At 42.3% G+C, this 111,898-nt stretch overlaps 5 protein-coding genes across 10 annotated transcripts; 3 read left to right on the top strand and 2 right to left on the bottom strand.

The window, feature by feature from the left end:
- Nucleotides 1-12,489: 12,489 nt before the first annotated feature.
- LOC130202624 (sterile alpha motif domain-containing protein 12-like) lies at nucleotides 12,490-17,067 on the bottom strand. 2 transcript variants are annotated; one of them, XM_056428312.1, is made up of 4 exons: nucleotides 17,019-17,067; nucleotides 14,081-14,214; nucleotides 13,797-13,937; nucleotides 12,490-13,516 (listed from the first exon to the last, which is right to left on the bottom strand). In XM_056428312.1, exons 2-4 carry the CDS (start codon nucleotides 14,199-14,201, stop codon nucleotides 13,500-13,502), a joined length of 279 nt encoding a protein of 92 aa, XP_056284287.1. In that variant the 5' UTR covers nucleotides 14,202-14,214; nucleotides 17,019-17,067; the 3' UTR covers nucleotides 12,490-13,499. The 2 variants fall into 2 exon arrangements, with proteins under 2 accessions (XP_056284287.1, XP_056284288.1); XM_056428313.1 differs by lacking the exon at nucleotides 17,019-17,067 and adding an exon at nucleotides 15,066-15,159.
- Nucleotides 17,068-17,709: 642 nt separating this feature from the next.
- scara5 (scavenger receptor class A, member 5 (putative)) lies at nucleotides 17,710-85,632 on the top strand. 4 transcript variants are annotated; one of them, XM_056428081.1, is made up of 12 exons: nucleotides 17,718-17,887; nucleotides 22,398-22,519; nucleotides 27,600-27,728; nucleotides 47,493-47,692; nucleotides 47,917-48,095; nucleotides 48,212-48,338; nucleotides 48,501-48,669; nucleotides 55,156-55,236; nucleotides 58,864-58,971; nucleotides 65,200-65,256; nucleotides 73,033-73,221; nucleotides 80,263-85,632. In XM_056428081.1, the coding sequence occupies exons 2-12, from the start codon at nucleotides 22,408-22,410 to the stop codon at nucleotides 80,394-80,396; spliced, it is 1,485 nt and encodes a 494-aa protein (XP_056284056.1). In that variant the 5' UTR covers nucleotides 17,718-17,887; nucleotides 22,398-22,407; the 3' UTR covers nucleotides 80,397-85,632. The 4 variants fall into 4 exon arrangements, with proteins under 4 accessions (XP_056284060.1, XP_056284056.1, XP_056284059.1 ...); XM_056428082.1 differs by lacking the exon at nucleotides 17,718-17,887 and adding an exon at nucleotides 18,943-19,023; XM_056428085.1 differs by lacking the exons at nucleotides 73,033-73,221; nucleotides 80,263-85,632 and adding an exon at nucleotides 69,562-70,515 and having other exon boundaries at nucleotides 17,710-17,887.
- Nucleotides 85,633-88,018: 2,386 nt separating this feature from the next.
- Nucleotides 88,019-93,988, top strand: pbk (PDZ binding kinase). Its single transcript, XM_056428688.1, has 7 exons — nucleotides 88,019-88,123; nucleotides 88,664-88,831; nucleotides 89,661-89,800; nucleotides 90,474-90,643; nucleotides 92,057-92,186; nucleotides 92,740-92,916; nucleotides 93,451-93,988. The coding sequence occupies exons 2-7, from the start codon at nucleotides 88,665-88,667 to the stop codon at nucleotides 93,681-93,683; spliced, it is 1,017 nt and encodes a 338-aa protein (XP_056284663.1). The 5' UTR covers nucleotides 88,019-88,123; nucleotide 88,664; the 3' UTR covers nucleotides 93,684-93,988.
- Nucleotides 93,989-94,099: 111 nt separating this feature from the next.
- esco2 (establishment of sister chromatid cohesion N-acetyltransferase 2) lies at nucleotides 94,100-103,946 on the bottom strand. 2 transcript variants are annotated; one of them, XM_056428686.1, is made up of 15 exons: nucleotides 103,867-103,946; nucleotides 103,130-103,190; nucleotides 102,403-102,551; nucleotides 101,904-102,204; nucleotides 101,512-101,815; nucleotides 101,096-101,217; nucleotides 100,849-100,960; nucleotides 99,142-99,214; nucleotides 98,888-98,930; nucleotides 98,428-98,569; nucleotides 97,747-97,878; nucleotides 96,642-96,731; nucleotides 96,319-96,462; nucleotides 95,652-95,836; nucleotides 94,100-94,647 (listed from the first exon to the last, which is right to left on the bottom strand). In XM_056428686.1, the coding sequence occupies exons 2-15, from the start codon at nucleotides 103,180-103,182 to the stop codon at nucleotides 94,515-94,517; spliced, it is 1,983 nt and encodes a 660-aa protein (XP_056284661.1). In that variant the 5' UTR covers nucleotides 103,183-103,190; nucleotides 103,867-103,946; the 3' UTR covers nucleotides 94,100-94,514. The 2 variants fall into 2 exon arrangements, with proteins under 2 accessions (XP_056284661.1, XP_056284662.1); XM_056428687.1 differs by having other exon boundaries at nucleotides 94,525-94,647; nucleotides 95,652-95,828.
- Nucleotides 103,947-104,299: 353 nt separating this feature from the next.
- ccdc25 (coiled-coil domain containing 25) lies at nucleotides 104,300-107,830 on the top strand. Its single transcript, XM_056428712.1, has 9 exons — nucleotides 104,300-104,468; nucleotides 104,636-104,683; nucleotides 104,780-104,819; nucleotides 104,946-104,997; nucleotides 105,404-105,479; nucleotides 105,714-105,817; nucleotides 105,979-106,181; nucleotides 106,582-106,627; nucleotides 107,004-107,830. The coding sequence occupies exons 1-9, from the start codon at nucleotides 104,444-104,446 to the stop codon at nucleotides 107,031-107,033; spliced, it is 624 nt and encodes a 207-aa protein (XP_056284687.1). The 5' UTR covers nucleotides 104,300-104,443; the 3' UTR covers nucleotides 107,034-107,830.
- Nucleotides 107,831-111,898: the final 4,068 nt, after the last annotated feature.

Genomic DNA, 111,898 nt, shown 5'->3' with positions numbered 1-111,898 from the left:
GCGATTGAGATAGCGTGTGTGTTAACTTTGGTAGCATTGCCGCCGTGCATAGCTAGCAGAGTGTGTCCACTCAGGCTAAGGGAGCCTACGCTAAATCCGACAGCTACTTCCTGTTCCACAGGACCTCGGCCCAAGTAGTGGAGCGCTCTCGCTCAGGCTACTGGTGGGCGATTACAGCGCTAACGAGAGCGCGTCCGCTAGTGCGGCTGGATGCCACACTGCTACACTGCTACCGGCTTCCAGTGAGCAGAGCGTCCCGCTCAGGCTCACCGGGGGGACGCTAAGGAGGCTATAAGTCGATACTGATGCATACTGCACATGTACCTCCATGACATCGCCGCTGTTACAGCTAGCGGAGCGTCTCCACTCAGGCTAACTAATGCCACGCTAATGCTGACAGACCAGAGGAGTGAAGTGTGTCCTCACTGTCTCACTAGACATGCTGTTTTCTGACCCGTGTTCACGGGATCAGCGTCTACAGTAGCGCAGAGCTCTCGCTCAGGCTTACTGGGAGGCACCAGTAAGTACAGTTGCCATACTAGTGGAGAGGGTCCTCGAAGAGACCTGCCCTTTCACTACGACTGTTTCCACAGGACCTTCTCCCCCGTAGCACAGTGCTTTCGCAGGCTACTCGTGGGATGCTTGTAATTACAGCTACTGTACCAGTCAAGCGTGTCCTCACTTCCTCTCTAAGAGAGAGGCTGTTCTCTAGACCGCTTTCTAAACTGTCTCCACGGAACCCGTTTCCACAGTAACAGAGTGCTCTCGCTTAAGTTTACTGATAGGACACCAGTAATCACAGCTACTGTATTGAAGAGGTGTCCTCGCTCTAGACGGACTGTCTCTGTCCTGCTCCTCAGGACCTGGGCCACAGTAGCAGGTGCTACTGCTGCGACCCTAGCTGCTACAGCTACCGTACTAGCGAGACCAGCGTCCGCGCTCTACCCTTGCTAGACGGGCTGTCTCCGTCCTGCTCCTCAGGACCTGGGCCACAGTAGCTGAGTGCTACTGCTGCGACCCTAGCTGCTACAGCTACCGTACTAGCGAGACCAGCGTCCGCGCTCTAGTCTCGCTAGACGGGCTGTCTCCGTCCTGCTCCTCAGGACCTGGGCCACAGTAGCTGAGTGCTACTGCTGCGACCCCCAGCAGCCACAGCTACCGTGCTAGTGAGGACAGTGGTGTTTTTGGGACGCCCTCACTTCACTAGACGGACTGTCTCCGTCCTGCTCCTCAGGACCTGGGCCACAGTAGCGGGTGCTACTGCTGCGACCCTAGCTGCTACAGCTACCGTACTAGCGAGACCAGCGTCCGCGCTCTACCCTCCTAGACGGGCTGTCTCCGTCCTGCTCCTCAGGACCTTGGCCACAGTAGCAAAGTGCTACTGCTGCGACCCCCAGCAGCTACAGCTACTGTACGAGTGAGGGCAGCGTTACGCTCTCCCCTCACTAGACAGGCTGTCTCTGTCCTGCTCCACAGGACCTGCGCTGCAGTAGCGGAGTGCGCTCGCTCTAGCTCCTGCTAGGACCCCAACAGACAGGTCAGGTCAGCTCCAGGCCAGCCGACCAGTTGCAAGCGCCGGCTAGGAGCCGCAGGGGCTCCCCTAGCAGTGCAATTGGGCATGCTAGCTTATAGAGTGGGTCTGCTGACCGCAGAACTAGCTCAGATAAGTCGCCACCCTAGTGCAGGGAGGACTGAAGCATCAGATCCACCCACGGCTGATCCATTCCCAAGGAGGACATCCCAGTAGTAGCCTTGTAGGGGGCAGTCGACGCCCCATCGGGTTCGTCATTCGCAGGGCACAGGAACTGCTGGATATACAGCAGCCGGAACCCCACGCACGCTAGTGCATTCCTCAGGGGCATTCCCGGCCCTGCCACCTTTTCAGTCTCCCCTCCAGAGACTATCTGAGGGGTTACCATCTTACGATAGATCACCGAACCCCGGCGTCCATGCAGGATATGGCCAAATGTGGCCTTCGTCCCATGCCATCCATTGAGCTGACTATCGCATCCATCGGTTTTTCCCCAAGGGGACTCAGAGGCCGGATGACCGGTGCCCTCGAGCCCAGTCGGTTCTCAGGTGACCATTTTACCATGCTTACTACACGGCAACTCCCCCTCATATGTCATACTTGACTACAGCCTCAGTGATGCTTCGCTGCAGGCATGTGCACTTACGTCGAGAGAACCTGGGCGCCTAATGCTCTCCAGGGTTCAGACCAGCTGTTTGGCCGGCGCAGGCACCCTTGTCGGAGGCATGTAGGGACAACCTCCCTACTGTCCCAGTGAAATCAGGGGACCTGCTCTACAGGCGCAGCAGCGCACGGTGCAAGCCGGTTTGACCAGGCAGCAGTTATCTGGTCTTCGCAGGAGCCACATCTTGATTTTCTCAGGCTGAGCCCAGCAGACATCCTTCGTGTGGTCTCCAGAGGAGATCGGCTCATGTCTGTCGACTTAAGGGGGCCTTTTGTCAGGCTCCTAGAATGCTTCACAGACGGTTGCTCTGTTATGCTTTCCAAAGCCATTATTCCCAGGCTTCTTCCATGTGGACTTCCCCAGGAGTTTCTACAAAAGGGCATTACTGCCGCCCTGCAATCACCAGGGCGTGAGGAAACTGCCATCCTGGACGATCTGGCTATGTGTGCCATACCCATTTAGGGCCACACAGTGCATTACTTGCACTCTCTCACGCCGCCCGGTTGGGCCTTCGTGAACAAACAACTGTCTGAGCCATTCTCAGAGCATAACCTTTATTGGGGTAGCTCTAGATGCAGCCACTAAGCGGGCCTGGCCGTCACTCAGACAGGTGGACAGCATCCTCTGCAGCCTTCCCCTCTCTGAGGGGGCAGATGGCTGTCTTTTATCCTCTTCTTGCCTATCGGGTAAATTGACAGCTGCATCAGCTGTCTTACACTCTTTCTCACGCTGCCCGGTTGGGCCTTCGTGAACATAAAGAGTTTTCTGAGCCATTCTCGGAGCATAACCTTCGTTGGTATAGCTCTAGATACAGCCACTAAGTGGGCCTGCCCGTCACTCAAGCAGGTAGGTACTCTCTGAGGGGGCAGGCAGTGGTCTTTTATCCCTTTTTTCCTTGCCTATGGGGCAAATGCTTGGGCTGCTGTCGCGGTGCCCTTCGCATGGAGGGCCTAACAGCCTTCGCCAGGGGCCACAGGCACAAGATGGGGGTCACAGTGGTGCACTCGGCTCTATCCCCGTAGAGGGTGAGAGCATACCCGTCAGAGGGTATCCCCAGGGAAGGGGTCCGCCCCACCGGGAGGTCGCCACAGCAGACTCCCGCCTCGAAGTGGGCGCAGTCTGGCGGTACAGGACTTACAGAGGACAGTCTATTCGCGACACTTGGGTCTGGAGCCACAGGCCATGCACCTAGCGCTCAAACAGTTCCTGCCATACTTGGGAGGAATATGTACTTGTTGGGCGAGACATCGCCTCCACCACGGGTTGGCTTGAACCCAGGGGCCCCTAGGGCGGCAGAGCTGCTCGAGCTCCCGTGCCCTTCTGTTTTTTCTCACTCCGGTAATCCTTCACCTGACCAATTGTCGGGTGAGGTAGCGACCAGGAGAACGGAACCAGGCGTTCCCACATTTCCGCTGATCTTGCCAACTACTGGGGTCTTCAACAGGGCCACCGAATTTTGCTGGTGGCCCCCTTGCGTCCAGCCAGGACTTGATTCCCCTGGCTGCACAGACTTCGCTGTGAGACGCCACGGTGCCTCGCTGACATGCGGGACCCCTAGCACAGCTAGATGGTGGGACCTGCCATCCCGATCCCGGCCGGGCCCAACAAAGGGCTTGGCCGCAGGAGAGCAGAAGCAGCTGAACAGAATCAGTCCAGAGGACTATTCTAAATGCCGGAGTGCCATCCGTCTACAAGACGTGCAGACCGAAGCCGCTTCCCGACCAGCGGACGGAGGGACCCAGTACGGTGCCTCGTGCCTACGGTACTCACGCCTCCGTCACCCCTTCTAGTTAAGGGCATGTCTGCCTCTATCCTGAGGGCCTACATAGCTGCCATTTCAGGGCAGCATGCTAAAGCCGACAATGATGCGGAACAGCCACAAGCTGGTGTCCCTCTTCATAAGGAGGGCCTCAGTGACTATCCCCTGAGCCCCCCCCCCGAGGGCTCCTCCAGGGGACTTGCCCGGGGTACTGGACACCCTATGCTCGCCTCCCTTGGCAGAGGCAGAGCTGTGGTTGCTGTCGGCAAAGACCTTTCATCCTTGCCATAACTGCGGCAGAGCAAGTAGGCAAGCTACACGCCCTGTCGGTCAATGAGCCTTGTCTGAGGGGAACTCAGAGGGCTCGGGTGTCACACTGCGGCCTAAAGCAGTGGCTTCCCCCAAAGGTGCTGGCACGCTCGGGTCTCAACCAGCCTGTCCAGCCTGCACAGCTTGACCACCATAACTAGTCAGTTAGGGTGGATCTAAGAAGGGCTAGGCCACTGCAGAACAGTGCCTGTTCCACTAGATAGTGGAGGCCATTGCCTGTGCATAGGTGGTGAACGTCCATGCTCTGCCATCCAGAGCAGGGTGTTGTTCTACCAATGGCGTTCCCACATCACGGGCGACCCGAAGAGGTATGCCCGTAGGGAATATAGGTGCATATGTATGCAACAGCCTCAGGGGCATCGTTGCGCACATTCACCAGAGACTACAGAGTGAACGGGAACACCCTCCATGCATTGCAGGTGGTCCAGATCCTCTGCTTGAGTCATATGAGGTAGTTTCCTTGGGATTCCTCGTGACTCTGTTGGTATAAGTCATCCAGTGCTAAGCACCGCCTCTGGCGGTCAGGAAGGATGAAATAGAACGCAAGTTACGTATGTAACTATGGTTCTATGAATCCTGGATGACCGCCAGAGTTCTTAGTCACTCGGAATCTCGTGAGTTCGCGAGAAGATTCCGTAGAACTGATCTCGGGATGACACCGGAACTTATACCCGGTGGGCGGGTCATCCGAGGTCACGGGTGACTTTGTTGTTATTAATACTCGACCTGCTATGCGCAAGACGGAAGATATCCAGTGCTAAGCACCGCCTCTGGCGGTCATCCAGGATTCATAGAACCATAGTTACATACGTAACTTGCGTTGTGACAAGTAACAACAGGCGACACACAAACCACACCACAGTCTCATAAGTGCTCTACGAATAATGTCGAGGCGGACGACGTGTTTGTCATGATCCAGAGTTTTTCTGTGTCTTATTTTGAAGTCCCTGTCCCCAGACTGTGGTTCTGCTCGGCTCGATTAAAGACCTTGTTTTAACCTAAACCTGAATCTAATCCTGCGTGCTGCTTTGTGGTCCACGTCCCGTACTGCACACAACAGAGTTGTTAGCGTACGCCCAGTCTGTCGGGTAAACATGCTTCATGTACATCATTATTTTTTTTGCCAAGTCTGTTTCCAACCTGTTTTTTTTTTTTTTTGCATGAATCTTTTATCAATTAGCCAAGCTTAAAAACATTGTTGCAATATCTTTAATTGGAGGGATAGAAGGGGTTCAATTTGACAAACATAAAAACAGACGGAGGCTAAATCATAAAGTCCCATGAGATGTGCTCCATGAGGCGAGAGCAGCATACGTCTGCACATCTCAGCTGAACTGTGGCTGTTTCTTCACAGAAAATACCAATTGAAAACTGTGGAGGGAAAAAAAAAACTTGTGAGCAATATAAATAGTTTATTGGACAGAAAGCTTTACCATCTGCCACCGAGAGAACGGAGCTTGTTTACAGCTTGACACGTTTGGAGTGGTGAACGATTTTAAATGTTTCTGATCACAAAATCATAACCGATTCGCCTTTTCCCCTGAGACTTAACAGCAGCAGGAGAACATCCTCTCCACCTCCATCGCTCTCTCTTTTTCACTCCGTTTCCTCCAATACAGAGACGATACATCAAGTGCCATGAGTCCTTTGATTTGAGGGGGAGTAGATGCGGGCCGTTTGTTGACAAAACTCATTTTCCCACTTCCAGGTAATAAAGTACAATGTGTTGTGTTTTCTTCTTCTTTTGTCACTCGTTTGTCTTGACAAATGGTGTGTTTGATAGCAGCCGGTCTCAGTGATTGGACTAGCACACACACATCCACACACTTGCGTTCAGTCTGGCCTCGTCTGCCACGAGGCACCTGCTGTAGCCTGTGAACAGGTGCGCTCTGCTAATAAACTCGGCAGGAGCACTGAATCTGCTTTTATTTAGCCGTCTCTGTTCTAACTCGCCCGATCTAGCTTGCGTTTTCATCCCTTCTGTTTACTCCTAACCAGGTGCATCAAACGTTTCATCAAATCCTGAGCCAAAAAAATGTGCAGCAAATTGGAAAACTGGCTGTAAATCAACGCAATAGAAAATGTCCAGGCAGAGATGAAGCTGTAAGCGAGCTGTAATTAACGCCCACGAGTATGTCATCACATCAGTGTGTGCACAGGACATACATTTAACCAACCCCTTCCTGCCTTAACCTATAAGTTAGACATATATATATCGGTTCTCACCTGCGGGGATGGTTTGACTGAACGTGTGGACGTTTGCCGGTCTCGCCACATTGATCACTGCTGAGTTGAAGAGTCTCAGGAGGGAAAAGCTTCAGGCTGCTGGATGTCTCTCTTTCCGCTGTAACTCAATTTGCTAAGAAGCCCCATGACAGAAATCCAGTTCTGAATGAAGCTGGAAACATTGACTCTCAGCAAGGATTTGGACCAGAGAGTAATAAAAATGAATGACTCGAGCATTAAGTCTCCGAATTGAAAGCTAAAACGTATTGAATAATAAAGGAGAGAGCAGCTTGTAACGTGATCTTTTTAGGAAAGGATACTCGCGTGAAAGATGTTGTCAACCTCTAATTGTAATTATTCTTCTATCTATCCTCATCATCATCCTCGGATAAGTGACGGATTTTCTTTCTTAAATTCACATTCAATCAAGACCAACACAGAGAAGTACTTAAATAACTCCCCCGTAAAATATAAAACGCAATTATTTTAGTCACCTGCTGCCTTCACAATTAGGTTAGCTCACCTCGAGCATCACTCGTGGAGCCGATCGGAACTCTCCAGCAGGTTGGACCGCCTCAGGCTCCAAATCGTCGTTCTCTGAGTTCACGCCACCACCTTCTCAAATGTGTTGGATGCATATTGCATTTCTACAGATGGTTACATGGGTAAAACAAACACAGACTGACAATTGAAATGTGACGTTGTGTGTCTCTCAAGTCACAGTTTCCCTTTGTACACAGACACACACACGCACCCCTCTGCCTCAGTGTGTAACCATAATGCAAGATGTGCCTTTGTATGCACTAATGTGAGCAACCCGACCGTATTCAGACGCACATGTATGCACGCTGTGTGTGTGAATTGTCCGACTGAGTGTTGCATATGCGTCTTTGCCAGGTCTTAAGCAGAGCAGCAGGAAATGAATGTGCTTTTAGGAACGCTTTCTCGCAGGGGCCACGAAAGCATGACTGTTCGTGAGTGACTGAGTGCACCTCGGTATTGTCCACGGCTAAATCTCACATTCTGCTGCAGCAAACTAGTCAATATGTTGACCTCTCGTTGTTTTCGGTCACTCACACTTTCTGCAAACGCTGTTTTATCCAGCCAACCGACTCCTCACTCACTCCTCTTAACCGGCTCCTGAGTGGTAGCGGCTGCTCGAGGGGACACGGCCGAGTGAATCGCCGAACCCAAAAGAAAAACCATGGACTGTGTGTCTTGGAAGGTGTGTTTGGCCAACGGCTAACAGCTCATGTAACTACACCAATTGCACAATGGTGACTTTCTGGGCATCAGCCTCGCATTTACACACGCATTGTTCATTTTTTTGGACTAAATGTACAACATTATTTTTTGTGTGACAAACGGCCGATACCGTGGCGGTCTAGACTAACGGATAGCCAAACACACAATACAGAGCGCACCCTTTTAGTTTGAATATATCTATATAATAGAACAAGGGGTGCTTCAAATGACGACGAAAAGTCACAAACAAATAAATAATTGTAAAAAACAAGGGAATACGATTTCATTCATTAAACCTCAAAGGAATTTTGAATAATCAATTGAAAAAGTCAGTCATGTTCGTTTTGAGACGAATGACTACAAAAGATGCAATAAACCAGTAGGCCTACACAACGTCTGCTATTGATGGTTACATCTAAAGTCAAATTAAATGTTAGAATCTTGTTTGTTTGTAAAATGTTACATGTAAATTTGACTTGTTAATGATAATAAATATCAACGCTTGTTCCATCTGGTGTGACCGGGCTAGCAGGCTAGCAGTAGCGTTAGCAATGCATCTTGAAATAATGCATGAAAACTCCCAAGCAAGATCCGCAGCAGTGATTTTGTTCTGTCCTTTACATTCAGCCTCCAAGACGTGAATAATATGACGTTAGCCATGCTGGTGTTAAGTTAGCTGTGTGCCGTGTTGCGTTTGCTTGATCTGCCAGCGGCTCCACAACTGTTAGCTTCTCGTTAGCTGACGTTCGCAAACTAGTCGAGCATACGCGTGTCAGTCACGAGTCCTCGTCACCTCCAGCAGCTTCCACAGAGGAGGATGTTTCAGGGTTCTGCCAACAGTGTAACAGAAACATAATGTGACTAATCACCGCCTACAGGGAGCCAAAAGTGAAGCTGATAATGTTACTTTTCGAATAACTTGAATTCAGCTTAGAGGCAAACGTGCGAGCAATCCCGTGAAGTCTAGTGAGCAGCAGGTTATTGGCACGGCCTCCGAAACTTTCACATCACACCTGAACTCACACTGAACTTTTCTCTTTTTCCCACCCGACGCTAACTCATTTCTCTTTCAGAAACTATGGATTTTTGTCTTTCCCCGGTCTATGAATGAATCACAAGACGGTGACAGAGAGGCTGTAGGTGCGTTCACACCAAAAGCGAAACTATTTTTTCGCGCGACCAAATCCCGTGAAAAGTCAACGTACAGAGACGCTTGTGGCTGCGATAGATGCGATATTGTTTACAGCGGCGCAATGTTCGCCCCGAGTTGAAATATTTCAACTTTGAGGCGGTCATCTCGCAACTCGGGCCAATCGGCTCTTGAGTTCCGCTCTCGTAGCGCTGGAAGCGGAAGTCTTTCAGACGTAACGGTAACTTCATCGATGAAAGTGACCGAGCTGAGTGAGCCTACGGGTGATGTCATGAACCCAAACACGAGGGCGTTAGTGTGTGGGACGTCCACGACAAGTATAAAGCAGAATTAGTGGTTAGTTATTCTGGTGGATGATGGAAATGATAACTGTCTTTACGGAGACGAGACACAGAGATAAGCCCCGCCCCTCGCGGAGCGTCTCGACGCTTATGGCGTGAACACGGCAAATGGTCGAGCGAGTAAATATATTTGTTGGAATAAGAAATTTATGGCATAATTTGCAAATATTTGCGTCTCTTTCATTAACATTACTTTGTTAAACAGACCAGAGGCGGCATCCCATGACAGCCAGAAGACGCTCACTGGAAAGACAATCTACTCTGTAAAGTATGTTGAGTGCATTCCTGTTTATAGATGGTCACAGCAAATAATTGGAAAATGCAATGTGCGCACTAACACCCTGACACACGTTGACAAGGACTTTATATTGTTTATTTCAGAAACCTAAATATACAGGATGAATGTATAAGAAATTGTTGCACCAAAGGTTATGAGAGCTCCCCCTAAATATCTCAAATGAGGCTTTCAATTCACTTTGGGTATGCCTTGGATGGGCATTTTAGGCTACTTTTACAGGAGTGGGAATAGGTTAGATAAATATAAGAACTTTATTGTTATCAATACCAGAAGACGGGTATAAACTTCGCCGGTTAGCTGTTCATTAGGACTCAAATCTTTGGAGAAAGAGAGAAATGAAGGCCATTGATTGAGGTTCAGTCTCACTGGCAGCAGCTGTGAAGCCCTTTTTGTGCAATGCAATGATGAATACACGTGTTTCCTTGAAGGTAACCATGGTTAACAGAGAAAGAACATTGAGTTTCCTTTTAAAGCTTCCAGTCTGTTATTCAAAGTCAATCAGCATGACGGAGGGATCTCCAGCCTCGTCAACACATCTGTTAATGAGAGAATCACCGACATGATGTAAGCTGGTCCTTTTGTGGCACGGATGAAATGCAGTGCAACTGGTTTGGAGGGGATTTAGTTCATCTTTAAACATCACTTTTAAGTCATCTCATCACTCTTCATAACATTCTGGAATATCTGCAAAGTGCCATTGTTACCCATGAATATGGAGGATAAATAATCACAAGAGTGATTACCTTCGCATTGAAAATGCCGGAAGGTTATGTTTTGATCGCCGTGTATTTATTTATTTATTTGTATGCGTGTTATTCGCAAAACTCAAAAAGTATTGAACCGAATTGTATGAAATTTGGTGGGATGATTGTTTATTATCCGGGGACCAGTTGATTAGATTTTGGAATCGATCGGGTCAAAGGTCAAGGTCAAAGGTCATGAACAGGTCAAAATATTTCGCAGAACTCAAAAAGTATTGAACCGAATCGCATGAAATTTGGTGGGATGATTGTTTATTATCCGGGGACCAGTTGATTAGATTTTGGGATCGATCGGGTCAAAGGTCATAAACAGGTCAAATCTTCTTGAATCACATGGAATTTGGTGGGATGATTGGTTATTATCCGGGGACCATTTGATTAGATTTTGGGATCAATCGGGTCAAAGGTCAAGGTCATGGAAAGGTCAAAATCTTTTTTTTACCATAGCGCAGTCAATTTTTATCCAATTGGCATGCAACTAATGCCAACATGTTCATAATTCAATGCCCAATCTTGTGATATGCGAAGGTATGCGCTCTACCGAGTGCCCATTCTAGTTTGATGTGTTTTCCTCAGCAAGGACTTCATTCATTTACATAGGAAGAGATCCACAGGTTATTGGTAGTGAGGGTGGGGAGGAGTAAAACAAATTGCTACGGGGGACTACGGGTCAGTGGTTAGCAGGTCTGTCTTTCAATAGTAGTGTATGAATGTAACAGGATTGTAAGTCGCTTTGGATAAAAGCGTCAGCTAAATGACATGTAATGTAATGTAAATGTAATGTTAAAAATGCAGGAGAGACACCAAGGAAGAGAAAAAAGATAAGGATGGTACATAATAAGGTTTGGGTCATGTCTCACTCAGGAGAGCTGAGCTCTGCGAAACTACCGCGAATTTGAAACCGTGGTCAAATAAAGCTCAATGGTCCTATTAGTGTTAATGTTTACTGAATTTGGTGATTTGAAATTGACCTCACCCCATCAAACTATTAAAATATATTGGAACGGCAACTGTGTCCGTCATCTGTTGCCAGACGCTCCAGTGCTGTTGGCGGTGAACGGGAGCGAATCTCTGCAGCCAGAAAGCATTTCCAACAGAGAGGGGATTAATGTCAATGGGTTGTTATACTATGGCGTTAAAGTGTCCACATACCTATAGTGCGTTTAAATCTTTCATTTGCTTTTGTTGTTTTTGTGACACAAATACAACTTCAGGTAATTTGACCTAATGTGCAATACAGCCCCCTGTGGTGATGTTGTTTTCTAACAAAGGACATCTCGAGAAATAAGCAGAATTTGCATTTGTTTGTTTAGTGGCTGAGATTTCCTTACACACACACACACACACAGGCCCAGCAACCATCAGAAAACAAGAGAAAAGGTCACTTGATGGGTTGTTTTTTCTGTTAAAAAAAAAATTTGTATATATATATAACTGATCATGCACTTGTGAAATTGGGCTATACAAATAAACTGAATTGAATCTCAGAGCTGGCTGTAAATCTATTCTCATGAATGCCTCAATATCCTTAAACCACTTTTTCTTTCTTAAAACTGGTGTAGCTAAAGCATTATAAGTGTCCCTCATTATTGTTCTGTGACTGATGTCACATACGTGACGTAGTTTGATTTAAAAAATGCTATTGCTCTTTTCATTCCTGAAAATTGTTGTCTTTGAAATCAATAGGAGTAATATGTTTTCATTTATTTTATTGTTATGACCTTATTTTAATAGTCCTAGATCTTTCATCGTGGTTTCTTCAAATACAAATCGTTGCAGTGGAACACTGGATGTGTACGAGAGGCATGAAGCTGGAACTGTAAAAGCAGAAAGATAATGCACACTCGGCACATTGCGTCTTTTACTTCAACCGCCCATGCTGTAGCACGGCCATGAAAACATGTAGAGAAATAAAACACCACATTTTACTGCATGTGATGCAAATGTGGGCTATAGTTGATTCCTATATACACAAATTAAAATGGGGCCAACATCGTTAATAAAAGGAAATAGGGCATTATATCTCATTAAAGTTGCAGGACCACTTGCATTTAGGATCTTCACAACTCAGTTGTGAAAATAAGTAGAAACAGGATTAATCACATTAACCAGGAAATGTATCAGAAACAAAACAGCAGACAAATCCAACACAATTAGAAGATGTACTGTAACTTTGTTCAATAATCACTTTACAGAAATACTTTATTTATTTGCTGTTTTTCAGTTAAAAATACAAATACAGGCATTTCAAAGAGATTAAACCAACAGCTGGATTTTACAATGACTTTCAGGCAGCGTGTACGTGCGCATGTGTGTGTGTATGACAGCTGATAGAAATGCAGAATTGGACATAAAGCTACTCCGACATGTTGGATTATCTTCCTGTAATTTCCCAGTTTATTCACTCAGAGCGCCCAGTACTAGAAACATGATCTACTACATTTCTGACATTGTTTATTAAAGGTTATTGATTATTTTCAGACCTTGTTTGCATTTTACTGGACAAACTATCACATGCCCACAAGTTTTCCATTAAATTTGACTTTAATTTCCAGGTGTCAACTATTTACATAACTCCCTGTAATTACTTGTCAAAATGGCAGCTGTGAAAAGGTCTCTGAGCACTTGACAGCACTAGTGTCCCTAGTTTAGTGAAAAGTATCAGACAAATTACATTTTTGACTTGATGGTCAACAGATTACAATCCATCCTGGCGGGTACGTGAACATCTCACCATTCAATAGTGTTGAGACGTTTCAGACAAACCCACTAACGTCAACCTCATGGTGGCGCGAGAGGAGAAGTAAGTGGACCGCCAAAGGAGGTCCGATTCATCAGGTTCACGGTTTCATTAAAACTCATATCGCTGTTGGGATGCTTCAGTCTTCACCAAAGTGGCTTCACCAACGCAGCGAAAGATATTTCATGATCCACTGACGACGAGATGTAAATGCACAACAGAGAAAGAAGGAGGAGCCTAATGGACTCAGAGAAAGACGCTTAGACCAAAAATGAATCTCATCCATCTGCACAGGTCAGATTTCACACAGGAAATGGGTTTCTCTTTCTCTCCATTGATTCTTCTTTCTCTTTCACCTTCTCGTGTTATTGCCATCACTCCCACTTTATTCCCTCCTTCACGTGGACGAATCAATGGATGGGAAATGAAAAAGGAAGCCGCATTTCATTTCCAGCTATGAGGAAAAACACTCTGCAGAGCAGCAAAGAGTACAAATAAAATATTAGTGAGCAGCTGATTTCTCTCGCTGGAACTAAAAACGCTGGCGACATCGGATATGGTTTTATTTTTTTAATGCGTAATGAAAATAAAATGTATAGTTCTGTCTGAGCGGGCAGAAACCAAACCAAAAAAAGATGAATATCCTCCTTGATTTCCTGTGACTTTCCATTCATATTAACAATAATGGCTCCTGTCTTATCTCTGTGACGCACAGCCTCAGCCTGAAGATTAAGTCATTTGACATTCTCACCAGAGCAGATGTCACCGAATTCATTGATTTCTTCCTGAACTCTGAGGAGCAGGAGGTCCTGCCAGATCTCCTGCTGCTGCTCCTCCTCCTCCACGCCGAGCAGCTCCAGGTGATGACCCTGTAATCTCAGCAGCGCGCGGCCTCCAGAGACGAGTGTGCACGAGCGAGTGAGTTCACAAAGCAGGAGTGCAGCTCAGAAAGATCAGATTTCCCCAATTCTAAATAATAATAAAAAAGGACAAAAAAACCCCGATAGAAGTTGAATGAGATGCGTGTCGCTGTACCTGATATGGCGTGCTTCATTATGGCTTCATGGAACGCGCCCATGTGGGTCGGGTGCTGGTCCTGCACCCACTCCAACACTTCCTCCACCGACCACATCGACACTCGCTTTGACGGTACCATCCCGCGTCAGCAGCTACACACCGAGGAGACACGAGCAACAAAGACACACATTCACATTCATATTCACTACGAGCAGCGTGGGTTGGAGGTTTGGACATTTGACAAGAAACACAAGCGGACGTATCGGTTTTAAACAAAGTCTTAAAACTTATTTGGAATAGAAAACAAAAAGGCAAACCGTCTCTTCTAATCTTTTCTAAGAATCTATCAAACTTTATAGAGCAACTTTGACCTATCGTAGTTTTACTGGCATTTTACACTCGTAGATTTACATCTAAATTAACTGGCTTAAAGTGGTAATTTGTCGGGGAAATAAGATGACGGGATAATCAGAAGAATTTATAGCTAAGGGTACAAATATTCTGTGTTTAAATAAACTGGACTCTTTCTCGACACTCCAGTCACTTTTTGTGTGATCGGCTAAAATGTAGTGTTATTTTCTGAACATCAAAATTTCAAAAAACCCAAAGTGTGCTAGTTTTCACCCGGCATGCTAAAACAGAGCAAAGCAGGAGATCTTAAAACATTCAGTTTGGCTTCAACGATTATTCATCTAAATTGTTTGCGATCTTCAGGGTTTTTTGCCAAAAGAGAACTTGATCAAACTTTGTTTTCAACGGAAAGAAGAAGAAAAAAGTCTTGCTACAAGTTATTCCTCCAAAGGGAAACATTCACTGACAATTCATGGTTGAGAACTTTAATCGAGTAATTCATCACTGGGCTTGGCGCATTAGCTGAGGACCCTACATGTGAGGAGGTGTCATTTAATCTGGACACGTGGCGCCGTGGATTAAGCGTCCTTCTCGTGCCCTGTCCCCTACTCCCTCGGCATCAGCCCGTTTCCCAGTGATTCATTCAACGCACCTCGGAACACGATGACAAATAGCTGCTTAACAGCAAGGTGAAAACTCCCAACACCTCGGAGGTCCAAAAAGTTCTGCTGGAGTCAAAAAGAAAACAGAAAACAGTTTCTCCTTCGCCCCGGGTTCTTTTGGCTTCGCTCCCAGCCGGATCCTCCTGGGCCGCTCTGCCATTAGGCGGAAACTGCTAAACTGTTGTTGTGACCTTTCCAGCGAGGGAAAATTAGTTATTGGGGTATAAATATAGGAATGTAATTGCCCGTGTTAATTAAGGGCGGTGCGCGATTGGCCGGGGCGGTAACGAGGTCCCGGCGGAGTAACTGACATACAGAGAGCGAAGACCTTTTGCACTGGAAGACGAGGAGGAAACTTCCCTCTCAGAGCCGGGGTGAGCTGAGGATGAAGACAACCTCACTGCGGTCTCTCTACCGTTGGATTTATGCCTCGGGGCAGAGTTTGTCAAACTAGGAGAGTCTGAATGGAGCTCTGGTGGGTCCGTATCTGCAGAGAGGAAGTGACTTTATCCTGCTGGTCTTTTTTACTCTGAACCTTTTCATTGACGTCCACACTGCCCACTTACAACTGAACAAAAGCAATTTACAGCAACACGCAGGCTAGGAAATTGGCTTTCTACACCGACTGAAACTGACAAACCATATATATATATATATATACCATATATATATATATATATATTGATCACATTGGACAGCTGGACCGAAGTGCTTTAGGTGGTATTAATACTGCCTCTAGTTTGACAGTTTTATTTGAGCCTCCGGGTGGCCGAAGTTGACGTGAACGCGTGGGCGGTTATGTTGGTTTTACTTGGCAACTTGATTTAATATACCACAACCGGGAACTATGCTGCAATGTGCAATGCAGAGGAGTGGTCACAGAAAGAAAAATAGATTGTAAACAAAGTGCATTAATATCACTGGGAGCTACAAAAAGGCGTTTTTAAAGATAGTGGGGGAGTGTGTGTGCTGGGGGGGGGGAGAGTTATATCCCACTTCAACATGGCATTCCCCTTAATTTGATTGTTTTTGTTCTATGTGGGTGTCAGTACATTTGTAATACCGATAGCAAAACTGTACCTTCTCTTATACCTTGGGTGAGGAATGCTAAACATGTTTCCATACAAAAGAAAGATGCTAAACTTCTCCTCCGGGCCGTAAGTACCACACAAGCTGCCCCACAAATGGGCTGACATGAAGCACAGGGATTAGGGAGATGAAGACGTAAACCATGAAGGTTCCGAACAGAGACTTAGAAAAGCACCACCAGAGCTCATGTGAGAGTATTCTCACGTGGTACAACGAACTAAACTGAACCAACGCTTCAAAAAGGGGACATTTTAAAGTGTCAGATTGAGGTCATCACTTCTTTACACACAGAGGTGTAATCCTACCATCGTGTGGTTCCCTTTAGAATTACGTCATCATTAGAAAATAAGATGAAAAATACGTTGGCCAGCTTTTGCCAGACCTGGTTCGGCTCTCTGATCTTCAGCCTCTCTCCACTTCGCATGGTGCACTCTGGCCTCGGTGCATTTCTTTCTGCGCGGTTGTGAGGAATAAAATGTATTTAATGTTCCTAATTCAAACAAATAAAGCTCGAGTTTGTGTCTTCTCTTGTCTGGTAAGACATGAAACTATCAAATGTGACGTTTACGAAGAAGAGTGTGCACATCCAGCTTCATCACTGCATCGACAACACCGTTGCCTTGCAGGCACACTCTGCAAGGCAACGGTGTTGAACGGATGTAAACATATGAATACCATTGACGTGGAGGAGAAAATCGAGAGATCAGGAGAAGTTTTGTTGTTACTGTAACAAATCAATAACAGCTCACATCATCACAGCCTGCAGCTCAGACGGAGCACTGACATGTTTACAAACTGTCCACCCGTTGTAGGTGTAAAGTTAACCGAACCATAAATTTAGAAGTCATATTTACCTCTGGTCCCGTACCTGTAGGAAATGAAACATTCCATTTCCGGGCTCCGCCCACTAAGCGGGCGCGCGCCCGACGCACCTTATGGGCCCCGGAGGAAGTGATCCCTTCAGGGCCGTCGGAAATATTATGAATCTTTCTGAATTCAATCACACGGGCTGATTCTTACGTAATCATAGGACAATAAAACAACATATAGTTGCTAGAGAGCTATGCCAGTTTTATGTTTACGTACTGTTATTGACTACTGTAATGTGTTTCAATTGTCCTATTGTTTTGTCATTTGGTATGAACCTACAAATAACTACCGGCAAAAAAATACTGATTTTTAATGGATTTTATTTTGTGTGTGTGCGTGTGTGTGAAAGTCAACTACTTATTTGAGCCCGGTATGTTTAATCCAGACTTGTTTTTAACGTCTTGACTGAGTTATTGAGGGTTTTAATGAAGTCATCATCTAATTAAAAGTATATATACTTTTTCGTCTTTATTTAATTTGCATCAAAATCAAGCCTTTTGCCTTTTGCTAAACACTCAATCCAAACTATGCAGTCACGTGATGTACCGTCTGCAGCCAACAGAGGGCGCGCGCGCAGCATGGCGCGCTACCTGTCCTTCACCTCGCTCCTCTCCGCCAGCTGCTCGGCAGGCTGAGCGAACTCCAGCTGGAGTTGTGTGATGGTCACATGACGATGTTGTGGATATATTATTCCAAACGTGTTCGCCTGTGCAGAGCTCTGCAGCCCTGACGGAGACCGCTTCCTTCTGCAGGACTCTGACAGCTGAGAAGCAGCCCGGAGTTACAACTACTGCAAGAGGAATTAAGAGAAACGTGGAGCTGTGCCTTGTATTGACAGTTGACTGGTGACAAGGTGAGCTCCACGCCAGTGTGCTCCTTACTTCACTCTGTTTAATGTTTAATGTCTTGCAGGTTTATCATAGGCCAACACACTATAGTGGAACATGCAGGAATCCTGCAGTGACTGCACCTGTTTTAAACTGCAGCTAAATGTCACCTGTCAAACTTTTTTCATTTTTTAAATAAAGATATTATATCAAATGTACTAATGCACATGTTACATGCAGTTGGTTGATAACGGGCATTGATTATGCATGTCGAGTTGACATGTTACTTGTTCAGCAACAATCTCACATCACTCTTTTAAAGGGGCAAACTGGTTGACATCTGTTCCATATTCGTTGCAGTTGTGTTGAATGGCAACATGTAACAAGCTGATGTAGATGTTATCTGTTAGTGGAGGGCCCGCAAGGACAACGGTCCGGAAATGCACGTTTAATGCAACTCATCTGCGGAAAACTTTTTCTTTTGGTTTCATGGATGAAGTATCTCTGCCTTTAATTAACCAAGAGTAATGTGTTATTGATGCACAGGGATGACTGAGACATGAATGGCGTTGCATATATACAAGAGGGAGACTGTCCTCCATCTCAGCTCCCATACGTCTAATATATTAAATCATAAAATCGACTTGCTAGTCTAAAAGACTTAATTAAACGGATCATTTGTAGCAAAAACAACCGCATCAGAAATGCACTGAAATTGTCCACACGTGTCACCTCTCCTATATATAGAGTTATTTATATATGTGTGTGTGTATCAGAATGTAGTCTTCTCTCCCTCCCTCTATGATTAACACTCAGGACCTCTCAGATGTATCTGGTGTCCCTTCGGCGGGGCCCGAGCCCAAGGTTGGGAACCACTGGCCTGAACCATCTGTATGAAGATGTTGAACCTTGCTACACGTCAGGCACCTCGGCTTGATACAACAATACAATGACAATTACACTTGATACTTCATTATTAGCAACACAATGGTGTAATTGTCAAAACATGCTGAGGCTTTGCTCCTTCTTTTTCTTCTTCTTGGCTAGTTGCCGCGCTGCATCTTTAACTTCTTGTTGTGATTGGATGGAGGTCCAAGAAGGAAAGCCTAATATCCACTTCAGCCGCATGAAATCCACAGATTTCCCTCAGCTCTTCAACACGGTGATGACGAGCTGATATTGAGAACTGAAGGAACTTCTTATCGGGTTGTGCATGTGACGCTTTTGAGCTTTTGATTTACTGTGAGCTGTGGTGTTCTAGCGAGGCCTTTTGTAGCGCGTGATCAGAGTTGCTGCTTTAAGAGGATGCTCTGCAGAGTTCACCTGTTCGGGTTGTTTTGGGTAGTGTGGCCCTTTAAATCTGAGATGTAGTTTACAGACTCAACCGTTTCACAAACTTTATTGAAACGGTTTTCATTGGATTTTTAAAAAATAATTTCATGGGGCGTTTCTGCTATTTTGTCCACAGTTAGAGATGACTCTGCTTTCCCACCATCGTCTGTTGGCACCGACTAACAGAGACCAAGCAAGTGTGTGATAAACTGTCAGACCCCACCCAACTCAGTATAATTAGAAGATCACTCACACATATGCGGAGAGTTTTGTGGGATCTCCTAGCAGTCTAAATGTCAACCTGACCCCTCCATCCTCTCTGTAATGAGAAAGTCCAGAGTCCAGACTGAGCGCTTTTTAACGACTTTGTCAAACACCCACAGATCTCGCCGTCAGTGCTCGTGGGAGTTTAACACCCAGCGACTCCCGACTGCGGCAGATTTAATTTGACTCCTCAGAGATGTCCATGCAACCTTTTTATCTATTTGCTCTGTGTCCCTTTCACTTTGTTCATGTGCGTATAGGTATTTGGATTGCATCACGAGTAGCGTGGGAAACTCTCCCCAAACCAGAAGAGCAAATGCTCAGCTCATAGTAAATAGTGCGGTGTGCGGCTGCAACTGATTGCAATACATTACCGCTTAAAGTCTTTGATAAATAAAATGTGAAATTCAATGTACATGAAATAAAAAAAATTAAAAACTTGTACCACCACACGTGTGCTAGAACCAGTAACTCGTGAATGGCTGCAGCTGCTAACGTAACTGTCAACTGTGTGATGAAGATGGCGTTACGTCTTCTGCTGATAAATGACACATTGGCATTCTGCCATATCCGTACCCGTCAAAGCTGTGGTCATTCTTCACTTCTCCTAAAATCACACAGGGTTAAAAAAAGTACTTAGTTATGGTTCTGGAGCTACTTTTGGGGCTATTTTAAAAAGTAAATTGTAAACAAACAATGGGAAATAATTCTAAGGTTACACTTGTGTAAATGAAGCCCCGTGATGTTGGCTCATTAACATCCCTGAAACTGGACATGAGAGATGAGTGTGTATATTCTTGCCATATTGTTGCTAGAATATTGGATACAAGTGAGGTTATGATGGAGGAGGTGGTCAACTGGAGGGTTTGAGCTGTGATAATCCTGTATATAGAAGATGTATCGGCTCTTTTAACCCTCCTGTTACCTTTCGGGTCAATTTGACCCCATTCAATGTTTAATGTCGGTGTTCTTTCGGGTCAATTTGACCCCAGGCTGTTTTTCACTGTGTCAAACATATAAGAAATATCAACTTTTTTATATATTTAAAGGGATATTTATGTAGTCAACAAACAAACAAAGTACCTCACACTTAATCTTGGGAAACATTATTAATTCTAATAATTTTCTGCAGGTTTTAATTGCTGGGGTCAAATATGTTAGTAAATGTAAAGGTAACAGGAGGGTTAAGCCATATTGGATTTACTGTAATCGCACTTTAAAGCTAATCTAACATGCCTCACCTCCTCAGAAACATCCAGACTTTAAGGTAACTTGAACCAAATCAAATGGATCTACTGCTACAGTATTTTTAACCCACAATTCAATTACACAACGGTGCAGGAGGTCCATGCTCACTTCGATGGACAGGATGAGGAGCTCGGACATCCTAAAGCAGCACCTGTTCGTTTGTGTTGAAAGGTCCCCGTTAGCTGGTCTGGGAAAGCCTCGGGACCCCCCCAGTCAGGGCTTGAGGTCGTGGCTATGGAGAGGGACCCAAGGGCTCCTTTGCTTACTGTGCTGCAACCTGGATGTGTGAATGGACGGGTCCACCATGCTAGCCAGCTTTCTATCAGCTAGCTGTTGAGTAACCAGTTCCATTTGGACTGACATTCAAACACTGGACCATGTTTTATAGAAAGACATGGCAGAGCATTTGCAATATGTCTAGTGTCAGATGTTAGCGCTTTAATGTTGTAGGACTGGGCTAGTAGTGAATGGTTGATAAGAATCATTTCTTTCTTAACCCCGCAATAAACCGTTAGACAATGTTTTTATTCTGCATTCATTCACCGCTTCAGCTCTTTAAATATCCGGCTAAAAGGCAAACGGATATAAAAACACAACCGCTGTCCACGGAAAAACCAAGCGAGGAGGAAACCAAATCATCCAACGCTTGTCTAGAGTCGGCCACAATCCGCCCAATCCTCTCACCACAACCATTTCCTTCTATTTGTTTAGTGCTCCGTTTGTCTACATTGTCGCCAGATAAGTGCAACAGAAACGGCCAAAGCTCTCATAACTGGTTCACCCGAGTTTTGCAGCTCTAGACGACACTAATAGAAAACAAAACACCAGCATTTCAAACTCTGTAGTTGTATGGATCCTGACCGACGACACAAACTTCAATACACGGCCGACCAAAACAAGGTGGCCTGATGAGACGATTCCCATCACGTTTTATGAAAGGATAAAGTTGATAACTAATGAGTATGTATTAATTTGTCAACCTAGTTTTTTTTGCATTGAATGTTACTGCAGACCACGGGTTTAGGGTGAACCGCGAATGTTCTGAACCCAAAATATGTTGAGTGAGTACATTTCATATCAGCATCGCACTTGTAGAAAATAACTTTGTCAACACTGTGAAAGGAGTGGTTAAGTTTAGGCAACACTATTCGCTTAAGCTCAGAACAAAGATCACAGTTTGGGTTAAAATAAGGTAATAATAAACAAGTGTAACAACGTAACAAGCCTAAATGAATTACAACCACCCTTTGTAGACTCTTATATAACGTTAGGTAACATGTTCATCAACCAGATAAAAACATTTAAAGTAAACACAAACTGTGATGTTCAGCAGGTGCTATAGCAAACAAGTCAGGAACATTATCAGACCTCATAGCTGACAGCTAATCAAATATCATGGAGACATGAAAAGCCGATGTTTACCTTTATTTTCACACGTCTCCTGTGGTAAAATATGATAACATTGGTCATGGGTCAACTGGGCTGTGATTTCCGGTGACCTTTCGCCTGTATGGGGGTCAAGTGAATCTAAACGATGTAAATAAGTGTCTTCCACCTGAATGTTAGTTTCTCCGCTCATTTCTTTCGTCTTTTTTGTCATCTGTACCTTTTGTTGAAGCGAGCTATAAAAAGGTTAGGGTTGATTGTAAAACGTTTCCAGTGGCTCATACTGTGTGTATCTTCTCTCCTCAGTCGGCAGGAGATGGAGAACAAGGCCATGTATCTGAGCACATATGAAGAGCGAGAGAGCGGCTCCATGTATGAAGAGGCCTACGAGGGAAACACGTTGTCCAAACTCAACCTGTGCGATGAAGGTAAGGAGGGCAGTTGTGTCGCGGTTACAGGTACTCACTCACAAGCCCGACTCGGAGGCAGAGGGACAAGTGGAACTCTTTTACTAGTTTCAGGCAGAGTTAAAACCGGGAGGTCAAAAATCTGAGAAAGGGCAAAATCCAGGGTCGACAGGAAGATCATGCGTGGGACAAAGATGTGCGGGAGAGTTTGGCACTAACACACAAGACAATCTGGCAGAGGACAAGTACAAGTGAGGGGACCCAAGTAGTGAGGGACTAATGAGGAAACGAGCAACAGGTGAGACGGGCGAGAGGACCAGGTGAAGGGAATGAGGGTTGATTAGGTGTGATGGGCAGGATCTGAAATGACATGAGAGTTAATGAACCAGGCAGACGACGCAAAATAATTATTATGAGTAATTTGTGACGAGTTGAGACCAAAAACACAGAGCTGAACTTCAGACTTGAGAGGCGTGAAAGCTTTAACCAAAACAAAGATGTAATCTTCTTCTTTTTTGTTGACATAGGAGCAGATTAGTTTAAACTGAACTGCATGCATTCTGAACACAGTTGTTTATGGTTTAATGGAAGCAGAGAAAAAAGAAAAGAAACTGTTTGTGTGAGAGAGAGATTGATGCAGATCTTCATAAACCATGATTGATTTTCAAAAAAGGGACTTTCTACACAGAAATACACCCATGCTCACACACACTAATAACAAATACAGACTCAATGCTATCATCGCTTGGCATCCGCTCTACTCTCACTATGGTCATCTGTGAAATATGTGCTTGTGTGAGTGTACAGGTGCAGCTGCAGCAAATCCACAGTCGACGCCGTGTTCTCAGGTTTCGACCCAAAGCGCTGCGAGTTTGGTGGGAAAGTCTCAGTGAACATTAACCGGAGAATCTGTTGACATTTTGATGGAAGGCGGACAATGGGCGCACACATCAGGAAGACTGTCCTCATCCGACATCTCAAATCATAGGACATTTTTCGCACCTCGTTGATGACATCCCCGACCACGGGGCAGTGTTTTTCGATGGGGTGATGTGGAAACGAGCAAAACAAGAGTGCCATTCACACACATTATGAGGTACTGTGGCTTATGGGTAATAAATACGGTTTATCCACAGAGTAATATCCGGGCTTTATTTGGGCAAATGGGGTCTAAATGTTCTGAACTGAGGTGTATGAGTTGTCGAGCGACTCCACCATGGTGCAAATTACAACTAATTTGATAATGATAAGTCAATGTTTAACACGCGCATTATGCTGCTTTTGTTTGGGAAACATCTGTTCACACACAGACGTCACGTTACCATGGGCACCGGCCAATTACTGAGACAGGGCCTGACCATTGAGGAATCTGTGGCACTTGCCAAGCACCAAATGTATTGGATTTGGAAAGTTAAAGTAAAATGAACAAAGCCCTGTCCTTGTAAATCCACTAACTTCACCAAAAACAGTCGAACACACAGACGGTGCCAGTGACTGACTCACGACGGCTCGCCTGGAAATAAAATGTTTATCAACAGACGTGTCAACTTTTAAATGTGTATTTATTGTTGCACCTCCAAGTTTACAAGTAAAATTAGTCTCCAAATGTGCTAATCCATGCCTCATCTGTTTATTAAATTCCCTTTCTCTTTGTCTAAACAGTACGGTATGTTGACAACACAATCACCAGACAGACACAAGTCCATTATGTCATTGCTGAACTTGTTTACAATTGCGGGAGGAATGAATTTATGAGTCTTCTGTCGCTCTGTCGGTTGGAAAAGATGCACTGAACATTTTTTAAGGGTAGACCTACATTCTGTTAACAAATTGCTCAAGGACTCATCTATATTTTGGAAAATACGCATATACAGATGAGAACATTGACCCCACTTTCATGTTTACACGTTTAGTATGAAGCTGGAGCAAGGATGGGATTATCTTAGTTTACCGTTGAGACTGGAAGCAGGGAAAACAGCTGGCATGGCACAAGTGTCCGGTCATCCAATCCACGCTGACTCCTTCTTCCGTAAACGTCTCTGCTGGTCGGCCAGCAGCAGCAGCAGCTCGTGGGAAGCTGAGTGAACATCGGCACGCGAACCTCCATCAAGCTGACCGACAGCGGGCCTTCCCTGACGTGTTGCTTTCATGGGGAGAAATCAACAGTGTTTTTATGCATTGAGTCAATGGTTTTATTTGGTGTGGGGAATCTGGCAGTAGCGAAACCGTACACTGTTAATGAGTTCACAACACATAGAGACGCCTATGCAGATTACACTTCTCTAAACGTGACACAAATACACTTGAAGCAGGAAAGACCCTCCGTCTGATCAAACATGCTTCTATAAATACTTCCAGTGATAAACACGCCATGCTAATCACATATTTAAAAGGACCAGACATTAGATTGGTATCAAAACAATTTTCTCATCTAACTCTTGAGACAAAAGCACGTGTGTCCTATACACTGTGGCTCAGAAGACACTATACCATCGTTTCTCCCTAAAATGCCAGACGGGTTTAATTATGCCCGTTTTCTTTTATGAAGGTGTTTGTATGCTGTGCAGCTTTTGTTTTTTTCTCAGTTCAGCACGAGTTGAACTCCAGAGGAGAAGCAGCTTCGAGTGCAATTTCTGTTCCTATACATTCCAGCCATGTGACACATCTGAGCCAGCTGTATTTGTCTTACGCTGGAAGAGTGTGTGTTCTTCATCATAGGGAAGTGTGTGTGTGTGTCAGTCAGCAACAATCCACCAGTGTCCACTGACAGATTGTCACGGTCCAAATGAAAGCGTGCTCTCAGGAGGCCGTGCTGCAAAATCAGTGTTTATATTCAAAACCCCGACTCACGCCCAAATAATGACTGTTCACAAGAAGATATAATCTCATCGTAACGTCATAATATCCCAGCGGGTGTAATATTTATCAGAATGTTTTTCTTTCACGTTGTCTCCTGGGATATTAAAATATCTACTTCTAGTCCAGTTTTTCTTCCAGGTCATTTAGGCTCGAGTTGTAGCTAAACATCCCTAAATTTATTCATTATTTAGGAAGATTTGTATTGACATTTCTTTCTTTTTCCTTTTCCTTGGTTTTTTGGGGTTTTGTTTAGTTTTCCAATTAGCCATATATCTTTGGGATTAATTCAGGGTTTTTAAAATATATATTTGGTGTATTTCTGCGACATCAAACAGTTGTCCATTGACCTTCTCTAAACCCCTCCCTCCTGTAGTTTAGCAATCTCAACTAGACGTTAGACATCTGTCAAGCTTTGGACTCTTCTTAACATACAGAAGAGCTTAGCATTAGCAAACATTCGCTTACCAAAGACTTTTGAAGGTTATGTCTATGTCTTGCCTATTCCGAACCAAAAACACAAGACAAAAGTGTGTCGCCCGTTCCAACGTAACCTCCTAACGTAGGCTAAGCACGCTAGCTAAGTTGTGTTAGCAACCTAGCTTTTCTTCCATGGCTGAGAGTTCGCATATCGTTAGCCCAGTAAACATCATTCAGTGGGGGTTTAGTGTGAGGTTAAGGTTCAGATAAGACCACGGCAGCTAATCACAATGCTATCCTTACGTTGCGCGGTAGCAGCTTTGTCCTGTTGTTAATTGGATTTGGTGACATTTAGCATACCCGTAACACATTTGTTAAACTCCTTGGTGAATTAATAATAATCCTCAAACCTAGAGGCCATGTAAAAGTGAAAACATATTGGAAAATACTCCGAATATAACATTAACATGACTTGTGTGTGCACATTTCTTCTTGTAATCGTGTGAACTTGACAAAGCTGACTGTACAATAACAACAATGTTGCTTCATATCTCTGTAGTATACATGCTTCATGCTTAACATACTGTATGTGTAGCATTATAAACATACATGCAAGTCCTTTTTGCAGGGATCTTTTCAGGCCAATCGGGCGTGAACATAATAAAGTGTCAAACTAATTTTTGAAGTGAATTGTGATTTGCTCGGCAGCAGCTCAAATCTGCCTCAAACTGAGACTTCTGCCTTTGTCCACTTCTATCAGAACTCAAGGACTTTTTGTTCCAGAAACTGTGGAAGACATTTATTTCTTGAACGTTGTTGAGGGTAGTTACTCACAAACACAAAACGCTCAATAGCTGATGTCTGAAAACATGTTTAAAGTAATATCGCATTCCTCATCCAATGACAATGGATGATGGATGTGACCCCGAAAAAAAACCTTCAGAAATCTCTTCATCCCCTTGACCTCCTCTTGGGAATGGGGTCCCTCAACATCAACAGCCTGATCTCTGCCTCCTGCCAAGCTAACGCACACAAACACACAAACACACACACAGACACAAGGAAAGAACACTTCATCACAGTGCTTTGTCAGGTTCATCAAGAGTGATCGTCTACCATCTGTTTGACCCTGAGAGGCGTGTTAAGTGGTGACATGAAGGATTGCAATAGCTCTGTGTGTAATTGTGTGTATTCTGTGAAACAAAAGTATGTGTGTGTGTGTGTGACTATCTTTTGCTATAATGTACAAATCATTTAGCTCTGCCAAATACAGACATAATTACTTTTCCAATGTATATTTGTTTTAAGGATATTTTATACCAGTAAACTGAGAATGTGTTCGATATTGCTGCGTGCTTATGCGTCATCAAGTTTACGTTCTCGCGGTATGCTATGAAGAACAACAACAACAACAGGATGTTGTGCTATGCAGTCATGATGAGGTGTTAAGTGTCTGATCTCACTTTATGTTCCCAGTAGGTTATCGTACCAGTAAATGTCTGGCTTTAATCTTTTAAAAAGAAGGGGGGGGGAGCGTTGGAATGATCTGCTTAAGCTTCGACCACCTGTCCTTATATAGACTTCTAAGCAATCGGAAAACATGGGCGTTGTTGTTGTGAAAACTGTCTTGTTTTACACTGTGCCAGACACTAATCAACACACTTTGTTTTAAAATATGTTTATTCCAAAATTCTATTTCGTCTTGCTGTTGTATTCATTCGAGAACCTGGCATAATGCGACGACACAACATGTATTGGCACATTACTATTCTCTTTGGACTTCTGTATTGTTTCGGGTCCTTATCTCGGTGTTTGTCTCGGTCAGGTTCTGGTCAGCGTCGCAGGAAGCAGGACCAGTGCTGCGCTCACATGAACTCCCTCTCAGCCATCAAGTACGCCATCGTCTCCCTCTACATCCTGGTGTTCCTCACCATCTTCGGACTCTGCCTGGCAGGTAGGGTGTGACTTTCTCTTCCATTCGCTGGTAATGTCTTTGGCATGCGTGAAACCCAGTGGGAATTGTGGTAGAGGGGAATAATAACAACAAATCAATGTACTACATTTTGATGTTTTTAGTGGCAAATAAACATTTTCACCATATACATCTGTTTATACATTAGCCCAAAAAAAGGGAAACAAGTTAAGATACATTTATGTTGGTTATAGCTGTTTTAAATCAGTTTCTGTAGTTTGATTATTTACAGCAAGTATTGGATGATATGTAAATGTTGCAGTGATTTTGGTCGATGATGATCGTGACCTCATTACACCTATAGTTTATGTCCGATGCTTGCTGATAGTGAAGATTATAAGAAAACTATAAATTAAAGTCTACTATGTATATATTTACGCACACAATAATAACATAACATTATACTGAGACAAAAAAGATGAAGAAATACCTCATACAATGAGATGAGGAGATATCTGAAAGACAGAATATACAGTATATACAGAATATGTGTGCTGTATAGCCCATTTAAATGAACTACAGTATCTCCGAAGTATATTTGGCATCCCATGTTTGTATTTTCTTTTTTAATCCGTCAAAGAGATTTATCGATTGAACGACCTCCCCTAGAGAAGAGGACAGTTGGCAGACTTCCTGAATAGAGTCAACTTAAATCTCATAAGTTAGTCACTCTATTTTCTTGGGACCCAACTCTTCAAAAAACGTTATTAGCGAGGATGTAAGCAGCCTAGCTAGTAAATTGAGCTGTAAATTAATATTTGAATCCAGCTGGGTTGTATGCATGGCTGAACACCATAGACTATGATTCACTGGCGCTGCACTCAGGCTCTTTCAGCTTCTCCATGAGACTTTCCTTAATCACTAGTTTGTCTAGCCTCTTTCAGAGAGAGAAATAAAGGAGTAAAAATAAAGAAACACAGGAAGGTGGACCGAGAGGAGAGAACAGAATGTCCATATTTTGTTCTCAGAGCTCAATTGTGCAGATGACATCAGCCATTCCTTAAGGTTGAATTGTAATAAAGGACACACACACACACACACACACACAGACATGACCCAAGTATTTAGTCTAAGGTAACACTGTGGTGACGTGGTCTGAAACCGTACCCCCCTCTTAAACTGTCTGTTCTAGTTTAGCTTTGAGAACACACACACACACACACACATAAAAAATATAAAAACAATCATTTGATGTGTAACCTAAACTTTGGTCATGTAAAAGTCCTGCTGGTGATTTAATTGACTTTATTCACTTGGGATTGCTCCTGCCGTTGCTGTTGAGAAGTTTATAATAATGTTTCAATGCCAGAAGTCGCGCAGCTTAATGCAGCTTCACTTTGTCCCTGGACGTTTTCCCAAGTGTGTTGTGCGACTGACCTTTGTGCTTTCTGCTGCCAACGCACAGCGCTGTGCATGTGTGACCGGTTTGAGCTCGACTCCCACATGTGATGTCACATACACTACCGTTCAAAAGTTTAATGGCAGTTTTTTTTTTTTTTTTTTTCAAAAAATTTTTTTTTAAGATTTTTCAAATAAAAATAAAAAAAATACATTAATACATTAATAATAATGTAAATAATTCTAGGTGGGGGTTCTTGGTAAATGAAAATCTTCTCCAGGTGTAGAGGCCCCCATCCCATTTCTATCACTCATCAACTCTAATGGTAGTGTGTGTTTGCTAATGTTAATAGAAGACTAATGTCTGATTAGAAAACCCTTGTGCAATTATGTTAGCACAGCTGAAACAACAGTTAGTGGTGATTTAAGTTATACAACTGGCCTTCCTTTTGAGCTTTGAGAAAAAAAAAATACTTCAAATATAAATCATTATTTCTAACTTGTCATGTGTTGACTATATTTTCTATTCAATTTTCAATTCATTTGATAAATAAAAGTGAGTTTTCATGGAAGACACAATTGTCTGGATGACCCCAAACTTTTGAACGGTAGTGTATGTCACAACGTTCTTGAGCAAGTCTGACTTTTTAGACGGCAACATGAAGGACTGAGAAGAGATGAAGCCTGATGGTGGCTGGTTCCTTTGTCCAGCGTGGTTTCCATGCTCTCCTTGTGCATGGCTGGGGGAGGACCAGGTTTCAATATCCATGGGGGGGTGGTCCACTATAGAGACGGCTTTCCAGCAGGGCTTCCCGGGATGACAAGAAAAACAGCATCACCCTTCGCCTGATTCATGGGTTGGCATCACAATTGATTTTCTGGGAGCTCAAGGCCACCAGAATGTAACTTAGTCATACAGGTGTATGCTGTCTTTGAGGATTCAGCTTTCAGCGTTGGGCATCTCTTATGTGTAGATCAAGTTAAAAACAGGTTTGATGATCGATTTGCATCTTAAGCTTTCAACTTAGGCACATTTTGCCCCGGATTTGGAGTTTTGCATTTTTGCAGACCCTGAATGCAGCACATTAGTTCACAGTAACTTTTCTCCAATGCTACTACAGACCTTGTGTGTGACATCATGGACCTCTGGTGTTTCCACCAAGGCACACTCAGTTTGAGCCAAATCGATGCATTTCTACAGCAAACGTTTGGTCAATAATGGTCTAACCGAAAAGACATTGGGCGGGAACAAAAATCAACAATTATTGGGGTGGGTGGCTTCTCTCACCTAGTTTAATGAATTTAAATCTAATATGTTGGTCAGTTTATTAGACAAAAGACTTGGTAAGTTTCCACAAAAAAAAGACTTGTATTGAGGATGCAAGAGAGGTCACTAGATGGGTGTTTTCAGATTGAAGACACCCTAAAGGAAAGGAAGAATATCTACTGTAGATTTAATACATCACAAAGTCAAAAGCCAATCACTGTCTAATACGCCATCAGGCATATGGACCGGGAAGCAGTCCGACACAACAAAGAAACCTGAAAGCTCCAGGGCAGAGTGTCTTGGATAGAGAGCAAGAGTTTACATAAACAGTCAAGGCTTTTCACATCAAACATAGAGTTTGGGGTTATTTTTCACATGCTGCCCTTTTCCATCACTATTGATCAAAAAATCTCTCAAAATATTATAATGTGTTGCACAACCAATAAACAGTGTGTCAGCCACATAAACAAAAAGAAGATGCTCACTACAGTGCTGATTGTGAGCCGGTATCTCCTGTCGCGTTGGGGTTCCCGTGAAGCCAGCGGACGTCAGGATCACAGATAACAGAGATCCAGGCCAAGACTTCCTCTTCCATGCGCCGGTTATTCTGAACAGTCCCATTAGCAACTCAGACATGACGTGTGCGACCGGATTGTAGCCAGTTTACGAGCTTATTTCAAAACGATAAAGAAACTAAATCATCAACGTCGGCGGCGGCTTCCCAGATTGCATTTCGGTGGATGCGTTCCACCTCCTCTCCTCTCCAATTCGACTGTTAACCGGCATTCAACCAACGCCTGCTCAAACACGATGACTCAATGCTACTCGGACATCAAAGAAAAAACCACAATCCACCCCAGGACAAATCTGATCCCATCGCTGATAGATTCTACATGCATATGCATCTGTTTATAGCTAGTAAAGCTCCAGTGCCTTGCTCAGAGACCCTGACTTCTCTAGCTATAAATCATTTTCAATACTTGCTCCCCAAGCTAGATGAGGCAAAAATAATGTACTTCAAATGTCTTGATGATAGGCACAAACGAAGTGAGACTGCAATGTGGAAATGTAGTGAATTAATGAATGTGTGTGTGTGTGTGTGTGTGTGTCTCCGGGTTTACGTCTATTACTTTCTGCAGACCCTGTGGCCTCCTTGTAAAATGCCAGCTCTGTTATTCGAGTCGAGGAAGAAACAGAGAGGCTGACAGAGACACAGAGCGAAGGAAAGAAGTTGAAAGAGTAGAACAATTAAGGAGGACGGAAGATAAGCGACGGACCCAGAAACGGGTTTAAACAACGCCTGGCTTCAAACCCGCATCCTGGAGGAATTCACTGCTCTAATCCTAAATTCATTTCAAGCCTCCCGTGCTCACGGCGTAACCACACGGCCGGTGCCAGTGTTCCCAGGCGCAGAGATGCAGTTCAGAGTTTGGATCGACTTCAACGTCGTCACAGAGGTATTTGGTTCTTTAAGGCCTGTCGAACAAGTTGTTTTAGAAAAGCAATCAAACCGGGCTTTTCAACCGGCCTCTTAAATTAAATGCTGGCCATCCAAAAGCTAAGTGGCTCCAGCATAACTGTTCGGGAGGGCCCATTCGCCACACATACACACACAGTGGACGCACAAACACACGAGCAGCAGCTGCCAGTTTTCCAACGTGGACACAGGTTCAGCTCTGTGTTATCCACATTTGCTTTTTGTTAAAATTCTCACTCAACTTTTTTGTTGTTGTTGCTCTTCCAGCTCTTACGTTGCCTCCTTTGGCTTTCCTCCCAACTTCAGGGCTCGGCCAGCGTCTCCCGTGAATTCAAACACACCCATACATCATAGCACTAGCGTGATAATGTCACATCTCGGTTTGAAAACATCTGCATGCATGGCAAGATTACGTGCAGTGTAGTGTTCTGTGTGTCAAGACATCTGATCCTAAATCTTAGTTTTTGGAAAGGTGAAGGGGGGGGGGGGGAGGGGGGGATACAAGTAGGGACTGATGGGACCAAAAATGGCTTGTGCTCCATTCACCATGAGGTGAAGAGCTGCCTTATCATCCCATTATGACTCCGAGCTTATCTGCATGTCGATAGGAGCAGAGCGATTGGCCCAAAGTTCAAAGGTCACGTGTTCCATTCCCATAGATAGCCAGGAGCCAGAACCCAGACTTTTATCATCTCAGAGGCGCCTGCTGGAGAGGCTTCTGTCTTTGTAGGCACTTGTTTTGGCTGACTCGGCTCAAGAGGAGGACCGTTGCTGAACCGACATGTTGGGTCTCTTCGGCGTGGAAGCTGCTCATGCCGGTTGGCATGACGCGACTCTTAAAGACTTGAGGTCCCAGGAAAGCCAGCGGCCTGGTTTGCGTTTGTACGAGCGAGAACAGTTTCCCTCCTCGCTCCTTGTTTACGTGTCCAGACTCCGAGCAGCAGACTTTCCTCTGACCTGAAGCGTGCGTTGAGCACACAGGTCACCGCACGCTGCCGACGCGAAGAGAGTTTCCGTGCATCGTTTTCCTTCTTCGAGTCCCGTTAGCTAGAATGGTGAAGCTACGGACTGCGACAAGTGACACGATATTGTACTTCTTCTTGTACTTTCTTTCCGTTTTAAGTTGACCATTTCATTGTTGAGATGCTGGACACTTTGAGTGTGTTGAATCCCAGTGGGAAGTGCCAGAATGCTGTTTAGAGGTTCAAGGCCCAGTGAATGGCGGCGTTTCAGTCCACATGCGGGCACAGGTTGTGAGTCTCTTTCTGTGTGTGTGTGTGGGGGGGTTACGAAGTTTTTTGTACTTCAGAAAACATTTCCTGTCAGTGATCATTTCAGCTACTTATTTAAACATTATTAAGGTCTTGCCCAGTGTCCTGCATAGTATTGAAAGTCAGGTTAGGTTCAAATTTAAATACAAAAGAACAGAACCCAGAATAAATGAGGAGGGAAATATTGTGTTTAAATGGTTTTTGGCTAGTATATACTACAAATCTTCACACACCTCCTTCCTTGCAAAAGGGAACATCTGTTTTCACATATTTTCATTGTTAATACTCTGAAACCAAAAAGCGGAGACAGAAACTTGAAGCCAGTTGTAATTCTAGTTGCCTAAATTCTAGGATTAAAAGTTGGAAGCTGATTTCGGCGTCTCTTAAATTATCTTTATTCTACAGTATCTGGCAACATTGCTGTAAACCACACCTCCTCTTGGCTGTAATTGATCGGTCCAAATCACACGTAAAAAAAAGAGATTAACTTTTCTCAACTTTTCTAAAAAGAAACCAGATGCAGAGTTTTATCTGAATCAGCTGTTTTTCGTGTTTCTGCATTAACACAAATAAAAAAACTATCAGCAGCAGAATATATATATAGTACAGAAATAGATGTTTTCACATGTGGCTATAAGTGTTCAAATTAAGTAACATTCCAGAGCCAGTTCTGTTATATTGATTTAATTTGAGTCCTGCACCCAAAAATAGAACGATGGATAATTTTCCAATGTTCCAGCAGGTTTAAGATTAGAATTTTTTTTAAGTAGAGTACCATGCATGCTGCAGTGACAATTCATTACAATTGTATAAACAATTTGGATCATGCAAAAGGTACATGCACTCTATTAAAAAAAAAGTTTTTTGGTTCTCTTACAGCAGAGCAGAACCATTTATTTTAAACGATTTTCTAGCAAAGTGCTCACATGATAATGCTACGGTCTATTACAATAACTTGATTATTTTCTCATATTCCTGTGTTGCTTTTTGGCCAGAGAGTGCTGCCAACACCTCGTGATACATTTTACAGATACGGTTGATGAAATTGTCCAGTTACTTTCCTCCCACGTGCCGCGGGTCTTGAAGCGCTGCCTACATGCCTCTCGGCAACTTCTACGGTGCTGTAGGTGCAGCTGAGTCATGTTTTCCAGCAAACATGCTGCTCACAGGTTTGGCACTGTTTTTTTTTCATTTTCCTCAGCCAGTTAACTGCTGGAAAACATGATGGGTGGGTTTGTTTTTACTCTTTGAAAGCCATGACATCTATGAGCTTGAGTTTGTGTGTTTTAGTAATAGGCTACAGAATTGTTATTGCCAAGCAGAAATAGGGAGTCGGCCGCGGGCCCTGAAACAACTTGAGGTTATGTTGGTCTCCTTTGTGGTAACTGGATAACGGCATTTTGTTAGCATTGTTATGGTTGTGTTTTACATAAACTTTTACTGCTATAGTTAATTTGTGCTCTGACCCTAGCAGTTGGTTTAGTTAAATATTCAGTGAGAGAGAGAGCTGAAGTCAGGAGGCTACGTCTCTGGTCTGGGACCCGGGTCGTTACCGTGGTCCGGCCTAGATTATCTGGGAATGTGCTTCTACCGATCCAGTCTGTTCGCAGACTCAACGGGGCCGCTGCATGGATGTTTGATTCATTAAAAATATTCCACATTATCTGGATGATCACATCAGTACTTTCCGAATGGGATCACAGCGGAGTGTTCCAAGGATGATGCATTTTAGATTTTTGCAGACCCCTATTTATGATACTACGTATCTTATTCAGGAAGATAATCTTCACACGTGAACACGCTTAATTTCTCTAAGCGTGCATGCAATCACCATGAAGTAAAGAGGCCACGAAACCCAATAAACCCACTACAACACGGTGTCTTGAGGATGTAAAGGTGGACTAGTAATATCATTCTGCCACTCGTTTGCAAACTACATCATATTTTGCAGTGTGTGATGTACCATTCTTTTTTTTATATTGCAGTTTGTGGATGTTTGAGATCAGACAGAAGAACATCTGTGGAGTTTCTCCTTATGTGTTTGATGCAACCCGAATTCAAAATGTTAAAACACCTGTAGTATAGTGAGACAAATCATCATCCATTACAGCACTCCTTATTAAAAATGTAAACCTTTGACAAACAAAGCACATAAAAACTACAACTCACGTTAAAATGTACATTGTACAACATTGGTTCCCATGTTATATTTAACCAATAGAGCACATTGAATCTGCCCAGCTTTTAAAAGAGACCCATGTATGTCTGAATTAGCCACAGCCCGTGGACTTGCTCATGGGTTTGTCTATTCTGTTGAGCCATGAGGTTTTAGGTCAAGGGCTTCTATAAAAGGGTGTTTGCTGATGCTAAAGACTGCACATTGCAGGCTTGATAAATTATAATTCAACCCTAACCTGAACCTCAGTTTTCGTTTGGTGGTCAGTTTCACTTTTTAACATTTATTTTTATTTCAGGGCCATGCTGTCTTTAACCTGTTTTTATTAAATTATATATCATTGGTACAGCCCCGGAAGATATTTTTTGCTGAATACTTACTCTCCCATTAAAAACCTCCAACCATTGGATCTGTGGGACACTGGCGGGGGGGCAGAGACATTGGCATACTCGACCATCAAAGATAATTCAGACAGATTTGACCAAAGCCACAACCTTTAGATTACATTGATGTTATTCCAGAAAGCACAGGCTCTTTCACAACATGTCTTTAATGTGGACCAGATGCGTCTGGCTAAATTTGTCCTCGGAAGAACGCTCAGAGGATGAACCTGACACCGTGAAGTGGCACTCCTAACGGCTTTAAAGGCGAACTTTAAGAGTCTTAAACCTCCTGTGGAAATTATCAACATTTTTGCAAAGTGTTTCTGATCACGGTCTGTTTGCATTACATCAGACATCCTCCATCGTCGACCAGGAGCATGCACCAGAAGAAACACTTTTTCATGCCTCGATACATAGACACATAATCTCTCATACATGTGTGGAGAAGTGCGAGCATGAACGCAAATAAAAACCAAAGCACACAAACGTTTGATTATACGCACAATCGTCGAAACACATCCACACTAAATGCTTACATCTGCATACTGTCAGGAATGCAAAACAGAAAAGACACACATTCCTCCCGACACAAGCCCCCACACAGGGATTTATGCACACAGAATACTCTGAGACCACATTCATGACTGGCACAACACACACACACAGATGTACACAGAGTCCCAGGGCCCCTAAATTGACTCTCAGAACATAAAGCCTTTTCTAATGAGTTTCTCTACGTGGTCGTCGTCCTTTCTGGAAAAAGGAGTCTGGAGAGGATCCAGTGTTCCCATCATAAGAGGAACACACAGACACACACGCAAACACAGACACACACACAGACAAAAGTCAGTCTTTTCTTCAACAAGAGGGGTCCTAAAAGTCAGGGCACAGCTTCATTCAAGCTGTCAAAGTCAAACCATTAACATGTCAAGACTAATTGGACCTCCCTCTCTCTTTCTCTCTTTCTCTCACCCTCACTCGTCGATTTATATTTTTGCTTTATATGCGTTTTTTGTATCCCGTTTTCGTGCTTTAGTCGTTCCTTTGGTACCTCTTCATTATATAGAGGTTGTTATTGTATCGAGCTCCAGTCCTGCTCATGTAAACTGAATTTCTAGAAATAAAGTGCAACAAAGAGTGATGACGGACATTAAATCACACTTCTGGTAAATATAATAAACATATCCTGATATGGCTCACAGGTGATGTTGGTACCTCGTTTCCTTTGATTGGATGTTCATATATTTCCCCTTCGCTCAGGTTCTTGCAGCCCTCACTTCACCACTGCGTCCTTTGTAGTCCGATCCATTCTGATGCAACACCTTATCGTGGCCAGCTGACACCCTGGCTTTGAAAAGTTGTAAACATGCAGAGCAACAGACATTCAGCTCCGCTTCAAGCCAAACATGTTCATGAGGTTTAATAAAGGGGAACACTGCAGTGCTTAAACAACTCAAATAAAAGCTTCAGGTTTTTCCTTTTAATCGGCTGGAGGGGTGTTTTAGGCTTCAGGGATTTCAAGAGCATGATAGGGGCCACGTAAATTAGTTTTATTTTGGATTTTACAAGCAGACTAATTAAGCAACAACAGATTCCAAAGACTGAGCTGGAGTCTGATAAACACACACACCAAGTGCTGTCCAAAGAAACTACTACATAAAATTAGTAGAGCCGGCGTCTCGGTGTTTAGTGGCTGCCAGTGTCCAACTGGGTTTAATGGGGCGACAACTTGGACAGTGGATTAAAAATGTGGGGAAACATTGATGTTAACGTCCGTCAGGTCACAAGTTGCTACGTTTGAAGTGCTTCCTGTTCAGTGTCGCTGCTTCATGACTAAATAGTGAACACGGTACCTCTTTAAATGTCAAAAAAAATCGTAGTTCCTTCCACATTTGGACTGTGCACGTCAAGAAGAGTGTCTGAGCCATGAAGTCTGTTTCTTGATGTTAAATGAACCTTCAACTGCTTTGTTTGCACACATTACAGTTATATAGACCTTATGGTTGCTGTAAGCCTTTTGTGTCGGCAAAGATTAAATAAAACGTTCACGGCACAAACAACCTTGTTAACTTTATAAATATGTTCAGTGTCGGTACAGGTTTTAAAAGACCATGAAGTCCATCAAAAAACTATGGCCTGCACGGTATGTGTTTGAAGCATTTATTAATCTAAACGTAGGAGGGACTTAGAACTTTGGTTTGAGAGATGAAAGTCAGTAGATCCATTCATTTAAATGCCTCCGACGTCACTCCAGGAAACACACAGACACCCCAACGAGGCAGAAAACAGGTCCTTTTGTGTCTAATATACACACACACACACACACACACACACACACACACACACTGGCAACCCGGGGGACTGGGAGGCAAGATTCAGAACAAAATCAGGAGATTTAGAGACAGCATAACAAAAAGTGTCCTTTAATAAATGGCATATAGGGGAATTGGGGGGGGGGGGGGGCAAACAGTCGACAAATGATTCCTCCCTGTCGGGTTCTTTGGCCTTCGGTCTCACGCCTGCTGTGAGACGTTTCCTTTGTCCCGTGTGGGCAGAGCAGAGGAGAGAGGTGAGTGTACTTGGCTACCTCCTCTCTCCTCTCTCCTTGTCTCCTGTTCACTCCGTCTCTCCTGCTGCTTCCCAGTGCGGAGAGAAGATCTGCGCCCTCTAATTACCTGATGAGCTGCAGGTGTGACCACTAACATGTGCCGATAGGCTGCAGCACTGGGAAGTACACTCCCTTGATCACCTCCTCCAACCTGAGCTTGGGGATCCGCCCCCTGTGCTCTGTCTGCCCTGAGCTTTACACAACACACACACACACACACACATATTAAGGCATTGAGCCTCTCACAGCAAGAGCCTCACTTTGATGTCTGCCACATCACACAGGGTCCACGCTTAGAAATCGAACAAAAGCCGCACCGCCGCTGTCACTTCATTCGGACATTCCTGCAGCTGAGTTACAATTTGAACTTCGCGCACACACACACGACCTCTCCAACACGACTGCAGAAGTGGAGACACTTTATTGTTCAACCCTCCATAAAATGACTAAACAAACAAAAAGATGACTGTTTCTTCCTTCACAAACATCTGCTTTGTTGAATTTTCAGTTAAAACATTTCAGCCAGTAAACTATAACTCAAATTCAACATCTCTGTTTAGAAATAATAATCATAATAGATCGAGCGTAATTGTGGTTTAACAGGGACGTTTGCTGCAGAGCGATGACGAAGCGTTAACCCGTAGCAGCAGTTGGGTTGCATGCAGCGGGTTGGTGAACCCGGGCCAGACATGTGGTCTTAGTGATGGTGGCACCATTCCCGGAGAATCACAACCAAATAGCTTAAATCTGTTTTCTTCAGATGGAGCCATATTGCAGACAATAACTTTAAACATTAATGCATCACTGTCAAATAAGTTTTAATCTGCGTTTATATTCGCTGAAATACAATGACGGATTGGATGTGACACCAGCGGTTTACCGAGGCCACAGTTCCCGCAGTTCCCATAAAACCTCTCTTCACCCTCCTCCTCGTCGGTGGGGGTCAAACTTGGCAAGTTACTTTTTCATTTCAAGTTTTTTGCTCATTGAACCAATAGCTTAAACTCAAAAAGCTAAAGAGACTATAGACAAAAGACTTTGTTTGTCTCACACACGTTTTGTCTTTTCACCCTTTGATACACAACATGGGTCAAAAGTGACCTGACGGAGTTTTAACCGTACATATCTTTGCAATAAACTCATTTCATCATTCAGAAATCCAGGAACACTAACTTGTTTTTGATCATCACAAATTCTTAATTTCATTTTCCTTTTTTTAATAAAAATAATTTGTTGTATCACGAGCCTTCTAAGGCACAACACGACCAAAATGACCCGTATTCCTTTCACATGTTATTCCAATGCGGGTCATTCTTGACCCGTGTTGTGCCTTTAGAAGGGGGTTTGCATAGCTTGTGTATCAAAGGGTTAAAGCAGATAATGGTATTTGAGCCTCACTCCGGATATGAATCTCGTCTTTTGCAGTCGTCCATGCAAAATGACATGTGTGAGTTCAAATATCCTGTAATTTCATTCTCATTCACTGCTGGAAGACTTTTGAGTCTGCAGTTCACAAAAAGACTCTTTCTTCTTTATTTCCTCCCCTCCTTCCTGCCGTTGGCATCCCCTCAAAGTGAAGTGGGATGAGGGTCGGTTTCAGTCCGGTGGAAGGGGGACTGGTATTGCTGTGTCTCTCACTTCCATGAAAACACTGACAGTGGTGTCCATATTTGATTTGTTATTTATTCTCATTATTAGAGGGGTATTAAAAAATGGTTGTCAAACCCCAAAAGATTGTGTTTAGAACTTTAGACCATTGGTCGCCGACACATGTGGTAAATATACGTTTGAATATTTCTCCAGGTTGTTATTTTTCTCCTTCCAGGTCAGATCTCTTTCAGCTCTAGCTGGTCAGTTATGAAACCTGCACGAAATTGGATTAGTATTTTAGAGTTACATTACATTGTCTGCGAATGTTGAATTCATTTCAGCTATTTCACAGACACAAGGGAAGTAGTTCAAGCCCGGGTCCAACATTCACGGACGAATATGCAATGCACAATATCTGTCCTGGGCCAACGCTCCATGCCAAGACAGGAAGTCGTCTCTGCAGCGAAGCTAAAAGTAGAGGTGGAACCTCGCCGCGCACAACTCGTGTCCGCGCGATCGCAACAACATGCGCCTTGTCCGGATTGCATTTAAAATTCGACCGAACACCATTCCTCCAAACTTGATGCTTTGTTCAGAGGGGTCGCTCCAGGTCCTCCACAAACCAGACCCGGCTCACAAGAATGTTTGCTCTGGCTCTTTCATTGTTTCTGCGTTTGTGTTGGACAACTGGACGATCGCGGCATGTTTGCATAAGCTCTGTTCCAACGAGATGTTTTGGACAAAGTAGAGTCAAAAAACATCTCCGTTTCACTCCTCGGGAGGTCAATATCCAAGGAGGAGGAAGCCGGGAGAGCTCGGAAGTCGTTTCACAAGTTTTTCCGCCATGTCTGACGAGTTCATGGAGGTCGAGTGATTAAAGACTTGTGTACACACAATGTGTTCTGCTTCTTTATTGTGGTGTTTTCACAGGTCGTACCACAAATTGTACAGCGTCACGGTTAGTTTATAGTCGAGCATTCGAGTAACTACGTTTACATTCTTTCATTCGTTTTGTGGGCCACAGCTGTGGTGAGGTGCGGGTTCGCTTGCGGGGAAAATGTTTCTAGATCACAAAAAATAGAAGAATATAAATGTTTCAAAACACTATGTTGTCAACCATGACCACATGCAGAGAAGCTGGAACTGACCAACCAACATAAGCAGGGTTTCTAAATAGCACGGACATTTTTCTGGAGGTCCTCGAAGTCTGATCTGTGTCCTGCCCGACGTGGTTTGTCTTTCAAGAGATTTCTTCTTCGCCAACAGTGCAATGAACAATATTTACATGTACGTACATAGCCACGCTGCTTGTCCAGAGCATGCATTTACAGGCTGTTTATGTCTAGTGCAAACATGAGGAGAGTAATACTGTCTGTCTTTAACGGTGAGAAGACCCCTCCGGTTCTCTGTGGACGGTTTCTACTTGTACTTTGGGATTTATTGGTAATCATTGCTGATGTAGACTTCTCAGGCCAACCGTCATATTCTAGTCTGATATCAGTCCACACAAAAGAAACTTGACTTCACACATGATGCTTATTTCTGTACTTGGCTACACACACACACACACACACACACACACACAGGTGAACACTCCTCTGAGAGCTGAAAGGGGAGATTAGTAACCATGGGCGCAATACCTAGCCGCAGAGCACTGCAGGATATTTGACTTGTTCAACATTTTATAAACGAGACGTTGTTTACACACACAAACAATCCTTACACCGTCTCCTGTCCTTTGTGAAACTAAGAGAGAATCAGTAAGAATGTGTGTGAGTGGAAACATGTTCAGATCCCAACCACAGTCATACCGATGATTACCTTATTAAATCATGAGAGGAAAGCATTGTGATCCCATCAAAGAAACGCAGGATGAGTCACGTTCATCCTCATGAACTCCACATGCTTAATATGCGTATGGAGTTCATGAGGCATAACACAAAGGGACCATGTTGTGGTTGCTGTGCCCACTGTAACAGTTTAGCTCCACGCCTTCCTTTTTGTAATAGTTGTTTTCATCCTGTTACACCATCTCGTCAGTCCAACTCCCTTCACCTGCCTCTGATCACCTCGTTAGTCCCTCATTATCTTCACCTGGTCCTCACGCCCTTCTCACCTGCAGCCCATCCCCTCATTAGTCCCTCACTATTTAGCTCCCTCACTTGCTCTTGTCCTCTGCCAGGTTGTCTTGTGTTTTCGTGCCAAGTTCTCCAGCGTTATTAGAGTATATTCCTGACCTGCCTGTTCTGACCTCTGATTCTCTGCCCCGCCTTGTTTGCTTCTTCGACTGATCTCCCGGTTTTGACCCAGCCTGTTTCCAACCAAAGACATTCCTCTTTGTTACTCCTGTCTGAGTCGTGCTTATGGGTCCACTCTAATAGCGCTGTGACACCCACAGAGGAATGCAGCTCTGATAGACTTCCCTCTGTCTCCTCGGTCTTCCCTTACCATGACACTGTGCAGCCTTTTTGTTGGAGTGTGGGTGTGTGGGTGGGGGCGGCGGCGTGTTTTACCCATGTTGTGGAGACATACGTCTGTTCACAGAGTGACATTGTGCATGTTCGCCTTCTTTATGTGGACAGAACTATTACATTTTGGGATGAAGACTTTAGGGCAAGTTTGAGTTAGGATTAGGATGGTAGCGCTAAAGTAAAGTTACGGTGAGATGTCCATGTTAAATGCACTAATGAATTTAACCAAATTTAGTCGAAGGAAAGTCCTCACGAGTATATCAAGATACGTTGTATGTGTGTGTGAAAGATACTCTTTGTAGTTCCTACTGAAGCTCTTTGTACATTTACAACACTCTTTAAATCAAACGTTAACCAAGTAATTGTGTTGCCTCAACTCAACTTGTTTAACAATGTGAAGCATGTGACAGGCATGATACGATGCCGATTCAAGATATATTCATGAAACTTGTTTTTGGTTCAGAATCCGCAACATGTTACGTATCTCGTTTTCAGAAAAGCACAATGCCAAAAATAAAAGTTCTGCCGACTAGTTTGGATCACGCTTTACGCATTTTAGTGTTAGTTCACTGCAGTATATTAATAATTAAAAAATATTCATATCTTTCAAGTTGGTGGGCAGTTGTTGCACTCTCCTTTTAAGAAATGTTTTGTTTGTTTACTGCTAACTATATTAAATCCAGTTAAAACGCCTGCAGGTCGTATGATCCCCCTGAAGCGTATAGCTCGGCCCTGTGACGAACAAACGGTTCTGAAGCCATTCAGAACTGAAGGGATTCAGAACCCTTCAGGTCCAGCTGTTGTGCTGGACCGCTCTCCCAACATTTGATTCATGAATGTCCTCTACTCCAAAGAAGAACCCACAGACCATGAAGCTGTAAATCTTTTAAATCGTTGGACTAATCCGTTTAGAATATGCCATCAATGCCCGTATGTGTGTGAAATAAAGAGGAAAGAATAGGAGCTTAGTGGGAACAAAAAAACAATGACTTTCCCATCCTACGAGCTGCGCTGAGAGGTTTGAACTGGATTCGTCAGACATGTGGATCTCCTTTGTCAATTTCTCATCATCTTCGGCTGAAGTTATATAACACCCGCCCATCTCTCCCGTTGTTACGCAATAGCAGTCTGACACAGAGTTGATGAGTTCAGGAGAAGAACAGTTCTATCTGCCTTTTCCCTACTCTTCTTATACATTTGGAGCGGCTGCAGTTTGATTTACAGTTCAAGACGCTTCCTGCTTCTCTAAACATTTACATTTGTATAAATGTCAATTTTTTGTCTTTTTTTCTTTTTTGTTGAATGATTAAAAATACCATTAACTTTGCCCGAAAAAAATTACAATTGCTGTAACTTATAGCAAATGTATAAAGTGTTAATATCTCACTTTCTGCTGCCCTCAATTGGCCAAAAGAACCAATTTTGACTGCTTTAGTGATGGGTGGAAATAGAAAAAGCTTAAATCCCAATTCTGTTCCCTGACCCTGACCTCTGTGGTCAGGTTGATCGTATATGCAGAGCTCTCCATGTTAACAACGCTGCAGTTCCACCGACATTAATTAGTGGAGAGGGATTTCTAATGCTGATTGATACTTCCTTCAGGCGATGTAATCAGCGAGACATGAGGAGGAAAGTCTTTTCAAATGCGCTCTGGCAACAAGATATGATAACAATGTCCATGTCTTCACTCTAATAGCACACAGTTGTCCTAAACTGTGAGAACCCACAGCCCTGAAACACTTTGCGGTTAAGAAATGCAATTCTGCACCTAGACTTAGAAAAAGCCACCTCGCGGTTCCCTTGACGAATTTCAGAACATTTGTAAACCATTGTTGGATTACGTTAACACTAATCTCTGTGCCGCCGCTCCATCTCTAACTTTACAAGTGTCTTTACAAGATTATCTAACAGAAATGTGGTATCCATGTACGTATGTTAGGTTGCTGTTGGGAACACTTAAGACCAGATTTCATGCTGACCACGATGCTTTTCATGAAGAGTTTCAAGAACCCCCAAAGTGGTGCTGTACCCCTCATCTTCTCCACGTCCTTCTTGTTTTCATCCTTCTTCTTGTTACCTTTCCGACCTCTTTAATGCCAGGCTTAAACAACATAATATTGCATCTGCTACGATAGTCACTGTGTCAGATTAGACGATTGTAGATGTTTAGAGGTATGCCAGGAAAGGCGCTAATAGTGCTCATATTGGTAGGTATTCAACATTAAAATAACAGCCTCTTATAAGTTATAATGAGTTAATTAAGTCATTTTCTGTGTGTTTTCTTACTGTGACTGAGACAGGAGTGTGTTGAGAGTGAGACGGGTGCATGCCCTCCAGCAGCTGGACGTCCCGTACGTTCCACTCTTAAGCCTGAAAAACAAAAAAAATCTTTTTGGCTCTTTCCTGTTCAAATCTGTTTGTCAGGTTAAGGTTTTTGGGTTTTTTTGGTGGTTTTTTTCAGTGATTATATGAGGGGACGCTTCCCAACAAAATAAACCCACTACTCTTTCTGTAGAGTGTCCCGGATTGATGCACACAATCGAATGTCGTCATGACGCCCATTGTTGTACCTGATCTGGTTGAGACACTCTGTATATCTTTGGGGATGATAAAGTCTGAACATGAGGAGTTGCCTTCTTAAGAAAACTCGCAGTAATTGCGAATAGTACCTGCGATGTCTTTCAACTGCTGCAGTGCCCACGTGCCGGTAACCCAGACATGAGTAGGTTTATTGTGCCAGCTTAAGCTCAGATACCTCGACAGTTTGACTCAATTTCCACAAGCGGAACAAAAAAGTAGGATCAACCATACAGCATTACGGTCACAAGCAAATGACTTGGAAAAATGAGCTGAGGAGTAAAACAATAGAGACAATAAAGAACAATAGAGAAAGAATATGCGTCGTTCCTCCTTTCCTCTTCACCCTGAAGCACCAGATCTGCTGAGAAACTCATCCGGGGTTCTGGTTTATCTCTACTTTGCGTGTGTTCACCAATGTTGAGAGACCATCATTTAGCAATTAAGCGCTCTGTTTAGTGGGCAGATTTGGGCTTATTTTGTTTTTCAGGTCATTAGGAATAAACCTAACACAGATAATCAGCAGGAATTGAGATGGGGCTTGTTTGCATCACTGTGGCTTTGCAGCAATTGTCGTTGCTCTGAAGTCATGCACATGTGTCTTGGTCTTGATGCTCATGCTTGAAGCCACACGCAAGCAGATGTGCATACAGAAACGTTCAGAGGTATTGTGACACGGGACTTTTGGGGGGCATCACCGTGTCGAAGAGCATGCAGCATGTGCCAGGGGAATTATTATCCGCTGTTATTTCCTCCGTTTCAAGGACTTCTGCACACATTGGTCCCGGCTGTCCCGAAGAGAGAATGTCGTCATGGCGTAACGCTGAGGATCTGGTTTTTAAAATATCTCCCAGGCTATCGAGCCGTTACCACGCAACTCGCTCTCAACATAACATGAAACCGAGGAGCTTTTTCTCATTAGCGACAGTGAAGTACATAGAAGGAAAAGTGGCCTTTATGCCACAGCCAATAGAGAGACAACAAAGCTTCATCAGTTAGATGTTAACTGTTGGCAAATGTGATGTAACTAAATCAACATGTGTGTAATTCAGATCATGTTGTCCACAAACTCTTAAAAGTGTCTGTTTCGTTAAGATTTGTGTATTTACAATGTCGTCAAAAAGTCCCTCTAATTGAATCTATATTTTAGCTGAATTAGATTACACAATGTAACAAGTAGATGATTTTATAATTAAAGACAAAACCAAGATAAAAATGTTTTTCATTTTAATGGGTACATCACAGGGCGATTAGTATGAACCCAATAGCACGACTCGGGAGACAGAACTGCAAGTAATGATCTTTACTCTGAGAATAATCAGGAACAGAACACGAAGAACTAGAACGGACACTCGGTAGAGCGCATACCTTCGCCCCAGCCACTTTTTTGGTACTTGGCATGAGAGTGTGGGGAGCTTGATGTCATGTGAACATTTTGGCATTAGTTGCATGCCAATTGGATACAAATTGACCACGCTATGGTAAAAAGATGATGTTGACCTTTTCATGACCTTGACCTTTGACCCGATCGATCCCAGAATCTAATCAAATGTTCCCCGGATAATAACCAATCATCCCACCAAATTTCATGCGATTCAGTTTAATACTTTTTGAGTTATGCAAATAACACATACAAATAAATAAATACACAGCGATCAAAACATAACCTTCCGCATTCTCAGAATGCGAAGGTAAATATATCAACACATCTAACGCGCGAGGGCTTGGGCTAGAAAACACAAGACAATGTGGCAGATGGCAAGTGAGGGGACCTAAGTAGACAGGGAATAATGAGGGAATGGGCAACAGGTGAGACGGGCATGAGGACCAGGTGAAGGGAATGAGGGATTGATGAGGTGGGAGTGGCCAGAGGAAGGTGAGAGAACAGGTGAAGGGAGTTGGACTGACGAGATGGGAAATAGGAACTGGAAAGTGACAGGATGAAAACAACTAATAAAAGGAAGGTGTGGAGCTCAACTGTGACAGCACAGGTAAACAAAAACATGTGTACTCAAACCCTTTACTGAAGTAAAAGTACCAATCCTACAATGTAAAAAATACATAAATAAGTAAAAGTCTGTTCTAGTTGGGCTTCCTCCATAGAGTGACAAGATAATCACTTTTTAAAATACAGTGTGTTGTATTTACTACGCTCATCCTATCTTTTCTGATGTAACTGGAAAGCATAGTTAAAATATTAATTACGTAATTAATATTTCTCAATGGAGTATAAACTGGTATAAAAGTACCTCAAAATTGTGCATATAGTTCCTGAGTAAAATGCAGTCCTCGTCCCATCACTAGGAATCTATACGTCTATTTACAGTGAGACAACTCTGGAAACTAGTTTTGAAGTCATCAAAAATATTTCCGTCATAATTTTAAAAAACAATACATTTCGCTAGAATAGACGATCGAAATTAGAGCGAGCGACTTAATGGACATCTGCTCTGCGTTAAAGTGCTGGCTGGGTCCAAGCTGACAGTAGTGATGGATGCTAAATTATACTCGATTTGGGGACCCGAGGGATCGTTGAGTCAACACCCAGAATAAATCTCTCACTCTTTTCTTTCTCTTTCCCTCCCCAGTCTCTCGTTCCCAGGTGTCTTCGAAGCGGCAGGAGGTGCCGATGGAGAACGTGACCCGGATGTCGGAGCGCTCTCGGATCCTCCAGCCGACCCTGGGCGAGGCGTCCACTGAAGCCGACCTGCTGGAGAACATCTGGAAACTGGAGAATCTCTTCCAGAACCACAGCGACTGGCTGCAGAGGCTGGAGATCCTCATCAAGGTACGACAGAGGGCTGACAGGGAGAGAGAAAGAAGAGCTCCTCCAGAGCAGGGTTTAGGCCTGGGAAGTGTTCCGGGACATGGACACAGAAACTAAATGCACTCTCTAGAAATGTTCTTTTTATTGATACAGACAGAGCTGTTTCTTTAGGATTTTCATGTGAGTACTTATAGGTGACACTTTTGATGAATTACTGTGATAGTTAGGAGTTATTCCACCCACAGGGCCTGGAGCTGGAGCTGAGGAGCGGCCAGGCCCACTCTCTTCAGTCGGAGGGGTACCTCGTGCAGCTGGATGACAGGCTGTCCTCCCTGAGCAGCTCCACCGGCAGGAACCTGACTGGCTTGAGTGAGGAGGTATCCCGAGCCTCCACCTGGCTCCACGACCAGGACCTCCTGTTTCGGTACACGTTTCCAAAGCACGGGGGGATAATTCCCTCCAGACAGCGACTATGTAAAACATAAGAATTTGAATTAGAGGAATAAAGTTATTTTTGTTTGTGTTGATTCATCTTTAAAGGGAAACCTCAGGACAGGTGAGCCGGCTGAGAGAGAAACTGGACGAGGTCAATTGGATGGTGGGAGCTGTCAATCACACCTTCAGCAATGACATCAGTATTCACCACCTGAAGATACAGGACTTGCAGGTGCATCGCAGTTTACACAAACACGTCCTGTAAATTCAATGTGGCAGCACGCTGAAGGCTCAAGATTAACATTTATAAAACACAGCGCTCACACTGACCGCAGCAACGTGACAAACTAGTGCAGCTGGTAACTCTCCCGCTGCCTGTCCTCCCGCTGCAAAGATCCAGATCAGCAACATAACAGAGGACACCAGCAGCTTATGGGTGACCCACGTCCACACGGAGGCTCAGCTGAGGAACGAGATGGAGATCCTCAACACGATCACAGAGGACCTCCGCCTGAAGGACTGGGAGCACTCCGTGGCTCTGAAGAACATCACCATATTTGAAGGTCAGCGAAGAAAAAGTTTTAGATCTCTGCCCTGAGTGCAAAGGATAAGCCCCCCCCCCCCCCCCCCGAAGTTTCGCCTTGAGACTCCTGTCGATTAAGTAATACGTGTGTGACGTGCAGGTGAAAAGGCGTCGATATGTTTGAACTGGGATATATTTATTTGAATAGTGAAGTCTGATCATGACCAAAAAGAAACTTCATGAATTACAAGCATGTGTACAAATTACCCACATTAAGGGTAAAGAATATGCATATCATTCAGTGAAATTGACAAAACATGAGAACTTGAGAATGTAAAACTCTCAGAGTAATGAATCCCTCGAGGTGGAAGGTCGCGCTCCAAAAAAGGTCACTACGATATCTGAGCTAATACATGTTAGCATCGCGATTAGTTGCAAGTGACCGTAGCATGCTAACGTGATTTTACACCGTGGGATTACTGCCCCCGGGGTATTGAGCAACTCGGAATGTTCCTCCTCCAATCTGTTCGGGTCTGATTAGTCCCGACGTGGTACCACTTCGAGCTGCCAGGGCACCGAACGACTCCTTCGGCTTGTTAAAACCAGAGTACGTACGCTATGACGTAACGCTGGCACGGGACGAGGCGCGAGCAGATTGATGGCGACTCAAAGCGAACAAGACCCCAGGTCCCACGTCTGCTTCGCATGTGGGGGCGGATGCTGTTTCTCCTGAGCCTGGAAACAATTGTGGGTTAAATTTAGACTCGAGGTCCAGAGTGAAAACTCAACCACTCAACTCTGTCATTAGTCTTCGCTCCCAGCCCAGTTGTTTGTTGTTAGCTTGCAGGCACCTTAGCCAAGAAATGTTTTACATTTCAACCCATGTTTATACTCCTCTGTAGTGTTCCCTTGTCGAGCCTCCTTTACTCCATCCTCTCCTCTCCTCATATTCAGGTCATCTGTCTTTAATTCCTCCGTGACTCACTCAGGGAAGTTAAAGACACACATGTTGTATTAATGATTAAACAAAGAAAAGAAAGAAATGTACACTTTTATTGATCCCCGCGGGGAAATTCTTCTCTGCATTTTACCCATCCTTAGTCATTAAGGAGCAGTGGGCCTGAGGAGCAACTGGGGGTTCAGAGTCTTGCTCAAGGGCATGCAACTATGGGGAGAGCGAGGATCGAACCGACAGCCTTGTGGTTGCGGGATGACCACACTCCCCCATGAGCTACGGCCGACCCAAAAAAAGACACATGAGAAGCTGTTAAAATATTGCCTGGAGTCTTGAATGGAACCTTAGTCGGCGGATAAGACCGTTGTATAACTCTGTCTCCTCTGCATAATAAAAAAAAAGAGATATATTTTGTTTTTCCATAATCTGCGGAAATGGAAGGACTTAGATGTTGAACAAAAGAGGCCGGAGAACGGAGCCGTGGTGACCTCTGTGTTGTTGTTGTTGTACCCTCAGATGTGTGATTACCAAAAGACACAAAGTTGACTCAGCACTTCAAGTTTGAGTTCAACCAGTTCACCACCAGGCCGAAAAGTCTCACCTAGACTCCGGTGATATTTAGTGGCTGACGGCGTCTCTTTAATTCCTCCTTTTCTCCACTCCACTCAAAAGTGTTTTATTGGCATGAAGCGCCTTCGACTTGGGTTTCACAACTATCTTTCAAAGACAACAGAGCAGTGTATCTCTGTGTGTGTGTGTGTGTGTGAGTGTTAGACATAGAGTGGGAGAGGCTGTGTATTCACATCCTTTTGCGTTCCATCTCTTTGTGTTTGGAGGTATCTGCTGAGGTTTATGAATCGGCCCACACGCTGTTCCATCAGGACAGCAATAAGAAACGGGTCCTTTGTGGGGCCTTTTTGATCTCTCACACAATGGTGAGGCTAAAACGCTTCCACAGCCAACAGTAACTATGAAAACATCAACTCTTGGACTACAGTGCATTACCTAGAGTGAATCAAGACAGTAAAATAACAAACGCACAAATGTGAATGAAACTGAAGCTCAGTGAAGCCGAGGGGAGAAACAATACAAGAGATAAGTATCTGTGTGCATTGCAAAAACAACCCGTGAGACTATAACAACACACTGTTATTATGAAAAAGATATAATTCAGCTGCCTACAACTTTCCAAGCTGTACGTTAATTGTTGCTTATGTTGCAGAGTTCACAGGGGCTTGAAGTCTTATTTATGGTGACCTATATATGAAAACACATCTATCATATGAAGCTAATGAGAGTTTCAACAGTACTGGGCAGGTCTTTGCTCTCAAGCTAATTCACAGAGTTTCGCCAAGTTTCGCAGGAAGAGAGCACAACTTCATACACAAGTGATATTAAAATCCAGATTTCAGTATCACAGAGTGTGTTCATCCAGCAGCGGTGACATGTACAGGCTGGAAACGTTGTGTTTTGACCATTAATGACCATTTTGAGTGGCACGTTAGGTTTACTAGTGAAGAGTCACTTAGCTCAGTTGAGGCTGCCGTAAACTCACATTATTTTAGTTTTGTTCCTGCTTATTTTTTGTAAAAATGTTAATGTAACTAAAAAGGGCAACACAACTATACTGGTGTCCTTGTTTGTGGTGAAAGTGATTAATGTCACACATTTTCTGGAAAAAGCCTTCCTTTATTCGACAAAGCAACCGCAGTTCTCAGTTTTCCTACACATATACACATACATACGGTATACATATATATAAATACACATCTATATACAGGACTGTCTCAGAAAATTAGAATATTGTGATGAAGTTCTTTATTTTCTGTAATGCAATTAAAAAAACAAAAATGTCATGCATTCTGGATTCATTACAAATCAACTGAAATATTGCAAGCCTTTTATTCTGATTTATTGCTGATTATGGCTTACAGCTTAAGAAAACTCAAATATCCTATCTCTAAATATTAGAATATCATGAAAAAGTATACTAGTAGGGTATTAAACAAATCACTTGAATTGTCTAATTAACTCGAAACACCTGCAAGGGTTTCCTGAGCCTTGACAAACACTCAGCTGTTATAAATCTTTTTTTTTACTTGGTCTGAGGAAATATTAAAATTTTCTGAGATAGGATTTTAGAGTTTTCTTAAGCTGTAAGCCATAATCAGCAATATTAAAAGAATAAAAGGCTTGCAATATTTCAGTTGATTTGTAATGAATCCAGAATGCATGACATTTTTGTTTTTTGAATTGCATTACAGAAAATAAAGAACTTTATCACAATATTCTAATTTTCTGAGACAGTCCTGTATATACATGCATATATATATATACATATACATATATATACACACATATATATACATATACATATATATATATACATGTATATATACATATATATATATATATACAGTATATATCTTACTATGTCCATCCATTGCACAGACTGGGAGGTCCCTGTTTCTACCAGTTTTTAGTAATTGTGTGTTATTTATAGGCAACGAGGAGAATTTATTGTCCAAGAAACAAAATATTAGTCAGAAACTCTCATCACCGAAAATGTCTCTCAATGGTAAATGGGTAAATAATATCTTCTTGGACATCATCTCTGTGTAACAGGATCTGAAAGGCCAGAGCACTTTGTGGACCAAATCACTCAGAATAAATCAACCCTGTTGAACATTTCAGCCTCTTTTTGAACACAGTTTCCATTTGTTCTCTGTTAAAATGACTGTATCCTCGTATCATTCGTCAGTGCCCTGTATTTCGCAACACGCTCTTTATCTCCCTTACGTTCAACATACACGTCGTTCCATCATAGCTCGTCGCGGTCTCAGCTGAGACCGCCTGTCTAAAAAGAAAAGACAAGCTCCCGGCTCGGTTGCTCCACTCTGCAGTAGATGTGGAGCACAGACTGGATGCTAGACGGAGGCGCCTGAACTCCACACTTGTGTTCCAAGCTTGGACTCCGTGCTGTCAGATGTCTGCAGGCGGATCCTGAAGGGGCCGTCAGGCTTGTTATTGTTGAACGAACACACAGGACTCTGAGGGCCAGGAGATTAATAATGTGAAGCTCTTCTCAAACAAACTATTACCAAGGAAACCATTTCTACAGGACCACCAGGGTGAACTGTACCAAAGTGGAGGCTTGTAGACACAAACATACAACTTAGAAAAGCAGATGATTTAATGTGTTGAAAAAGGTTCAGGGATCAGTAGTGAGTAGAGTCTTCTCTCACTGACGTTGAAGAGAAATCTTAAGATTTGATCTATTTATTCCTGTGACCAAAGATTATTTAATGTATTTTATTATTATTTATTCCTGTGACCAAATATTATTTTAATGTATTTTATTATTTGTTCCTGTGACCAAAGATTATTTAATGTATTTTATTATTATTCATTCCTGTGACCAAAGATTATTTAATGTATTTTATTATTATTTATTCCTGTGACCAAAGATTATTTTATTTTTATTTATTTTTACTTTTTATTTTGCATTTTCCACAAACAGATTATTCCTTGACATCTAGAAAAAATAAAATTAAAAAAATAATATATCTACAACAAAATAAAATCAGCACACATCCAAATCCATCCATATCCACATAAACACCCGCCAAAGATTCCCACCCATCCCCTCCCACATGTTTATACCCTCCAAGAGTAGGACCCAATGAGGAGGGAGGGAAGGACCAAACAATCAAACTACATATAACCAAATGATAAGCATGGAGTACAAAGTAAAATAACTAAAGAAAGGTAAAAGGCATTAATGTGAAAAGTAAAAAATAAGTAAATAAATAACAAATCAACAGACATTCATTTCATACCCAGATTTTTCATAGACCTCTTTGTTTTGCAGTTGCACTGTATGTGTACAACCTCAACCCCTCTCAGTTATAACATCTCCATCAAATATCGACTCTAGATATAACGTCACGCACTCCCATCTTCTTATGAAGATATCTAATGTCATTTGTAGTTTTGCAGTCATTTTTTCCATTGTATATTCCATTTATATTTTTCCAAAAACCTTTGACTACTGGGCAGTCCCAAAAGATATGCGTGTGATCTCCTATTTTTCCACATTTTCTCCAGCATAATGGAGCTGACCAAAGATTATTTTAATGTATTTTATTATTATTTATTCCTGTGACCAAAGATTATTTAATGTATTTTATTATTATTTATTCCTGTGACCAAAGATTATTTTATTTATTTTATTATTATTTATTCCTGTGACCAAAGATTATTTTATTATTATTTATTCCTGTGACCAAAGATTGTTTTATTTATGTTATTATTATTTATTCCTGTGACCAAAGATTATTTTATTTAGATTAAGTCTGCCCAGAACTGACAAGTAACTACGGAGGTTCACTCAGGTCAGGTATTCAGGTCAAATCTACAGAAACGCTTCAGATATTTGGTTTAAAAAAGCAGAAGCAATGGAAGGGGAATGTTTGGCATGTAATAATAATGACAAACTTGTTAAATCAACAATACATTCAAATAGTTGCCAATTGTTTTCTTTATTGATCAAGTATATCCTCACGAGGATACAAATACAAGAACACACACACACACACACTCGCGGTAGTAGACACCCAGCCTCTCCTCTTAACGGGACCTTTTCACGGGCTCCTGACCTCTGGTCACCAGTTAAGTGTGTCCAGTTGTGAAGCTGTTCGAGGCAGATTTGTTTCTCGGCATCAGAAACATGCAAGTAAATAACATTCGAGGCTCTGGAGGATCAGAACCCCCGGACACAAGCCCGGAATTGTAAAGCATTCTCACGAGCTGCGTCGTGGTCCACCTTGTTCGACATGTGGCTCCCATTGTGGCCAGGCCTCTCTCTCCCTCTCTCTCTACGTGTCTTTCTCTCACCCTCTTTCAATCACTATTTGGCTCTTTTTTCAGTCACTCTCTCCAAGTAAAACAAACTATTTGGATTGAATCCTTAAACCAATTGCATGACCCGGTTTGTCCGACAGCGTGCGTGCGTGCGTGCGTGCGTGTGTGTGTGTGTGTGTGTGTGTGTGTGTGTGTGTGTGTGTGTGTGTGTTTTCAGCTGCCATGAGTAATAGGACTGGGGTTTCCTGACATTGATGAAAAATCATTATATGGTGTCATGTGTTCCCTTTTCATGTAATAATCTGCATGATTCCAGCCTCCCTTTTGATGATAAGCATTCCAACATGCTGTTTTAAGTGTTATTAAGTGCCTCTAATATTTCCATCTTTTTTTCAAATGCCTAACAAACCCCTGTTGCAGCTTGTATTTCTCTCCAGGAGGAGTACAGTAAAGAAAAAAAATTATATATTTTTGTATGTACATGTTTTGAGCTATATATATACTTTAAGTAAATAGATTAAAGACATATTTGTGCAGCTATTGTTCAAATCTAAATAAAATTGTACACAGCTGTAAACTTGACTTTCACGAAATCCTCGTTCACTTGTCATTGATGACACATTCTGCATTAGTATTTGCATCGTTTGCCAAGTATCACCGAGTCATTACGTCATCGATTCTGAGCATAATTGTGTTTTCTTTCCACAGGACCTCCGGGGCCAAAGGGGGAGAAGGGTGGTACCGGCCCACTGGGGGCCCCCGGGGCTCCTGGGTTGACCGGTCTGAGAGGTGAGTACAACCTGATGACCAGTCCTTATTTTTTGAATTACATACAAATGTCTGAAGAACTTTTCAATATAAAAGTTTAAGATATTTTTGAAATACTATGTTTCTAGTTAGAGGACACAATGGATACCACTCACATGTGTATCCATTAAATATGAAGATGGAGGGAGGTCCTGAGGGCCTCAACCAATGAGGCGCGTACCACATGACCACAGCCTCACCCTTTGTCCCGCCCCCTCTCGTCTCTCCCCTCCTTTCCTTCCCGCCTCAATAGATTTCAATTTGTAGATGTTTTCTTTGACTGAGGTGTGCGCACCTGTGTGAACTGGGTTATGATGACTTGAGTCTTAGTTTTGGTTTTATTAATGCTGTGATCTAAAAACAATTCTCTTTTTTTTTTGTTTATATTGTCTGTCACTGTTCTTTGTTGTATTGTCTGAAACTTTGTGTAATGTGCTGCTGCTGCTGCTGTCTTGGCCAGGACGTTCTTGTAAAGGGGATTTTTAATCTCAATGAGGCTTTTCCTGGTTAAATAAATAAAAATAAAAATAATACTTAATTGAAATACCATATTTTCAAACTAAAAGGCAAATCCTCAACTTGTTGGAAATGCTTTGAAATTGCAGCTTCTGAAGTATTTCACTTAAATAGTTGTCATATCTGTAAAACAGGAAAGAGCAGAACATTATGTGTTCAAACTATTTCTCGTTGAATTAATGTGAAGAGTGACTCAAGCACAGTGTCAGATAATGCCTTGTGTTTTCGGACTGGCGTGGTTTTTAGATGATTTTTACAAGCTCATTGGTCGTAAAATGCTCTCGCCCTATACACCACCGACGTAAACACTTAAACTCGGTTGTATTAATGATGCAGTTAGCACGGAGAATAAAAAAGGTCGTATGAATCCGCTTGTGAAAATGAATCCCCAGACTTTGGACGGGGATGTGTTCTCAGACAGGGTGTGGACGTGGCCAGTGGGACGGGGCATCTATCTCTGTCTCGTAGGTTTATTCCACCAAAAACCCACAACATGAACCCTCATCCAGACAGAACCGGCACCTCAGAACCAACGAATGACCGTGTGTTCGTACTGTAAGACACACACTGCAACAACGTGAATCCAGATGTTTCTGGGACCCTTTCCAGCTTGCTACCTCTTGAATCATCAACCCAGCTCCTCCCCATTTCATTATCCACATTCACTGGCCAATAAACTGCAGCTCTTACTTCTCCAAGAAGCATTATACCCCCCCCCCCCATCCCCCCACACGCACCTATAAGTCTAGGAAATAAATAGTGGATGAAAAGACATTCTAACTAGAGGGAAGAGGAAATGGGCCAAGAGCAGTCGTCTACAAGCGAAGGGGAGTTTTATTTAAAAGTCTCAATGGTGATTGTTCAGCTGGGCCCCTCCTGTGGACAGAGTCACAGCTGGTTTTCTTTTCATGTGTCCAATATTTCGAAGAAGAACTTCAAACATGTTTGGAGAAACACAAAAACGAAAACTTATTTTTCTTTTGTGATTATTGAGACGTATGCGATCAGAACTGATGAGTGCTATCGGATCCCCGGGTGTATAAGCAACCTCCTGCAGGGAAGACAATGCGGAGGGGCCTTGAAGTTGCATTATTTCTGTTTGCAAAATTAAATCCAATTCTATAGAGGTAATAAGAAAAATATCCCACTTCTCACTTTAAAAGTAACATTTTGATTGACTTCACATGTCTCACTCAGCGCTGTGCTTAGCTCCACCATCTGGTGTCAACTTGTATACAATTACTTGTGGGCCTTATCCATCAAACATCATATTGGAAGCAAACAACACTCACTAGTCAATGTTGTAATATATTATATATATTGTTCTCAGCCTGGACAATGTTGCAGGTTTATTTTACGTTGTAAGTTTATTTATTTTCCTTATATATATTGCATTAGAGAGCCAAGTTAATCGTCTTTCATTTCACACCACCAATTTAAATTACACTTCATTCATTGCTATTGATTTAACATTACGGGAAAGCGGTAGAGAGCACGCCGAGGGAAGTTGTGAGGATGTGTGTATTTAGTGTGTCTTCCATCAATCTAGGAGAGCTGTTATGTCATTAGGTGAGGTTACACTAAACGACACGAAAGCAATCTTCAGATTATTTATTTTCTTCTGACAGTTGATGATAAGCCTACAGGCGTCCGTAATCTGTATGAAATGCACCACGTGTGCTTCTGTTACTCCGTCTCTTACATAATTCATCACGGCGTCACACTGGACCGTCAGAATCCGTTTGGACTTGTTGAATGATCTCATTGGACTTTCCTGCCCAACACGTTGCTCTCCTTCCAGAGAATGATTGATGGCATGGTCCCAGTGGGTTCTTTGAGGAGGGAGACATGACCTCATCCGTCATCGGTTTATTTCATGTCTCTGTCTTTAATGCATTCAGTGTAATTATGTCATTCAGATGAGTCGTCACAATAATGTAATCGGAGCATGTCGGGGTAGAGCGACAGGATCTGGCCCTTGTGCTTCAACTGTTCAATGAATGAGTCATCACCACCATGACGTCAGTTTGTTCACTGTGAACAGAAACACCGTGTGCCACAGGGAGGGACTACAGACAATAGGAATCGGATTGTTTTAATGCGACAAAAGAGTGTCGGCGAGCATTCAGAGGTGTGAAGCGTTGGCAGATGGTGGAAGAAGAAGAAGAAGATCTCCTATAAATGAAGAAGAAGAAAATCTCCTATAAACGAAGAAGAAGATCTCCTATAAATGAAGAAGAAGAAGAAGAAGATCTCTTATAAAGGAAGAAGAAGAAAAAGAAGAAAATCTCCTATAAAGGAAGAAGAAGAAAAAGATCTCCTATAAATGAAGAAGAAAATCTCCTATAAAGGAAGAAGAAAAAGATCTCCTATAAATGAAGAAGAAGAAAATCTCCTATAAAGGAAGAAGAAGAAAAAGATCTCCTATAAATGAAGAAGAAAATCTCCGATAAAGGAAGAAGAAGAAAAAGAAGAAAATCTCCTATAAAGGAAGAAGATCTCCTATAAAGGAAGAAGAAGACGAAGATCTCCTATAAATGAAGAAGAAGAAGAAAATCTCCTATAAATGAAGAAGAAGAAGATCTCTGAAAGAAGAACCAGTGGAGGAGGAGTGTATCTCCTATAAATGAAGTCAGGGTGGGGAGACAATAAGCAGTGATAGGATTCTTGGAAATGTGTCATAAAGTTAAATTTTATTACTCTTTTTTTTCAAATTGCAGTCGGAGTTGCAATAATTTGTACATCAAATGAACCTGAGAAATATTCATCAAGACAAAGTCCTTTTTAAATAGATGTTCTTAATGTTGCACCACAGCCTCTGATTCCTGGATGATATTTGATTGGATGCTTTTATCTTCAAATGCTACTTAGAAGGAGTTTACTTTAACATTTAACTCTAATGTCGAACATTAGCCTCTGATCTCCTCTGCACTTAACAAAGACTTATTAAATACACTTCACGTGATTTACTTTACAGCGGGCAACAGTTAAGTGTGTCATTGCTGATGAAGAGGCTGATGAAGGATGTTTTAATATATCAGGAGCACGCAGTGTTCCTATTAGACGCTTATCAAGCATCTGTTTGTGTTTCAGGGTTTCCAGGAGAAAAAGGTGTCCAGGGAAACCAGGGAAGTCAAGGTTTTGAAGGGGTCAGCGGTCCTCGGGGGGAAAAAGGAGACGTCGGACCTGCTGGTCCCAGAGGTACGGCTTTTATTTACCTTCGCATTGAAAATGCGGAAGGTTATGTTTTGATCGCCGTGTATTTATTTATTTATTTGTATGCGTGTTACTCGCATAACACAAAAAGTATTAAACCGAATCGCATGAAATTTGGTGGGATGATTGGTTATTATCCGGGGACCATTTGCTTAAATGTTGAGATCAATTGAGTCAAAGGTCAAGGTCAAGGTCATGAAAAGATAAAAAATATTATTTTTACCATAGCACGGTCAATTTTTATCCAATTGGCATGCAACTAATGCCAAAATGTTCATAATTCAATGCCCAATCTTGTGATATGCGAAGGTATGCACTCTACCGAGTGCCCATTCTAGTTTCTCATATGAATCACTCTATAGTCCTTAATTATAGCTTATAAGCTAATAACAGTGGATTTTTGCTCATTTATTACCTTCGCATTGAAAATGAGGAAGTTTATGTTTTGATCGCCGTGTATTTATTTATTTATTTATTTGTATGCGTGTTACTCGCATAACTCAAAAAGTATTAAACCGAATCGCATGACATTTGGTGGGATGATTGGTTATTATCCGGGGACCATTTGATTAGATTTTGGGATCGATCGGGTCAAAGGTCAAGGTCATGAAAAGGTCGAAATCTTCTTTCTACCATAGCGCAGTCAATTTCTATCCAATTGGCATGCAACTAATGCCAAAATGTTCATAATTCAATGCCCAATCTTGTGATATGCGAAGGTATGCGCTCTACCGAGTGCCCGTTCTAGTTTCTTGATGCATTGAGGTCAAGGGCAGAAATATTCATCTAGAAAATATATAGATTAGATATTATAGTCGTAATAATATACGAATCACAATGCTGTGTGCTTTATGGGGTAACAGGAGTCATCACGTTAGAGTCACTCACTCACCCGACAGTAGAAGTCAGTAGAAAAAGCTTTTCACTCCCTGCAGTCTGTTCAGCAGCTGAGTCGTGTCAACGCTCACAGCTCAAATCGTTTCAGACCGCTGGAGATTTGGACTTTTTTTGGGAGTATGTTCTTTAACAGGAAGTCTTCAGCACGACCAAATCCTTACACATTGTCCATCACTGACAGGTGGTTTATTTTAACATTTATAATCATTACAAAATCTACTTGATTGCCACTAATATATTTTTCTGAGTATCATAAACATTGAAAATTACTTTAACATTTTTTTTTTTTGGACTGAATTCGGGGGAAATGTTACACTACTGTGTCTTCATTACACAACGCAAACACATAATATAAATAACTATATTGGAAATAACATGATCCACAGATACGTGTCAACAGGCCTTAAATTAGTTCAAACACTAATTGGTAGATAAAGAGTCAAATAGAAAGTTTATTTTTATTTTCCCGACAAAATAGTTATATACAAGGTATTCATCTATAAATTAGATTTTATAAAAAGCTCAATTCTTCTTTAGGAGTTTAACTAAGCCAATCAATCTCGAGATACAAATTTCATAAGAAGAATTTAACAGCTGAACATACAATGATGCTCTGTGAGAGGAATTCAGGAAATTCTTCACCACTCCGTATTTCCAGTAGTTTGACATTGCACCCGATAAATCTATATTTCTTTGGCATGAGCGCTCAAATTCTAGTAGACATGAGTATAAGATGCCAACATTCAGAATTTAAAATATTTCGAACACACCATAACTCGATGGCCACATGCTACAACTTCTGTTTCTCTCTCTCTCTCTCTCGTCCCTTTTCTTGCATTCACTGATCCATCCATTCATCCTCACCAGTCTATAAAGACCCCAGGGGGTCAATGTTTCTACTCTGGCATCACCAGCTGCACCCAGAAAACAGCAAAAACACTCTCACATGCAGAGAACTACTGGGAAAGAAATAGCTTTGACAAATATGATCAGGCTCTGTAGTCTCTTTTGTGGCATTGAGTATGTACATATATATATATATATATATAATATAAATGTGTGTATGTGTATGTGTGTATATATATATATAAATGTGTGTATGTGTATATATGTATATATATATATGAATGTGTGTATATATATATGTATATATATTAATGCTGTGATTTATGTTCTCACAAAAATATACCGAGAATTTCGGTAATATGTGATTAATCATGATTAATCCACAGAAACCTGTGATTAATTTGATTAAAATGTTTAATCGTTTCACAGCCCTAATATATATATATAAATGTATGTGTATATATATGTATATATATTTGAATGTGTGTGTATATATATGTATAGATATAAATGTGTGTATGTGTACATATATATGTATATATATATATATATGAATGTGTGTATATATATGTATATATATATAAATGTGTGTATGTGTAAATATATATATATATGTGTATATATATATACATACACATATATACACACGTGTGTGTGTGTGTGTGTGTGTGTGTGTGTGTGTGTGTGTGTGTGTGTGTGTGTGTGTGTGTGTGTGTGTGTGTGTGTGTGTGTGTGTGTGTGTGTGTGTGTATTGGCCAACAGCTGTTGCTGATCAGCGAGCTGGATTTGGCTGCAGTAGCCAGTGTTTGAGTCCCTCTCTCCCTGTCGGCCAGTAAGCTGATCTGAGGTCTGTTGTTGTGTGAGCACGTGGCTCAACGCTCTGCACTCCACCCGAGCGTTAACGCATGCGCTGCTATAACAGTTGTGAACTGTGTGCGTAGGTGCACAGCTATGCAACAGGCTTCCAGTACATGTTGAAGACGAGCGCTTTAAAGTCTTGACTGGAAGAAATTCTGAAACTGTATGAGAAGAAGGAATTAGCACAATGAAAAGGAAACTGGATTTAATGAAGGTATAGGCTAGCTGTCAAATTAGCTGTCCCTCATGTGAGGAAGAAATAAAATGTGACAAAAAAAGAATAACCTGAATGGCTTCATCACACAATAAGTATTATTTGTGTTGCTTTTCACAGTAAACAATGTTTAATCATACAGTCTTCCTTTATGCGTCAGGGGCCTGTTTCATCTAAAATAGTGTAAGCATCATATTCCACTCCATGTAAACTTGTGTCGGGTGTTTGTGACATGAGAAGAAGCGAGAGGCAATGTTCTCTTGTCGTAAATCGTCGTTTGCGTGTTTTGATTCGCTGTAACGAGCTTCTGATTTGTTTGGAGTGAATCGGTTCAGCAGCAGGAGCCACCGGGTCCGAGCAGACGCGGAGAGAAAAGCCCGCTCAGAAAGGCCTGGTGCCGGCGACATTGTTTGGTCGATTGTGTAAATATTTGAAAACATCACACACAATTAGTATTTTTCAAGACAAATGGAGAGAATATGAAGAAAACAAGGTCCTTTGTGGGTGTTAGTCCATCTACACTCTGTTTACAACACGTCTGTCTGAGCCTCCACCGTCAACAAACCGGCCGAGGGTGAGGAGCGTGTGGACCGTGGTGTGAACGGGGCCTCGGCTGAAGGCAGCTGCTCAGCTGTGGATACTGAAAGCTTCCTGGTTTCTTTTTACAGATGAATGGTGGATAGACTGAGCAGAGAGTGCGTTAGGTGTTGGTTTTTCTTTGATTTGTAAAGCACCATCAGCATCAGCCGAGTTGCCAAAATAGTGTCCGTCATTTCTTGTTGTTTAAAGCTGTATTGATTATTCTCTTTATTCTCTTATAACTCTACAACAAGCTTGTGATTATTGATTGTTTCACTGTAAACAGCTGCCTGCTACAGATGAAGAATGAACCGTATTTGTGTGTTCAATTCAATTCAGTTTATTTGTATAGCCCAATTTCACAAATTACAAATTTGTCTCGGAGTGCTTTACAATCTGTACACATAGACATCCCTGCCCCTGGCAAAATAACTATATAGTTCAATCTGAACTATATAGTTATTTTGCCAGCTGTAAAATCAAAACAATCTAATTACCTTCGCATTGAAAATGCGGAAGGTTATGTTTTGATCGCCGTGTATTTATTTATTTATTTATTTATTTGTATGAGTGTTATTCGCAAAACTCAAAAAGTATTGAACCGAATCGCATGAAATTTGGTGGGATGATTGGTTATTATCCGGGGACCATTTGATTAGATTTTGGGATCAATCGGGTCAAAGGTCAAGGTCATGGAAAGGTCAACATCTTTTTTTTACCATAGCACGATACATTTTTGTCCAATTGGCATGCAACTAATGCCAAAATGTTCATAATTCAATGCCCAATCTTGTGATATGCGAAGGTATGCGCTCTACCGAGTGCCCGTTCTAGTTTCATTTATTGTTAATATAAATAAAAAACATAGTCCATCCAAGCTAGCACCTATGACGATACTAAATTACATATGTGTATCTGGATAGCATGCCAGCATGTGTTAAGTGACACTGAGCACAACTGAGTTCCAATGAAGCAAATTTTTTTTTTTTAAGTATGTATGATATCCGTGGAGATATTTAAATTGTAACCTTCTTGTCGCTCAAGAAGAAAAGTCAGTGGAGCCTCAAAATCATTAGGATCTCCTTCCCCCCCCCCCCCCCCTGGGCACCATGCATGTAAAGTATATACAGAATGTGATCACAAAGTATACAACAGTTGTTCGGGGACCGACAGACTAACTTCTCCATCCATACAGCCGCTAACATAGCTAAAAGTGTTAATTTGTGAAGCAATTAAGAGCTAAAACATCCCACATTTACTCATAACTTCTATTTGTCGCCACCAGCAGCTTCTCTGGTGCCGTTTGACATCCAGCGAGGCCTCCGCTGTCTCTTCTGGCTCACCAGTGTGTTTGGGTTTTCCTGTTATTTAGTTGTTAAGGATGTGGTCACGATGGAGGACACTGGCAGCTGAGCCCCGTGACAGGCCGGGCGTGGCGTTTGATACTCGTGGACACACACACACACACACATGGGACATCGTGCCACCTCGCCTGGCAGCTGCCACTGTGGTCTTGGATGTGCAATTAAAATTAAAATGAAGGGTGGGATGAATGCCGACGTGAAGCTCATCCTCTTATAGCTTCGTGGCATAAACACACTTGTGGTTTCTAACCTCATGGCTGAAAATTAGCAACAAATGGCACTGAAATAAACCCTCGCCCTTTTGCTTCAGACGGTATTCCCCCAAGATTGAAATAGAATCATATTTGAAATAAAAACAAATGTGAAACAGATGTTTCCAAGATGCTGATTGGAGGAAGGTGTCATGCTTAAACATACCGTCATTTAGCAGAAACCACAAATGGGAGGATTTTTTTTCCTCGCATTGATTTTCAAGTAAAGACACTCCAAGAAATGATGTTGACACTGGTCCCTTTATTTCACTTCTACTGTCCACTCTTTTTCTGCTTCCTCTATTTCGACCTCACTCTCCTCACGTAAAAACAACATTTAACCACAACTTTTAGAGTTAAAATAAGCACCGGACGCCCGGGTGGTTGTCCTCTGATTTTTCAGATTTTATGCTTATATCACAAAACGGGGCAGAATGGTTTTCTGTCCTGCCATAAAATCTAAACCTGTTGACGGTTGAGCTGTTTCTGTCTTAGTTCACATTTCTGCCCCCATGTGTGCGATGTGGCGGTTGCCGTTGTCTGAAGACGGTACACATTATTGGTTTTGTCATGAGCGTCATGTTGAACTGATGAGTAGGTCCACCGTTATTGGCTTTTTTTTATTCGTGCCCTGCTGTTAGTTAGTTGTTGGCTTTTTTTTTTTTTATGTGATGACTATATATTTTGTTCATTCTTTTTTTAATTAAAAGTACAGGCATCAATTCAACATTTACAGATGTCTTTCAGACAATGGACATTAGATGTACAGATTTTCAGATGATGCTCATTTTAGTTATACATATTTATAGAAAAAAGTGTAAAACATAGGATAAATAACCAAAAAAAGAGAGGATTCAATAAAAAAACTAAAATAATTTAAGAATTATTTGTGTGTTTCTTTATGGCCCTTCTTGGCTGGATGCATGTTTAATTTTTACTTTATTTTTATTTATTTTTATATTTTATTATTACCATGCATTCTTACTTTTGAAGGTTGTATTTCTGTAAAAATACCTAAATAAAATATCAAGTATTAAAAAAATTCAAAAACCAAAGAAAACAATGCTGCCCCCTAAACTCACATTTTGATCACATGTTACAGTGTTATTGATATTATGTTATTATAAGTGTAACAACCTAAATATAATACACTTCTCCTGTAGCGTCTGTGTGATTTCCAGTTTGTTTTTCTGTTTGTCCTCAGGTGACAGAGGAGAAAGAGGGCCCAAGGGGGAGAGAGGAGACAGAGGAGAGAAAACAGGTAAGAGCTGATGTGTGAGGGTGTGAAGAAACAAGTGACAAACAGCTAACGGAGGTTTTCTGCTCCAATTCTAAACCAAGGTTGATTTATTGACATTTTAAAATTGTAAATTTTTACAAAAGCGTAATCAAATAAAAACTGTAGATACAATATATAGATGTTCTACCCTTAACGGCCACGCAGTAAAGAAACCCTGTAATACAAACCCATATATCAGCGCACATAATACAACATTGGCAATATGAGTCTCGTAAGTTACGAGCTGAAGACTTTATGGGCCTCATTAACTCTGCCACACCTGATGTCCTGTACAAAGAGCCGTGGAAGTTTCAGGGTTCTGCTTTTATTATCACCGTAATCTCAAAGTTTCCAACACTTGATGGAGAACCACAAAGCTAAGTGTACATGAAAACCATTACACATATGTCCTGTCCGAGTAATCTGAAACCACCAACTTGGGAGAAAGAAAAACACATTGACCCGCAAAACCACAGATGTTTGTTTATTCGCCACAAGTGTTGTTCTTCCTTTGTAACATCGTGTTTTTTCTCAAATAGACACGGACCCCCGCCCATCTAAATTCCTTTTTTGTTCTGCCTGTTAGAGAAATGTCAAACAATAATTCTTTCCTCACATCATTTACAAGACACACAGCTTTGAGGTTTCAGAGCGAGGCCACATGCTGCTGGCTGTCAGAAACACAGAACCACAGCCTCGTCACAAGCCTCACGCGGCTGACTTATCGTCTGATGCAAAAATGACTCGGATCTTTTTACGCTTCAAAGCATACATTGCATACCGATATGAACGAGCACCGAGGTGAGTGACCCAAAGCGACTGAAGGTTTGGTCTGTGGGGGGAAAAAGGACGTTTCGTCCACACGTGTCGGGCGTGAGCACAAAATGAACCTGCCACGAGGGAAGTTATGTCAAAGGGTCATAATCTTTAGAAAACCTCGACAGCACGGGAACAATGAGTATTTCTGGGTAAAACATAGAGTGTTCCAGGTGTTACTTTTTCTGTTTTGTTTTGATCAAAATGCAGAGTACAGTTGACGTACCATATAAACTGCTATGCTACGTATTGGCTGCATGGCGTCTTGTAACCACTAATAATTGATGGTGGTGTGAGAAGACGTGTCATACAACTCTGCATTCAACTTCCTGGTCCAGCAGTGACAGTCGTTTGCATCCTAACTGTCTTCGGTGTTTCACATGTTTCACATGTATGTGCTGGGTCTCAAGAAGCATGCAATAAATCTATTAACCCGCTGCTCACATTCACCTCCGAGAGTATCCAAAAAATGCGTAGCCCTTCAAACTAATGCACCCGAGGTGGCCTGGATGTACGCTGTAGGTTTGAGCTCCCGAGACGGACATACTAAAGACGGTGGCTTATGTTAGAGCAGATAGACGCAATGTTATACATCTTTAAATGTTTCCCGAATTCAACAGAGAGGGATGAGGATATCATGTCCTGTTCCGTCTTCCTTAGCTGAGGGTATGACATGAAATATGTCTGACATTAGTTGAGGCCAAAGTCCAACAATTTCCCTATTAGAATTCCTCCTTTTTCATTTTTTGGCTATTTCGTGTAATTTCTCTCTTGACAGTTAACTTATTTCAAGAGCTATTGGAAGTGATGCTTACACACACAACCACACTCACACATACATAAAGCTCTCGCAGTTTAATCTCGAGGGTCCAACACTCAACCGGCTGTTTTTACAATGGAATCGCGCAGCTACAGGAACCCGAATATAATGGATTTTGGCTCGGGGACTAATAAAAACACAGTGTTATTATTGTTTTAAGCTAAAAGCTCTCCAACATCCCCACTGAGGAACATAATCAGAAATTTGACGATACATATTAAATTACTTACCACTCTTCAGTTCGCACGAATTATTTATGTTCGATTTTTATTTGCTGAATTCAATTATCTGTTTGCTGGAACAAAACAACCCGGCTCCCCCACAGTGTAGTTTAATCAAATGTTATGCACTTCGAATTCGCAGCTACAGCTAATCAAACACACATGCAGAACTACTCCTGCTGAGAACACTTTAAAACAGAGAGGTCAGTGTTTGATTTGTTATTTTACATGTGTACCTGCAGTATCAGACCCAGGTTAAGCTTTTCATTTGAATGATCCAATATTGATTCAATCTTTAAACCCGTTGGTCCTGCGTGGCCCGGCCCCCGGTCAAGGTTATTACAACGAGAGCTGCGTGTGCGAGAATATAGCGAACCTCCGTTGAATCAAAACAGGACGGGAGCCGCTACACCGCACCGCCCAGCTTTAATGCAAATGTCTGGTTGCAATTTAGATTTAAAAACTATGAAGACAGAGAAGGGCTGGATGTTATATGTGCAAAATATCGTGTAAATACCACAAATCTCGAATACTTATTTTTAATAATGCTAGAGAGTTCCTTGTACAGCTGCTAATATTTAATATTCAACTAAAACTGGAAATAGTATCCATAAATGAATCGATATTGAATCGAATTGGGAAATCTCCTCATCATTTCTTAGTGAGCTGTCGAGGTGTGTTCAGGCTCACTCGTTCCAGTCTTTAAGCTAAGCGATTTCTGGCTAAAGCTCTTGTTAATCAAACAGATGTGAGAGTGGCATCAATCTTTTCAAATAATTCTCATCTGGAAGGTAAAGCGGTTTTCTCGAGCTGTCAAACCATTAACATACCCCCTTCAGGTCAAAGGCTCTTCATTGATGAACACTATGACAGTCGGTGCCTCTTTTAATAGCTTGTGAATCAGACACGCTGCATCAGGTATGACGTAACATGGCATCCAATGCAAATGCGTCGAGAGCTTCTCAAACCTTTAAAGTATACATTGGGAAAAAACACAAGTTATTTTAAATATATTATATCCTTTCAGTTGCCTTCAAAGCAAATAAGGGTAGTTCCAAAAATGTCCAACTAATACTTTAAAATGTAAAACACAGACCATCTGACGGGCACACACTGGTTTAAAAATCCACTTGCGTGGTACACCACATTTTGAGAGTGCAAGACTGGCAAAGAAAATCAAATTAGAAGCACATTAACAGGAAGAGAAGTCAAAAGAAGGAAACACACAAGACACAAGAGGAGCAAACGACGTGAAAGACAACAATGAGGAGGCCATGTTCAGAACAGCTGTAGCTGGTTATCTGTTGTCCTGAAGACATTCAGTCCAGATCCTTCCTGCCTGCCAGATAAACATTAGTAAGAAGCGATCACTCCCTGTTCTGGAGCTCTTCACGCATCGGCAGTCTGGTGTTGTAGGTGATGTTGTGGCCTCTGAGGCTTGAACCCCTTGGATGACCCCCAACACTTGAAGCTGGCTCATCTAGTTTTCCCAAGGTCATTATCTCTCATGCACGAGAAAGGTAGAAGGCTTCTTGTCCGAATGAGTGAGTTTATGGAGAACTCCTTTGTTGGCGGTCTCAGGTGAACATGAGAGCTGTCAGACTGTAAGGAGACAGGATAAGTTCATCCTCCGGGACTCTTGATTCTTTTCATGCATGATTACTTTTATAAGTATTTGTTTGGGTTGCTAACTTCACTCTCCCATGCATGATTGCGCACACGTTTGTAGTGACTGACTTTTAGACTTTTAGTCATTCACTACATAAACTTGAGGTCTTGGTTCTAAGATTAATTCAGCTTTTTGTAGTCTTGTTTTTTTTTAATCCAAATAATTACATTTGTGATTTTGACATTGTTGATTTTCTATAAGTTTGGAAACAAAGGTGAATGACGCCAGAAAAGGGTTTCACCAAACAATGAGCAGCCTTGAGCCACTGTTGTTGCTGTCCCATTGTGGTGGTGGTGGGGTGGGGGAGGAGCTCTAAAATCCCAAGCCAATTATTTGTCACTTGTAATGTCTCTAAAATGTCTTTTAAAAGCCTACTAATGCCCAGCAGGTGTCATTATTAAATCTAAAAAACATGTATTCACATAATAAATAGCGTGTAGGAGAGACGGATGTCTGCAGTAAATGACTCAGCAGGGAGCATCCTGACTGGGGTACTCTCCTAAAACCTGGATGCAAAGCCGCCGCTCTGCTCACATACCTGCCTGCCCCGCTAGCTGGTGTTGATTCCAGGCTTATGCATCCTATCACATAATATTAAATAGTATAAAGGGATACCATAGGCTGCAACAAACACTTCTTTATTTCATTTCAAGCACTGAGTATGATGCTGACTGTAACACCCTGTTCTGTTTCTCCTGTGTTCCGTGTCTCCTCTGTGTCTTCTCTGTCTTAATTGTTTAATTCCCTGCACCTGCCCTCAGCCACTCTTGTCTCGTTAGTCTGATGTCGTACACCTGTGTTTCCCCCCCTATATATTGTGTCAGTCTTTCCCTTGTCTGCGGTCAGATTGTCGTCTCTAGTTCCGTGTCCTTTTCCCGTCGTCCTGTCCGTGTTCCTGATTCTGCCTGTTGACCCTGCCTTCCCCCCACCTGGATTCTCTGCCTGCCCCGTTTGGACCTTGTTTTTTTTTGTAAACTGTTTTGCCTCATTAAAGAGTGCTTTTTTGTTATTCATATTGCGTCCAGCCTGTCTCTCTGCGCCTGAGCCTCACCCCGTCACAAGAACCTGACACTGACAGACTAATGCTGAAATTGCACGTTGATCCACGGAGGAATAAGAATAAAGAAGCAACTTTTTTTTGTGGAGTTACTTTAGTGTTATAGCAGAGTACGATGAGAACATGTCTGATTATTTGGTTTGAACATCATCCTGTTTGGGTGCAGAGCTCACGCAAGTAAATCTTGCATGGAAACCGTGCAAGGAAAAATGTACTTTTATAAATTAGTGGTTGTATATTATCTGTTGTATTGGAAAAGTCTTTAAGGATAAGGGTTAACCAGCTGTACCTAATTTAAAACATGCTGTTTGTTAACATCATGCATTTATTAACAGTCTCGTCGCAAAGTCCATGGATTGATTATTAGTATTCTTCTTTTATCTTATCACTTGTATGAGGGTTTACAGTTCAAAGACGAGTACATTGGAAACTCTGAAGTGCCCTTATAGCTCAGTGGTTTTGTGTTTGATGTAGTATTCATGTTCGGGAGAAGTGGTCACATTTGTGACTACATCATAATTATAAGTGTAAATACGTTGTTGTCGGTATCCTGTTTCCCTTGAACCAAAAACACGTGTAACAAGATAAAAGCAGTTCATTTAAGTTTATTTTTCAGTGACTTAAAGACAAGTTTTTAGGGTAACTTTATAGCGCCATCACAAAAAATTACTATTAAAAGAATTAAAAGACATATCAATAACTGATACGTCTTCATCTTTATGCCAGAGTCTTCCAGGTTTAACCAACTTAATAGGAATTTAAAAAAGAGTGTTTTGTATTTGACGAGTTAACAAATGGTTCAAACATCTGCTCCAGGTAATTGAGTACTCAATTACTCATTCCTTGTTGAACGTATGAGCTATTCTAGCACTCATTGCTCTCCTCTCTTTCCGTCACTTTAAATTTGTCGAGAAAAATACCAGCAGAAGGTTAAAAGTACTCCTAATTTCTGCTTTCAATTTGCTGATTTTCTGAAAATATTTGCTGCAGATATGAAAGTTTGATGTTATGGGAGGTATTAAATTATGGTGGGCTAGTGAGCGCAAACCACTTGGCTGTCTAATGAGAGTTAAATGGTTCACAATCCGAATTTATGATGGTCTGATGAGCCTAATATCCTGTCCAGATAATGTGCCTGGATCTACTCGCCAGCACTTTGTGTGTGTGTGTGTGTGTGTGTGTGTGTGTGTGTGTGAGAAAGGCGGTACATCAAGTCAATTATACGGCATAATATTATACGTTCCTGTATGCAAGTTCTTGAGCAAGGCACTCTAACCCTGAATCCAGCAAACTGTCTCAAACCGAACACAATAGAGGGTTTCTTGTCATGTTGTATTTTAATAATTATTATATTTGACTGTTCATTTGTTTTGTAGTACCGTGATTTATATTGGGTTATTTGTAAATCGTGTGTACATGGCAAACTGATATAAATCAAATTGCTGCATGTTTCACAATGAAACAAACAATCAAGTGTTTACCAAGGTTATTGATTCTAGAAATGTAGTAGCACTTTAAAGATTAATTCACAAAGATCAAGTGGTCTGTGACAGTTTTATTGCAATAGACAGGGTTCAGATTTAGAAATGTGGACTTCCCAGCTGAATAGGCTAGAAAGAGAATGAAGGTGAGGTGCCTCTACATCCCTTATTCTCACCCTGAGCAGGTATGTTTTAATATACACCTGCTCAGGGTCGTTTTCTCCTGTACAGGTCTCTGTCGAGAGAGTCCCTTTCTGTCTCTTTCTCTCTTTCTGTCTGTTTCTGTCTTTAGAGTCTCTTTCTGTCTAGAGAGTATTTTTCTGTCTCGACTCTAGACAGTAAAAATAGTCTCTTTATATCTATTTCTGTCTAGAGTATCTTTCTGTCTCTTTCTATCTCTTTCTGTCTCTTTTTGTCTATATAGTCTCTTTCTGTCTATAGAGTATTTTTCTGTCTAGACAGTAAAATAGTCTCTTTCTGTCTCTTTCTGACTGAAGTCTCTTTCTGTCTCTTTCTGTCTCGAGTTTCTCTTTCTGTCTCTTTCTGTCTAGAGTTTCTCTTTCTGTCTCTTTCTGTCTAGAGTTTCTCTTTCTGTCTCTTTCTGTCTAGAGTTTCTCTTTCTGTCTCTTTCTGTCTAGAGTTTCTCTTTCTGTCTAGACTCTAGAGCCTTTTTCTGTCTCTTTCTTTCTAGAGTCTCTTTCTTGGCTTGCTGGAGTTTTGTCCAACAAGGTGACTCGTTTACAGACGCATGAAGTTTAGAGATGCAGAGAGTTTCAAGACTGAAGTTGTGGAAGTTTTGAATTTAAAAATCCTTCCACCGGTAATCCAAATTCCAGTGAGTATTGTCAGTCTATAGGTCAATATGTTCAGATGATGGTCAACAATTGCACAGAAATTACTTCCAGTTCCAAATTCTTGAAACGCTAAACTTTTTACAAGGGGATTTTACATTCGAGGAAGAAAGAAAAAGTGACTTCACATGGGAATCATTTTCTTTATTTTCTTTTTGGAATCAAAGACTATTTCTGTGGTTTCTGGATCTTAAATGTATGTAGTCAGAATGTTAAAAACAAGCTATTCATCGTCTCATGTTGTCATATTGGTTTGATTTACAAGGCTTTATTGAACTCAAAAACACTCGCAATTAAAATAATCATGCCAACAAGTGATGGCTAAAGAGAGTCATGTTGTGGTGTTGGAATAATAATGAAGACTCATTTTCTCTGCACGCTAAGGAGTGTGATGCTGTCCGCCGCAAACCTTTCATCTCTTGGAGGCTCCAATAAACACATTCGATTGGAGAAGAAAATGTGGATGAATGGCAGTTCATGCGTATTTGTTTTAATTTTACCAAACTTCCCATTGCATGCAGATAATTAGGTTTATTTGTTTATTTGTTTATTTATTGGATCCCCATGAGCTGACGCCTTAGCGACCGCTAATCTTCCTGGTGTCCACAGAAAGGACAAAATACAATACATACACAAACATACAAAACATATCGTGAAACCAACAGTTAAAAATAGTACAACAAAGTAAAAAATAGTGCAGTCAGATGCACAGTACAGTCGAAGGATAAGATATATGTTATGCAATTCAACTTAATTCATACAAAGAAAAAGAAAATCAGATGACTAAAAAGCAACAGAATACTTCAAGTGGTGAATGTTCATGTCGGCTTGTGTCTGTTGCAGTGGAGGACACCCTGGTGCGGCTGGTGAACGGGTCGGGCCCTCACGAAGGTCGCGTGGAGGTTTTCCACGAGCGGCGCTGGGGGACGGTGTGTGACGACGTCTGGGACAAAAAGGACGGGGACGTGGTGTGCAGGATGCTGGGATACCGAGGAGTCGCTGAGGTCCATAAGACCGGACGCTTCGGACAGGGTACGAGACGGTCGACACTCCAACATGCACAAGCCGTTGTTTTCCTGCCGACCGTGCAACCGTTGGATTCCGCTTTCGGCTGTGGGATCCAGGACCGGCGGATTTGGCAGAATTCTTTGATGTTAAATAGATCAAAAGCTGTTAGGATGCAGACCGTTTGCATGAGACATGGAACTGTAGACTCAGTCTTTTAAAATAAGGAGCCATCGAGTGTATATATGAAATATTCTCATCAACTGACTCCCAAAGCCGACATTAGCGCAGCTGGCAAGCAAACGATGATAACATCTGCAGTTGCATTGTTGATTGTCCAGTACGCTGGAGTGTAATTACCATTTAGCCTCATCATCCGAGATGTGATTCATTGATGCGAGTCCAAAACTCAAACGCTCATGATAAACAGTCTGTAAACACGGCCAATCAATGAACATTAATATAATGATAGCAAACGGTATTTATATAATATTTTGGATGCACGAAATGCAACTCAAAGTGAGGGAGTAATGACTGCCTTCTTTTTCTTCTCTATTCAATTTCAACAAGATGTCAAATAATGTTCATTTAGTTTATTCCTTCAGTAAAGAGAGAGCGGTTTGCTCCGTTTCTCAGGTGTGTAAATATGTTTTCCACGTGGGGAAACGTCTGCCGCCACTCACATTTGCATGAAGGCATTTCGTGGCTGCATAGTTGCGAGGATCCACGAGAGTCCATCAAACCTTCCCTTTGTGCCGCTCGTGTCTGCGAAGATGTCTGTGACGCATCGCACTCTCCACTTTATGACCTCACGACTGGACATGCCTTCAAGGAAAAGATGTTATCTGTAAACATCTATCTCGAGGAAGTTTCTGCTACGATGAACGATGTAGATGTCAAACGCTCTCTGGATGTTAAGTAGAAAAACTTAAAACACAGATTTAGTGAATGTATCGGCTGTATTTAAAGTAAACACCAGTATTCACTACGGTAAGAGGAGATGATGTTATGATTATGCCCCTTTAAGCCCTTCATGGGTCAGTGGTCATTTTGTGGAATAAAAAAAAACTATCAAGACAGGAAATAAGTTAAAACAAATGATCCCACAGCTTCAAGGAGGTGAAAAAAAAAATCTTGAACAACGTAGTATATCTTTGAACTTGATCAAAGGAAGCTTCGACACTCCGCTTGCGACGACCTCCATTCAACCCGAGCCCACCCCTTGGTTCAGCCTTTTATTGAAAGCTGAACACAACACACACACACAACAAAACAGATGGAACTGGGACTGAGGACATGTTGATTCCTTCTCTGTTTCGTTATCATATCTATCCTTTATCCACACAACACAACCCAACCTGGTGGGTGGGGGGAGTCTGGAGCTCCTCTGATTGTTTAGTTAAAGATACGGTAAGCAATAAACATAACACATAAATATCTCTGTCAACAGCACATATCCGTGATGAAGTTTACCGATGGTAGTCGTTCTGATTTTTACTAACTCTGTATTTTCTATGCTGTTGCAGTAACAATGCGCTAAAATGCTGCAGGGATTAGTATCGAGATTTTATGGGGAAAATCATGTGAGCCAGATGTCGTCAAGAAAGAGTCTCAGGGGTCATATCCATCTCTCTCCCTGTCTCTCTCTCTCTCTCTCTCCATTTTATTTAATTCATCAAGTCGGCCTTACATCATTCTGTCCAGGAAGAGTTTTTAGCAATAAGTCTGGAACATTGTCGGGAAACATGCTTTTGATTCCGGGGACGACCTCAACAGGACTCACTAGCGTCGCGGCTGGATCCAATTTTAAACTATCTGCAATTCAAATACATCTTTTCAGACGAGACAATCACCTTTAACTTGTTACATGCGGAACATCTTTTCCGGCATTTCTTAGACACAGATTGGCCTCTAACTGTTGGATACATTCTATTTAAATATTTATGAAATATTTTTTTTGTACATGCCATGGCAGCATTTGACAGACACATTGATCCAAAGCCACTTTAGGGGCAATTTGGGGTTCAAGACACGGACATTACAAACTACAATACCCCCATTAGGCAAATACAAAGAATCAGGATTGCAATAATAAATTCCCAATAAATACAATTACATTATTGCAATGCATATAGGATCCTTCATTAGTCCACCAGAGCAACAGAGATGCTAGAGGGAGTGTATTTATAATCTCACTTAGAGACACAATAAACAAAAAGAGCCAAACAGATGCTTGAAAATGTTTTGCAAGCAAAAATAAAAACAAATTGTTCTTCTTTTGTTATTAAGTACTGTATTCTCTCGAAAAACTAAACTATGAAACCATGCCTCAGATATTCACAGGTTTTTATAAAACCTCTTCCCTTTTCCTAAATATGAATCTTAACCATGTAATCGTGTTTTCTTTGAGTTGCTTGGAATGAAGTTTCATCTTCTTCTTTTTATTTAAATAACATATGTTTAATTTACCAATATCTGTACAATTGACGACGCCTCTATCCTTTGAATCTCAATTAATGCAAGAAGAAAAAAACGTAATGGTGAAAACTGAAAGAAATCACAAACTAATAGATTTAATTTGATTTAATTTAATTTATTTAGTGGAGGCTAAAATGCCTCAGAGGAAAAACTCCCCAAAATGTTCAGGGGAATGAAAAAGGGAAGGAACCTCCGGGAGAGCGACAGAGGAGGATCCCTCTCCCCGGAGAAGTCCAGCAGATGTCACGTAACAGAGTTACAGCACAATGCATATATAGATGTGTGGACAGAATAATCCAACATCGCACAATTACACTACAGGCAATAAATGTTACACAATGATGGATAGACTGTAAACATGCGTGAGGAATAGTTGCTTTCTTGGCACCTGTGAACAATGATTCCTCTCAGGAAGCAGAAGAGCAGAGCTTGTTCCGCCTTACAACCGGTGAGAAGACGCAGATGTAACCCGTGGCTCTATTTTTTAAATCATTTTAACCAAAGTCTGTGGACTTGTCAACAGGTTCGGCTACGGAGCTCAATTCTTGTGGGAAAAAAACAAATCAAATAGTTCAGTTTTAAGGGTTTTTACTGATATTTCAACATAAATCAAGTAACACACACATATATTTAGAAAGAAAAATAAACTTGGTTAAAGTGGGCAGTCATCCATGTTGATCAAACTTGTGGGTAGCTCGCCATCTGATACCAAGCGGGGGTCATCTGCGTCTGACCACCTGAAAACCGCTGTCTGCAAGGGGTATCACATTTAAAGGTACGTCGGTCACGCTGTCCGGTACGCCAATCAAAACAGGAAGTGACCTTCCTTGACCCGGATATTTATCAGGACTCTGGTCCTGGATTGGCCGATTAAATTATTTGCCTCCATGAGCCAATCAGTGGGTTACACAGACATCGGCACTCGGGGAGAGTTATCGAGGTTAGAGCAAGTGCTCTGAAACGAAACCCAGGACTCTTCTAGTGACGTTTTTAGTCAGCACATTTATTCACACAGCCTTCCAATCATTACGATCTTCTCTAAATGGTTCCTGGGTGTTCCTTTAAAATCCCACACGGATGTTTCGAGGGGAATTCAAGACGTATTTGTGATAACTTTCGTAAGTTCGATGCGAGCGGTCTGAACCCCCCCGGCCCGCAGACAGCGCAGTAAAAGTGTGTTGAGATGCAGAATAAACAACTTAAAGGCCCGTGTCCGTTAAAGCAAACCCTGAGAAGCCCCAGCAGCCGAGCAGCTGGGGCTCGTGTTTCCCAGCATACCTTGTGTCCATGTGCACGCATGCATGGAGACACGTGCGCCTGCTGCTTCCTGCTGCTTTGAAGAGGTCCAATCCGCAGCCAGTTTCTCTTCCCTGATGTTTAGTTGTGAAGCAAAGCAGGACCGCTGGGAGAATATGGGGTCGCCAGAAATTCAGCTGTATGCTGTTTATTTGCAGATATGAGCTTTTAAATGCATCATTTTGATCAGAATTTACAAAAATGTGCATCGTTTGTGGACAAAAGGAATAATGTATATCTCCTTGGCCTGGAAGAGCTTGGATTCCCAACTAAAGTTACATTTAATTTGTGTATATACGGATACCGTGTGTTGTACAGATTGTAAAACCCTTTGAAGGACATTTTAGATTCAACTTGCATTACGTCAGCGGGAAGTTTACGTGTCCAATGATAAGTCTTCAAAACGTCGTACTTTCTCTCATTCTAGTTTTAACAGGCCAGAGTTCAAACGAGCAGAACTGGAAACGGATCAGTTCCGAAACACTTTTTAGGGAACATATACAGTCGGTTCTTCAAACACAAGAACACACATGTAGTCGAGCCTCAACTCAAGTGGAAGGACGTGCTGTCACGTGACATGTTGTCTTTTGCAGACATAACATAAGTTCTCTGATATGTCTGCTTCGGCTCAATGTCACATGTGTTGCATAAGCATCACAAAATAGACTTTGCCTTTCAAACAATCAATTAAATACGGCGCAGGGCGATCAACCGGGAGGGGAATCGTCAGATATTGAACGAAGAATCATTCACCCCTCAAAGTTAAAGCCAACGGAGATTTTCTTTGGTGTTGTGTATTGTATGGTTTATTGGATTTTCAATCACGTCTCATATTTTCACGTTCTTGATCTCTTTTCATTAAACCTGTACATAAGAATAAACCTTTACTGTATATAAACAGAAACACAAGCGAGCCTATAAAAGTGCACAGTTTACACATTAAATAGTTTGACAGTGAATAGATAAATACATTGATAATTGGTTTGTTCACTTTAATATATGTGGTATGGCTGAACTTCAAGACGTGTGATGGTTACTATACTTAACTTATGTAGATAAATAATGTACAGAGAATCCCCACCCATGACCTTTAACTTTTTAAATAATTCATAAAATTGGTTCAGTGGCGAGTAATCGTTTTTCAGATGGCCCTTGATGAGGTGATAATTCATATGCCTTGAGTTGATCTTGACCGTGCCTTGAACCTGTAGCCAGTTCTAAGAAAAAAATAATGGTTTTCATTATTGAAGTTCATGAGCCAGATGGCCTGAAGCTGCATTGGTGCTTTTATTATCCTTCTTTATTTTATGTGAATTTTGATTGTGTGCTTTTTATCTTCCTCGTCCGCGACTTTGCCAACATCGTGTTTGTTATATTGTCGGTTTCACTTCTCTGTCTCATTTGTTTTTCTGAGCACGACACTTTGTTTGACTCCCTCGCCGACTGCTCCGCACGGCCCGGCGATAAACAAATGTGACGCGGAGCAGAGCAGCGGAGATGTTACAAGACTCCAGATGTCGCTTTCACGGCATTACTGATGAGTCAGCCTCTCTTCTCACCTCCAGCGCATAAATAAACTGCATTATCAGCACTTATTCCTTCACAGCTGAGCACCATCTCCGCCGAGCCTCGGAAAAACTGAAGGGGCTTTCTCAAAACCCTCCAGTGAGTCACGGGAACCAACGTTTTATAGGCCAAAAGCTCTGCTCACCAGCTGGAACTGCGTCGTGTTACCAGATCCCGTATTATCTCATCCGCATCGCTGTGAGGAGCACTCGCTGTCTCTATCAGAAGACTCGTATACACCCTAATGATGACGTTTCTTTATTATATCTCCCCATCTAATAACACAATTACAACCTTTAAACTCCTTATAACAGTTTAACCTCAACAACTCTGTCCGGGAAATTACTATAATCTACGACGAGCTCTTAAAATGTGAGAAGAGAAGAAGAACACGAGCTGCGTATAGACGCTACAACGTGTTGCTGAGGAGCTCCTGCTTTCTGCGTCGCGGCAAGAAATACGACGTCAGCATCATTCCTTGGGTTCAGGGTGTGTTTATATTGAGTTTAAATGTGATTTATAATCCATAAAACAGAGTGGATAGGATTTATTCTGACGGAAAGCACCTGTGTGTGTGTGTGGCGCTCTCCTCCGTCGGCTGTCGGCTGCTGGAGCTGCTCGTGGTTAACAAGCGGCTCCAGCAGCCGACACGTTCCCTCTCCTTGGCTGCAGTCGCACACTTTTTAATACATGTTTGCATGAGTGAGCCGTCACAGAACTCTGACGGCTGATGTCGAGGTCCAGATGCGACGGTTCTGCCTCCGATCGACGCCAGTCGGGGGATGTTGTCGTCCATCCGTCTCTCCGGTCCATGCTCGTAACCGCGGTATCTCAGGAACGCCCTGCAGCTGATTTCTTCAAATGTGGCACTTGATGTTGGTGGTCGGAGGTCAAAGGTCACTATGCCCTCACGAAACACAAATCCAGATGCAAAATATGACAATTTCACACAAGTATCTTGGACGGATGTAAACTGCTACATGACTGCAAGGCGCTGATTCGAGATTATTGATGAAGAAAACTTAGGATGTCCCTTTTTCTCGCAAAGGACATTTTTACTCGTGTGTCTTAAAAAAGGGAATTTCTCGACCATTATTACCGCCGTCATACAACACTACATTATTTACCCCATTTGTCTTAAATTGTTTCCCTCTTTATATTCTTATGGTTATTATTTCCTTTATTTTCTTATTCTCTACTATACCATCATTCTTTATGAGTATGAACCACCTCATATGAAAACAAGTGTACATTTATGTTAACTTCTGCACTCCTTTAACAAAGTATGAGAAAAAATAAAGAATATGAATCTGGGTTTTTTTGCCAATTGGTTTGTAAAAAGAAGAAAAAAACAAGTCGAGAAATTTTTAGACGAAAACAAATGTCAAATCATCATATCAGTTAAAAGAGCTGCACAGTGTTACATAAAAAAATGGAGAAAATAATATTGTTGAGGATTGACACACATTGGACTTGTGGATGATTTAAATATATATTTAGTATTTTTTTTACTCTGCGAGTTTGAACAAAACAGGAACTAGAAAAGCCAGAGAGGAAAGACGAGCACGACCAACACGCTTCTTCAATCATGTTTATAGCGTGTCAGGAATGCCCGTCTCTCCTCGTCTCAACCTCCCGGCGTCCAGCTGCACGCCTTCACTGCGACTTTATCCAAACGATCCATTTCGTACACAACGACGTCTAAACGATTTCCCCCTTCCTGCGCAGGTACCGGTCTGATCTGGATGGACGACGTGGCGTGCGGCGGGGCCGAAGACACCATCCACCTGTGTAAGTTTTCCGGCTGGGGCAAAACCAACTGTGGCCACGTGGAGGACGCCGGTGTGACGTGCGTCGTTTAAAACATTCATGGCCCTGACGGCGCCGCAGCCTTCTCAGAAGTTCATGATTTGACGTTTGATTGTTTTCCCCACGAGACTGAATCGTGGGAGCGAGGGAAATGGAAACATTTGTGAGCATCTTTGAGCGAACATCTGGGGACGACGTCACGACGGGACTCTTCGCCAGAGCGAATCGCAGAGCGCGCGCGTCTTCGATGCGGGTCGAAGGTCAGCTTGGAAAAGGCTCCGTCCGCCCTCAGAGGCTCGTCCGGGCGCAGGTTTGCCGTGTCGTGGATCAGAACAACTTCCTCCTCCCGGAGGCTTCGTTCGTCTTTCGGGTTTCTGAAACCGGCACATGAAGAAAATGACGGAGACGTCGACAAACTGATTCTTCATTTACAGGCAGCTGCTCTTCACAGTATTACGTAGGAATGGCTTTTGAGTGATAAACATACACCGTGTTGCCTTATTATACGTCATATAGCATTACCGAGGGTTCAGTCAGTCGATGATCAGCAGCTGAACAACTGGACTCAAATGTTGTCGTCATTTTCGGCTCCTTTTTTAAGGTGGCCTGTGGAGTTTTATGTTCACATACAAAAGTTCTGCTTGCGTTCAGTGTCACATTGCGTGTATCCCAAATGTGGAGTGCATTTCTTTCCTCATAAATCCATATTTTTTATATTTTCAATCAATGCATTGTTTACATTCATGTTCACGCTCGCGGTCTTCTTCTTCCTCGGCTTTGTTGGCGGCGTCTCTATGTGCATCACTCGCCACAGAATTATCCCCAACAGTAAATCTATACAGAGCTCATTGTGTTGTTATTTTCCGGCTCGCAGATTACGCTCTCATCAATTTGATCTCCGGCCACAACGGTCCACCAGGTGTTCTCAGTCACTCTCACATTTCCTGCAGAGCAGCAAAGGACCGGCGCACACGGCGAGCAACACGCTGGGGAGTTCAGTGGAACATTTAACATCGAGAGGAGACGTATGAAAACAAACATAGAAACAGTGAATATTGGACTGGATGTGTAGATTGGCATATACAGGACTGTCTCAGAAAATTAGAATATTGTGATGAAGTTCTTTATTTTCTGTAATGCAATTAAAAAAACAAAAATGTCATGCATTCTGGATTCATTACAAATCAACTGAAATATTGCAAGCCTTTTATTCTGATTTATTGCTGATTATGGTTTACAGCTTAAGAAAACTCAAATATCCTATCTCTAAATATTAGAATATCATGAAAAAGTATACTAGTAGGGTATTAAACAAATCACTTGAATTGTCTAATTAACTCGAAACACCTGCAAGGGTTTCCTGAGCCTTGACAAACACTCAGCTGTTATAAATCTTTTTTTTTACTTGGTCTGAGGAAATCTTAAAATTTTATGAGATAGGATTTTAGAGTTTTCTTAAGCTGTAAGCCATAATCAGCAATATTAAAAGAATAAAAGGCTTGCAATATTTCAGTTGATTTGTAATGAATCCAGAATGCATGACATTTTTGTTTTTTTAAATTGCATTACAGAAAATAAAGAACTTTATCACAATATTCTAATTTTCTGAGACAGTCCTGTATTTGCTGTCACTCCAACAAGATAATATATGTCAGGTACAATAATCAATTCTTGCAAAACTCAATTTTTACATCTATACAAAGATTTTTGAAAAGGTTAATGGTCACTGCAGTCAACAATGAAGTGAATATGAAGAATAGAGAGCAGATGCGTCGATAAAGATGGACTTTTGAACGCCAGGCCTGCACACAGTGGGTGTATACATATGATGCATGCCTGTGTGTCCATGCTTATTGCCAAAGGTTGTTTCAACATTAATGCATCTATGTATACACACACACCAAACCATCAGGGTTAATACATCTATGTACACACACACACCAAACCATCAGGGTTAATACATCTATGTACACACACACACCAAACCATCAGGGTTAATACATGTATGAACACACACACACCAAACCATCCATGCCAGATATGCTTTTTCTTCCGATGTCGTGTCTCTCTCAGAGGGGTTTGATCTTTACGCCTGCTCTTCAATCCAGAAAGTCCGTGACCTCCCAAGTGTCCTGAAACCTTTCTCTTTACCGACTCATGTTTTATACTTAAAGAGGTGAAACGTTTTTTTAGTGTGCCTTCAAATTTGGCAAACTGTTGAATTCCCTCTGCCCCTATATTTTTGACGTGAAATTGTCAAAGGTTGTCTGGCCCACTATATTGTTATGAAACTTATTCAACCCGCATGACATTCTTTTAACAGTTTGTGTCCATGTGAGGGAGGAGAAAAAATAATTATCAGCCAGTTGAGCTATAAATATTCAATTATATTCAGATATTCAATTTAAAATGCCAAAACAAAGAGAAAAGTAGCAAAAACAAGCCAGAGAAAGTTTTGTGTTTTTGCTTGAACATCCTGCACTGTTGGTGTCATTCAGAGCAAATTAAAATGAAAAAGATAACCAACTATCTTCCTGCTTTCTCTAAAGAAAGGTTTGTGGTAATGCAGATGTTCAAAGTGATCCCAGCTTTCTTCACCGGTTTCACACACGAGTGAGTTCTCCAATCAACTTTTAAAGTCCACAATTCCCTTTTGAGTTTCTGTAGCACATCCGTCTCCTGAGTCTTCTCTCATCTTTTCCCATTTCCCAGACTGCCTTAACACTCTGAGCTCCTTCACTATATTTTCATTCATTGGCTTATTTGTAAAATAATATCATTGATTGAAAATAGTTTATCTACGCAGGTTTGAGTATGTTTTATTTTCCACAGTCTTGATACAGCGGGCTTCTGCTGCGCAGCAATGTTGAACAGTGAAATGTTTTCATGGAAGCATGAACTATCATCTGTTTTGCCATTTCCTTTTTACTTAAGGTGCAAAGTGGAACAAGTGAAGGCCGTTAAAAGAGAAAGATATTGTGTAATGTTTACGAGAAAAGTCGTGGTTGATCTCCTCATCCAAATATCTGACACTTCTTTGTGTAACATTGCTACTTTTGGAGGGAGGTACAGTAAATGCTGCATTTCATATGCAGGGAATGTTCATGTATAGGATGAAGTGTACAAAGGGTTATACTTCTTTTTTTTTTAAAGTAAAAACACAGTCGCTTTGTCCAGTTTTTAGATTAAAATACGGAAGGAGGGAATAAATCTCATCAAACTAACTATTTGCTGGTAATTATGGATTGTGAAGATTTCAACATGTGAAACTGATGCAGGCCAATCACCAATCAAAACCATCTGGGCACAATTCAAACCAGAAAGAATCTGCAACGGTGTCTCTTCCAGTTACCCGTCTTCTCACAGCTAAATGTGGTCGGACCGGTGGTCCAAAGCTGCAGCCTATCGGATATCAACAGGATGCAGTTGTTGTGATGTGATTTCCTGATTGGTTTGAGGCCCTGCTGATCTCAGATCAATGGTTTGGCATCGCGGGGTCAGATATCCAGAATACTTTGTTTTATTAATTCAAAGCAGCTTAATGCCGTGCCCTCTGGACGTGAGGACACATTCCAAAGTGCACTTAACCACTGAAATGTCTCGTGTTTAGACCTTAAATGCTTTACTCTGGCATAATGGCTCTCACCACATGTGCGTGCGCATCGTTCTGTTTTTAATGACATTGTGCTGGTCATAGCACATAAAAGGGCTACGGGGTTAACGACATACACACACAAATAAATGCCTAAATCAAACGTGATTATGTCACAAAGATACCTGACAACGTGCTGATAGGTTTACTTAAGAATATCCACTTTTTACTGTGTGTTTGGTTGATTTGTACCACTAACATGTTGTAAATGCACTGCTGAAGTAATAAAATGTAGATGTGTTTAAACAGGTGAACTTTGTTGTTCCTGACATCATTAAGAGACGGGAGTTGGAAACAGGCACTTTCTAGAAGTCCACAGGTGGAGATGACTCAGATGTGTGTGTGAGCAGTGGTAGAATGTAACTATTTACTACTATGGCCTACTTTAAATACAAATGTTTACGCACTTGTACTTTACTTGGCTGTCTCCACATCATGCCACTTGATATTTCTACTCCACTACATCTCAAAGGGAGTAAATACAGTTTTTAAAATAAAGTTTGAATGCAGGACTTCTACTTGTAATGCAATATTTTCACAATGAGGTATTAGTATATCTTACTTCAGTAAATAATCTGAATACGCCACTTTGTGTGTTTAAGAACACACATGATCCCAAGGGCTGGCGCACGTGGGTGTGGACACTGTTTTTTGGGGCCTTGATTGACAGCTCTGAATAATAATATAAATGTTTCCACATGTGAAGCGGATGAAGAAATGATTGGATGACAAATCACATGATGTCCAGCACACACACACACACACACACACACACATGGCCCACAGTCGAAGCACAAAAGACTGAGGCCGGTTTGACTCGGGTCAACATGGTTTCACTTATTCTCCAGGAAGGTATTCAACTTTATATTCATAAAATATATACTGTAGGTTGGCAAGTGGAACCAATTGTACACATACACTACCGTTCATATGTTTGGGGTCACTTAGAAATGTCTTTATTTTTCAAAGAAAATCACTGTTTTTTCAATAAAGATAACATTAATCAGAAATACACACGATACATTGTTAATGTGGTAAATGACTATTCTAGGTGGAAACGTCTGGTTTCTAATGAAATATCTCCATAGGTGTATAGAGGCCCATTTCCATCAACTATCACTCCAGTGTTCTAATGGTACATTGTGTTTGCTAATCGCCTTAGAAGACTAATGTCTGATTAGAAAACCCTTGTGCAATTATGTTAGCACAGCTGAAAACAGTTATGCTGGTGATATAAGCTATACAACTGGCCTTCCTTTGAGCTTGAAGTTTGAAGAACAAAATTAATACTTCAAATATTAATCATTATTTCTAACCTTGTCAATGTCTTGACTATATTTTCTTTTCAATTTTCAATTCATTTGAAAAATAAAAGTGAGTTTTCATGGAAGACACGAAATTGTCTGGATGACCCCAAACTTTTGAACGGTCGTGTATGTAGCGGGGATAGGCTGAGTTACATAAATGTGGTTAGTTTAAATGGATGGACGGATAGAGAGAGAGAGACAGGATGTGAACCATGAAACTAACTAATTCCGTCCTTCAAGGTCATGATTATCTGTGCATGCGTTGCTATGAGCGACCCCTTTCACATGAAGCCCGCTATCAAAATAAACATGAAATTGTGATCCACTCTTTGGGTGTGTCCAAACTTCTTTATTTCCTCCCTAGTGCGCTTTTTAACCTTTTTCTGTTCATTTGAGTGTAACATTTATCACACTACTTTCAGCTAAAGATACTAGAATGCACAGTGTGAGAGTACAATGTAATACTGACTATGGTGTCACTATTGTGTATTTGTTTTGTAGTAACTAGTGTAGCAGGGGCCCACTTGACCTGGGACGCCCTCCGGGACCCTTCCTGTTTCACAACCCCGGATCGACAACCACTGTTGAAATACATAATCGTAGCATCTGTATCTGCTCATGTGAGGATGTGTTGTGTGACACATTATTTCTTGTTTCGGAAAGTAAAAGTTTTCTCCAGGCCACGGAGAACCACATCCTGAGATCAGAGGCATGACATTCACCAAACCACTGTTACAATTTCTACAATGAACGCTGCAATGAAAGAGGAGAGAAAACAACAGATTCCTCCTCAGCATCAGCTCCCTATGAGTCCTCCTGCCATCCCTCCCTCCTCTTCATCCAAGCGTGGCATTTAGTGCAGCTGGTGAGACTTTGTTGGCTCTTTTGCTTTCGCGGTCAAATCAATAAATATGTTGTTGAGTGTCAGGACAGATGTAAAATGAAGTTTTATTCTCACCAGTAAATAACTCACCCGGGGAGAGAAAGAAAGTCTTGACGCATGAATCCCGGGTGGTCCCGTACTTTAAGTCTTTGTGTTCTATCTTTTGTCTATTTTTCTGAATTTCATTCAGTTAAATGATGTCATCCCAGAAGAAGCTGCTGTATCAACAACCTGAAAGTCCTGATATCCATGAGTTTTGTGTTCTAAATACAAATGTGATTTAAAAAATTCATTTTTATGTGCATTTTTGGTTTTTATGGCCATTTTAAAGACATGTTCTGTCCCATATGAGAGCAAAACATCTGGTTGTGTCGGCATGAAATGTAGACAAGAGGTCGCATTAATTTAACAAAAACATGTTTACATCTAAATTAAGGATCCCTGGACTTCATATTGCTAAACTAGTATTTTCACTATGTATTTTCTTTTCTTTTACTGTACAAGTGACGTTCCATAGCTTTCCTCTGATAAGTCAGATTGGATGATTCTCTTTTTCTTTTTATTAAATGGTGCATTCATTAAAAACCTTTCTACACACAAATGATGTATGAACTGGGGATCAAAAACCAGAAGGTCATTTTGCTGATCTTGGGATTTTCAACCTTATGTAAAGATTGTTCTCCCCTCTTTTTGCTTTCTTTAAACAGTGATCCTGAGAAAGCACATGAGTCATTGAGTGCAGAGAGGAAGACGTATTCTTACAATGTATTTAACAATTTGCAAACATACAGTCTTTTTCCAAAGTAAGTAAAACATTCTGAAAAAACCTCTTCTCGTTGTATGAATGATCCGTGTAAATGAGAAAAGTTAACACAATCCTCCAATTTTGTGTTTGAATCATGACATTAGAGCATGTAATTGTTCTTCATTGTATCATGACATTAAGCAGACATTAACCCATCCTTGTTCTATCAAATGCACCACAGCACGCCGCAGTATGGGCCTGTGAACATGAGCTCATTTCCCATCTGGAGAACAAGAGATGGGGCGAAAGAGAGATACAAAGTAGTCGTGCCAGAGTTCACATACACATCCAGTTGTTTGGACCACATTCCTGCTCCTCTTCCTCATAATGAAACGGTTATCCCTCCATACAATGAGAGGACCGAGCTGGGAACATCTGACGTATATGTGAAGGAGATGAAACAATAACGGGATCATGAGAGTCAAGGTCAGGGTCAATTTCCTTGTGTGATTGTGAGTGAAAGTCTTTCAGACAAGTCCCCTGCATTAAAGAGCGAACAGACACATGCTGTGAAGATCAAACAAATAAAGCACTGTCATACAGTTCTCGAGAACGAGATAAGCCCTACATCCCTAAATGCTGAATTCCAAAATGTGTACCTGGCACACTTAATTTTCATAAATAAAAGCAAGAAACGAGGAAACAACATCTACTCAGGGAACAATGCTCATTATTTTAAATTGTGGATATCTTTATATATATATAGTGTAAAATATGTTTTTAATTTTATAAATAAAAACGAATATAAAGTCCATAACATCTATCCATCTATCTTACTTGCAAACCAGCTTGGCATATTAGATAAACTTCACTGACCTCAGCTGCTGAAAAGCTGAATTACAACTGTATTTAAATGATGTTTAAATATATTAAACACTGTTCCCTGAATGTAATCACAGTACAACACGTATAATACGGATAGTCTTTCAAACATACAAACATCAATACAACAGACAAGCAGTTTAGCTCAACTCTGCTATTTAACGTTTCCAGTCGCAAACGCCATTCGTTCAGTTTGTTCCTCTGCGGCCTCCGTTCTTTCCAGGCGGCGACACGGAAGTAACATTTTAAAAGTTCGGCGCGCGGTTTTCTCAGAAACAGCATTTTCGTAGCGACACGGGAAGAAAACGCAGGTAACGTTTGATTTGTTGACTAGTTAAACTATTGAGTTCAGTTCACGGACTCAAAACAACGTAAATGAAGTGTAACGTGTCACAAATAGTTACTGGCAATGATAACTTTGCGGTCTTCGTAAATGAGCAGCTGGTGGCCGTTAACCGTTCACTAAATACGGTGTTGTTGACAAACACGTTATCGAACAGTCAATATTGGATTTTTTTTTAGTTGCTAATTATTTTACAGCTATCAAATACCGATGCGATTTCTCTTTTTAATCGTAGCGTTAGGCTCAAACGTTAAGCTGTTAGAGGCATTTTGGTTATTTCACAACGACCTTCATGCACCTGGAACATGAGACATGTCCGATGTTAATTCAGTTAGGTTGACTTCTATAACATATTTACTTCATAGTAAGTCTGCTAACTAATCCGATTGACTTTAGTCGACGGTGTTGGTTGTTGTAGTTAAATGACCCCGTGTATCTGGGTCGCTGGCTGTATCCCACTATGCGTGTTCCCATGATAACTAATGACGTCATTTGTCTTCTTGGACAGAATGGCCTCTCATGCCGCATCCATGGACGAGGACGCGTTCAAGACCCCTAAAAGCACCCGAGTGAAGAGCTTTAAGAGCAGCGTGGGGAGCCCGATCATCATCCCGGCCTCACCGTTCATGAAGAAGTTGGGCTGTGGAACTGGAGTCAATGTTTACCTCATGGACAGGTGGGAGTTTTTCTCTGATTACATACAACAACTAGAATGGGCACTCGGTAGAGCGCATACCTTCGCATATCACAAGATTGGGCATTGAATTATGAACATGTTGGCATTAGTTGCATGCCAATTGGATAACAATTGACTGTGCTCTGGTAAAAAGAAGATGTTGACCTTTTCTTGACCTTTGACCCGATTGATCCCAAAATCTAATCAAATGGTCCCCGGATAATAACCAATCATCCCACCAAATTTCATGCGATTCGGTTTAAAACTTTTTTTGTTATGCAAGGAACACGCATACAAATAAATAGATAAATACACGGTGATCAAAACATAACCTTTTCAATGCGAAGGTAATAATAAATACATTGTTGTTCACCTGCCATATTATTGTTCCTCTTTCTCCTCCAACCGCCTGGATCCTATTATTTATAAATCAAAGCTTTAGATATCTAAAACAGTCTGTTGCAGTTTTAACGTATTAATAATTCACATAAAAAAATAATAATGATAGAAAATGGTTTGTGTTGTTAATTTAAAGATTCTGAAACGTACATTTTATTTGGAGGGGGGGGGGGGGAGTAGTGTATTTATGTATGTATGCCGGGTGACATGCGACCCCAATCATTTTTTAAAGTTTGTTATTGAATTGATGTTTATGCTTTTAAATTGCAAGGCCAAATATGTCTCATGGAGTTTTGTGCATTAACAGAAAAATAATCCATGTGCAAATGCATCTTCAGTATTAATTGAGGATAACATTAACACTGCATTGGCTCATTGTCACGTCTGTATGGAAATAATCGGTTTGTACTGTTGATCAAATGAATCCTAGAATGGGGAAGCTGAATGCGTCTCCCTGGGCCATCAAGAAGATCAACACCAAGTGTGCCTCCAGCCAGATGGCGGTTTACCAGAAGCGCCTGAACAAGGAGGCGAAGGTCCTGAAGGGAATCAACCATCCAAACATCGTGGGTAAGACATGAGCCGCACAGCACCGTTCCAGTTGGACACGTGCCTGTTCCCCACCAAGAACACCAGCGCTGGTTACCGGTGGCCGCCCGCATCGCGTCAAAACATCGGTTCTGGCGTACCGTGCTCTGAGCGGATCGGGCCCCGTCTACATCCTGGAGAAGGTCACACCGTACACCCCGGCACGTTCGCTCCGCTCGGCAACAGCCAACCGACTTGTGACTCCTGCACCTCGAGCTCATCACTCTACATCCAGACTGTTTGCTGTCCTGGCTCCTGATTGGTGGAACGAGCTCCCCACTGACATCAGGACAGCAGGAAGTCTCTACAGCTTCCCCCGGAAACTAAAAACACATCTTTTCCGACTACATCTGGATTAAAACACAGATTAGCACTTCAGTGGCTCTTAAATGGCTCTTATTGTGGTACTTTTGTAGTTTGACTATGCTGAGGAAATGTTACTTCCTGTATTCTTGTTGTTCTTAGTTTGTACTCTAGGTTGATGCACTGATTGTAAGTCGCTTTGGATAAAAGCGTCTGCTAAATGACATGTGATGTCACGTAATTGACTGGTGTAAGTACGTGATGAATAGCTCGGTTTCCTTTTTTATTTTGTTCTGCGACATCGTGTTCGTTTCAGGGTTGTTCATTTTGTTTCCTCGTTGCCACACCAAAGGGTTCCGGGCCTTCGCCACCGCCAAAGACGGATCAAAGTGTCTGGCGATGGAGTACGGGGGGGAGCAGTCCCTCAACCACCTGGTCGAGAAGCGGAAGGAGGACGGCCTGAAGGCGTTCCCTGCTGCCAACATAGAGAAAGTGGCGCTGCATGTTGCTCGCGGCCTGCAGGTAAATCGCACATCTCCTCCGACCTGGCGTCACTTAACTTGCATCCGCCCTGGATTCATTTCACACCCGTTTCCCTGTGTACTTGACGATTCATTATATTACCGCACACATCAGCTGCTCTGTGAGGAGCTGATTCCTCCGCCTGCTTGTTAACGTTCCTCATAGAATCCTTCCCCGGTTTCTTTGACGCAAGGAAAGAGCAGAAAGTGTATTTCCCCACTTCACTTTGCCGCCACGCCGCCCTTCCAACGGGGAACTGAAGCCGTTCTCTCGGCTCTCTTCAGAGGCGCGGCCGCTCCTTCGACCTCGCAGATCACGGAAGTTTCTGGTCTCGTGCCGCATGGGTCGGTTAGCTTGTCTGTGTTATTGTGTGACACTCGGATCCGAACTAACGCGTCGTCGCCAGCAGTCTGTTGCTTAATTTCTATGCCGTTCTCCTGTCTGCTTCAGCATGCTGACCGAAATCTTATATACTGTTATAAGGATGTTTATACACTGTGTGTGTGTGTAGCGTCGTCACGCAGAACCCTACATCAGGTCACATGGGTCAACGGTGTTAGCAGGGCTTGGTACAAATAGTATTCTGACACTCAAACATTGTGTACATGTGTTACAAACTCGAAACCGACCCTAACAACACAAAGGTCATAAACTCATAATTTCAACCAGAGCGTTTTATAATTTAGTGAAACAAAATGTTTTTGTTTTATTTAGTTGAAATAGAGGTTCCTGACAAAGTCAAAAAGCCTTGATGCAAATAAACATATTGATGTGGTTCTTTTATGCATTTAAAACCTAAAACGGGTCGGTCCCTAATACAAGAGGAAGGTTAAATAATGACTGATGCTTTAATGGATTCCTCAGGCTCGCGTTCTGCCGGTTGGGACCAATGCAGTCTCACCGTAACCAAGGATAGTGCATCGTCATGTATTGGCTGATTATATTTTATATTAATCAGAATCTGTAAAGTAACTGAATTCAGAGAACACGTATAACGCAGCAGAAACATAATACTTGAGTCCAGTTAAAGTACCTCAAATTGTCCTCGAGTACCGTACTTCAGTACATGGACTTCCCGGTAGTTCCCGGCCCGCTGCCTCCCGGTCGCGGCTCAGCTCGTGTGTCGATGTTTATTTGTGTTCAGTCTGAGTTTTCCTGAAGAGTATGGATCTAATTACAGAACGGGCTTCAGCTCCGACCGAGTTACACGCACACACAACCAAGGGAAAAAGCAAACGTGTTTTATTATTCGTCCTCAATAGATGTATTGTTGTTCATTTCTTGATTCACGATCCGAGAAGAATAATCCGATTTGAAAACAATGTCCATGACGAACACGATCCCCGCATCAGTGGCTCATTGTGATCGGAGGCGAGCGGCTAATTGAACGCAGCCACGCGTTTCCCTCCGCAGTATCTGCACAACGAGAAGAAGCTGCTGCACGGCGACATGAAGTCCTGCAACGTGGTCATCATGGGCGACTTCCACACCGTCAAGATCTGCGACATCGGCGTTTCTCTGCAGCTGAACGAGAACATGAGAGGTACTGGTTGTAAATCAAACTGTCCAGAGGCGGAGCCTAGCGCTCCACCTCCACATATACTATATCGAGGTGGGTTAAAAAGTCGAAGTGTAAAGTATCTTAAAAATGGAAATACTTGCATACAATTTTGATGTGCTAGTACTTAAGTTAATGTACTTATGTATTTAAAATCTTTAATTTGATGTATTCTACAATAACTTCATCCTCATACAAATGTGTGTGTGTGGGGCATAACAAATTGTTTACAGCAACTGATTCTGCAATATTTCGTGCATGTTGTAAAACCCTGTGAGGCAAATGTTTGATTTGTGAAATTGGGTTATCCAGAAATTGAATTAAATTGATTTATTTAGGATAATACTCTTTGGTTTATTGTTGCATTTCTTAAGGAAACGCTGAAGAACATGAGTTCTTGTTTAAAGAAAATAATTACATAATTACTACTGGTCCAATGTTCATGAAACTCAGTGGAAAGGATGTAACATGAGCGAGGAAGAACACACACACGGAGTGTTTCCTCGTAACTCCCATTCGTTCTTCTTTCTGCCCTCAGTGTCAAACCCAAAGGCCGTGTACATCGGCACGGAGCCATGGAAACCCAAGGAGGCTCTGGATGGGGGCGGAGTCATCACTGACAAGTCTGACATCTTTGCGTACGGTCTGACTCTGTGGGAGATGATGACCCTGGCCATGCCTCATCTGGAGATGGCTGATGATGACGAGGATGAAGGTGAGATGCTGTTTACACAGGAAGCCCTGACTGACACACTACACTATTACTTTTCATAACATACTGTCCAATTAACTTTAAGTATTGCTTTTCACGCCACGTTAAAGTACATTTTTCATGGCTTATTTTATATATATATATAATGACAAGTGTGCACTTTAACGCATATTTAAAGTCAGAAAAACACCAGAATGGCATCGTAAAAATTAATAAGTGTCGAATTAAAATTGTCAATATAAATGTTAGTTAGAAGTCATAATAATCAGGCTTGATGACTCATGCAGCAGCTGGGCGTCATTCCTCTCACCAGGTCCCCCTCCAAGACAACTAGAGGGATAAAAAACATTCTCCAACGTTGACTCACTTACGTTAAATACTTTCACCTTTCAAACCTTCAAATGAAATGCTCTGAGGAAGAATAATTACCCTTTTTGGTTGAAAAGATCCAGAATCCCGCTTGTGATGGATAACGTCGCATTGCCAAAAAAATAGAATAAACCCAACATCTCTGATCTTAACACACTTTGTTTTTAGAGGACTCGATGGAGGAGAGTTTTGACGAGGACGCCTACTACAAGAGGTTGGGCACGCGGCCGGCGCTGGACTCCGAGGCGCTGGGCAGCTCGTACCGGAGGATCGTGGAGCTGTTCTACCTCTGCACCAACGAGGACCCCAAGATCAGACCCTCGGCCGCCCAGATCGTCGAGGCTCTGGAGAGCAACGCCCCGCAGGAGAACACGCCCAGCGAGGTGATCGTCATCGACTGATTCTCAGAGAACTCGGCTCTTCGACCCGTCAGGGATTTATATTCCTTTGAATGAATACGTGGCCAAACTGACGGGCTCTGCTCATAGGAGTCACTAGTTCTTTTCAGGGAGGGTTGTATTCATTTAGAAGCTCATCTCTACATCTTTATGTTGTCACACTTACCACATTTAATTTAATTTGTATGGCATCTTTGCTATAAAACATGTCCATGTATGTCAATTGTAAGTAAATGTTTGTACTTTCTTATATTTGTTTCTGCACTTCTGTAAACTTTGATATTGCTTGATTAAACTGTTACGCTCTACATGTTCTCATTAATATTGTGCACCGTCGGCATCGCTACCACGATGTTGAACTACTGCGATTCCCCGATGAAACTCCCGCCTCTCAGCGTACACAAATATCTTTAGCATCATAAACCAAAAAGGCAATTTATTAAGTGTATTTACACAGAATGCCCGTAAACAACAAAAGCATTCCTTTCAAAAAGGTGAAAACAATCAGAACATTTAAATGAAACTTTGAAAACATGGGACCGTTTTCAGGTTCAAGCTCATTAAGCAGAACATAAACATCGGAATAGAAACACTGCCGATGAGCATCAACAGTAAATTATACAATACTGAGTAACAGGTGCATCACGACCCTTTAAAAATGTAATCCTGAATGTATTATAACTACAACCCAAACAAACACTCAACAAAAAAACTGAACAGTTATTTGCATGTGAAAGACAAAGTAACAACCAGCTGAAGATCTGTTGATATGCAGGTCTTATAATTTAACGAGTCAGTAAGAACGGGAATGCACCTTCAGTACAAGCGTCTGCCTCAGGCCACGAAGTTGTACACGAGGAAGGTCGGCGTGTTGGAGTACTTGGTTGCAAACAGTTTGCCGTCCGGCGTCGGGTCAGAGAACGAGATTTCATCTTTGGTGAGATGGCTGCCGTACATGAAGGAGCTCCTAAAAATACAAGGAGGATGCAATTATTGTCAAGAAGGGGAAAGGAGACCGTCTTCTTCCATGTGTAGGAAATTCACCAGTATATATATATATATATACACACATACATGTATATATATATGTGTGTATATATATATATACATATACACATATATTACATACACACATAAATTAATATATATATATTATAATTTATATACACACATAAATTAATATATATATATATTAATTTATATACATATATAAATTAATATATATAATATATTTATTTATATATACACACATACATAAGTTCAGGGAATTGATCGTGCAGTCTGCTTGGTCACAGCAAAATATTACTGTACGCTTTAAAAAATTGTTTATAAGCGCAGAGAAAATTAAATATTGAGCCAACTTTGAGAAGATTTTAGCAAATTTATAATAAGTGTTGCGCTGCTTGGTATTAATCACAGTACGAAAGTGAAAAAAGTACACTTATAGAACATTGGTTTCAGAAGCGTATTGGTAATCACTAAAAATCTTAACATACTCAACACTTTATCCTGGACACTTTAACCTGCTGAAAAGTCACTTTAATCACTAACTTGTATATATACGTGTTTTGTATTCCTCTGTATATTTAATATTGTATTATATTTGTATCTTATTTCTGCTCTAATGTGCACCCCGCTGCTGTGATCCTGCAATTTACCCACTGTGGAACCAATAGAGGATTATCTAATCTGATCTAATAATCATAACGGTAAAAACCGTCTCTGCAGCCTGATGTGACCTCACGGGTTCTCGCTCTCCCACGCGCTCCGGGTCCATCGTCATCAGACCTCGACTACTCAGAGCAGCACAAGCATCACTTGAGCTTCTTTTAACTGCCGAAGCATTCGTCATCAAACTACATCTAAGAGGAAGAGCGCGGGGATGTCCTTCACGTCATAGCGCATCATTTCACATTCCCGTGGGGAGCGGACGTCAGTGAGGCGCTGTTGTGTGTGGAGCGTGACGTGTACCTGACGGTGTCCAGCATGCGCGTGGCGATGCCCTGCCGCCGGGCCAGACTGAAGACCCAGATGCGACTGATCCCACACAGCGCTGGTTCTGGGACGGTGGAGCAGCACCAGGCTCGGTGCCGCTCCATGAAGTCGTCCTTCGTCATGTCTTTGTGTCGGTCCGGCAGCTCCAGGACTCTGTAGGCCTGCGGGGACAAGCGGGCCTCCGTTAGCCACCGGGCCAGCGCCGCTTACTGCCAACCGCTTATGACCCAAAGACGCAAGACGACAATTCACGGAGGGGAAGTTTTATTCCAAAGTAGAAAAACGATTTTTTAAAAAAGCTTTCCGAATGATTTTACTTACCCTGATATTTAATGGCAACAGTTATGCAGAGGATGTTTGTTTTGTTTGTCTTTTTCGACCTCTTTGCCCAAGATAACTGGTTAGTGGAGGTGGGAAGTGCCATCACCAATCCAGACTAATATAATATTAACTTCATGGACTTCTGGTTCATTTCAAACTATAAAATAAACATTTCTTTTACACAAAGATAATTTAATCTAATAAACAGGTTTTTCCTCCATGATAATAACCGGCTAACTTTTCTTCATGGACAAATCACAAAAGAGATGGAATGGGACTGGATCTGCCAACATAAAAAACACACACACTTCTCCAGCCATACCTGACGTATGGACTCGGCGACGAGGCAGCCCACCACCTTGCGCTCCGTGTTGATGAAGAGGTAGGTCTTGGCCTGCGTGGGTCTGCTCAGGGTCAGCTGCTGGAAGCCCAGCTCACTGTCTGCAACAAGCCGCACATCATCAGCCTGAAAACACACACACACCGTATGAAAATCAGACCTGGAAAATCACCTTTGTTTACTCGTGAAAGAGCAAGTCGTTTCAGATATGACTTTACAGTGACCAGTGACCAGGTTGACTGAACAGAGACAAACTTTCCAGAAACTACATTCACTGAGAATCCAGCGAGAGTGCAACGCCACACCTTTTTAATGGCGTATTTGGGATCATCGGGCATGACCAGGATGATCTTTCCATCCCAGAACTCGGCCACCACGCGCTCCTTCTTCCAGCCCTGGAAACACAACGGAGAGAAGAAGCTGCCGTTACCATGCCAACAAACTCATGCCAGCAGCTTTGGCAGAAGATCTCTGAGAAGTACCAAACTACTAAAAACAAATCACGTTATCATTTAGATGCTGAAGGGACGGTAAGTAGTACAAGTTAGATAAGGAAGTAGAATCCCAAAAAGAGACGTCATAGCGCCATTTAAATCAGGATTAGTATACAAGTTTATTAGAATGTAAAGAATCAGTAGCGTTTCAATAAGGAAATCCATTCTGACTTTAAGGCCCGATAATGAAAACCAGTGTTTAGTTAAATATATACACTACCGTTAAAAAGTTTGGGGTCACTTAGAAATGTCTTTATTTTTCAAAGAAAAGCACTGTTTTTTCAATGAAGATAACATTAATCAAAAATACACTCTCTACATTGTTAATGTGGTAAATGACTATTCTAGGTGGAAACGTCTGGTTTCTAATGAAATATCTCCAGAGGTGTATAGAGGCCCATTTCCATCAACTATCACTCAGTGTTCTAATGGTACATTGTGTTTGCTAATCGCCTTAGAAGACTAATGTCTGATTAGAAAACCCGTGCAATTATGTTAGCACAGCTGAAAACAGTTATGCTGGTGATATAAGCTATACAACTGGCCTTCCTTTGAGCTTGAAGAACAAAATTAATACTTCAAATATTAATCATTATTTCTAACCTTGTCAATGTCTTGACTATATTTTCTATTCAATTTTCAATTCATTTGATAAATAAAAGTGAGTTTTCATGGAAGACACAAAATTGTCTGGGTGACCCCAAACTTTTGAACGGTAGTGTATATATGTGCCTCTCTGTGTGGAACTGACCTTAACATTGCTTTTCCGAAGAAAAAATACAACAAATAAATAAACACATATGGTATCCGATACCAGATTCAGCATCGGACCGATATCGACTTCGGTGCGCCGCAGGTTTCACATTTTGATCCTCTATGAGAGTTCAGTTCAGAGAATGAAGGAAAGAAGTTTTACCACAAACTTGATGGAGTCGAGGAAGCGCTGGTGGAACTGGGTGTGTTGGAAATGGTCCTCTGGGTTGTCGGCGCTGTACACCATCCCACAGGAGCTGCAGGTCGTCGCTCCAAACTGCTTCTGACCCGCGTCCTGTGTGCAGAAAGAGATGCAGTCAACACACAGAGGAAGACAAAGGTCCAACAAAGGAAAGGAAATAGACCAATCGTAGTGAAGCATCGGACAGCTTCAGCCAGTGTCCGACAACATATATGATTTTCTTAATCTTCAGGCTGGGTGGATTTGGAGCGAGTCGTGTGTTATAGCTGTGTAATAGTGGCACAAGATACCCGGAGTGGCTGGAAGGAGATAAACGTTTCTTAGATGTTACATTTTTACGTAAAGACCAGAGGAGCCAACATTAGCAGAGCGCATTAGCACTTCCAGGCAACACTAGGTACTGAAGGTACTGTTAATGCTTTTTAATGAAGGCAACGGTGAATAAAGACCAAGCAGCTTCACAGGAAGTCTTACTTTTCTTTTTAACCCGTTTTCACTGCTAAAAATAACTTAATTTTCACAAAACATGAGATAGTATTTCCTCTGAATGTGGGCTTCATGGTAGCTCTGCTCTCTCGAATGTTTTGGGCTCAAATATGTACCAAAATCTAGTCACAGCTGAGAATATAAAGATGAACGTACGATAATAAGCTGGTCGTCGTCCTGTTTCTCTTTCTTCCTGCGAACAGGTCGCTCTTTGAGTGCAGAAACGGTTTGTAGGGACGTCGTGGGGCCGGAGGGCGTGCTGCAAGACAGCGGGGGCCGCAGAGCTGCAGTCCTTACCCTACGAGAGACCACTGTGGTGTTAGTGGGATCATGCAAAATACAAAACTTTGATATGCCACTCAGTGACAGAAGCAAAGAAACACGTATTCATAATCCATATGTATTCACTTGTTAGGGATTGTATGAATTATGTCCAAGTCCATGAAAAACTGTGGAGCGTCCTTTACTGACGTCATGGCTCTCGTTTATGTAACATATTGGAATCATAGTTTCCATCCTCTCGCCAGGACCGCAAAGCTTTACCTCGTTATATGCTGGGAATATGTTTTGTTTCATATATATCTAAATCTCTCATTGTGTAAACGGACCGTCTCACCTCTTTGAGGCGGAGCCAAAGATGGGATACATCGCTGCAGATTCTGTGGAGAAGAAAAAAAACATTCAAATAAAGCTTTCATGGAAGAGATATTTTAAACTGAAATGCTCATTTAAAAACATGAAAACAAAGCGAGATGACGGGTTAAAGCTGCTGAAGTCTCTGTGATATATGTGAGCTGGTCAGTGTTTCAGTGGAATCAGCTGCAGATGTTGAACCATGATTATGAAAGTGTAAACAGTGTGTGTGTGTACCTTTGGGTATGCTGGCGGCAGCCCTCGGGGGGCTTTTCTCACTCAGGTCAAACATGGGTTCAGAGCCACCATCCTGGAAGAATAAATCAACATTATGAACAACTGCAGCTGAAACTCAAAGATCCCGAAAATTAGAGTTTGCTGAATAATGAGGTCGTCGCCATTAGCAACCTGAGGCCTTTAAATACAAAGCGAGCCCAACATACGGCGGGGATCTCTTTGTGATCTGGCTCAACTTGACTTGAGCCCGGTTGGCTGGTGGATTTACAAATGTGAAAAGGAAGCGAGATGCAAACATTGAGCGAAAGCGTCAAGACATCCGCAACAACGGGGATCGTAAACCAAGCGCACGACCCAGAGCGGCAGCCTCGGCTCAACGCCTCCGTTTGATTTGTGATGGTTACAAATGTGTGTTGGGCATCGTTGAGTTGGATCATTTCGAGTATGAAGCTGGGATCAAAACAAGGATAATGTAATGACTCATTGTTACAGTAAAATGGGCCATGAAATGAGGTGAAATGTTGAGCTTCTCTTCCAGTAGCCGCCCAGTGGGTCGCTCCTCTCAAGAGGACCTGAGGAAGTCTGCTGGGATAAACTGAGAAGAGTCTGTGGCAGTTATAATCAGAGCAAACTCAACTCTTAACTTTGAAGCCTACATATAATAAGTATGTAAAGTTCAGTCTATATCGGTCAGTAAGCAAAATGATGGTAGTAAGGAGATAAGGTTCCTCTGTAGGAGCCTTAGAGATAGCGTAAGGAGACGAGGTTCCTCTAGGAGCTTTAGAGATAGAGTAAGGAGATGAGTTTCCTCTGTAGGAGCCTTAGAGATAGAGTAAGGAGATGAGTTTCCTCTGTAGGAGCCTTAGAGATAGAGGAAGGAGATGAGGTTCCTCTGTAGGAGCCTTAGAGATAGAGGAAGGAGATGAGGTTCCTCTGTAGGAGCCTTAGAGATAGAGGAAGGAGATGAGTTTCCTCTGTAGGAGCCTTAGAGATAGAGTAAGGAGATGAGGTTCCTCTAGGAGCCTTAGAGATAGAGTAAGGAGATGAGGTTCCTCTAGGAGCCTTAGAGATAGAGGAAGGAGATGAGTTTCCTCTGTAGGAGCCTTAGAGATAGAGTAAGGAGATGAGTTTCCTCTGTAGGAGCCTTAGAGATAGAGTAAGGAGATGAGTTTCCTCTGTAGGAGCCTTAGAGATAGAGTAAGGAGATGAGGTTCCTCTAGGAGCCTTAGAGATAGAGTAAGGAGATGAGGTTCCTCTAGGAGCCTTAGAGATAGAGTAAGGAGATGAGTTTCCTCTAGGAGCCTTAGAGATAGAGTAAGGAGATGAGGTTCCTCTAGGAGCCTTAGAGATAGAGTAAGGAGATGAGGTTCCTCTAGGAGCCTTAGAGATAGAGTAAGGCGAGGTTCCTCTGTAGGAGCCTTAGAGATAGAGTAAGGAGATGAGGTTCCTCTAGGAGCCTTAGAGATAGAGTAAGGAGACGAGGTTCCTCTGTAGGAGCCTTAGAGATAGTAAATAAAAAAAGGATTCATTAGTGTGTGACGTGATCGTCACTATAATCTCGAGAAAGAGATGGAGCACCAATGAAGTGCAGCTGAAGTAAATATGATACACTGAAGTTAAATAATTGAGTTAAATATACAAAAAGGACCAGAAGAATAACTCCTGTACGACTGTATCTACGAGCACGTGTGGATACTTCTCGCGTACCAGAGGACTCAGAGACGCCGCCGTGGAGGCAGGACTCGCCGTCGGGGTCCTCGTCAACACAAGCGTCAGCTCCTTGGTAATCCCGTATTTCTCCAACAACATTTCAGCAGACCTGCAGGAGAAAGATGTTCATTGATGATGTGAAAGGATGCAGTTAAAGAACATCCAGATTGTTCTGTTCGCTTCAACGCTGCATCTCAATTTGGGATTTGGGGGCAGCCAAGTCTTGATGTAGTAAATAGAGCACCTGGATGTCTGCGGGGATTCAGGCTCTTCGTTATCGAAGTCCACCCAGTCGGACGGTTCAAACTTCGCTCTCTGCTTGGAGCTCGGCTGCTTCTCTTCGGTCCTGACCGGCTGGACATCAGTCTGTCGGCAGTAACCAGGACAACATAGCATCAACCTGACAGTTTTTGCTAACGGGTGGAGAAAAAAAAATCTGAAGTACAACCACTGTGGTGCGGGACTGTGATTGCAATTTACATCTTAACTTGTACATTCCTCAGATCGACCATGAACCTTAGTGATTGAGTCATGAAATATATCAGTTAAAATATTCATACAAGCCAATAAATGCTCACATCAAAGCTTCCTCGACATCCCAATGAGGACCCTTGAGACTCTTGCCTGCACAATAGAAACGTATAAAATGGCTCCTCTCACCGGTTTAGGGTGGTTCTGTTGTTGGGTCACCAACGGAGCCGCTGGCTTTGGTTTCTCACCCTCAGTCTGCAGCTGGACAGTTTTGCTTTTTGGTGCCGGCGCCGGCCTGGTTGACGATTTTGGTGCAGATTTCTTGAACATGGAGGTCGGTTTCTTGCCCGTGCTGAAGAAAGCAGCTCCGACAAAGATCTTCAGTTTGGGCTTCAGGCCGCTGAATGAGAGGGTGATGGCTTTCCTGGACTCGGATAACTTATTGCCGCGAGCAGAAGCAGCGATCGTACTGGACGCTGGTTTATCAGCGACACTGTGGGAATAAATGACACATTGATTTGGTGTCACAAAGCTGCAGGAGCACCAACAAAGCAGCTACTGTGACTAATATGGGAACCAACCTGCTGTTAAGCTTGGACAGTTTGATCGTCTTGGAAGAGGACGCATTGCCGACGGCGCCCGTCTTCCCCGCCTTACGAGATGCTGCAGCCACCTTTCTCTTCTTGCTGCCTCCTTTAACATTCTTCTTCTTCTTCTCCTGGGGCGGAGGGGAAGGAGGAAGGCGTGGAGGAGAAGGCAGCAAGTCCTTTATTGCCTTCCTCTCTAGTGGAGTGAGGTAGATGGGTTTATTCTGGCCATAGAAGGAACTTGTGACCATGGAAAGTTGGACTGGAGATTTACGAGGTGATTTGACTGGAGAGCCTAGGAAAAAAAAAACAACAAAAGCAGGAAAACAGATAAAGATGAGATGTGTTTGAGGGAACGTCTGTGGAAAAGGTGAAGGGGAGTGATATTGCAGCATGTCCCAACTCACGAACGCATTTCTTTAAAATTAAAGAGTCACATCGGCTGACCCAAAATGTCTCCCGATAGACCATTCTTTTCACGGGTCAACCCTACCTGCTGCTCTACGTGGGGATGCTGAGGTACAGTTCGCTTTGACCGGGCGCCCAACTGGCTTTTTCGTGTTCGGAGACTGTGGGAGCTTCCAGGACGAGCTCCTCTTCACGGGGGACAACTCCTCCCCCGCCCCGCTCTTGGCCGAGTGGCTGGAATTAAAGTAACAAATGAGAAACAGCAAATGCCACAGGGATAATCAATAACCTGCAAAAATGTGTGACACAAATGGTATGCACACATGAGAGGCAGTACATAAGATAAATAGTAGTATTTAGTTTTTAGTATTGTGTTTTATATTTATTTTCATTAATGCTCTGATGTGCACCGCTGCTGTGATTTTTGAAATGTCCCCACTGTGGGACAAATAAAGGAATATCATATCATATATACAGTAGAACTACAACTGTTTACTGTTATTGGGGTAGAGAGTTGTTTTCAGAGTAGTGTTAATATGACATCAGGGTTTAAGTCCCAGTACCAAAAGAAGTGATGTAGTTTTATTTAACAAAAGAAGCCACACACAAGGACAGATAGCTATAGAAACATTTACCGAGAGAGTTGGATAAGTATTAACTTGGCAAACCTCTGACTTAAATCAGGAACCATCTGATCAAAGTAAACTAATTATTCAAACGGGCTTCTGTAATTGACACTGAGCCCATATTGTTGTTGCATTTGAATGCATCGGGATAGTACATTTCGAGTACCTGGTGTGTTCACGACTCACCTGTCAGAGTTCAGCGAGGAGAGCTTCCTCTTCCTCGTATTAATGGGAATCATCTTCCTCCCTGCACGTGCACAAACACACACCCAAACACACACATTAGCAGGTCTTCTTATGATTCCTATCAACCTGCCTGTGTAACAAGTGCAACAGCGGGCTGCATCAAGTGTTGGTCAAGTAACATTAACTTACTTAAAGTAGTGTGACGAAGTGTGCTCTTGGTATTTGAATGAGGTCACTGACTACAATGAATATTTAGATCATGTTTTGTGTTTGACCTTAAATTTAAAACACAACCTTACAGAACATGGAGCTAAACTTTGATTGTGTCACTAACTTTACTGACGTTATTGATGAGTGTTCTCAGTTAAACATGGCACCGTATTTCATCATGTTTGTGCACAAGCTAATAAAGCGCTTCTTGAACAGCTCGAGCGGAGATAAGTGCGTAATTGGCGGGATGATTAGCCAACTTTTACAAAAGTTGACAAACTAACATTAGCTAACGTGTCGATATTAATCACATTGCGCCCGTTTGTTTGTCCGCGTGTCTGCGTTTTTAAGACATTAAAGAACATTACATCTAACGTTAAACATCATGCAGTTGTTTGACGGGTCGCTAGCTTGAGGTTCACATATGATTCACTTACTTTCAAGGTTACGTAAATGCACCATTTGAGAGAAAAGTAACGCATAAAACACCAAAACATGGAGCTTGAACCACGAATAATGTAACTCACCAAACACGTCTGTCGTTTTGTATAAAACAATAAATGTCTGTATGAAGTTTGAGTCGCTCCTTTTCTCTGCCCGCGTTTCTTCTCACTGTTTTGAACAGCGCGCGCCAGTCTCCATAAAAAATAGACAGGAAACGGAAACACGTTACAACAGTAAAAGCATGGCTGCACTTCTTCCCTGCCTTCAAAATAAAAGATAGTCGTTTCCGAAATGACAATAACTCATTCAACAGTTATGTGTGTGCAGTTATTGCTATACTTATTTAAAAATTTGTTTTATTCACATATATATTGCGTGCGATTATACAACACTTCTAGATACAACATTAACGTATTGTTGTATTACTTTTATTTTTAAATGAATTTGCTGAAGCTTTTATTTTGTAAAATCCATGTGGGCACTTCCTGGCCGGTCGCTGCACCAGCGCAACAACTTCCCAGGTCAACTCGTACACGAGAAAAGTGACAACAGGCGGAACGCGGCTCGTTAGATTTATTTGTTTTGATCATTAGCGGCATTAGCTTTCAAACTGTATTCAATTCATATTCGTATTTTAGTGGCGAGTTTGATTCACGTAAAATGGTGTTTTACTTCACAAGTGACGGTGAGTAACGTTAACGATGCAGCAGAGTTAGCTCGTAGCCTGGTTAGCCAATACTTTTATTTTTTTTATTTCTCATTTAATGTGAGTCTGTGTTTATTGTGTGTTTCGTGTCGGCAGCTTCTATTGCGCCTTCATCCATAAATAACTGTGTATTGTTTCCCTCTCAGTGGTGAACCCTCACTACACGATCTACATGGGGAAAGACAAATATGAAAGTAAGTTCGTTATAAGATCACACACACAAACACACTCACACACACACATTATGTATTTGACTTTTATCTTGATGCCACGTCTCATTATTTTTGCAGACGAGGATCTAATAAAGTACGGATGGCCTGAAGACATCTGGTGAGTGTCAACACTTACACACAGATGCAACTCAATACCTTGTAATGACTGGTTTTAAGCACAACTGAGATACATATAAATATGAACAACATGCGTTCAACGCTTTGTTTTGTTTTTCCCCTCCAGGTTTCACGTGGACAAACTGTCTTCGGCTCACGTTTATCTGAGACTGCCAAAGGTGAGGAGCCAACCCGGTGAACCTGAAATCCTGAATATGAAGTACACAGTGGTGTCTCGGGTCCGGATGATGAGACAGTGCCGAGTTCAGGGAGTTGGAATAAGCACCAGCCACATGATGGTCAAATATGCGAGTGGCTGCTGGAAGTGCTTCACTCACTAGCCAAGAAAACACTTGTTATCTATTGAGCGGCGTTTAAATTTGGGACTTCGTAAACATATGTTATCTATCTTTATCTTTGGTCGGTTTAAATGAAGCCTTGTGCTAAACGGCACAAATAAGACAGCAATGATGCTCAGGTTGATTTAAAGCATAAGTTAGCCCTTGAGTACAGCCATATCTTGTTGATTAAATAGTTTAACTCGCCTCTGAGCACTTAAACTACAATGTAAAATATTTTTTCCAGGGTCAGACCATAGAGGAAATCCCCCCCGAGGTGCTGATAGACTGTGCACAGCTGGTGAAGAACAATAGCATCCAAGGTAAAGACCTGCTTCCTGATAATGGATCGAGTTTCAGCCCCCAGTGGGTTCAGAATAAGGTGTGTGATTATCACAGCCGATCCGAGGGACTCGTGCTGTATCAATCAAAACATTTCCTCTTAACCTGACAATCACCCCGTTCTCGCCATTTTCTGCATTTTTTGTGTTTGTTTTTGTGGGCGACATGTGTATATCTCTATGTATCTTGAATTAAACTGCGTTGAATGCCATCAGGCTGTAAGATGAACAACATCAAAGTGGTTTACACACCTTGGGCCAACCTGAAGAAAACCGGAGGCATGGACGTCGGGCAGATCGGCTTCTTTCGACAGAGAGAGGTCAGTCGAGCGGCATGAAATGAAAACAATCCGATTCTATAGAAATGGGTCTCGAAGCAACGCGTGACGGGTTGCTTCTGTTCTTGTGTTCTACGTCACGAGTCTCTTATCACCGCCGACTCGCCCGCTGAGGCGCGTCCTGCTTGCGCTGTGTTTTCCAGGTGAAGATTGTGGCCGTGGAGAAGAAGGTCAATGAGATCGTGAACCGCCTGGAGAAAACCAAAGTAGAGAGCCTCCCCGACCTGGCGGCAGAGAAGGAGGCGAGAGACCAGGAGGAGAGGAACGAGAAGAAAACACTGCTCCAAGACCAGAAGAAGGAGGAGAAGGAGGAGCAGAAGAGGAAAAAGGAGATGGACGAACTCAAGTAATTTTTATGTTGTTGTTGTTGTTGTTTTTCTATGACATTGTTATGTTAAAGTCTGATTTAATTATTTATTTATTTAATAAAATACCTAAATATTTATTATACTAAAGCATTTACATGAAAGGCGAACTCACGCTGTTACTGAAAACAATAGTTTAAAACTGTACTGTTGTGTATTTTATTCAGTCAATCATTGCAATATGATACAATATTATTCTATATAATATACAAAACAAAAAGACTGAAAAGGTATAGGTAGAAGCAAAAAATGCTTATATATTCCTATCCTAATTTATTATAATCAAATAAATCCGAAAATGTATATAAAATAAAGAAAAGAAAAAAATACATATATTGTACATAATGCATGATGTGTCTGATGGACGGTTTCTCTCTCCAGGTGCTACACCTCACTGATGAAGAGTGAAAATATGACGACCAATGAGGTGAGGACAAATCTATGAATATGTATTCTGTTTGTGAATCCGCAGAAAGGAAAGCTCAGGGCTTCGGCCACAAGTTGGGGAGAATTATTTTCAATATCGGGGATATTCACAAATGGGTTGTCGAAGAAGAGAAAAGAGAGATGGGCCACGATGTCTTTTCCTACTGTAACATATAAAGTTACATCAGTGTATAATGAAAAGAAGCACACTCACTTTATTATTTAGATTAACAGCCGCAAGGCAGAAAAGAATGAGAGTAGGTTTTGGGTCGTGGACTTTGATCCAAAGCGTTACGAGATGCGGAGAAGTCGTGCCATAAAGAAGAAGAGAAGTATTTAGTTCCAGCTGGTTTTGATGACCTGTGCTTCGCTTGCAGGACGGTAACGACTCGGACGACTTCATGTGAGAGGAGGAGCAGACGGAGCCGCCGTCGGGACGCTCCTCCTCCTCCTCCGTTGCTTTCGCGTGATGTAACTGACACTGAAAGAAAACAGACGAAATGGATACCTTTTTTATTTTATTTTATTTAATCTTTCTTTTTGGACACTGAACCTGAGTCCATGAGGGACGGCGCCGGAGATTTATTCCACATGCTGAGCTGAATGGCCTCTTCATCAAGGGGGGGGGGGGGGGGTACTGTACTGTCGAAGAAACGCAGGACAACAGGAATGCTGAGCATCATTTTAGGAGGAAGAAAACACTCAAACAGCAGAACTGTGTTTCGCTGCTGCTGGTTTCTGATGAGACGTCGCGGCTCTGTGTTTTCACAACCCTGCAGACTCTTCTCGTCACTTTCTTTTATGTGTTCATTTCTCTGCACGTCTGATTTCATTCACAATTCAATGTATTAAACTAACAGTCATAGTTATTTTTGACATACTGTTCTGTTGAGCGGCACCATCCGCCAGGCGTGGCCTCGATCATCCAACGGCAGAATCGTGGCGTCTGGAGCCGCTTGACGTCGTGAAAGATTACAACTTTTTCGGGCTGCATCTTAAATTATTTTTAAACGTCGCTCGTCTCAAGTCTTCTTGCTCGTTCTGTCCGACTACCTGTTTGAACCCAAATAAATGACCAGTAAGTTTACAATAAAACAGCAAAGAAATTTCTCAAATCAGAACATCATGTGTTTGGCAACAAAATAAATAAATACATTATAGATTATGAAAATGGTAAAATAATCTATAATGTTCCAGACTTCAAGAGGTCTACAAGTTTATTCTTTTGTCTTTTTATTTTATTTTTCCTTAACATGATCAAACATACATTTAGTTCAAAGTAAGTCAGCTCACTTTCCCTGCGGTTTTTTAAATGACAGCAGCATTTCCTCTCTCCTGTAGGTGGCGCTATCAACACATCTACACCATAGCCTGGGCCTGTCGAGGCCTTGTCGGGTTACTCACCTTCACTCTAATTGAGGATGAGGGGAACCTTTGTGATCATTTTGGGTTCAACTGTTTTGGAGTTGTGAAATGTGGAAACCTTCAGCACTGTGACACAAACTACAGGAACTACGTGCCAGGAGCAAGTCACACATGCTGAAGATGAACCTTCAATTTTGTCAAATTAAACCATTTGACTGATTTGATCTCGGGTGCAGGAACGATAGCTGATGTTCAGGCTCATCTTGGCTGAAGTTCTCACCATTTGAATTCCGCAGGATGTTAAACTTCATTTTAGGAGGAGTATGTAAATCCACCTCTTAAGCGGCATGTCAGAGCAAGCTGATCGATATTCATAGGAGCAACTATGCTGTGAAAAGCAGCTCAACCAGGTCGCGCTTCTCTATATTTGCATTTATTGATATCGGTATGCATATATATGTATGCATATATATATATACTGCTATGGTGATTAGAAATATCCTTGCAGTGTACCTTAAGGGTGTAACTGTCCCTTTAACAAAGTGAGGGTGTTACTGTCCCTTTAACAAGGTGAGGTCGGGGTTTGAGTTATTCCTGCCAAAGTTTCCACATGAGCATGCTCTAGTAAACAAAGCCTCACATCCTCAGCGCAGAGCCCGAAGCCACACCATGTCCGACTGGTCACCTGTGTAGTGTGTGTGTGTGTGTGTGTGTGTGTGTGTGTGTGTGCGCGCTGTGGTTTACAATGGGTGGACTGGTGTCGCTGTGCGCTGCAGACAGGCTCACACAAGTGGAACAGGTGGACTAGTCGGACAGGTTTCACAAACCCTCTTGTTTCCTTTCCTTCCTCCTGTTCCCTCCGTGAGGCCATGTAGACGGAGGAACACCTGTAACGGCGGCCGTGACCACCGCGGCGTTTCTACACCTTTGTCTGTGCGCCACAGGTGAGTTGTCGATTGTGTGCGTGCGCAGCCAGGTAACACAGGTGAGAACTTAACCCTCCCTTCTTCCCCTCTGGTCTCAAAGCGGTGGTTTCGGACACCGGCTCCACGGACACGGCCGTGGCGGTGGCCCCGGGCGACGTCGTTATACTTCCGTGTTACACCGACGGTGACGTCACACCGACCCTCACGACGTGGGAGAAAGATGGACGCGAGGTGGCGAGAGGCGACGCCTTCTCCCCGAGCCCCCCGCCCGCAGGAGCAGAGAGACTCAGTCAGAGTTTTGACTCATTTATTGCAGACGAGTGGGTGACGTCATCGAGAGGAGCCGTTTGCACCGCGATGAAAGGCAACGGTGGGAAAAATAATATTCAGCGCCACAGAAATAAGTTGCCGGGAGTCGGTGGGTCCTCTGGTTTACTTCCCGGTGAGCTGCTCGTAGAGTTTGGGCACGTAGACGTCCCATTCGGCCTGGTAGCAGGTCCCGGCCCTCGGGGCCCCAGGCCGTACTTCTGCCTGAAACTCTGGATCTTGAACTGTCCACGGCCGTCTCCGGACCGGTTGGTGAGGACGGGCTCGCTGCAGGACAGGAGGCCCGGCTGCTCGTACACCAGCCACACGTACCGGTGCAGACCTGCAGGGGGCGAGCAGCGGTTAAAGGAGTTGCACAGATTCTTTAGGGGGCACTCCAGGGGCATTTAGAAGAAATCGGGGCACCTGGGGCATTTAACCTTTCTTCAAAAATAAATATACGTATTTAGGCTTATAGTATATGAGCCAGTCATACAAATGGTAATAATAAGACTATTAGGGAGTAGTCTACAGATTCAAAGTATTTTTAGATTTTTTTTGAATAATCATATTAAATTGTATTATTTATGGTTATTTATTGTTCTATAAAAAAAAACTTTACAATTATAACTTATTTCTTTGTTTTTTTATAATTCTAACATATTTATTTTACGCATTTAACGCATGCGCAGAATGAGCTTCCAATCCGTCTGTTGTTGGTCGTCTCGAACCAGCAGCATGTCATTCTGTCTCTACCTGTCGCGTTAACACGACTCCGATCTCCGTCTCGCGCGCCGCAGAGCTCGGATGCCGGCGTGTGCGCGCACATCGGGACGAAAAAAAGTCACTTGCACCCCCCCCCGTCAACAACTCTTCTCTCGGCTCGCGCAGCAGAGCTCCGATGGTGGCGCGCGCACTGGTGAGCAATACAGGGCTCTCAAGTGTCACGCATTGAGCGTGAGACTCACGCATTTCGGTCTTAACTCACGCACTCCCGCCACACATCGTATTTCTCACGCTGAAAAAAACTCTCGGCTCTTTAATGTTTTAATGCAGGGGTGCTCAATATGTCGATCGCGGTCGCCGCAGAGCTTCGATGCCGGCGCGCATCGCTCTGTCGCGCGAGCCGAGAATTGTTGACGGGGGGGGGTAGACGAAAATTACAGGGTGACGGGTGGAGATTCCCCTGTTATAATAGGAGGGGAAACACTGGAGTTGATAAGCGTGTCTTCTTGTCTGATCAATACGCAACTGTGAGGTGCGCGAATGGACCGAGCGGCCAGCTGCTGATCACTCAGCCAATGAACAGACCGTGCGCGCGCAGCGCACAAACAATTTTTTTGGGAGCACCGAAGACCCATTTTGACCCAGGAAAACCCCTGAATGTATATATGGGATTAATCATGATTAATCCACAGAAACCTGTGATTAACCTGATTAAAAATTGTAATCGTTTCACAGCCCTAATGCTTATATATAAGGCCTGTGTCTGATAGTCCTTTGTCAATAAGTGGGAGGTAGATTATCTCACTGATTCTTCTTGTGTGTTCATGTGTTGTACAATAAATATAATTTCCGAGCAATCCGACGACCCGTGACCGACACAAACGCCACGCGCTGCAGATGGCCGCCAGAGGGCACCTCATGTGGATTGTGATTGGATTGGATTGAATTTATTGTCATTGCTAGAGTCCAGTTACAGAGGCAACGAAATGGCAATTGGCTGAAATTCCCGTCAATCATACCACAGATCGTCTCTCCTCCGCTGACACAGAAGCTGTTTCTCAATTCAAAGTCCACTGAGTACAGACTTGTGTTCTTTTGGAGTCTGGTCTTTGGAGTCTGGTCTTTGGAGTTTGGTCTTCGGAGTCCAGACTTCAAAGGACGAGAGAAGGGGAGGAGAGTCTTTCTGCGATTGAACAGCAGCTTACTTGATGACGTCACCACATCAGCTGTTCTTGCTCCTGAGTTTACTCCAATTGTTCACTGTAAATTATTTTTTACAGTCAAACAAAATATGACAAATCTGCTTTTCTCATTATTCTTTAAATATAATTATTTTATTTTGAATTGTGTGTGGATATATATATATATACTTAAAAATAAAATAATCATACATATATAATTGTATTAATATTTTGTACAAAATAAAAACATTTATATATATTGTTTATAAATATTGAGATTATATATAAATATGTATATATATATAATAAATATGTTATATACATATATATATATTTGTATGTATATATAGCTATATTACACATGTAATTGCAAACAATTCGGTCTAAAAGAAAAAGACAGCACGTTAAAGTTAAATTAAAATATTAAGTTATGAATCTTAACCCTCAGTCAAACTAATGTAACGTTATCTGTGAATAAATAATAAGCTCTTTGTGCTCGTTAGATCTGTTGAGTATTCTGAAACTGGGCACTTCGCAGATGATGGAAAACAGGCTTCCGGACGCGCGTGGATTAAGTTATCAACATTTAATGGCAGGAAGGGTAAAACAAACAGTCAAGGCTCACGATCGTGATCTTCATCGGCTCCTCCGCCGTCCTTCCAGCGTCGAGAATACCTGTGGAAGAGAGCGATCTCTCTCCAAAACGGAGTTTCATACTCCTCTCTGTTTCCGGTCAAAAATGGCACTTCCAGTTCCGTCGCTAAAGTA

This window comes from Pseudoliparis swirei, chromosome 12, assembly GCF_029220125.1.
Source record: "Pseudoliparis swirei isolate HS2019 ecotype Mariana Trench chromosome 12, NWPU_hadal_v1, whole genome shotgun sequence".
Lineage (NCBI taxonomy): Eukaryota > Metazoa > Chordata > Actinopteri > Perciformes > Liparidae > Pseudoliparis > Pseudoliparis swirei.
Note: the sequence above shows the minus strand (reverse complement) of the source record. Positions and strands in the feature narration are given on the sequence as shown.

What these genes read in the sequence shown, in the direction of transcription:
- esco2 (XM_056428686.1), bottom strand. Translation starts at nt 103,182, where the DNA reads ATGATTCCCATTAATACGAGGAAGAGGAAGCTCTCCTCGCTGAACTCT. An exon ending in ATCCCCACGTAGAGCAGCAG is followed by an intron (nt 102,205 to 102,402) that starts GTAGGGTTGACC and finishes TTTTTTTCCTAG; the next exon opens with GCTCTCCAGTCAAATCACCT. An exon ending in ACGACGACCAGCTTATTATC is followed by an intron (nt 97,879 to 98,427) that starts GTACGTTCATCT and finishes TTCTGCACACAG; the next exon opens with GACGCGGGTCAGAAGCAGTT.
- ccdc25 (XM_056428712.1), top strand. Translation starts at nt 104,444, where the DNA reads ATGGTGTTTTACTTCACAAGTGACG. An exon ending in GTTTTACTTCACAAGTGACG is followed by an intron (nt 104,469 to 104,635) that starts GTGAGTAACGTT and finishes TTTCCCTCTCAG; the next exon opens with TGGTGAACCCTCACTACACG. An exon ending in AAAATATGACGACCAATGAG is followed by an intron (nt 106,628 to 107,003) that starts GTGAGGACAAAT and finishes CTTCGCTTGCAG; the next exon opens with GACGGTAACGACTCGGACGA.
- scara5 (XM_056428081.1), top strand. Translation starts at nt 22,408, where the DNA reads ATGGAGAACAAGGCCATGTATCTGAGCACATATGAAGAGCGAGAGAGC. An exon ending in CTTCGGACTCTGCCTGGCAG is followed by an intron (nt 27,729 to 47,492) that starts GTAGGGTGTGAC and finishes TTCCCTCCCCAG; the next exon opens with TCTCTCGTTCCCAGGTGTCT. An exon ending in GACCAGGACCTCCTGTTTCG is followed by an intron (nt 48,096 to 48,211) that starts GTACACGTTTCC and finishes TCATCTTTAAAG; the next exon opens with GGAAACCTCAGGACAGGTGA.
- LOC130202624 (XM_056428312.1), bottom strand. Translation starts at nt 14,201, where the DNA reads ATGGTACCGTCAAAGCGAGTGTCGATGTGGTCGGTGGAGGAAGTGTTG. An exon ending in AATGAAGCACGCCATATCAG is followed by an intron (nt 13,938 to 14,080) that starts GTACAGCGACAC and finishes TCGTCTCTGGAG; the next exon opens with GCCGCGCGCTGCTGAGATTA.
- pbk (XM_056428688.1), top strand. Translation starts at nt 88,665, where the DNA reads ATGGCCTCTCATGCCGCATCCATGGACGAGGACGCGTTCAAGACCCCT. An exon ending in AATGTTTACCTCATGGACAG is followed by an intron (nt 88,832 to 89,660) that starts GTGGGAGTTTTT and finishes AATGAATCCTAG; the next exon opens with AATGGGGAAGCTGAATGCGT. An exon ending in GCTGAACGAGAACATGAGAG is followed by an intron (nt 92,187 to 92,739) that starts GTACTGGTTGTA and finishes TTCTGCCCTCAG; the next exon opens with TGTCAAACCCAAAGGCCGTG.